Genomic DNA, 112,320 nt, shown 5'->3' with positions numbered 1-112,320 from the left:
TGCCTTTATTTGACATAAATGAGTCATTAAGATAAAATACAGTTCATCCATGTGCAGAAATATTATTATACATTCAATTCTGAAGAAGGTAGCTTTATACAATCAATGAAAGGAAGTCTAAAAATGAGAGGAATAAAGATGACAGTGAGGAGCTAAAAGGCAGTTTTATGTGTCAAAGTGCTAAGGCCTCTGTGCACAAAGATTTTAAAGTGAACAAGACCAACATAAGGTCATTTCTTCCATTCTGATTTCTCTTGGTGCTGGTGAAAGTCTTCAGGTGTGATACAGTGAGTAACAGAATTAAGATGGGTTTTAAAAAATAGATCATAGCACTTATGACTAAGAAAAAAGGCGTTAAGTTCTAGAGTCATTTGTCATGTACTCTAGATCTTTCATGGACTCTATGTCGTGAAATCTCTAAGAATAAAGTTGCCCTTCCAACAGTTGTTTATTATCAGAGATCAAATGACCAGGTTCTTCCCAGCTCAGAATCGATCTCCTTATGCAACAAAAGGGAAACCAAATTTGAGACTCAGGAAGAATTCCATTAATTTAAAGCAGGTACAGTGATTACATGAAGGTTCAGCTAAGGTCACTACTAAAGTCCTCAAATTGCCACTGCCTAAAAACCTAAAATGAAAAAAATTTATGACTCAGGGTCAAAGTCCAACTTCATCATTCCTAAGCTCTAGGTATCTGAAAACATTAGACACCGGTTTTTGAAAAAAGATAAAAACTGATTCAAGAAACATGAAATTTTATGTACCACAATTTCCATAGGAAGAGCATAGATTGGGTGTGAAATAATAGTTCTAAAGTATTTTCATATATCTTAATAACATTTAATGCATTGTTTTCTTATTTGGCTAATCTGAATTTTAAATATTTAAATAGAGGGCCCATGATTAAAATTAATAAAATTAAGTGTCGACAGAAGTTGGTTTAATAGTATTTATGAGCCAATGTCTGGGTCACTTAACAGACACAGGTGCACAACCCTAAATCGTGATCACAGGCTAAAGCTGCCACCACAAATCAATTGAAAATCCACAAAATGCCTCCAATCAAATTCCATGTTCCACTCATGGCAATTCATTATCTTATCGGAACCCAAAACTTTAAAAACAACAATAATAATTTAAAGTTTACTTAAATCTAGCTTAAATCCAATCTTGGGTTTACCGTTCTTCTTCCCTAGGCATGCTCAAGGCTTGCAGTCAAGATGAAAATCAGATGTTTTTAAATATCTCCTTTTGAGTTTGAAGAACCAAAAAACTTGAGTTTAAAGTTATGCTACAGGAGAGCCCACCATCTACTCACAGCCCCTCTCCACAGCTGATCATCTCTGGCTCTCTTCCAGGTTGTCTGCCCTTCCTGTTAAAAGGAAATCTTTCTGGGAGATTCCCTTTTTAGGTTCAAACTGAAAGCTACATGGAGGTATAGAGATTCCTTAGTTTATAGTCTCTATGAAAGAAGCCCAATCTTCAGTTTAAGGTCACCAAGTACTAGGAAAATATAGGACATCCACCCTCCTACTTCCTGGACAGAGATGAGACTACATACCTTACAGTGGAATACACCTAATACCTCTTTGACTAAAGGTAAATAGGAATGTTTTTGGCATACAGAATTCAAGATGCCCATACAGTAACACAGGTTAAAGACAAATGGTAAGGAAAATTCAGTAAGCGCTGATCAGATACAATGACATCCTTTTGAAACCTTCTACCAGAGTCTTAAAGAATTAGGCTTTAGGCCACTAAAAAGGGCTAGGGTTCTGCTGAAGCCTCTTTTAATTCAAGTTTTGGAACTTACAGATAGAGGGGAGAAAAGCCAATTCTACAATATTAGAGTAAAAAAGAACACTATATCTATTGAAGAAAAAAAAAGGGGGGTGCAACATCCCTCCAGAGATACGCTGCCTTCTCACCAGGCTACCAGATGAAGATCGAGGTATGATTTTTTTATTCCCTTTAGCTTCTTTTGGGTTTTTTACCCACTTGTTATTTGGAAGGGTTCATTAAACATAAGCTAAAGCATCTTTACTGACATACTGACAGGAATTAATGGAAAGGAATTGCTTTTGGCCTGATTATTTCATCAATTTAGCTATTACTAAGAGATTTCTTAAAATTTCTATCAACTAAATCTTCCAATGAAAGTTGTAAAAAAAAAAAAAAAAAAAAAGGTAAATTAACATGGCTCCTGACTTCCACATTGTCTCATCTAGGTCGATGCCTCTTTTCTTCATGGTTTGCCACTGTTTTGCTCAGTGTCTCAAATGCTTCTATTTCATAATTCAATTACAATTAAATTTCCAACATGTCTTGGGAAATACGTAGCATATATTACTCCTTGAGCCCTGCACTAGACATATGGTGTATGGTTACTATGTGGCTGCTTTTGTTTACCTGTGCATAACCAGAACTTCCACAGTGCTTAGTACATGTAGGGGTTCAATAAATATCTGCATTAGCAAGTAACATTTGTACACAAACAGCTGGAAACAGTATGCAAAATTGGATTTCTGAAGACCACTTGTAGTCAAGTAGTGTCAAAAGCAATGAACACAGGTTTCTAAGACGGTGATGTCAATAAATTTGAGGATTCAAGTTGAAGCTTTCTCACTCAACTGCAGACCAAATATACCTTTAGGCTCCTATGTCATTACCTGAAAGAAAGTTTTACTTCCAGTGAGGTAGGAGGCCCTTTTAAATAATAACTATGTACTAGAAATGAGGTGGGGGAAATGTCTTTGTAAATGATCATCATGGACTGGTTCACACACATTTAAATATTTCACTTTTCCTATCTATCTGTGGGAATTATGGAGATGCAGATGTTCCCTGAGACTTAAGAATTTTCTTTTGAAATAGACTCAGAGTTCTGTTCTTTTGGACCGTTACTAGTAAACTATCTTCAAGCAACCCCAATATATGAACTTTCAATTTTTGAAAAATAGTAAGGCTCTTTTAAAAAGCATTCAATGTATACTTGTTAATTTCCAAAAATGCTATTATCAGTGAAAATAACCACAGCTGAGCAAATATGGGGTGAACTAGTGAACTCTACGATAAGAGTAAATTTCATGGGTCATTAAGATACATTCTTGAAATTCTGACCTTATAAATCTATGTATTATTCATTTTAAAAGAATGGGCTACCTACCACATACCTTTATTTCCAAAGACTATCTAGTTATCACTTGGTTTCCTCAAGCATATCCTCAAACTAAGTATTTATAACCACAAAATTACTTCTCTTAATCAGGATTCCAGATTATCTTGAAGTATGGGACAATGTTCAATTAATGTCTTCTAACATCTGGCTCAGTCATTTTTACAAATGCCCTTCCTGACACTAGGGAGATCAAAATCCACGTTCACCTAGCTCTCCTACCTCTCCAGATCAACCAGGGATATAAAACTGGCTATGAAATTCATTTCTCAGAGAAAAAAATGGGAAACAGAAAGTGTTCTATTATCTTCATGAGATTATTTCTCCACACACCCCTAGGCCTGGAAGGTGTTGGCAGTGAATGTTTGTTAATGAATTATTAACCAGCGTGGAGAAAGGAAAACCTATTTTCCCCAGAGAGATTTTCTTACCATTCTTTTTTTAGAAGCAAACAATGAGCATATTTGTTTTTAAAAAAGAATGCACCTAGGGTTTTACTGTTTTTGTTTTCCTTTCCTAGTGACATTAGGTGGTCAGGAGACAGAACAGTTTAAGGGTGAAAACAGACGGACAGATTGAGAGAATTCAATGTTTTTACTATAGTTCTGAAATAAATGTTACCTAGATTTGTCACCAAAATGACTCATTTCACTCCCCTCTATACAACCTGTGGTACTCTCCCAATAGTAATATAAGGCAACTGAGCGCCCTTGCCCACATCACTCAGATACATGTCAGAACTCGAGATTCACCGAAGACTCCAGTCTTTATTTTCACTTTAATTATCTTTTACTTAATAAAATGAAAAATAAGAATATACGAATACACACAATCTATATACATATATTTATTGCAAATACTTAAAAGTTCTTATGTAAAATGATTTTTCTATATTTGTGAAAAAATATGACTTTTTAAATGGTGTTGACACCAACTTTTCTGTACATACCCTCAATTCCAATGTTAACAATTCCTTTAAAAAGGCAAAAAGACACAAAAGTTTAGCTTTTACCAAACCAGTCTATACAAACCTTATAGCCAGAAGGAAAAAAAATAGCTTGTGGTAAATAAGTCAATTTTCCTTTAAAATAAAAAATAAACTCCAACCCCCTTATTGCATTTTTTGGAAATAATCTGAATGTCTTTAGAGTAACTTCCTTTGAAATTGTTTGTGCCTTAACAGTGAGGTCCTACATTACACATACCATATATGAGAAATTCAGTCTTCCACTGTTATTTTTTACATAGATATTAAAATATATATTACTTAAAATATATTACTGGAAAGCTATTTTTAAAATTGATCTTTAATAGTTGTATCAAATGTAAAGCATTAATAAAAATAAAGTAACCAATAATCTATGCGGCTCTTCAACTTTAGGAAATGTTTTTACCTATTGTTTTCTTTCAATAGGTATGTAGGTATTGAAACATGGTAGGAAAGATCTCTGCCTATCATCATGTTTCTCAGTCTCTTTGGACTTGTCTATAAATTGAGCTGAAAACTACCCTTGGCCAAGTTTTTACTTAGCACATTGCTGTAACGCAATGGGGAGACTTTCCCTCCTTGTCGTGAAATCAAACTTCTAGGTTACAGAGAACAATCCTGGCACTGCTCACTGACAGTGAGTTCTAGAAATAAATAGCAGTGTAATGACCAGAGAAGACCCCCTAATTCAACAAATCATTTCACCCACGAGTTTTTTAAAGGACTCTAAGGCAGAGAATGGCAATAATAAGCAATTAGGATGATGACTATCAGGTCATTAATATGTATGATTTACTCCTTCACCTGGAAGGCAGTGAGGTCTTCCTTTGGCTATTTAAATGAGATAACTTCCTAAAACAACTACATCTGTGTGCCTTCCCAGCCCATGCAAGTATGCTTCTACCCCAAGTAAAAATACATGTCAGGTCTATTCTTTAAAATGTTACATGGGTTACCATAGATAGCTTTCGTATCGTGAGCACAGGAGTTAAGGAATAAAAGCAGAACAAACAACTCCAGGTTATTTGGCTTCTTTCTCTATTTAATAGAATGGAGAATTTTAGTCAAAATTCTTTAAGACTCTGGGAGCCTCTTTACTAGATGACTCACTATTCCTCAGTGAGACTGAGATGACACACTGTTGGTGCTTGCTCCCTAAGGTGACCTGCAGTGGGAGCTATCGGAAGCACACCCTGGAGGCATAACAAGCACCAGGCATAATGCCTGACTAGTCACTCGAAACAGTGCAACTTAGCATCAGAAAAATAAGCTTAGCACTTACTAGGTTGATTTGAATGGTAAAGTAATTCTGAAAACCTAAAATAAAAATTGCTTTAAAGGTACTGGGGTGCCATACTTTAATGATTTTCTTATTCCTTCTGCCTTATTTTCAAGATCATAATTTTCTCCTCTATTCAGTTCATGGCTTTCAACTTGAAACCACTGTTTTCAAACAAACTCATATATGGGTTGTATTCAGTTTACTACCAATCTAAGAAAACCGAACTATTCTCTCTTTTGGTCAATACTGAGGCAGTGTACCTAGTTGACAATTTCTGTTTTAGGGGCAGTAATAAATGCAGGTATTTTTATTAGTTGGGTATTATATTACTTCTGAAGAAAATCTTGTGAACAGTAAATCTTAGGACCATCTGCAAGAGCGTGGGTCAAGATGAAGAGGCACGGTATGGTTTGCTCTCTAAATGAACTTGTTTATCCCTGATCCTTTCCTCCTTTCCTGGTTAGTCTATACATCCTCAGCTTAAAGGAACCACGGAGCAGACATTTTCTATTTCAGGAAAGTTGTGAAGAAGAAAAGCCACATTAATCAACTCCAATTGGTAACTAATTGGTCAGTTTTAAACTCTCAGTAACTTCCAGCACACAGACCAACAACCTCCAGTCTGCCACTCAAGTGGGGAGCGCAGAGCTGGGCATGGGAAGTTCTAACCAGCATTAGGTCTTTGCAAGTTCCCCCTGAATTTCCCAGGGTACTGCAAGCTTTGGAACAGAACCATGGTTTCTGTTTGTTGCTGGTTCTTAGCTGGAGAACTTAAACCTTATCCCTGGATCCTTGCAGCTTTCATTTCTCTTAGCTATGTGTGTGCTGGAAGAAAAAGGGAAGTTAGAATGACATATTGTCTTGGCTGCAACAAGACCAGAGATATTAGTCTTCTATTTGCCTTGGACCACACAAAAAACAGAAGCAAAAAATGAAAAATAGTGAAGTAATGAGTCTCTTAGGGAGTATGAAAATATTAAGTGTGTATAACGTGGAGGAAGGGGAAGATAGGGTAGCAGAATGGAAGCAAAGCAAAGATTATTACTGCTACTTCCTCGTAATCTGGAATGTGACATAATTAACAAGTTTACACTGTTCTGCATGTTATAAATATCACATCCTGAATATTAAGTACAACTACAACTGTACTAGTTATAGTATTTTTACTTTATACACTTGGAATTAGAAAACTTGAAATCAATATGCAAATGATGCACGTTGACAATACCCGATTTTAAAATATCAAATTCTGGTAAATGGTAGGCTTATTTTAATGTTCTTTAACCATGACCTAAATATGTGTACTTGAAAATTCTTTACTTGCTAAATACAGGCTTAAAAACACAACAAGGACACAAAAAAGAATAAAAACAAACAACAAAGCTTTAGAGGTAATTTCTCTCCTTTCTAGATGTTCCCCTAGCCTTTTACTGAAGCCCCTTCTCATTAAAAATTTCTAGTGCATAGACAGCGGAAATCCAAAATGGGACATATTTTCTAAAACAGGAAAAGTGTCTGACTTTTATTGTATGTGTGAGTGCATACATGTCTTCAAAGTAACATATTACTCCATACTCCTCAGATCCCTGGGAGGTCAAAATAGGTTTACCAGAATGGGCAAATGAGGCACTCATGAGCTTTTCTACCTGCAGCAAGAGCTGACTATAGAACATTAGGTATTGTGTTGGAAAAAAAGAAGCTACCTTGTTCCTAATGCTAAAAATCTTTCCCAACTATCTTTGTTGTTTCTACACCTTTACTCCCCCTGCCCAACAAAACACGTAATTCAAATGACCCCAGCACTGACACTTTCCTGTTCATTTTATACTAGTATTTCAAACCTGACGTAAGCTCCCATGATTAAGTACTTGGGTTATTGCTGGAACTGTTGCCCTGCCCAGGCTATGGTAACAGAGAGGCACACTCTTCCTGGACCACCTTCACTCTCTCAGGGCAGGGGGATGGGATTAGGCAACAGCAGGGACCCACAAATTGCATACAGTGTGCTTGGCAATAGCATTGGCTTATGGAAGCCAAGAACCAGGTCAAGAGCTTTCAGAGTCTGAAGCACTAGCTGTGAAATAATCTTATCAAAAATTTGAACTTAAGACTCCATCTAAAGTAAAGGGACTTAGTAAACCCTGAATCCATATTCTGGAAAGGCTGAATAATCCATATAAAACCTATAGGCAGATGGTTAAGACATAATCAGCATAAAAGGTCATTTCTCCAGACCATTTTGTTCACTCCTTCCTCTTCCCAGCCTCTTAGGAAAGGACAGAAGGCAAACGAGCTTCCTTTCACCATGCATGGCATTAAACTTAGAGTCACGTGAAGTAGACCATAAATCTGAATTAAAAGTAACACATTACCTAAACACTTGGAAAAATAATGTTAAAACAAATGTGACATATTTACATGATTTTGTAAGTGCAAACTTGTCACAAATTCACAAAGTCTTGCTTGACTTAGACTTCCTATACAAGGTGCTCTTCCTCTAAAATGTAAGATCTGTACTCTGTATACCTGATTAAGTAGCGTTTGTCTCTTGACAACTGAAATCTACTTGTTTATTTCTGTGATTCCAAAAGGACGCAAAAACACAGCCCGTCAACCCTTCCCTTCTGCCTCCTTTACAGGGTGTTCTAGTCTCGTTACCGAACAACAAGGCAGGAGACACACAGTTTGGAGGGGCCGATGCAGTCATCGTGGCAGAAGGCTCCACACCCCTTGCACATGATCATGGCTTTCAATCGGCAGTAACATTTCGAAGGCGTGTCCTCTATGCTGTTCTCTTCGGGAAATGCCTGAACAGGAATGGTCTGGCCATGGCTGCTGGGATTCATAGCTTGGCTAGCAGGGATGGTAGTGACAGTCACTGAAAAGGACATGACATCACCTACATTGCTAGATACCTGGCCACAGTCAGGCATCCCCGGTACAGCAGAGTTATGGTCCATGTCAGACGAGGTGGAGACATTGATCATGCCTCTGTAGCTGGGCCCAATCTGTGTGGGGCTCCCATACAGCTTTGGGGTTTGCAGTGGTGGGAGGAGGAGAGGCTGATGAGTGGGACTGTCTGCAGGTGGAGGAAGAGCAGTGGCACTGAAAACCTCGGGGCTGCTATGCATTGCCTTACCTCTCACTGCATGAGCCATCTGCTGCTGTGCTGCCTGAATAAGATCTCTGGCTAGGATCTTTTCATCAAATGTTTGGCCTCTAGTGAACAGATAATTCTCCTTGTTTAAAGCGGTTTGCACTGGTGTCTCTACCTTCACATTCTTTTTAGCTAAACAATCAGTGGATAGGGTTTCTCTACTGTGGGGTCCTGAACTTGCTTCACACTTGCCAGAAGTCTGGGAAGCCTGGGGCTCCTCCTTCACCATGGCCGATTCTTCTTCATCAGCAGTACTTTCCTCATCAGTATCTTCTTTGTCGCTGCTATTATCTCCTGTTTCATTTTTACAGTCTGTATATCCCATTTTCAAGGCTTCAGTGGGGCTACTTAGACAAAAACGATCTTCAGGGTTTACAGAATGGGTCCTCCTAAAGCTCTCCGAACCCCGGCCATAGGTGGAAATGTTAAGTAAGTAGTGACCTGCCATTGCAGGCTTCGAAGTCCTTCTGCCAGCAAAGCCCAGCATGAATCGCTGGCTTGTGGAGATGTCTTCTAACTGGAAACCTGAGTGACTGAAGTTGAACTGGGAGGGCTGCACAAATGAGAGAACATTATGCCTCTGAATATGAACCCTCTGGATGAGAGTCTGAAGGATCTGCTCTTGGGTTGCTTTACTTAGTCCTTCTTGGTGTGTGTCAATGCTGGAGTCCCTCAGATCCTTACCTGAAAAGAGCTGAAGGGGTCTGGGAACCTGGGGGAGATGCTTACTTTGCAAGGTTTTACCCAGTTGCTGTATAGCTGGATGAGAAGGCCTCTCATGAACTTCCTCTCTGGTGCTATTTTCTGTTTTGTTGGTGCCTGTGGGTGCTCCTATCCCCATTTCCTCTTTTGCAGTCAGTGGAACAGTTTTCATTTCAACTTTGGTGAGTGGTTTGGGCAGAATTTGCTCCATGGGAACATCTTTGCCCTGGAGCAGCTGAGTGACCAGAGGATTATTAGCAGGGATACTTGAGCTTGGCCGTGAAATGGGTCCATTCATATTTGAAGAAATTCCTGGAGTTTTAAGGCTAGAAATTGCTGGCAAAGTGCTTGAGGATGGAGCTGGTCCGGGAGGTGCTACAGTTCCACTGACCTGGGGTATGGAAAGCTTTTCTAAAGTGGCTGCTATTAATAAAGATGTTAAAGGGGAGGAAGTCATATCCACTGACGCCCTGGCAGTTGTCTCTCCTGAGGCTGAAGTGTTTGGTGTATTCTTACTACAACCTGCTTTGGGCTCAACTGTGTCATCAGCTGCAAAATGAACAGGTGTAGCACCTGAGATTAGAGCAGGGCCTGCTGGAGCAGAAGGTGACTTCTCCTGCCTGCAATGACTGGGCCCTTGTGGGTGGCTAAGAGAGGCCACTGTGGCTGCTGCCCTGGTGGCATTCAGTCTCTCAATATTCCATTTCCCTGCAGCTGGTGGGGGTGGGTTAGTGTGAGCTAGTGACGGGACACTTGTGCACGCTCCACTGATGGTAGAAGCTGGAGGCACTGAGGGGGCTTGCTGTAGTTGTGCTCCAGAGACACTAAGAGGCTGTGGCTGGCCTGGGGTCTTGGTCTCAGATTGGGGCTGAGTCTCTGAACCACAGGGTAAAAGCTCTCTCGCACCTCCCCTGCTTCCAGTTCCTGCCAGTTCCAGTGTGGGGCCCTTTCCAGTTTCTCTGACTCTGTCTGAGTCTGGATTCCCTCCTCTAGCGGTTTTCCTTTCACCACCCTCTCCTGGACCTTGTCCACCCCCTGGGCCAGGTCCTGGAATGGTCCCTCCAACTGAGGCGGCTGCAGCAGCTGCGGCGGCAGCGGCAGCTGCTGCCCTCTGTGCTTTGACCAGCTGGGCTTTTGCTTTGATGTCGGCAAGAGTTCTGGCTCCTGTTCTGTTAGGACTAGTGATGGAGACTGGAAAACGAGCCCTGGGAGAGACCTGCGATGTAGGAAACAGCATGGGGGAGATTCTGGAGACCGGGATCTGAAAGAAGTAGGAGGGAAAACAACAGAGCTTAGTTTTCATTTACAAGAACAACAAAACGTTATTAACATACATTTAGAATAGGATGAACACTACAACACCTGTGACAAAGATGGGAAGTTTCTGATTAGAGACCAAATCATGCAGACAGCAACACAATTTTTATATACATTTATAACATTTGTTAATAAAATTCCAATTTTGTTTTTCTATATAAATTTTGTTTAAAAGGTATTTTGTTATAAATGACTTTAAGCTTTGTCTAAGAAAGCGGGATTTGAAATAGAGTCTAAGGTAAAATTAGAGTTACTAAAGCAACTTCTGGTACAAATTCTTTTTTGGGGGGATGAAGAAGGAGAAGAAAGTAAAAGGAAAAAAGTTAAATAGTATTAGCTTGGTGACAATGGATTTAAGTTTTCAGCGTTGAGCCTCTTTGGATTAGCAAACTATGATGTAATTCAGCCTCTTTACAGATTAGGAAATAGAAAGGATGGATCTCACCAAGTGTCATTGATATAAAGTAAAATCTAAACATAACTCAGCTCTCAGATCTGGAGATTAGTTCTGATTAACATTCATTAAAAAACGGTATATAGCCCTAGCTGGTTTGGCTCAATGGATAGAGCGTCAGCCTGTGGACTGAAGGGTTCCAGGTTTGATTCTGGTCAAGGGCACATGCATGGGTTGCGGGCTCGATCCCCAGTAGGGGGAGTGCAGCAGGCAGCCAATCAATGATTCTCTCTCATCACTGATGTTTCTATCTCTCTTTCCCTCTCCTTTCTTCTCTGAAATCAATAAAGATATATTTTTAAAAAGGTTTCTACTATCTTTATAAGAATAGTAAAAATAATTATCGTATAAATGAGAATATCTGGCAAAGCATGACAGAATATGTTAGTGGTAGAAAATTGTCAAAAATAAGGAGAGATTCCTAAGTAATGAAACCATAAATGGTAAAAATAAAAAGTAATGAGGAACATCATGCTTTTAGTAATAAGAGGCAAAATGAGAAACAGAAGTCATGTGGTACATGATATGGGTTAAGTACTAGTAAATGAATGCTTCCACAGGGTATTTCCTGACAGAAATAACTTTGATTCACCTAAGTTAAATACAAGAGGGGAGAGGGGAAGCACTATTTCTATATGGCTTATTTTTCTACTTATATCCTAATGTGAATGAATACCCAGTGTCTGGGCTCATAGTAGACACAATGGTGTTAATAAATACTATTAATAAAAATATATTAATAAATATTATGTATTAGTTAAATAAATGAAAGGACTGCAAACTAATATTAAGCACAAGCCCAAGAATTAATAAACCTTTAAATTAAAAGTAGAAATGTATTTGGGTTTTCAAAGGTAGACTACTGATTAGATGCAGTCTTTATATACTGAGAGACACTGCTATAAGAATTTGAAAGATTTGACAGAAATATAAGGTTAAAAAAGAAATTAAGACATATCCTAAGCAGTAGAGCTTAGCAACACTATGCCATCTTACCAATGTCCTTCAAGTAACCAGTGGTGACTCATGGTAGCCACACATTTCCTTTAAAAGGATGGACTAGCCCAGCCAGTGTGGTTCGGTGGTTGAGCATCAACATATGAACTGGGAGGTTACAGTTCAATTCCCAATCAGGCACATGCCTGGGTTGTGGGCTCGATTCCCAGTAGGGGTGGGGGGGATGTGCAGGAGGCAGCCGATCAATGATACTCTCTCATCATTGATGTTTCCATCTCTCCCTTCCTCTCTGAAATCAATAAAAAAATATTTTTTAAAAAAAATATGGACTAAAGATAGCTCTAGAACCACACATCACATAAGTTATAGTAGTAAGAAAAAGGCCAGGGTACACTTAAATATCATGGCTTTTGGTACAAATATATGATCTCTGGGTCACACCAATGGCCTCATGTTTATCATTATACTTCTTACTAGAGGTCCGGTGCACGAATTTGTGTACCAGTGGGGTCCCTCTGCCTGGCCTGCAGGATCGGGCCGAAACTGGCTCTCCAACATCCCCCGAGGGATCCAAGATTGCGAGAGGGCACAGGCCAGGCTGAGGGACCCCACAGGTGCACGATCGGCGCCGGGGAGAGACGCAGGAGGTTGGCCAGCTGGGGAGAGACTGCGGGAGGGCTCTAGGGCATGTCCGATCCATCTTGCTCAGTCCCAATTGGCCAGACCCCAGCAGCAAGCTAACCTACTGGTCAGAGCATCTGTCCCCTGGTGGTCAGTGCACATCACAGCGACTGGTCAACCGGTCGACTGTCTGCCCCCTGGTCGTCAGTTCATGTCATAACGAGCGGTTGAGCGGCCTTAGCAGGATTTTGCCACATAAGACAATAATTTCCGTAACAGTCTTAAGATACAAAAGTAGCCATCAGATATCCAGGTACCCTACTTAGTCAAACAACAACAAAGTTCTGTAAGAATGTAGTCTAAATAGCTGTTTACTGACAATTTTATTTATATAAGACCACAGTTGTCTATATGAATATATATAACTGCTTCTGCATTAAAAAAAATACCAAATTACTTCAAATTTGGTAGGCATGACCAAAAACTTAGTGTTCAGCCACCTCTCTCTTTCAGTTCGGTAAATTCTCTTACCTTGAGAGGTGGTACTTTTCGCACTTGGATCCTGTCCCCTCTATTGAGAAAGGGCTGTGGAGAGACCTGAAATGGCTGCTGGTGCTGGCGATTCTCAGTGACACGCGGCCTTTTCTCCCAGCGTGTAGGGGCCTCTTCTTGGGTGAGAGATTTCCTCTTGAGGCTTTCTGAGCTGTGATCAACCAGAGTTGATGAAGGCTCTTTCATAGTGGCCTCCTGCGGACCTGCTTCTGTTATGGGCTTCATTATTGGTTTCTCTACTCCAGGACTCTTGGGTTTGCTTGGAGACTTAACTAAAGCTTCTTGGCTTTCATTTTTGTTATAAATAGAAGCTGTAGTGAGATGATTCTCTTTCTCAGATTCCTGTTCAGCAGAGGCAACTGGCTTTTGCCCCAAGAAATCCTCATCCTTTGGGCATTCGATGGGAAGAATACTGCTAAGCTCACTTGTATCGCTGGGAGAGGAAAGAGGGGGCTCTGAGGATTCAGGGTTTGGCTGCACCTTATCTTGGCTTTCGTGCTCTTCTTTTCTGACTGGGGATGGCATATGCACTACTTCTTCTTTAGATTCTGCCTGGGGAATTACAGGAATTATACTGACAGGAGAGACCTCTGAAGGAAGCATGGATTTTGGTTGCTCAGCTGAGGGTTTCTTTACTTTAGGATCGCTGGGTGAAGCTGTCAATTTCTTTGAATCCTCAAGGCTCAGGCCGGAACTAAAAGGTGGAAGAAAGAAATATTCTAGTTGAGAAATGGCCCATGTTATTGAAAGCATTATGAGATAATGGTATATGGCAATGCCTAGAAGAACCTGATGCATAATAGGTATCCTTCTTCTAATATCTTCATCATCATCAGTATTATTATTATTATTATTATTATTATTATTATTACTGAAGGTTCTGGAGCCAGAGTGCCTGGATTCAAATCTTAGCTCCGATACTGACTAGCCATGTTATATTAAGTAAGTGACTAGACTTCTGTACCTCAGTTTCTTCAACTGTGCACTGAGGTTAATCATTTGATAGCATTGCTATGACCATTAACTAAGTTAATGCATATAAAATACTTAAGATTAGTACCTAGCCATAATAAAAGTTCAATAATGTTCATTATTATTATTACCTCCTGTTATAAAGGGGCCACACTGTCTAGAGACATGCATCACGGACTATCCTCAAGTGAACTGAAAGAAGGCCAAGACCCACACACCCTGAGATTGTGGGTTTAGACTGGATCAACTCAGCTCTGCAGTATCTATAGAAAGACTAGCCCCTAAAACCTGAGACCCTAAGGAGATAATAGGAGAGTTGGCTGTCAATGTTCTCCAGAGGATGATAATTACAATTCTGAGTTTTTGGAAAGCCTATTTAATTTACTTGATATAGCTCTGTAATTCTGATATCCAGTGCCTCTGAGCTATCCTGGGAGTGAGTGAAGGCCAATTGGGACTTCCATAGTGTGGCCTGGCTAAGAACTAGGCTACTCTGTAGGGATTACTAGGGACTCCTTCTAATGTTTTAGAATGTTGTTTAATGGGAAGCACTGGTGGTTTAGTGGTAGAATTCTTGCCTCCCATTTGGGAGACCTGGATTTCATTCCCAGCCTATAGGTTCAGTTTCTGGCCTATATATTCTAGAATATTGTTTAACAGGCAAAACAAGGCAACCCTCTTTGGTGACTTCAAATAATCAGTACTGCACTTCTGAGATGAAATGGCTAAGGACAAAACTGGATAGTAATAAAAAACAGCCCTTCTATAAAAGCTGGCAAAAAGAGCTAAATACTGAAGGATCCAAGAACTACTGTAATGTTCTGCCTAATGAGGAGAGAATGAACAATATTTATGGAATACCTGGTATCTGTAATAATGGTCTAAATGTATACATACCATCATTTCTATAGAACTCAAAACTCATACCATGCATATAGAAAAATCAGTATATGAGACTCTTAATCCAAACAGGAATCATTTCCTAAATGACCATGAAGATGTCAATGAACATTACTTGGAGATAAGGAAGAGAGCCAATAGTTCTCAAGCTGTGGTTATGAAGTCTCCTTAAGGGTTTCCCATTAGGTATGCAAAAGAAAGGGAAATTAACAAATAAGACTGGGTGTTCAATCCTATTTCAAACAATACAGCTCCACTGTCTCCTATTTCAATGTCCCCCATTAAGACTTCATCTGGATTTTTTATTAGAAAAAAAAAACTGATTTAGACTACAGCTTCTTGAGAACAGGATTTATATCTTGTTTCAGAGTGCCTTCTACAGAGGAGAGGCCGTTTAATTAAACATTGGATATAACAGTCCTTATTATAGGATCCCTAGAATTCTTTAGTGATTTATATTGTGGAATTAAAATTAATTATTGTAAAAAATATATAGAACTTCAATATTTTTATATTTTATAAAGATACTGGAAGAAAAGCCAATCTACTTAAAGAAAGAGACTTTAATTCAAGATCATTAAAATCTTTTTTTTTTTTTTTTAAAGAAACCATCCCAACCACAATGGTAATGTTTTAAGAGTTAAAGATTATGACTAATCCAACTCTGTGTACTTGAGAATCATTTCTCTTTCTTAAAGAGAAAAAATTTTTCTCAGTAAAGAATTGTGAAAATATAGAAGGAAATTAAGGATTACATTTTCTGGGAAGGTAATACGATGAAGCACCACATGACAGAACCTATCTTGATATTACCTCTGACCATAGTAGCTTTCAAAGAATTGCTCTTTCCATGGCTCTACTTTTTTCTCCTTCTCAATTTCTTGTCGAATTCTCACCTGCATCTCAGGTGTAAACTCACCTATAAATGTAAAAAAAAAAAAGATATTCAATAGAAAGGCTGTTTGCCACTTTTAAATATTTGTAAATCATGAAAGACTCTGAAGGAGTCAGAATACAGTCCTGTGAAAGCAACAAAAATGTGCCCAAATTCCTCACTGTAAGAAAGTACCCAAGTGCCATTAAGAGCAATAAAAACACGTGTACACCACTCCATGTAGTTTTCAGTATGCAGCCGAGGCCAAGTGGGCCTCTTCTCTGGACTTTCCTTGTAGTACCTTCCTCTTGCTCCAAACATATTTTCCCTACAGATTTCTTTTATCACGAACCTTGAATCTGTAATTGCTTTCCACTAGAAAAATGCTCATGAGTTTTCAATAAATAATGCCACTGAGCATTTTATTATTTTAAAGTTCTGTTTATACAAGGCAACATGTGCTCTAGCTTTTTTATCTCTAACTGCATAATGAACAGCTGTGGCCATTAGAGGTATTTGAGATTCCAGTAAAAACGTATGAAGTTACTTTGGAGTTGTCAGTTTTCTAATTGTACCAGTTTATTGCCCTAGAAATGAGGCATGCAAGATGCCAAAGACCAGCTCTGCATATGCCATTTATTTGTATCGACTACCAACTACCTCAATCCTTCCTACTTCAGCAGAAAACAGTCAATGTGCTTGGTAGGCCATCTTCAAACTCATGGCTCAGAAAGGCTTCTCCCTTTTATACTCTAACTAGTGGCACGGTGCACGTATTTGTGCACACTGAAAAATTAATTAGAAGAAATAATTTAATGTCACTATTCGCCCTTTCTCTATAATAGAAGTGTCAACCCAATTCACAATCGACAATGACAGATCAAAACACATGCGTGCAATTGGTGCCAGTGAGAGCTTTATATGTATCACACATGCACAAATCAATGTTTATTTTTAAAATGCCAGTGCACATCCTATGTATCGGCTGGTCGGTCAGTCAGATGGATCTATGGTAGGTCACTTAGCCTTTTATATAGATAGATACTCAAGATCAGGGGTGGGCAAACTTTTTGACTCGAGGGCCACAATAGGTTCTTAAACTGGACCGGAGGGCCGAAACAAAAGCATGGATGGAGTGTTTGTGTGAACTAATATAAATTCAAAGTAAAGGAGAGGAGGGGAGAGCAAGAGAACCGGATAGAACAGCCGGATCCAGCCTGCGGGCCGTAGTTTGCCCAAGGCTGCTCAAGACACTGGGAAATAAGAGGTGGAAATGGCAGACTTTAAAACCTCCTGGGGGGTGGGAGGGAGCCGGGGCAGCGGCAGCACGCGGGGCCCCTAGTGGCGGCGGGTCCGGGGGGAGGTCTCCCGCAGGGCCCGCAGGCCCACGGGGGGCCCAGACACCCGGGAGGCCAGTGGCGGCAACTCTGGACGCAAGCCGGGCCCTTCCCGTGGATCGCCCAGCTGCGGTGGGTGTTGCGGCCGGCCTGGGGAGCCCGGCGGGCAGCCGGTCGCCAGCGGGGTGGTGTTCCCCCGTTTTGCATCTGCCTCCCGGCCACGCGCGCCAGTCCTCCCCTGCCAAAACTGCCCCCAGGGCCACGGCGCCTAGCAGCCGACTTAGAACTGGTGCGGACCAGGGGAATCCGACTGTTTAATTAAAACAAGCATCGCGAAGGCCCGCGGCGGGTGTTGACGCGATGTGATTTCTGCCCAGTGCTCAAAAATAAATAAAATCAATCAATCAATCAATCAATCAATCAATCCTCCTGGGAGTAAGAAGGTGGAAAGAAGAAGTTTTAGAGAATATTGAAAATCACAATCCTGAGCATATGAGTAGGAAAAGAATTTGGCTGTCAGAATCCAACCCAGACATTGTGCTCTTTTATTGAATCTACTGTGCATAGCAAAAAAAGGAGTAAAAGTACTGAATGTATTGATCTCTGTTCACATGTGTAGAGGGTTCAGTTTCTGCTGCTCAAAAAATATAATCTACTAGAGGCCCAGTGCTCAAAATCTGTGCATGAATAGGGTCCCTAGGCCAGGCCAGCGATCAGGACTGATCGGGGCCTTCCTTTCCCGGCTGCCGACCAGGGCCTTCCTTCCCCGGCTACCGGCCCAGGCCTTCTTTTGTTCCACACCACACCCTGGTGGTCAGCACACATCATAGCGAGTGATCAAACTCCCGGTCTCCTGGTCAAACTCCCAAGGGGACACTTTGCATATTAGCCTTTTATATATGTAGATAGATAGGTACAACAGTGATGGTTCATATGAAAAAAAAAAAAAGTAACATTGATAATAAAGTATCACTGTTAGTAACACCTACTTGAAAAAATAGGGGATTGAATGTCATAGATCCTTCTCCAAATTATTCTTCAAGAAAGGCACTGGGAATGGGTATGTTTTAAAGTGCTTGTATGATTTCAATTCTTTCAGAAAAAAAGGGGGTCTCTGCTCATGGAAATCTTTAAGAAAGATTAAGTACCAAATTAATCAGCAAGGGATCCCTTCAACACAGAATTTGTTCTAAAATGAAAAACAGGTCAGGAAAAATCAACAATTGCAGTGAACAATATAGTTATTAATTAGCTGGTCAATTAATTCTAATTGTCAATGATCTGACAAAAAGTATGCAATGAATAGCATTTTTAATGCTCTCCTGAATAAATGTATTTATTTTAAAGCTTTTCACTGTTGTTTTAATATAAGCAGTGGTTTTTAATAATGGCCAGATAGTAGAATCACTTTGGGAAAGCTTATAAAGAGGGATATCCAAGATGGCAGCAGAGAAGGTGGAAACTAGTCACCTCTTCCCAGGACCAAACTGGAATTGCAACTAAAATACTATAGAGCAATCAACCTAAATAACCATAGACTAGCTCAAGAGAAGTCTCATAATCAAGGATATACAGAAGAAGCCACATGGAGACTGGTGTGTGTGTGGGGGTGGGGGAGGGGCAGACTTGGAAAAAAAAAAAAAAAAAAAACTGGCCCCATTTCCATAGGCAGCGGCTGAGATTCCAGAGGTCTATCTCAGCTGCAAAGGTTCCCCCTGAGAAGTATGAGGTCTCAACCCCAAGCCAGGCTCCCCAGCCCAGAGAACCAGAGCCAGGAAGAGGTGCCCACATAACATCTGGCTGTGAAAATCAATGGGGATTCTGTCCACCAGGGAGAGAGATGGTGTTTGCTAGAGACACAGGCGTGCTCTTAAAGGGCCAATGCACAAAAATCTCATTTGCAGTCATCACCCTGGACTCAGGCCTCAGAGGAAAGTGGAACAGACTAGAGTCACATGAGGAGAGAATGGGCTTTGTAGCTCTGGGGAGAGAGCTGAAGGGACAGCTGCCAAAATACCTGTGCTGTGACATAAAGATAGTCTATTCAATAAATGGTGTTGGGAAAATTAGGCAGATATGTGCAAAATAATGAAACCGTACCACCTTCTTACACCATGCACAAAAATAAACTCAAAATGGCTTAAAGACTTAAATGTAAAACTTAAAATCATAAAAATTCTAGAAAAAAAACATAGGCAGTAAAATTTCAGACATTTCGTATAGCAATATTTTTTCTGATATATCTCCCTGAGCAAGGGAAACAAATGAAAACATAAACAAATGGGACTACATCATACTAAAAAGTTTTTGCACGGCAAAGGAAACCATCAACAGAATAAAAAAGACAACCCATTGATAAAGTGTTAATATCCAAAATTTATAAAGAACTTATACAACTCAACAGCAAAAAAACCCCATTTTAAAAATGGGCAAATGAGTTTAAACTGAGGTGCAATGGAGTAGGCAGTGGAATCTCACTGGGTGCCTTACTAGTCTTTTCTGTGCTTTGCTTGTTTGAGCTTCAGCAGAATTCGAAATGGCTGGCGGTAGGACTGGGCAAGACTCCAGAAAGGCCAACCAAGACAAGGTGGTTTCCAGCTTGCAGACAGCCGGCTTGCAGTTTCCGGTGAGCTGTATTCATCAATACCTGAAATCTAGGATGACTAGTCATGGACGTGTGGGCGCAACTGCTGCTGTATACAGCGCAGTCATTCTGGAGTACCTCAATGCAGAAGTACTTGAATTGGCAAGAAATGCATCAAAAGACTTAAAAGTGTATTACCCCTCATCATTAGCAACTTGCTATTCGTGGAGATGAAGAATTGGACTCTCATCAAGGCTACAATTGCTGGTGGTGGTGTCATTCCACACATCCACAGATCTCTGATTGGGAAGAAAGGACAACAGAAGACTGTCCTAAAGGATGCCGGGATTTCTTATTATCTCAGGACTCTAAATATTCTAAAAGCTGTCCAGTGTTGTTGATTCCAGTGGACTTTATCTTTGTGAAAAACACAATTTTGCCTTTTTGTAATTCTATTTGAGCAAGTTAGAAGTTTAATTAGCTTTCCAACCAACCAATTTTTAAAAATGTTTTTACTGATTTGAGAGAGAGAGAGAAACATCAATGAAAGAGAAACAGAGACTGGATGCCTCCTGCACACCCCCTACTGAGGATCTAGCCTGCAACCTAGGCATGGGCCCTGACTGGGAATCAAATCAGCAACTTGTGATGCTTGGGACAATGCTCAATCAACTGAGCCACACCAGCCAGGCCCACCAACCAAATTTCTGCATTCGAATTTTAACTATATTTAAGTGCCTAGTGGGTTTTGATTGAGCTGACTATTTTTAAAAAACTGTTGTATTTTAGTCTCACCCAAGGATATGTTTTTATTGATTTGAGAGAGAGTGCAAGGAAAAGAGAGAGAGAAACATAGATGTGAGAAAGAAATATTGGTTTAAAAGCACATGTGATGCCAAAGTTATAGTAATAAACATTTGGTTTTATACAGACATTATTTCCACTCCTGTGGATAAGCTCAATAAAGGTCATATTCCCCTCAAAAAATGTTTTAAAAAGGGCAAATGGCCTGAAAAGACACTTCTCCAAAAAGGACATATAGATGGGAAATATATACAATAAATTAAATAAATAAAAATTTTAAGCCCTGGCAGGCCCAACCAGTGTGGCTCAGTGGTTGAGCGTCAATCTATGAACAAGGTGCGGTCACAGTTTCCACTCTTGGTCAAGGTACATGCCCAGGTTTCAGGTTTGATCCCAGTGGGGGGGGGGGGGTATACAGGAGGCAGCTGATCAATGATTCTCTCTCATTATTAATGTTTCTTTCTTTCTTTCTCTCTCTCTCTCCCTTCTTCTCTGAAATCAATAAAAATATATATATTTTAAAAAGCCCTGGCAGAGTGGCTCAATTGATTGGAGCGTCGTCCCACACACCAAAAGATTGCAGGTTTGATTCCCGGTCAGGGTATGTACAGGAGGCAACTGATCGGTAGGTATTTCTCTCTTACATCGCTGTTTCTCTCTCTCTCCTCTAAAAATCAATTTAAAAAACAACAACAAGATATCCTCAGGTGAGGATTAAAAAGTATAATTAAAAAAATAAAACATTAAAAAAGTTGTTTTAGAGAAAGAAATGCTGAAGCTCAAGCACCATCCTAGATTAATAAAGACAAACTCACTGGAGTGGGTCCTAGCCATCAGTAGTTCGAAAACCACCACAGGTGACTATAATGAGCAGCCAAGGTTAAGAACCGCTAATATGACTGATACTGTGTGCAGTCCAAATGCAATAAATCAATCGCTCTTTTATACTTTATAATTTACTCTCAGTAACTTTGTTAGATCAGAATTAAAAGCAAGGTAAACCAGTGACCACAGGCAGCAATTCTAAGTCATAATCTATATTTATTAAAACGCTGACTGCCACTAAACTGTACACTTCTAATGGTAAGTTTTATAGTATGTTTTCAATAATGCTGTTTTTTAAGAAGTTCTTAGTGATTCTTTTCACTGTTAGTTTTATTGAGGTTGGGCAGTAATAAAGAGGTTATCTCAGTGCTTACCAAACCATAATTTATAGCATCATAAAATAACTCTAATTCTATACTCTACTTTTAGGGAGCTTATTAGAATTTTAATTTGAATTCACCTAGAATTACTGAATTAGAATGTTTGGGAATAGAGCCTAAACATATGTACTCTTTAGTTTCCCAAGTGACTTTAAATCCTTAAAAGAAACATATTGTTGAACTCCATCTGGAGCCAAACCTGAATACATACGTTCCTGATAAAAGTCTAGCAATGTATTTCACAAAAGATAGCTAGTTTTATCTTATGGAACTACCCTGTCCTTTGCCTTCCCAAATTGCTCAAATTCCCACTGAGGTACCAATATGCCCTCATAGTGGCTCGAAGTGCATACACATGCTAGGAGACAAGGTAGAACACTTACCTTCTGAGAGTCTTTCCTTCCAGCCTTGGGCTGCTGAAGTGAAGAACTCATTGTTAAGGGCTGAACCATTTAGCTTCATCAGACCATCTGGACCAACCTGGGTCAAAGAGTAAGCCAAGGAAAGCTTACAAAGAAAGCCAAACGTTTCATGTGGAATATGACTTTTTCTTTTTTTAGAAAAGAATGTATGTACATTCAATTTTATAGAAACATGACTATATCATATTATGCTGCTTATTATGGACGCTACTGTTATAAAGTAATCTTTTTTTCTAAAAAATTTCTTTCTTTTTTACCTCTTTTCCCTTCTTCCTCTCCTTTCAATTCCATTCCCCATTAATTATACTAAAAAGAAAACATCTGCAAACAAATAAATTCATAAGTAAGAGTTTTTTTTCTGAGAGATTTATTATTTGTTTTATAAAACTGTGACAAAGTTACATACACTGCTCTGAATCTCACTTGGTTCAGGAATACATTGTGGAAGTCTCTACAAGTCCACTGGTACAGTTTTAGCAACTTTGTAATACCTGCATATTATTTCATTGTATAATGTACCTCAATTCATTTACCAATTTCCTATGCATATACAAATACTTTGTTTCCCATGTTTTCCCATAATCAACAAAGCTGCAATATGCATTCTGGTAAAGATGAATATACTAGTGCTTTTATTTCTGCGGGATAGGTTCTGAGAGCAAAGAAATATTTATGTGTTATTAGATATTATTTTCACAATTCACATTTCTACTAGAAATATATGAGTATACCTTTTAACCTGTAAACAATAGATGTGAAGATGCTATTTAATTTTTGCCAACCCAATGGGTTTAAAATGGTAAAAATTTCCTTTATCCTGCCTAGAATGTTGTGCATCTTTTTGTACTTTCATTGAATATTTTTATTTGCCATCTTGTAATATGCCAATTCCTATCATTTGCTCATTTTTCTATGAGGCTGCTTATTTTTATTATCAACTTGTGAGAATCCTTTACTATTCATAGTAAAACTGTCATGTCAAAAATATTTCACCCAATCTGTCTGTCTATTGACTTGATTTGTGATGTCATGATGTCTTGCCAAAGGTTTTAAGATTCTTCTTTATATTACGGATTTTTTATTTCCTGTCCTGGTTTAAAAGCACAAAATCTCATTTAAGGGCATAAAACACAGTATCTGAAAAAAAACCTGGATGGAAAAACTTAATAAAACTGCCATTCTCCCCAAAGTTGATATCTACATTCCTGTAAGAATCCCCATGCAGATTTTCTTATTAATAAAATGACCTTAATATTCACATGGAAAAAAATAACAAAATTGAGAAGGGGGGAAATTGCCTTTTCAATTGCACCTGTAAAGTACATACCATATGTAAATATATAGAACATATAACACAAATGGTATTTCAAACTGTAACAAAAGGATGGTTATACAAGTACGTAGTTTTGGAACAACTGGTTATCTATTCAGTAGAAAATAAAGTTGAACCCCAATTTTGGGGCAATACAAAAATAATTCTAGATGAATTAAAAACCTAAATGTTAGTTTGAAGTAAAAAACAATTTTTTGAAGAAAATTTAAGTAACTACTTGGACATCCTGGGGACTGAGTTTATAAAGGGGGAAAAAAAACACTCATCAAAATGTCAAGATTACAAATTACATAAAAATATTCTTATTTTTTTGTTTAGTACCTTTGATACCACTTCTTTATGGGTATAAATAAAAAGCTATTTTAAAAGATTTAAGGAGTTCAAAAGGGGATGAGTGAAGGAAGCATTAGCATGTTTTATAAAACTGCTTCTGCTTGAAATCACGCACCTGTCGATCCACCTCTGGAAGTAGTAAAAGCAGTCGCTGTTGGCAATCTCCAGGAAGGACTGAAAAGGTGTGCTTGTTGATCAGTGCTCGAAGATTTGTATTAACCAGAATGGAGTCTGGTGTCTCAACATCAATTTCAGCACATTTAGTCCTTTTCATTTGCCCTACAAAAATATGAAAAAGAATCATTCGGGCCTCCTTCAAATTCCTGTTTATATCTAAACTACAGCATGTTCTGCAATGCAAATAAATAAATAAATAGACATCTATAATTGTAAGTATTTTAAATGTCACATTATGAAGAAGGTAACACTTAAGGCTCTTAGAAATTTCTTCTAAGACTAACAAAGCAAGTTTTGTTCATTCATAAAGGATAAAAAAATATAATTTATCTTCTCTGCAAAAATAGAACAAGGTCTATAAAATTGAACCTTCTTGCCATACTAAAAGTACATTTTATGTATGTTTGAGAATTGGTTATTTCCCAAATAGAATTGAGGAAGTTTATGATAAATAACATATATACAAAATTTGACTTAAAAAGTAGAAAAATTCAAATCTATATATAAATTATACTGAGACCATTGTTCTCTTCCCATAATTTTTTCAACAATTTGAATTTGCATTATCTAATAACTAGAGGCCCAGTGCACAAAATTTGTGCACGGGGGTGGGGGTTGTCCCCTCAGCCCGGCCTGCACCCTCTCCAATCCGGGACCCTTAGGGGGATGTCCGACTGCCGGTTTAGGGATGGGGCCTAAACCGGCAGTCAGACATCCCTCTCACAATCTGGGACTGCTGGCTCCTAATCGCTCGCCTGCCTGCCTGATTGCCCCTAACCACTCTACCTGCCTCCCTAATCACCCCTAACTGCCTCTGCTTGCCGGCCTGGTTGCCCCCTAACTACCCCCCCTGCCAGCCTAGTTGCCCCCTAACTTCCCCCCTGCAGGCCTGGTCACCCCCTAACTGGTCCCCTGCCAGCCTGGTCGCCCCCTAACTGCTCCCCTTCTGGCCTGGTTGCCCCCTAACTGCTCCCCTGCTGGCCTGGCCGCCCCCTAGCTGCCCCCCCTGCCAGCCTGGTCACCCCCTAACTGCACCCCTGCCAGCATGATTGCCTCTAACCACCTCTGCCTCGGCCCCCGCCACCGTGGCTTTGTCTGGAAGTAAGTCGGACGTCCGGAAGATGTCCAGTCAACCCGGTCTAATTAGCATATTACCCTTTTATTAGTATAGATGTTATGATTGAATAGCTCAGCAGTTTGAAATCTGTTCACAATCAGAATGTTACAGACTTTTAAAAGACTGACAGATTTGAGGTACACAAAGTTTTAAAATGTAAATGACAATATATATATATGTATATATATATGTATATATATACATATATATAAACTAATGTGAAAAATATATTTGCAAGCTACGACAAAAGATTCTTCATATTAAAAGTGAATTTATAAATCAATATGAAAAAAACAGCCGAAACCGGTTTGGCTCAGTGGATAGAGCGTCAGCCTGCGGACTGAAAGGTCCCAGGTTCGATTCTGGTCAAGGGCACGTACCTTGGTTGTGGGCACACATCCCCAGTAGGAGGTGTGCAGGAGGCAGCTGATCGATGTTTCTCTCTCATCGATGTTTCTAACTCTCTATCCCTCTCCCTTCCTCTCTGTAAAATATCAATAAAATATATTTTAAAAAAAGAAAGAAAGAAAAAAACAAATATCACCAAGAGAAAAATAAGCAAAGGGAATTAATAGGCAATTCATAGTTGACTAACTATAAACAGAAGCTAAGGTATCAACACTTACAGGAATACCAGTTAAACCAATGAACATTTTTTGTCTATCAAAATGCAAACTCTCACACTTTCTCTCACCGAGTTATTGTTGGTTATTTGTATAATGCTTCCAATAAAACTTTTAAAAAGAAGGCAAATATTGAAATATAATGATAGGACTATGTTGAGGAAAAGCAAAACCACTTTCAAATATTGCTGGTGGTGCTAAAATTAAAATAATCTTTTAGAAGAAAATATAACATATACAGCAAAATTTTAATATGCATAATAATCTAGGATCCAGAATTCTACATTTAGAAATACCTACACAAAGTTACACAATCCTGGGTGGGTAACCTCTGGCTCCTGGCCTAAATATAAGCAAAAGTAATCTCTCTTAAGAGGGAAGGATTTTCCTTAAATTAAACCCATAGGATCCTTGCAAATTAAAATCCAACACTACCTCACAACCAGAAAGTATGCCACTATGATAGAGTCAGCAGAAACCAGAAAGAAAAAATTAAGACCTAAAACTACTGCTATTACTGAAACTGGCACATACTAGTATATAAAATATAGGATAGCTATGTATAAAATGATTTAAAATCTAAAAGATGTCTTTGTAAAGATGAGGATAATTAGGAATGAATACAAAGATTTGAAAAAATAAACAGGACTTCCACAAATTAGAATAAAAACTGTCGAAATCAGATACTATGACTATATTAAAGAGCAGTTTAGACACTGTTTAAAGTGGGCGAGGGGGGGCTATAACCTAAAATATATATAACCAAACAATTTACCCAGAATATAACAAAGACAGAAAAGATTAAATATTTTGAGAGCTTTACAGAAACATAAATGATAGAATGAGATCTAATGAATGCTTGATTGAAGACAGGGAGAAAATTAAGAGAAAGAAAGCAATATTTAAAGAACTGACAGTAGTACATTTACCAAAACTGATGAAATTATAGGAAGGATGGTTATTATAGAAAGATGGGCTGGAATACAATGAAAAAAGGTAAACATTTAGATAAATGTACATCAATATTGTTGCATAAAAAAAATAGTAGCCTAGTGTCTGATTTGCAAGATTAAGAAAAGAAATGTCAGATAATCCTATATAATAAAAGGCTAATATGCAAATAGACCGAATGGTGGAATGACCGGTCACTATGACGCGCACTGACCACCAGGGGGCAGATGCTCAACGCAGGAGCTGCCCCCTGGTGGTCAGTACACTCCCACAGGGGGAGCGCTGCGCAGCCAGAAACTGGGCTCACGGCTGGCGAGCATAGCGGCAGTGGCGGGAGCCTCTCCTGCTTCTGTGGCATTGCTAAGGATGTCCAACCGATGGCTTAGGCCCGCTCCACATTATTTAATATCCTAGAACTCTATTTTCTGGTATTTAATATAGTATTCTATTCTTTCATGGATACAGTATCATCTTTTAGTTCTTTCTATAGATATTGCAGTTTTAAAATATAGAATTGTATACCTGAAACCTATATAATTTTATTAACCAACTAGAGACCCAGTGCATGAAATGCATGCACTGGGGGTGGGGGGTGTCCCTCAGCCCAGCTTGCACCCTCTCCAATCTGGGACCCCTTGGGGGATGTCCAACTGCCTGTTTATCGGGCCTAAACCAGCAGTCGGACATCCCTATCACAATCCGGGACTGCTGGCTTCTAACCACTTGCCTGCCTGGCTGCCTGATTGTCCCTACCCACTCTGCCTACCAGCCTGATAGCCCCCTAACCGCTCCCCTGCTGGCATGATTGACACCTAACTGTTCCCCTGCCAACCCGATCACCCCCAGCTGCCCTCCCCTGCAGGCCTGGTCGCCCCCAACTGCCCTCCCCTGCAGGCTTGGTCCCCCCTAACTGCCCTCCCCTGCAGGCCTGGCTGCCCCCAACTGCCCTCCCCTGCAGGCTTGGTCACCCCTAACTGCCCTCCCCTGCAGGCCTGGCTGCCCCCAACTGCCCTCCCCTGCAGGCCCAGTCCCCCCCAACTGCCCTTCCCTGCTGGCCTGGTTGTCCCCAACTGACCTCCTCTGCCAGCCATCTTGTGACAACATGGGGGCGGCCATCTTGTGACAATGTGGGGGCAGCCGTCTTGTGGTGGCCATCTTGTGACATGGGACTGCCCATCTTGTGACAATATGGGGCAGCCATCTTGTGACACGAGGGCGTGAGGGAAATGCATATTGCCTCTTTATTATATAGGATGTATCACCCCAATAAATTAAGAATTTTTAAAAATAAAAGTTATTTGGCCCAGCCAGCATGGCTCAGTGGTTGAGCATCAACCTATAAACTAGGAGGTCACAGTTGGATTCCCAGTTAGGGCAAATGCACCAGTTGGGGGCTCAATCCTCCATGTGGGTTGTGCAGAAGGCGGCCAATCAATGATTCTCTCTCATTATTGATATTTCTATCTCTCTCTTGCTCTCCCTTTCTCTCAGAAATCCGTAAAAAACTATTTTTTTAAAAAGGTTGTTTTAAATTTTCTTCTTCCTGAATGGTCTGTTTCTTCTGAGTCTATATTTCATATTTTGTCCTCACAATGGGATTTTCTTCAAAGGTGATCCTTATAGGCATAATTAAAAGACAGGCACTTAAAAAGGCTGACTGAAAATTCTGGGTGGGTTTTGTAGACTGGAGAGCACCACAGAAATGTGACCAAGATGATTTCTGTTTAGTAGCGAATCCATAAATGTGCCTGCAGATTTTTTTCTGACGTTATTTCAGTTCTTTAGTTACCAATCCACCAATCTCCTGCTGGAGCATAGTTAGTAAGGAACTAGTGGTAGTAGAAATATGCCTCACTACTAGTATTCTGGAAGCCAAACAAGAGGATCACTATTCAGTATTCGTATTTTACTTAATTTCACGAACTCCAGTACATTGACTCACTGTCTGCCCTCTGCTATGTGTAATATCTCTGAATTGGAAATCTATATGGCTTAATTTCACTTCAAAATAAATCTATCTCCTACATAGTTGGGTGAGGCATCAAACTGTTTCTTACTAACATTTTATTTTTAATTGATTTATAGAAAGAGAGGAAGGGAGAGAGAAAAAAACATTGACTTGTTATGATGCTCTTAACCAACTAAGCTACCCAGACAGGACCTTAAAGAAGATTCTTCTTTTCAAATCTCTGTCTCACCCTCTCTACCATGATCCATTATTATCTCCAATTCTGGAACCTTTCTGGTAGTCTACAGCCTTAAGCTGGCTTGCTTTTTACTGGCATCTGCTACTCAGCTCTGTGAAATACCCATCCAGTTTTCATCTTTCAAAGTTGTTGACATTGCCTACCCATCTGCTATCTCCTTGTTTTCTTCACCCTTACACATTTAAGCTTTTGTATTTCCATATTCTCATTTTTGTGGGATTCAGAGGGAGCAGGAAAAAAATGTTCAGTTTGCCAGGTTTAATTATAAGCCCTTTCTGTACAGTTAGAAATAAAACGTAAATAATGCCAGCCAAAGCAACTTATGATCAGAAAAAGAAATAAACCACAAAAATGGCCTGATAACAGATCTTATTCTGAATAAAGTTTGGTAAGGACAGGACAGGACAGGACAGGAGGGACATGAAAATGGTCAAGACCTCATAGGTGAACAGGAAGTAAAATTAAGCCAGGTAGCTGATGAATTTCAGATACTGTGTTGATAAATTAAGTTGATAAGAACATGAAGTCTTTGTAAATTAACTTACTTGTGTGGAGTCTGTCAGACCTTTGGAATGATTTCTTCCCCAAGCCTAACAAAGGATTTTCCACTTTAACTGACGGAGAAAAGCTAGAGTTTGAGTTCTGGGAGCTGCTTGACTGTCCATCAGATTGCTTTCCTTCCCATACTGCTAGGAAAAAATATATAAAAGACTGGTGACATTAAGGTTATAGATAGAAATCAATTAATCAAACAATTAAACCATTCAACACTAACTAAAAGTAGTTATGTATGAGGCAAGGTGACCTTGCAAATATGTTTTGAGTCTGAGAATTAAGCCTCAAAAAAAGTAAAATCCTGCCCGGTTGGTGTGGTTTAGCAGTTAAGCATCAACCCAGGAACCAAGAGGTTGCTGGTTTGATTCCCAGTCAGGGCACATGCCGGGGTTTCAGGCTTGATCCCCAGTTGGGGGGCATGCCGGAGGCAGTCGATCAATGATATTCTTCTCTTATCGATGTTTCTATCTCTCTATCCCTCTCCCTCTCTTTAAAAATCAATAAAAATATATATTTTTTAAAAAGGTAAAATCCCTTATTTCCTCTCAGCACATTATTGGCTTTTGGTGGTAAATTTCCTTCCTAAATAAATGCAAATTTCTGCAAGACACAGTTTAAATTTGGCAGGCACATATAATTAACTGGCATCAAAATGAATTGCATAATAAAATACAAAGTCTATATCCAGACCAGTTTAGATTAAAAACAAAGTAAGCAACAACAACAAATCTAAAGGCCTGTAGGTCTGTCCAATGGAAATTCAAAGGCTGCATATATGTTTTAGTAAGACCTTTTCTTTTTATTTTATTAAATATATTTTCATTGATTTCAGAGAGGAAGGCAGAGAGAGATAGAAACATCAATGATGAGAGAAAATCATTGATCAGTTGCCTCCTGCAAGTTCCACACTGGGGATCGAGCCCGAAACCCAGGCATGTGCCCTGACCAGGAATTGAACCCATGACCTTCTGGTTCATAGGTTGACGCTAAACCATTGAGCCATGCCAGCTGGGCAAAACCTTTCTTTTTAAAGGAAGTAATCTGTGAAGAGTTCAGCTTGAGCATCTTTTGGAAACATCAGCTTTCTAAGGTTATTGATCAGCAGCTTCCAAATATTACTAAGACATCTTGGAAGTTACATTACTCATAGATTCCATTCTAACATACAAATCCCACTTATGTATTTTTTAATAACTGCATGAATATTTGCATAAATTTTCTGTTTACCCTGGAAAGATTTACTAGTAAGTCAATGATTTGGCAGTACAAGAATTATGTAAATAAATACAATAATTTAAAAATAAATGCTATAGTAACTAATTGGAAAACCAACATACCAGAAAAAGAAACTTCACTGATTAAGCAAAAACAACAAAACAAAATAAAACAAGACAAACAAAACCCCCCTCAGAGACAGACAATAGTATGGTGATTATCAGAGAGGGGGAGGCAAGAGAGGGCAATGTGGAGGATAAATGGTGTTGAAGAAGACTTTACTTGTGGTAGTGAACACACAATACAATATAGAATTGTTCCCCTGAAACTCATGTAATTTTATTAACTAATGTCAACCCAATAAATTCAATTAAGAAATAAAATAAAATAATAAAAGTAAAGAAACTTCCATTGAAAAGACACTCCCATCTACCTACCAGATTTGGCAGTCACAGAGTCACTGGCAGCTTTGACAGCCTTCAGAGAGAGATGCTGACTGGAGGAGAGGGCCATACTTGGCCGGCATTGCTGCTGCTGCTTCCGCTGCTGCTGCTGCTTTAGAGCCTAGAAAGAGAAAAACTGACTGTGAGAAACAAGACAATCAGTTTCAGTAATAAGAAAAAGTAAATGACTTATTAAGTGGTAAAGAGCATGCAATATTTTGCTATTACAAACTTTAATGCAAATATTATTCTGTGTGTTTATGTATATACTAGAGGCCCGGTGCACAAATTTGTGCACAAGTGGGATCCGGCTGGCCTGCCCCATGGGGGCCCATAGGGCTGGGCCGGCAGGGGGAGGGGGGGCCCATGGGCAGTTGGCTGGCTGGCCCCACCCGTGATCAGGGTGTTGGGGGCCGATCAGGGGTGGGGCTGGCCAGGGGGAGGGGCCGATTGGGGCCTGGATCAGACTGGTTGGCTGCTGCAGTGCGCATCATAGCCACCAGTCATCTGGTCGTTCTGCTGTTCCAGTCGCTGGGCTTTTATATATACAGGTATATATGTACGTATTTTTCTTAATATTAGTTCTAAAATGTTCAACTGTTTAGTTACGGGGTGTATATTTAAAATTTTCATAAATAAACCCTGGCTGGTGTGGCTCAGTTGGTTGAGCATTTTCCTATGCACCAAGGGATTGCCAGTTCAATATCAGATCAGGGCACATTCCCAGTTTGTGGGCTTGATCCCTGGTAGGGGGTATGCAGGACACAGCTGACCAATGTTTCTCTGTCTCATCCATGTTTCTCTCTGTCTCTCTTTCTCTCCCTCTCCCTTACTCTCTCTTTAAAAAATCAATAAAAACATATTTTAAAAATAAAAGAAATAATTAAGTTTTAATAAATGTTACAAAAATCTGTCTCCTAAGTAACTACAATAATTTATATCCTGCCCTGGCAGGCTTGGCTCAGTGGATAGAGCGTCAGCCTGCGGACTGAGGGGTCCCGGGTTCGATTCTGGCCAAGGGCACATGCCTGGGTTGAGGGCTCGATCCCCAGTGGGGGGTGTGTAGGAGGCAGCTAGTCAATGAGTCTCTCTCATCATTGATGTTTCTATCTCTCTCTCTCCTTCTCCCTTCCTCTCTGAAATCAATAAAGAAATATATTTAAAAAAAAATAATTTATATTCTACCGACAAACTACAGTAGCCATTTTCCCACACACTTGCCAATGCTTGATATAATTAAGATTTTTACACCAATCTGAGAATTAAAGTAGTCCACTATTTTCATGTTTTCTTAACTACTAGTGAGTTTCTATTTACTGACCATTTCCATTTCAAAAAATCAAAAGCTAATTCTTAGAAAAGCCCAATAAAGTAGACAAACTATTGGCTGGTAGCATTAAGGGGGGGAAAAAAGATCCTATATAATAAAACCCTAATATGCAAATCAACCAAACGGTGGACTGACCAGTCGCTATGACACACACTGACCACTAGGGGGCAGACGCTCAATGCAGGGGCTGCCCCTGGTGGTCAGTGTGCTCCCACAGGGGGAGCACTGCTCAGCCAGAATCCAGGCTCATGGCTGGTGAGTGCAGCATGGGGGGAGCCTCCCAGCCTCCAAGGCAGCACTAAGGAGCAGTGAGCCTGGCTTCTGGCTGAGCGGTGCTCCCACAGGGGGAGTGCTGCTCCGCTAGAATCCAGGCTCATGGCTGGTGAGCGCAGCAGCGGTGGCGGGAGCCTCTCCTGCCTCCGCTGCAGCACTAAGAACCCCTCGGCGGACATCCCCCGAGGGGTCCCTGACTGCGAGACAGCACAGGCCGGGTTGAGGGGGATCCCCCCACCCCCTGTGCATGAATGTCATGCGCCGGGCCTCTAGTACATTATAAATGAACAACAGTGAAGAACAAAAAAGAGACAATAAGAATACTATGTACAACTTTATACCAATATTTGAAAAAAACCAGGTGAAATGGATCACTTTCTAAGAAATATAAATTTCCAAATTTGACTCCACAAGCAGAAAAACCAAGAGACTAGTAAAAGCAGATAAAGTAAAATTGAAATGCTAGGAAAACTATTTTAAAAAGTGAGATTTACAAAATTTTCAAGAAAAATATAAATTACTCAAAATTTCCCCAGAAACCTAGAAAAATACAGGGTGTTCCAAAAAATGTATACACACTTTGAATAATTATTAATTCCAATAAATTAAATCTGAAAAGAAAGAAACATCAATGGAGCTCATCAGCTGTTGAAGTGTGTATACATTTTGGGGGGGACACCCTGTATAGAGAGCTACAAAATTTAGTTTAGGATGTTAAAACAATCTTGATTCTAAAATTGTTTCTGGATAGCACAAAAGAAAAAAAAACTCTCAACAAAATCCAAGCTAAATCTTTTTTTCCCCCCAAGCTAAAATCTTAAAAAAGAAAATTCCATAACATATTTAAAAATATATAACAAACATACAGTTTACTTTAGAGAGCTATGTATAGATGAGCATAAAAAACCTAGCCTGGCTGGTGTTGCTCAGTTGTTGAACATCTACCTATGAACCAGGAGGTCACAGTTGGATTCCCAGTAAGGGCACATGACAGGGTTGCGGGCTTGATCCCCAGTAGGGGGCATGCAGGAGGCAGCTAGCTGATCAATGATTCTCATCATTGATGTTTCTATCTCTCTCTCCCTCACCCTTTCTCTCTGAAATCAATAAAAAATAAATCTAGTCGTGGAATTTTGTATGTTACTAGATTTAAAGAAGAAAGCCACCTGATTATCTCAATAAATGCTGAAGAAAACAAACCTGAAAAATTCAACAACTATTCATAATTTTTAAAATGAACACATACACAAACAAAAACCTCTTAGCAAATTAGGAACACATAAAATGTGATAAAAAGAGTATATGCCACAAACCAATGCCACAGAGATACATACATTATTAAATCCTAATTGGGAAACTGCATGAAATTTCTCCTTAAAAGAACATAATGACCTTCCAAGAAATTTTTAATGGCTGGCAGAGTCATGCATTTTTAATATGAGATTATACTTCTGATAAACAGAGACTAGCATAATTACCTGCTTTAGTGCCTTCTTGCTGTGCTTCTGTGATGGAGATATGACTTTACCTGCTGGAATTGTGGGTGATGGGCAACCTGACTGGGGAGAGGATGGCTGTGATAGTCTAGATGATACTAAGGGGGAAAAATGACAATGAAAAATTTGTTATCAGAGTTGATATCAAGCACCATGCCTTCCCCAATCATATTCTGCTACCTGTATTAAGAACTGTGACCAAACACTTTTGGGAAGGATCTTCTTTTTGGAGTTCTACGGCAAACAGCCTCCCTTTTCAGTTTATTTCCTCAGAAAGCTCTAGTGAAGGATGATAGGATGGGGAAGGGGTGGGTGTTAGTATTCATACCTTTTCATTCTTTAATTTTTCAAAAGAATTGATTGAAGAAACAGGAAGCAGAATATAAACCATTAGTCACCAAATGAGATAAACTGAGAAAAGATTCTAGAGCCTGTTGGACAGTATGTATGTTCTTAAGGTAAATCTACAACATGATATAGTGGAAGAAACCTGGATTGATAGAATAGGTCCCAGTTTTCCCTATCTTTAAAATAAAGGCAATAAGGCCATTCCACCACAAAAACTCTACTACAGCTTTAATACTGATATTTCCACATCTCTTAAATCAATAGTGTTAGGGCTACTAGGGTGAGAAGACACTTGAGGATTTCTCTAATGGAAGCAATGTAGGTTGACAAAATACAAACCACTCTCTACTTCATTACTAGCTGTTTTATACCCCAGAGCTTAGCCCAACCTTAGTCTTATGTAAATGAGGGTCTTCCCCTCCAAGAGCCTATACCTCTTATAATAAAGCACAATTGATCTTTGTTTCATAAAGTTTAACAGTGCATTATCTATGATGAGATAAATTGTTGATTCAGACCCCTTAACAATAAAAATAAAATAATCACTACTGCTAGTGATGACTTTGAAGAGTGCATGTTTACTAATGCCTTCTCCTTTAATAGTTGGACTGAAAAGGCTTAATAGCAAAATGGAATCCCATAGTGTGGGCTAAAGAGCTTTAAGATACCAAATCAGGTATGTTGGTAGGTAGCTACCTAACATGAAAATGCAGAAGCATGTTTCACTGGAATACAAAAGTTTTGAAATAGAGCATTTCAATTGTCTCTTAGATATCCTAAGAAAAGAATACACAGTAAATAACATTTTAAAGAGGACAAGAGCAGAGAATATTAAAATGACTTATCTACGTAGCTTTAGCTTTATATTTCAACCCTTATGATATAGTTCAGCGGTCACCAACCTTTCTGACCTCACGGACCACTAAATTCATAATTTTAAATCCCGTGGACCACTAATATTTTTTTTAAAAAAGATAAATACATTTGTAAAATAATGATTAGAGCACTTCCGTTTTATTAATATGAAATGCACCTATTTAATATAACATTATAAATACTTATTTAATCATAACAAAATCTTCAAAGGTTGTTTAATTATAACAAATTTATTAAAGTAAGTTTTATTTTTACAAAATAATTGAAGCTTATTTAAGTACTAGAGCCCAATGCATGAAATTTGTGCATGGGTAGGGTTCCTAGGCCTGGCCGGCGATCAGGGCTGATCTGTGGGGTGACCAGCGAGGCCAGGGGGGCCCCTGCTGGCACCTGCCTTGGCTGGCTTAGGGCCTGTGGGCTGCAGGCAGCTCCTGTGTTGAGCATCTGCCCCCTGGTGGTCAGTGCACGTCATAGTGACCGGTTGTTCCACTGTTTGGTCAATTTGCATATTAGTCTTTTATTATATAGGACCATAGGCCTGGTGCACAAAATTTGTGCCGGGGGGGGGGGGGTGTCCCTCAACCCAGCCTGCACCCTCTCCAATCTGGGACCCTCGAGGGATGTTCGACTGCCCGTTTATTTATTTTAAATATATTTTATTTATTTATTACAGAGAGGAAGGGAGAGGGATAGTTAGAAACATCGATGAGAAACATCGATCATTTGCCTTCTGCACACCCCCTACTGGGGATGTGCCCGCAACCAAGATACATGCCCTTGACTGGAATCGAACCTGGGACCCTTCAGTCCACAGGCCAACACTAAACCGGTCAGGGCTCGACTATCTGTTTACAGGGATCAGGCCATGGGGGTGTGGTCAGCCTGGGTGAGGGGCTGAGAGCTATTTTCAGGCTGGCCAAACCCCCTTCAGGGTGGGGGTCCCCACTGGGGTGTCTGGCCAGCCTGGGTAAGGGGCTGATGGCTGTTTGCAGGCTGCCCACACCCCCTTCAGGGTGGGGGGGTCCCGCTGGGTTGCCTGGCCAGCCTGGGTGAGGGGCTGAGGGCTGTTTTCAGGCTGCCCACACCCCCTTCAGGGTGGGGGTCCCCACTGGGGTGCCTGGCCAGCCTGGGTGAGGGGCTGATGGCTGTTTGCAGGCTGGCCACACCCCCCAGTGACCCAAGCTCCCAGCCCCTCCTTTTATTCTTTCCTTTTTTTTTCAGCACCTCCTTGAGCGGAGGCCAGGGCCGGCTGGAAGCAGGTATCTGGGATTTATTTTATTTATTTATTTATCTTCTATAATTGAAACTTTGTAGCCTTGAGCGGAGGCCAGGGCAAGTGGGAAGCTTGGCTTCCTCCATCACTGGGGCAACCCAAGCCTCCTGCTCGCTCCAGCTCCGTGGCCGCTGCCATATTTGTTGGGTTACTTTGCATACTCGCTCCTGACTGGCTGGTGGGTGTAGCGAAGTGATGATCAATTTGCATGTTTCTCTTTTATTAGTGTAGATTATACATTTTTAGAGTGTGATATTTACTCCTGTTGGCTTGAAATAAGTTTATGGATTTTTGGCTCCAATGCTGTTACTGCAAGACTGAGAGCCGTATTTATTTCAAGCCGAGATTGGTACTGAGTTTTAATTGCTGTGACAGATGAAAATGTTTTTTTCACCCAAATATGTTGTTGAAAATTGAATCAAAATTTTCACTGCTTTTTCATTTCCCAATGGGTATTCACTTTTAATGGAGATCCAAAAATGAGGTCTTGATAAGGATGACTGGAATTGAGCTTTGAGACTGTTGTCGGATGATAGATCGATGGGGCTTTCTTTTTCATTCATGCTTAAATTGCTATCTTCAATGTTTGCTGCAAATGGATCTATTATCCACATATTGCCATGCCTGGGATCTTCTTTCTTTGGGTAATAACGACCAAAAGATTCTGTGAGTAATTGTAAGTGCTGTTGAACAATGGTTACCACCTGCTCGTTGACATCCTTCTCTCTCATATATTCATCAAAGTTTGAAAACATTTGCAGATCTTCTTCAGCCAACTGCATTTGCCACAGTAATATTTTCTTTTGAAAAGCATCCATTTTACCTCATAGTGTGAACACACCCTTAAGTTGTCCTTGCAAGGATATGTTTAGTTCATTTAGTGGCAAAAAAATATCTGCCAGGTATGCAAGCTTGGCTACCCACTCATCATCAGAGAACAGTTCTTGTAATTTCGGATTATTCTGCCGCTGGAAAAGTATTTTGACTTCTTCGTGCAGGGCGAACAGTGTTGGACGTATGTTTTGAATTCTCCTGGGTTCATATATAAACTATAACTTTATGTTTAACTTTCTGAGAAACTGCCAAATTGTTTACCAAAATGGACACACCATTTTAACAGTTCTACCAGAAATGTAGAATTTCTTCTAATTTCTCCACATCCTTGCCAACACTTGTTACTGTCTTTTTGATTTGACCAATTTTTTTAAAGGGACATAATGAAAATAAAGTTTAAAAGTATTAATATTTAACTAGGTTTATTTTGTTTTTAATGATTTGCATATATCTGAGAATATACATTTCCTCACCTGCCTCAAAGCCCTTTCTAACAAACAAAACCACAAACATATCTCAAAGCTAACTGAACTAAAGCATAAAGATTCCGGGACCCACCAGTGAAGCAAACTCAAATATACATCGATGTGAGAGAGACACATTGATTGGTTGCCTCACACATGAACCTCAACTGGGGCCAGGGATTGAACCTGCAAAAACCCAGTTACGTGTCCTTGACCAGGAATCGAATCCATGACCCTGCATTGCACTGAATGATGCCCTAACCATTGAGCACACCAGCCAGGCCTAGAGTAGCACTTTTAATTTCCTTCACAAACTTTTCCTTTGCATTCAAAATTTGCCTAAGTGTTTTATGCTCTTGCCTATCTCAGCTTTGGATGTACCTTCCTTACTAAGTTTAATATTTCTAGTTTTTTACTTAAAGTGAGAGATGTGAGACCCTTCACTTGAACACTTAAAGGCCACTATAGGGTTATTAAGTGGCCTAATTACAATATTATTGTGTCTCAGGGAATAGGGAGGACAAAGGAGAGAAACAGAAATGAGAAATGGCCAAGCGGTGGAGCCATTCATTTATTGGTGAAGTTCACCATCTTACATGGACACAGTTCGTGGTGCCCCAAAACAATTACAATAATAACATCACAGATAACCATAACAAATATAGTAATAATGAAAAAATGTGAAATATTGTGAGAATTACCAAAATGTGACACAGGAAGCAAATGCTGTTGGAAAAATGGCATTAACAGGCATGCTCAACACAGGGTTGTCACAAACGTTCACTTTGTAAAAAAACATAGCATCTGTGAAGCGCAATAAAGTGAAGTGCAATAAAATGAGGTATAATATGAGAGAATAGAATGGAAGAGAATTCTTTCGACCTATATACCAATGGTTAGAAATAAACTGAACTAATATAAACTCTATTGAGTAGAAAAATAAATCAAAGCTAGTATATTAACTCAGATATTAACTGGACAAGTGGATAAAACCAACAGGAAAGACAAGAGGATAAAGCCAACAGAAAAGGTCTATAAACAAAAATATTTTTTAAAAAAATACATTTTTATTGATTTCAGAGGAAAGAGCAAGGGAGAGAGAGATAGAAACATCAATGATGAGAGAGAATCATTGATCGGCTGCCTCCTGCATGCTGCAAACTGGGAATCAAGCCTGCAACCCAGGCATGTGCCCTGACCTGGGAACCATGACCTCCTGGTGCATAGGTCGACGCTCAACCACTGAGTCATGCTGGGCAGGCATTATAAACAAAAATCTTGTTCCTCTTGGTATGTGGCTATGAAAATTTGAGTCAGCAGTGTTGCCATTCTTGGATCCGTACTACATATCTTAATTTTCCTAAGAAATTACTTTATGTACACCTCCAACCTATAAATAATGGAGACTAGCAATAAAGATTAACACTCTGATTCCAACTTCTTCTTTTTTCCCACAAATTCCCTCTCTTCCAGCCAAACTTTTCTTCCTATGGTTTCTTGAAAACACTGTACACACACTTCCACCTTCTTGCCTTTACATATATTTTCTTTCCATGATATGTCCTGTCTTCACTAGAAATTATACTCTCAAGGGAAGAATATATTAAATCTTTCTATGTCTCATATAATGCTCACTAACCCAGGTAAAGCTAACTACTCTCTTTTCTAATTCTGTCATAATATGATAAACACAAACACTTGCTACTTATTAAGTATTTGCTAATTATCTGCTTATTTCTATACCTCTAGATATGGTTGGAACCCACACCTTATTCACATTGTTCTCCCCAACATCTGGCAAACGGTACATAATGGTTAAAGATTAAATGTAGCAAATATTTTAAATAGAGACGTTTCTTTAGCTTTGTAAATAAAGAATGACCTAAACAATACTTCTCAAGGTTATATCCCAATCTACTGGTTCTCCACTGTGAACTGCTCAACATATTAAAAGCACTCATTTAAAAACATATTTAGAATCTGGTTAGAAACAAAAATGTTTCATATAAACATATAGACACAACAACAGATCAACAAATTCTAGTCAAAAGATCAGCTGTTATTTATTTGATTTAAAAAACAAAACAAAAAATGTTACCCAAAAAATCAAAGAGCAACCTAGTGGAGAAAGCTTTAAAATAAAGTGGTTTCAGAAAAACATTTAAAACTTGGTGCTCATTAAAGCCAGTTTTGCATAATTTACTAAAGTAGTTTCAGGTTGTTGGATAGTTATGTACCACCCACTGAATGTATGTGCAGAAGATACTGCTTTTCAGCTATATTATAGCTCTGAGAATTTCCCATTTCAATGGATAGTTATTATATTGAATAACGTCAACAGGATATGGACTATTCATATTAAATACATTTGAATTTAAAGCTTTAGTAAATAATCACTGATATTTTATTGTCTCCTAAAAACATTCAATGGGACCCTCTGAAATATTAGATGCTATCAGAAATAATGAAGCTGTAATATAAAAATTAAAACTTAGCTTTATATAGATGAAGGCTTAATAGCTGAAACAATTATAGCAATTGAAGTTTCCAAAATTGTTTTAATCTTCAAAAACACAAATCCTTCTCTAAAGGGAAAGTTCTTATTTACAGGATAGTCTTTCTTGAGGGGAATTTCATTTCCAGAAGTAAGATTGTTACAGTTCTAAGCACCTTCTTCCCACAGCAAGTGTAATCTACTCCAAACTGGGCAGACTAGCTCCTCGTGATATTCAAACAATCCCATAATCAAAGATGGAGAGGCCATACCTGAATACCTTCCCTTGCTTCTGGGCACCCTAACTATCCAAGTCCTAATAGTATAGCCATCTTTAATACATGACAGAGCTAAAACCTCCAACTCAGCCACCAACCACTCCAGAGGAGAAAAAGAACATCTCTCCCAAAGGTCTCTCTCCACGTAAGTTAACTTTGTCCAAAGGAGTTTTTCTCCCTAGTATCCTTTTTAAAGGAGATATGTCTATACATAATCATCCCCATTCAGCAACTTAACATATAAATAAATGTTAGAGGACAGGGAGGACTATGGTATTTCAACTAAAAACACAATATACTGTATATATCAAATTCTTGATTTAAAATAGTTCTGGACAAGCAGTAAAATTAACATTAGGTCATGCTCCTGGAAAGAACTAGTAATTTCTTGTAGGTGAAAAGATATATTTCACATTTAATGTTTTTCTTAAGACACTTTAAAAGCAGACTAAAATCTGAAGAACTTTTTTCTTTTAGAAGATAAAAATATTTCTGCAGTTGCTTCATGCTGCAGTATTTATGCTTTATTTTGGGGAAAAGGCAAAGACATACTTAGCTATGATCCTACCAAAAAAAGCAACAGAAAAAGTTGATTTTAATCATTTTTCTGGAGTCATTCCACCTTACCTTGGCTTGGAATTTCATAAAGCTCTTCTCTGAACATTGTTTCCTGTCTGAAAATTAAGAACCAAAAACTACAAGCTTCTAAGTTCTTCCACTTTACATGGAAATCAATAAACTAGTTTTAATATTGGGCTGAATTTCAAAGTTCTGTTCTATATTCCTACTTGGCTGAAAGGTACAACTATATCAAGAGAGTTTCTATCGATTTTCAACTAGAAGTATCAGTTTTGCTGTCAGAGCTCTTTATTTTCGTACATAAAAGGAAGTGGGTTTTGATACTATCTCAATGTTCTTCCTGTCTTACAATGCATTTGAAATAAAGTGATGTCAGATTGAGAGGAAAAGCCCTAAATAAGAAAAAGGAATAGGCACAATTAGTTTGCTTTACCTTTATTAATAACTGCAACTGATTTAGAGCTGCTGTGCTGCATGCTGCTCCTATCACTGCTAACTATAAATTTTCCACTTTAATTTCACTGGACTATAAGAACATTCATAAATATATAGCATATACCTAAAAATGTCCATATCTGTACCATGTGTGACCCATGAATGAAAGATTAAATCATTCTTCACTATTGGTAGCCCAGCATTTATCCATTTCTTAAGAATATCAGAGCTTCTAGAGTAAACATGAATTCTATATGACATCATGTGTACCTCTCATCTCCACCTTCCAAACACCATATACAGCCCATTCTACTCTCATTTTAACAGACTACCCACAACAGAAAAGACTGTGATGGAACATTTCATTGTAATGTAAACCAAGGATAAATACCCAATATTGTGATAAGTTCTAGAAAAGGAATGAATCAAAGGCAATTCAAAACCATTTATATGAACCACATTTTTATTTTGCTATTACCTTGCTGTTAGTATCTCCTATTATTACCAGAGGCCCAATGCACGAAATTCGTGCAAGAGTAGGCCTTCCTTCCCCCAGCTGCCAGCACCTGGGACCCGGGCTTCCCTCCAGCCACCGGCAGGCACCCAGGACTCAGGCTTCCCTCACAGCCCAGCCTTTGTCCAGAAGGACGTCTGGTCTAATTAGCATATGACACTTCTATTATTATATAGATGCTGAGTATTAGGCAATGTTATGCTATTTTAATCTACCTCATAAGCTACTGACAATGGGGTTCTATTGTTATTTCTTCGATCTTCCTGCATCGTAATACATTTACCTTAAATTCTTAGAGACAACCTTTAACAACATTGTACAGCCACTACTCAAAACAGCTACTGTAGCATATGTGGCTAATGAACAGTCAAGACCTCCAAGACCATGATTTTGTTTCCAGTTTATTAGTCTGGCCTTCTTTAATACAGATTTCCCTGTTTCCAGTCACATCCAGACATTCTAAATCTTGCTGTTTCTCTAGCCTGATGACTTTGCTTGGTTCTTAATCTTAGATCAATAATTTCCAAACTTAAAAAGTTGAAACTGGGGAGGCACAAAAGGAGGGATAGAACTTTTAATACATTCAGCTCTACCCTTCCAAAAAAGGTCCTTAGTGCATAAGGAATGTACCTCCTTTCACTATTGATAGGGATTGCTTTAAAAATATGTATCAGAATATTAGTAACAGGTCCTGGCTTTGTCTCACCTTTATTCCACTCATTCCCAAAATTTGAGGTCTGGGTTGCTATTCAAGTGGTTGTGATCTTAAAAGCTAAAATCCTCACAATCCCAAATTTTCCCCAATTGCATGTGTCGTAACCATACCAGAGAACTCACATGATTCCACTAATTATCTCAATTCTCTCCAGGAGTAGCATACACATTAACACAGAGAAGAGGATAAATAAGACTTTTTCTGATATAGTTCTACATCAATACTTCTAAAGGAACTTAAAATTAATGAGTCAAATATTCCAAAAAACATAACTCTTAGTTTCTAGATCCAAAGACAGCTCACCTAAAACTCAAACCTAAGAGGATATCCAACCTAGGAAAACTACTAGATGTCTATTTTGCTATGTAAAATCAGTCCAGAGTTAAAAAAAAGCCTTGTATCAGTCCTTAAAAAGGAATCATCATGGTTCGTTTAAAATCTGCCTTGCCATGTATAGCTAAATTTATTAATATTTTGGTACAAAAACAATTTGTCCTCTTCAAGACTCTGACAGGAAGCTACAGATAATTAGCAAGAATAGGTAATAATATGTATCCTTAAATGGAAAATCCATGTCAGGGAAGCTGTAGCACAAGACACTGTTCCTTAAAGAAAGTTATTGGGTAAACTATGAAGCAGACACCAAGCAGGGGATGAGAGCAAAGGCTAGCACACTAAATTTAGTCTTTGCTAATAGAAATGAAAAGCATTCTTTTCCTAGTAAGGAGAGAGTTGTTAGAGTAATAAGTGTTCAAATTTTAGAAGAGAAGATTAATGGATAAATAAAATCAGAGTATCCTAAAGCAGGCTATAGATGGCCAAAAGCTGAAAATAAACCCAGGTAAAACCTAGAACCATGGTGTCCAATGTGGTAGCCACTAGCCGCCATAAGTGGCTGTTGAAATTTAAGTTAAAATAAAATTTAAAATTCAGTTCCTTGGTCACACTTGCCATATTTTAAGTGCTCAATAGACACATGTAGCTAGTGGCTACTTTGTTGCGTTGGACAGCATAGATACAGAACACTTCCATGACAGAAAGAAATTCTATTGGACAGTACTGATCTAAAGGGTAAGGGAAGGAGACTAATAGATTGAGGGTCTGAAATAAAAGCAACTACTAACAAGGGCATTTTATCCTACAGTACTTTATTAATGGATCAGGTGTATTTACCTTTCCTTTTCCACCTGTTCTTTTTTCCCTCCTTGTTGCTGCCATCACTGCTGCTGCTGCTGTTTTCAGAACTCTGGGAATCTGACTGACCATCACTGCTTTCTTCTGAACCTTCTGACAGCTCTTTCACCCCATCCGGCACATCTTTCTGAAAATGTAGGCATCCAATTAGGATTAATCATTAGCAATTCAGCAAATAAGAATTAAGTCTTTGATACCCATTGTTGCAACTCAACTGGGTTGATTAATTTTTTTGTATTAAAGGATTCAACAGCAGAACTAATAATATTTTCTGAATCCCGGTCATCTCTCTTTTTTGGATCAAAGTAGCTAAATGTTTCAATCTATATCCAAAGGTAAAAATTTTACATGCCAATCATATGTAGGCACAACACAGAGACTTAAATTAGATAAGAATTTGGTATATATATATATGTACGTCAGATAAATATTATATGTTCAGGATAAAAAAAACCTATAAAAATTTATAAAAATGTTATAAAGCATGTGTGCATGCATCAGCCATGTAATATATATAATACATATACATACATATATATATATATATATATATATATATATATATATACATACACACACACACACACACACACATATATATATAAATATATATATATATATATATATATATATATATATATATATATATATACTAGAGGCCCAGTGCACGAAATTCGTGCGGGGGGGGGGGGTGGTCCCTCAGCCCAGCCTGCACCCTCTCCAATCTGGGACCCCTCAAGGGATGTCCGACTGCCCGTTTAGGCCTGATCCCAGGAGGATCAGGCCTGAACGGGCAGTCGGACATCCCTCTCACAATCCAGGACTGCTGGCTCCCAACTGCTCGCCTGCCTGCCTTCCTGATTGCCCCTAACCGCTTCTGCCTGCCAGCCTGATCACCCCCTAACCACTCCACTGCCAGCCTGATTGCCCCTAACTGCCCTCCCCTGAAGGCCTGGTCACCCCTAACTGCCTTCCTCTGCAGGCCTGGGTCCCCCACAACTGCCCTCCCCTGCAGGCCCCGTCGCCCCCAACTTCCCTCCTCTGCCGGCCGGGTCACCCCTAACTGCCCTCCCCTGCAGGCTTAATTGCCCCCAACTGCCCTCCCTTGCAGGCCTGGTCCCTCCCAACTGCCCTCCCCTGCTGGCCTGATTGCCCACAACTGCCCTCCCTTGCAGGCCTGGTCCCTCCCAACTACCCTCCCCTGCAGGCCATCTTGTGGTGGCCATCTTGTGTCCACATGGGGGCAGCCATCTTTGACCACATGGGGGCAGCCATCTTGTGTGTTGGAGTGATGGTCAATCTGCATATTACTCTTTTATTAGATAGGATTATTAGATAGGATATATTTGTGTATACATTAGTACCATTATGTATTGTGAATTCAGTCAAGAGTCTGGGAAGCAAAAGATAGTCCATTAGTTGAATCTAATTGTTTCCCAAATATTGTTTAGTAACCATCAAGAATCAAATACAAAAGAAATCTTTATTTTTTTTAAATCACATGCATCTTTGGTTTCTACACTGGATTTTGAGAATGTCAGTCAGAAAGGATACCTGTGTCAGCACAGTATGTGAGAGATAAAATAGAACAGTTGTAAGATCAACAACTAGGAAATTAAGACTTTCTGGGTTTGAATTCTGGCTTTATCTTCTCCTAACTGTGTACCCTTCTTCAAAATCTTAACCTCTCATGCTTCCAGTTTCCCTGTCTATAAGACAGGAATAACAGTACCATCCTTAAAAGATCACTCTGAAATTAAATGAGTTAATAAATGAAAAATTGTGCCTGGCATATGATAAGAGCTCAATAAATATTAGCTATTATGAATTTATATAGTATATAAAATATATACATATAAATAACTAATGTTATTTCCAAGTTATAAAATTATATACAGATGGTTCTTTTTCCTTTCAATATATTATTTTCCCATATAATTTATTATTCTAGTCAGATAAAAATAATTCTGACATGTAACCCACCTAACCTACAATTGACACTCAAAAACTCTGATCTAGTAAAGAACTGCTCTTTTCCACTTATGTTTATATCCTAATGCCATTTCTCATGTTATACACTTCATTAAAATATACACCCCGTATTTTTCTATTCTTACCTTCAAACTGCAGGACAACTTTTACAGAGTTAGTTGTCAGCCATACCTCTTGACCTGCAGGTTCAGCAAGTATTTTAAATACAAATATAACTAACTTCTTTGCCTCCATCTCTTTCACTACTTTTGTATTTCAGGCCAATTATTTCTTTCAAACAACCATAAACATATTTTTTACAAGTTTTCCTGCTTTACCCTTAAACATACCCTACCTAATTATCTTCCTAGAGGCCCGGTGCACGAAATTTGTGCATGGGGGTGGGAGGGTCTCTCAGCACGGCCTGCACCCTCTCCAATCCGGGACCCCTTGGGGGATGTCCGACTGCCTCTCGCAATCTGGGACCGCTGGCTCCTAACCGCTCACCTGCCTGCCTGATCGCCCTTAACCCCTCTGCCTGCCTTCCTGATCGCTCCTAACCACCTCTGCCTCGCCCCACACCCGGGACCCAGGATTCCCTACTCCGGCCGGTCGCAGGTACCCGGGACCTGGGCTTCCCTCCCTTTGGCCGGCCACAGGTCCAGGACCCGAGCCGGCCACAGCTGCAGGGGATCACAGGGCAGGCGGCTTATCCCTCTCCCAGGCCCCAGCCACTGGCACCCGGGCCGCAGCCTGGCTGGTCCCCATTCCTCTCTCGCGAGCTCATTTGTGCCTGGCTGGTCCCCATTCCTCTCTCACAAGTTCACTTGTACCTGTCTGGTCCCCATTCTTCTCTCATTAGCTCATTTGTGCCTGGCTGGTCCCCATTCCTCTCTCGCAAGCTCATTTGTGCCTGGCTGGTCCCCATTCCTCTCTCACAAGTTCACTTGTGCCTGGCTGGTCCCCATTCTTCTCTCATTAGCTCATTTGTGCCTGGCTGGTCCCCATTCCTCTCTCCCCAGTGTTGAGTGTCTGAGCAGTTCCAGAGCAAGGGTGTGAGGACCATTTGCATATTAGCTCTTTATTATATAGGAGGATATAGATTTGATCATGATATTCTCTTGAAAAAAACTCTGCCATCTTCTTAACACACATACTCACCTCACCTCCCTGTCCCACTCCCCTCTCTCTCTCACTGTGCAGGTTTTCAAAAGCCTCCAAAGTCTGATCATTACCTAACATTTACCCCACCTCTAACTCCTATCACACTGGTCCACACACACAGATTATGGTCTAACCACTCCAATGTACTCTACTTTCAAATCCATTCTGAATCCTTCTAGCTGTGCCTTTGTTTAAGCTATTCCCTTGTCCTGGAAGGCCCTCTTTACATTACTTATCTGCCAAAGTTCAACTCAAACCTTACAAGTTTAAAAAACTAAACCAACGCACAAAAACTTTCTAGATTCCTTTATTCAAAATTAATCTTTATCTATATCATTACAGTACTTTATAGTAGTACAGTATACTTTATATCAGTTAAATTTTGCCAATGTACATTATCTCAATAACTATGTGAGCTTCAAGAGCTCAGGAATCAGTTTATCCTTCTTTATTGCCTCTACTATGTCCAGCACGGAGTACGTTATTAACAATATGGAAAGTCTAGAACACTAAAACCTAAAAGAAATGCAAACAACTCCATATGGTACTATAGCCCTGTAATCCCAGGAAGTTAACAAAGTGTATAAAAAGGAGGTATTATAGGTAAATTAGATCTTTTTAATGTTAATGGGCTATGTACAACCACTGAGCATACTACGATAATAGCATAAAGTTTAAAAGGTCAGAGGAATACACACATGAGCCAAGCCAAACTAATTAAATAATTAAGCCAAATCAAAACTAACTGAAGTCTCCTGCTTTAGTTCCTGAGACTCCTTCCTCTCCAGACTTACAACCTGCAGAGTGGAGTCATGTACAAAGAGGAAAGTGCCTGCCTGAGAACGAAGCCAAAATAAAGTGGAGAGACCTGATAACATCCCTGTTATCAACTGTTCCCAATCCCTGATAATATCATTTGAGCTCATGAATCAAGGTTGAGTTTCCCTAGAATTTTCAGTTGCCTAAACTAATAAATTGTTTTACTCAAATTATTCTGTTTTACTCAAGCTCATTCAGAAAGGACACTGATAGGTCAAGGTTCCTTCTCAAGTATAGGAATTAAAAATTACTAAGCCTGCTATGGTAAAAAGAACATGGGCCTGGAAATTCAGTCAGATCTGGGTTCTGATTCTAATGGTATTTGGCCAACAAGAAAATCCAATCTTCTGAACTTTGGCTTTCTTCATTATAATAACAACCATAAGTCTAAATTGTAATGGAGAATTAAATGAGAAGGTACTACAACACATCAAGGCTGTATCACTTGTTATTATTCAAATGTGAGGCCCTTGAAAAAGTTTCTGGAAGACATTTTCATTTCATCCTTTCGAGATAATATTATCATAAACAATAAAAATAAATTGATTTCTCTTCTCTGATCTACCTAGATGGTTACAGATTAGTAAAAAGAAAATATTTTGAATACAGGGTCAAAAATATTACCTCTTCAAAAACAGAATTCTGTCCTCTATGACACAAATATTATTTATATGTAGTCACTTCATGATTTACTTTTTAAATGACTCCAAAAATATTTACCTTCAAAGTATATACTCCCATTCTGCCTGGAACCTTATAGAAGATGCCCTCTTCACCTCGGGAGTTTGTGTGCAGCATTGCGTTCAGGCATGCAAGAGGGGAAGTCCCACTGCAAAAGAAAACACAATGATTAGTGTCTACCTCTGAATATCCAATGTAACACATACTTAGGATAAAATTACCTGATCAACACTCATTTGATATAAACACATTTTATAAACTACTGAGAGGCTAGAACAGAGAAAATGGATGTAGAGGTTCATTCTCATATTATCTAAATAAAAAATAATTCCTGAGGTTTCTTAATCCTCATCAGTATCTAACATTTAAGCCAAGAAAAACTTATCTCATGAAAGTATCCCAAATGATGTGTAAAGATTCTATTTCACTTAAAGTTTTGTCAATTATAACTCACTAAAGCTGAATTCTTTCCAAAAGACATTATTTCATTTAGCACAAACTTTAACTGTCCAGAAGTAAAATAGAGGGGAAAAGAACACACACAGAGTCAAATGAAAAGTATTAATCTCCTTACCAACTGCTGCACCAGACTAAATCTGAGTTGTGAGACACACACATTTCCATGGTCTCTTGTATTTTTTCCCAATATAATTGACACATAGTTTCAGGTGGACAACCTGATTCCATATATGTATATATTGTGCTGATCTCTTGTATTTGGACCTATTATGAGATCACTTAAAAGTAGGCTTTGAAATGTTTCTCTTCTTTTTTTTATAGGTATGTCTGAGAAATGTTTATTTTTTTTCTGAAATTTATTTTTATTTTATTTTTTCCATCACCATATATTCCCTTTGTGTCCCCTTCCATCTCTACCTATACCCCTGCCCTTTGCAATCACCACTTTTGTCCATGTCCATGGGTTCTCACTTTCTTCCTATTTTGCTGTCCTTCCACCACCACGAGTTGTCTGCTTGCTCTCTATGAGTCTGTTTCTATTTTGCTTGGTAGTTCAGTTTGTTCATTAAATTCTACATATGAGTAAAATCATATGGTACTTGTCTTTCTCTGACTGGCTTATTTCACTTAGCATAATGTTCTCCAGGTCCATCCATGCTGTCAAAAGGGTAAATTTTTCTTTCTTTTTTCGAGAGTAGTATTCCATTATGTAAATGTACCCGGCTTTGTCATCCACCCATCTATTAATGGATACTTGGGCTGTTTCCAAATCTTGGCTATTGTAAATAATGCTGCAATGAACATAGGGGTACATATAGTCTTTCGAATTAAGAGGGGTTTCTTTGGATAAATTCCCTCAAGTGGAATCACTGGGTCATAAGGCAGTTCCATTTCCAGTTTTTTATTTACTTTTTTAAATATTTTTATTGACTTCAAAGAAGGGAGAGGGAAACATCAATGATGAGAGAGAATAAATGATTGGCTACCTCCTGCACCACCCACCCCCCTCACTGGGGAATGGAGCTGGCAATCTGGGCATGTGCCCTCACCAGGAATTGAACTGTGACCTCCTGTGGTTCATAGGTTGCCGCTCAATCACTGAGCCACACCTGGCCGGGCCCATTTTTAATTTTTTAAGGTAACTCCATACTGTTTTCCACAGTGGCTGCACCAATCTGCATTCCCACCAACAGTGCACAAGGATTCCCTTTTCTCCACATCCTCGCCAACACTTGTATGTTGACTTATTGATGACAGCCATTCCGACAGATGTGAGGTGATAGCTGATTGTGGTTTTAATTTGCACTTCTCTGATGATTACCGACGTTGAGCATCTTTTCATATGTCTACTGGCCATCAGTATGTCCTCTTTGGAGAACTGTCTAGTCAGGTCTTTTTTACCCATTTTTTAATTGGGCTGTTTATTGTTGTTTCTGGTGTTGAGTTTTATAAGTTCTTTATAAATTTTGGATATTAATCCCTTCTCAGATGTATCATTGGTGAATATGTTCTCCCATTCAGTGGGTTGTCTTTTCATTTTGTTGATGGTTTCCTTTGCTGTGCTAAAAACTCTTTAGTTTGACGTAGTCCCATTTGTTTATTTTTTCTTTTTTTAATCCTCACCCAAGGACATTTTTTCATTAATTTTTTAGAGAGAGTGGGCGAGAGGGAAAGACAGAGAGAAATATCGATGTGAGAGAAACACATCGATTGGTTGCTTCCTGCATGAGCCCCAACCAGGGCTGGGGAGGAGCCTGCAACCAAGGTACGTGCCCCTTGACAAGAATCAAACCCGAGGCCCTTAGGTCCACTGGCTGATGCTCTATCCACTGAACCAAACCAGCTAGGGCCCATGTGTTTATTTTTTCTTTTGTTTCCCTTGCCTCAGGAAATATATCAGAAAAAATTATTGCTACGAGAAATGTCCCAGAATTTACTGTTTTCTTCTAGAATTTTTATGATTTCAAGCCTAACATTTACGTCTTTAATCCATTTTGAGTTTATTCATGTGTGCAGTATAAGAAGAAAAAACTGAAAGACATCCAAATTGGAAAGGAGGAAATAAAACTGTCATTATTTGCAGATGACATGGTACTATACATAGAAAACCCGAAAGACTTTACCTAAAAACTTCTGGATTTAATAAATGACTCAGAAAAATAGCAGGGTGCAAAATTAACATCCAGAAATTGATGGCATTTTTATACACTAATAATGAACTCTCAGAAATAGAAACAAAACAAAACAAAATCCCATTTACCATTACAACAACAAAAAGATACCTAGGAATAAACTTAACCAAGGAGGTAAAAGACCTGTACTCAGAAAACTATAGGATCGGACATTAAAAAAGAAATAGAAGATCCATCTGACAGCCCCCTTCAAACACTTAGGGCTCTTCATAAAACTCTGAAGTCTACTACTTTTCAGAAGTTGGGTCTCTCATCACTGGCATTCCTTCCTGCAACCAATCTAAAGAAATTAATATAATGAACTTTTATAGTCCACCCTCAAAATTCACCAGTGTCTTCCAATATTTATTACCCCCATTTCAAGCCTTTGATAAAGAGCTTTAAGGGACTTCGTTGGTCTAATTCAGGGGTCCTCAAACTACGGCCCGCGGGCCACATGCGGCCCGCCGAGGACATTTATCCGGCCCGCCGGGTGCTGCTGCCTGTCCTGCTTAGCAGCCGACTCGTCCCGGGCCCGCAGTGCGCATAGGAATTTGTTCATAGTTCTTTTTTTAAACTATAGTCCGGCCCTCCAACAGTCTGAGGGACAGTGAACTGGCCCCCTGTTGAAAAAGTTTGAGGACCCCTGGATTTATTTAATCCTAGAGATATTTCCTCCTGCAATAGATTACCCTGCCTAATCTCTACTTTAATCCCAATCTCTTGTTCATTTTTTCTGTACTCCCTCCAATAGAATAGCCTTGTCAAAACTAGGCCTTAATTAGCTTTCCTATCTCTGAATGAACTGCTATACATTCTATATTTATCCTTCAAAGCTCAATACCTTGAATTTCAATAGGGTTAAAGAAAAGACTCAGACTTTCAAGATTAAAAGAAAAGTGGAGTCATCTAGTTCCCCTTACAGATGCTTGAATGCATTCTTTCAGGTCAACTTTAAATATAATAAGATAATAAACTTGTCTCTTTCACTCACATGATACACTTACACATATACCTATACACACACACACACCTGTTATCATTATCCACATACAAACTAAAAATTCAACACAGATAGCTTTAAAAGCTAGAACTGATTTTTATGGCATGCTTACTTGACAGCACACAGAACAAAAATGAACTCAACACACCCTTATGTTGGAAAATAGTGAGTCTAAGGATCACTAAATCAATAGACTTAATAGATTTTAAATTCACTGGAAACCTTAGTATTATTATAAACTCTTTCATTAAAACCTTTTTCTAGCTTTCCATTCATCTTATCACCTGCAATTCTTCTAAAAAGTCCATTTGGTTAACAACTAATCTATTTTTAAAAAAGAAATAACATAAATATAGATTTTAAATTCAAAAAGTAGCATCTGACTCACCCATACTTTAATGAATTAGTTTCTTCAAACTGTTTTCGTCCATAAACATACCATGAAACAAATGATAGTGAAACCAATGGAGAGAGAGAAAAGGGTATGAAGGGAAATTTTCAACAGGCATTTTTGAAAAAGCCCAATTGGGACCCCACAATGAGAGGTCTGTATTAATAGACCAATGAAACAAAACAAATAAGAGAGCAATCCAGAAATAGCCTAAAGAGGGAAGTCATAAAAAGAAACCAAAAAAGGTTCTTTGGAAAATTTCTTGTATACGCTCTCTGTTCTCTTAATACTTCACTGTTAATCTTCCTCATTCTTCCCAGTATTGTCTTTTTTTTCCAGTTATTTTTTTAAAAGCATAGTTTGCCTACTATCAGTAAGATGTGAGCAAAACTGTTAAGAAAGAAAAAAAGAGTCCAGTGATTATGTTTTATTTTAAAGTAAATATATGGAACAATAAGGTTCAATTTTTAGATAATCAGAAGCTCTTGGTATAGAAGGACCTTTGAGAACACCGTAACTTTTCACCTGAAGTGAAATACAAAGCAGTTCATCAAGAGCCTTACCCAATGTCCTGATCCTACTCAAAAGTGAGGCAATAGCAGCAGCACTTATGTTTCTGAGTCAGACAGATGTGGATTCAAGTTTTCTCTCTAAATGGTTATGCAATTCCTCACTGCTTCAACATCTTTATCTATGAAATAAAGACTTCAGATGGTTTCTTTAGGTTAAATAGATCATATGCATAAAGTACCTGAATCCTATCTCAGTCCATGACCATTTCCTTGATTGGTTCACTAAGAGCATCTTGTGTTACAATCTTATAAGAACAAAACATAAAAAAAATAGACTTTAAGAGAAATATAATGCTCCTAAAAGGTCACCTTGTAACAACGGCATATAAAGAAATATTAACTGCCTGTATTTCAACTGATCAAGATGCTAACATTTCTTAACTGGATGGGTTTAGTTCCTAAAAACCACATGTCTCTGAACTACAGAGGTGTAGACGGTTGTATATGAAGACACACTATTTGGGGTAAAAGAAGTATTGGTGTGGAAAATAAAAATAAAATATGTATCAATATAAGCTATGGACATAGTTCTGAAACAGAGCTGGAGAGAGAACAAAATTTAACAGATTTAAATACATCAAAAATTTAGACTTTGTTGTGATCTTATATCGTTGCCCTATTTGGTATTTCTTGTTCATTTAGCAATATAGTTTATACATCTAACAGTAAAGCTATTTATTTCAATTATGTTCTGCGTCTGAATAGTTGTCAGTCTTGACATAACTAACCACTTATGTCAAGATTCAGAGCTTTTAAGGAGTCAATTGATCCTTTAATTTTACCAATTTCTGGCATTTTCCAACTCATAGAAGTAACTTAAGAGTTACAGTAAAGCTTATATAATTAAATGGCTTTGACTGAGGGAATTATCTTGCCTCAAGCAGCAAAAATAAAGACTAAAATAGGAGAAGCAAGGTGACACAAGCAAGTGGGATCTGACCTCAAAAAGCAGTCCAGCCCCGGAAGCCTCTTTGTCCTTCTGGACCTGGGACTACCAGCCCCCTGAAAAGCTAAGCAACCCAGTGCACAAGCAGGGGTCCTGTCACAAGCACCTGACTCAGGAAGCCTCTCTGTTCCCATAGGCTGGAGACTCCCTTTCCCCCACATCTAGACGCACAAGGCAGCCAACCCCGCCCCACTCAGAAAGCAACAGCAAAGATTACTGGGAGCCTCTGTGTCACCAGATAAAACAAGACCACAGTCTACCTCAGGAGTCCAGGACTCACATGGTAAACCTGAGCAGTGTGAATGCCTGCTTAAATAAACGATTTATACTTAATAGGACCCAACATCTCATAACATAATAGCTAAAATAGCCAAGATTCAATAAAAATAAAAATAAATCACCCATCATACTAAGAACCAGGAAAAATCACAGTCTAAATGAGAAAAGACAATCAACTGATGCCAACAGTAAGACAGATGTTGAGATTATAAGAATTTTAAAACAGCTGTCATAAAAATGTTTCAATAAACACACATTCTCTTGAAACAAATGAAAAAAACAGTAAATATAAGCAAATAAATAGAAGCTATAACAAATAGAATTATAGAACTGAAAAGTATAAGAAATGTAAAAACTTGCTAGATGAAAAAAACAAACAAACACAAAACTCGCTAGATGGGCTCAATAGTAAAATGGAAATAACAAAATAGAATCAATGACCCTGAGGACAGATCAATAAAATTTACCAGTGTGAACAACAAAGAGAAAGTAACACTGAAAAAAATGAACAGAAACTCAGGGAGTTGTTGGATAATAATAGAATATTCTAAGTTTATATCACCAGAGTCTGAGAAGAAAAGGAGAAAAAAGATTTAAAGAATTAATGGCTGAAAACTTCTTTTATTTAGTGAAAAAGAAACCCACATATTCAAGAAACTCAGGGACTCTAAACAGGATAAATGCAAAAAAGTCCACACACCAAGACATATCATAATTAAACTTCTAAACACTAAATAAACATTTTTTTAAATCTTAAAAGTAGAAAGAAAAAAAAAAACATTGCCTACAGGGAAACACTAATTCAAATGACAGCAAATTTCTCATCTGAAACCACAGAGACCATAAGGAAGTGGCGTAACATTTTTTAAGTACTGAACAAAAGCAAATGTTATCTTACACATTTCCAATATCATAAGTATTTTCATTAATCTGCAGAATACTAGGCATTCCAATGCTAGTAAGTCAAATGATGATTTTAATAAAATTAAATGTAACTTGAGTTTCTAAAATTATGACAAATAATGCTTGTAAACGGCAAGAACAAAAAAGTACATATAATAAAACATTTACATAGTAATATCACTCTAAGTTTCTAGACTAATTATATCGATTTATAAAGTAAAAATCATGCATCCAAAGGTAAGTTCAATTAAACTTATAAAAGAGTGCTTTATAGTTGTATAATAATTCTTTAGAATAAAATAATACTTCTTACCTTCTGGAGTTGGAATGCACCCCAAGAAAATGAAAGGAGGGAAAAAAAGAGCTTTTAATTTCTCTTTATAAAGCAACAATAAAGCCAAAATATAAATTCTCCCTTCCCCTCCCAGCATTGTCCACAATTTTTAAAATTAGCACCCTCCCCCAGCTTTGCTACATAAAACATTAATTTCTTCTTCAGAATTTACCTCAGGCCAAAATATCACTGTATCTAACAATACACATTAAATTCAGCTATACAGCCTATCCCATTCCAGATAACAGTTGCAGTACTCTATTTGTGTGGCAGAATAAAAATATTACAATAATTTACACTTAAATGTGGGTACAATGAATATTCCCCATTCTTTAATATTCTTCCCATGCATCTCAATTTCCAAGGAGCCATCATAAAGCCATCAGCTATGGACCCTAAGGTTTAGTAGCTTCCCTTTGATCCATAATGGAACTCATTGTGAAGCGCAATAACAACGAATAGGAATCTTTTCTGCCATTATCCAAGCATTTTGATTTTTTTGATGTTGCTTATTAGTCCTTTCGACATCCTTACAAGGTTTGTGGCCTTGAAAGCAGATTGCAACTAGCAGATAAAGAAAATGCAGACCAAACTCAAAGGTATCTAAGCCAACCTTACATAAATATGGTACCAACTTAATAATGTTCTTCATTCTTAAACTGAGCTCTTTCTAATGAAATCACCTCAAGGCAATTTAGCTTGGCAAATAGCCAAATGATCTGCTCTGGGGGAATAATAATTTCTGCTGTAAAGTAGTAGAGAATGTTGACTTTATTTTCCTTGCTGTGTGATTTTACGTAAGAAGAGGTGGGGGAAAGTTAGGTGATGGGGTTTGTTATTGGTGTAAGTTGGGCTAACACATACTAAATACCATATGAGAGAGATTATTTTGTTCACAAGCAAATGTGTTAATAGTAATACAATGTGCAATGGGGACTCCTCCAAAAAAGTCAATTTCAATCTGGCAAATGTTTATTGAGTACGATCTTTGCTAGATGGTTCCCAGAGTTCTTCACAATTCCAACTTGTTTGGGATACAAGACTGAAACAGAAGAATTCCTTGTTAGGTAACAATTTTCAGCTCCGCGTGACAACAATATAAAGATCTATTTAAAAGCTGTTAAGGTGTCCAGCCGCAAGGCTCAATGGTTGAGCAAAGATCGATGAAACAGGAGGTCACAGTTCAATTCCTGGTCAGGGCACATGCCCAGGTTGTGGGCTCAATCCCCAGTGTGGGGCGTGCAGGAGGCAGCCGATCAGTGATTCTCTCTCATCATTGATGTTTCTCTCTCTCTCTCCCTCTCCCTTCCTCCCTGAAATCAATAAAAATATATTTTAAAAAATAATAAAAATAAAAACTGTTAGGGTAAGTTCTTAAATGTACTGCCTGTTTCAGAAGCTAGGTTATTAGTATAATGGCTATAGTTTAAATTTCAAATTCTTTCAGAAAGAAATTTATAATTAGGAAGCAACTAACCTAATATTGTTATATGTCAGCACATGACATAGAACTTATTTGAAAAATAATAGAGCACATATACTAATCACAATGGTGGAGAGAACTATGGATCTAGAGGCGGTATGACATACTGAAAAGAGCAAAACCAGAAGCAATAAGCCTCCGTTTCTAGTTTCACTGAAGCCAGCTGTACGACCCTGGCCAAGCCTGGCCAAGTCTCAATCTCCATGGGCCTTAATTCTTCAATAATAAAATGAGATGTAACCTAATTATCTTTTCCAGCTATAACATTCCATGACTAAATTATGTGACTGGTTTTGGAAAAGGGGTTGGGGAAGGAGGAAAGGATGAGGAATGCAATAGAGATTACCCACTTGGGGGATATTGTTAATCAGGGGCATCACACTGTACTGTAACTAACTAAACTTCATTTACAAGAAGTGCATGACCAAGTCATCTGCTTGTTCCCAAATCTGTCAGTACTACTATATAAACAGCACTTATTTCTCCCTTTCCAGGTCTTTTTCCATAAAGAACCAATGCTTTTAAATAGTTCTCAACTTCTTTCAGAGGTAACAAGTGATGACCACCTAATTTAAAAGCTAAGCAGTTAGCCCTGGCCAGTGTTCTCAGTGGTTAGTGTATATCAGCTCCATTCCCACTCAAGGGCATGTACCTGGGTTGCAGGCTGATCCCCAGTCCTTGTAGTGGCACGTGCAGGAAGCAACCAATTGATATTTTTTTCTCTTTCTCCCTCTCTTTCTCTGCCCCTTCTTTCCTCTCTCCCTCTCACTCTCTCTAAAGATCAATGAGAAAAAAATTTTCTTTGGGTGAGGATTAACAAAAAAATTAAAATAAAATAAAAGCTAGGCAGTTGGCTACACTCATTAACTACGTAACTTACTGTTCCTCACCAATCTTATGGTGTAAAAGATTCAAATTCATGACTCACCAAAATTACTAATTATGTATCATGAACCCCGGGGACCACTCATGAATGGTTTAATTCAAAAAATACTCAATCTGCAGATGATGAATTCATGAACACTAAGAATCTTCCTAATTTTATTTTCCTCTTCTATTCATGAAAGATAAGAAAAACTAATAAGAGAATAGGATCTCGGGAAATGAATACTCTTCTTTCGCTTCTTTCCTCAAAACTCTCTCTATTAGCTGTTAATAATAAGGATCAAGATTATACACTGAGTGGCCAGATTATTATGATCTCTCAACGCATAATAATCTGGCCACTCAGTGTATATCCTATATAATAAAAGGCTAATATGCAAATTGTCCCCTTGACTAGGAGTTTGACCAGCAGGCAGGCCGGCCAACCGCCCATGTCCCCTCCCCCTGGCCAGGCTGGCCGGACCCCACCCATGCACGATTTCATGCACCGGGCCTCTAGTGTGTGTGTGTGTATGTACACATAGGTACACACACACACTAGAGGCCCGGTGCATGAAATTCGTGCACGGGGCGGGGGGGGGGGGAGGTGTCCCTCAGCCCAGCCTGCACCCTCTCCAATCTGGGACACCTCGAGGGATGTCCAACTGCCCGTTTAGGCCTGATCCCAGTGGGGAAAGCTTGGCTTCCTTCCAATCCAGTGGGATTGGGCCTAAACAGGCAGTGGGACATCCCTCTCACAATCCAGGACTGCTGGCTCCCAACTGCTCGCCTGCCTGCCTTCCTGATTGCCCCTAACCGCTTCTGCCTGCCAGCCTAATCACCCCCTAACCACTCCACTGCCAGCCTGATTGATGCCTAACTGCTCCCCTGCCGGCCTGGTCACCCCTAACTGCCCTCCCCTGCAGGCCTGGTCACCCCTAACTGCCCTCCACTGCAGGCCTGGTCACCCCTAACTGCCCTCCCCTGCAGGCCTGGTCCCCCCCAACTGCCCTCCTCTGCAGGCCTGGGTCCCCCCCAACTGTCCTTCCCTGCAGGCCCGGTCGCCCCCAACTTCCCTCCTCTGCCAGCCTGGTCACCCCTAACTGCCCTCCCCTGCAGGCTTGATCGCCCCCAACTGCCCTCCCTTGCAAGCCTGGTCCCTCCCAACTGCCATCCCCTGCTGGCCATCTTGTGGTGGCCATCTTGTGTCCACATGGGGTCAGTCATCTTTGACCACATGGGGGCAGCCATCTTGTGTGTTGGAGTGATGGTCAATTTGCATATTATTCTTTTATTAGATAAGAGGATTAGATAGGATAGAGGCCTGGTGCACGGGTGGGGGCCGGCTGGTTTGCCCTGAAGGGTGTCCCAGATCAGGGTGGGGGTTCTCTTGGGGTGTGGGGCAGCCTGGGTGAGGGGCCTGTGGTGGTTTGCAGGCTGGCCACGCCCCCCAGTGACCCAAGTGGAGGCCCTGGTATCTGGGATTTATTTATCTTCTATAATTGAAACTTTGAAGCTTTGAGCGGAGCCAAGCCTCCTGCTCGCTCCGTGGCCACAGCCATATTTGTTGGGATTTACCTATCTTCTATAATTGAAATTTTGTAGCCTTAAGCAGAGGCCAAAGCAGGCCAGGGATGCGGAAACTTGGCTTCCTCCAGTGGCGGGGGCAACTCAAGCCTCCTGCTCTCTGCAGCTCTGTGGCTGCCGTCATTTTTGTTGGGATTTATTTATCTTCTATAATTCAAACTTTGTAGCCTTGAGTGGAGGCCTGGGCCCGCCAGGGCAGGCGGAAAACTTGGCTTCCTCCATTGCCAGGGAAACCCAAGACTCCTGCTCTCTCCGTGGCAGCAGCCATCTTGGTTGGGTTAATTTGCATACTCTCTCCTGATTGGTTGGTGGGCGTCACTTGTGAGTATAGCAGAGTGGTGGTTAATTTGCATATTACTCTTTTATTTTATAGGATATACACACACACACACACACTCACATACACACATACACACTGAGTGGCCAGATTATTATTCATTCAGAGATCATAATAATCTGGCCCCTCAATGTATAGCTAATAGGATGAGCAAAGCAAGTTAAGAAGACTCCACTGGGAGAAGCATTAAAAGCAATGACTACTTTAGAAGGAAGCCTTGCAGTCCTACACACTTAACGCTGTAAAAACACATTTATAAACATTAATGGCAGCCACAGCTGATGGAGGGAAGAAACCTGGTTTACAACAGACTAAGTAGTAATGAGTTGTTGAGACCAGTAAATGGTGAGCAGGAACAGTCCCAAAGTATACATAAGCACTTTGATCTATGTACTATTCTGTGTATATGTTTTATCAATATTATGTATGCTTAATGTCTATATTTAGTTTCTCTTTTCTGACAACAATCCAGAATATCCAAATGGCACACAAATAGTCTCTTGAGTTCTTAACTGTTAGATACATACTGGAATGTTGGAAGGACTATTTGTAATTTATACTGGACAATGCACACTTTTTAGTTTGGAATTTTCCAAAAGTAAACCTTTATATTTAAAAAACTGTTTTCAGTACCTGACTTATAAACTTAGGCTGTAACATAAGTCAAAGTATCTTATCACAAAAGAAAAAGGATTTTTAAATTCTGTAACACACCAGGAACTAGTCATCAACATCCGAAACAAATTAAGCAAGATTCTTCAAAATGGGCAAGCAGACAAAAAACTACAAAGGGAAAACGAGTTGAAATCCATGTATTGAGGACTGAGAAATAAAAATAAAATTGTAAAAAATAGCACATCTTCAACAAGCACAGTATCCATTTCATTCTATAACCTGTCTAAAAACTTTAAAGATTATAAGACTACCATTTGACACATCACAGCAATGAGAATAAGTTATAACTACATTTGAATGTGATCTTCCAACTTATATTTCATATATTCATTAATAAGTAGGTTTTCAATATCAGTTATATGCCAAGGACAATGGGGGCAGCGTGGGGCGGGAAAAGCAAACAGTGTCACTGCCCTAATGGAGCTAGCTTAAACTATGGAGAAGCTACATGATGTTTTTAATATTACAAAAATATATAATTTTAAACCTTAAGTGCCATGAAGAAACAACACAGAACACACTATAATAAACTAAAAAAGGAAAATGTAATCTAGACCAGAAAGTCAAAGTTTTCTGAAAAAGACATTCAAACTGACACCTAAAAAATAAGTAAGAGTTAAGTGAGGGAAAGCACATTCCTTGCTAAAGCATCAGCATGTATCAAGGCTGCAGTGGGCAGCAAATTCCCTACATATTTGGGAATTGACAAGCCAAAACTAGCATTTAAAGCTATGAGAATGGACGAAAGTACACGTAAGTTGGAGAGAAGGTAATGAGAAAAAGAGAGAAGAAAAACTTAGAGAGGAAGGAAAGCAGGAATGTTTGTGGTCACTTCAGGCAACAAAACAGTTTCAAGAAGGAAGTAGTCGTCAGCTGTGATAAGTAAGGCTGACAAGAGAGGTGAAAACTAAAAGTCCCATGGAGTTGGCAAAATGTAAGTCACTGATGACTTAGAAAGAACTGGGTTGTGGTCACATAACTGCACCACCATAAGTTCTTCCTTCTGTTCTTTTTTTTATTTACGTTCTTTACTTATTTACTGTTCTTGCCTACTCCCTAGAAATGATAATGACAAGTTTAAAGTCACAGAGCCTTACTATGTTAGAGCTGGATGAACCTGCAATTGGCATTTTGACCTAAAGGACTGGTGAAGTCTGATCTCTACATACTAGATTTCCTGACTGATTTCCCCATTGTGTATCAAGTCTAATTTTATGAAAAGAAATGAAATCCCTAGCTCATTCCCATTCTCTAAGACCCAATAGTGTTATAAACGGATATTAGAATACCTTAGCATAATTCATTCCTTAGTCACAATAATCACTTATCGTCTTCTCCTATAGCCTTATACAAATTGATGTGTGATTAAATGGGTATTGTGCTTTAATTTTAATCTAATAAATATAACTAATTCAAATAACAATAACAACTTGGAATTATATCGATACATTTTAAAATAATTTACAAAAAATACATTTAAGAGCTAACATATTTCAAATAGATTTTAATTTACAAATGTTCACACAATTTTTCAGGGACATACATTATATAAAGCAAGTTATACTAATTTATACTTCATTGTTTTATATTAATAAAGTAAACTTAATTTATTCCCAACCTACTGACATTTGGCCACAAATCAAAAGTTTTTAACTGCATTAGCAAAGTAAAGCAATAAAAAAATCTCAAATTGAATTTCATGGTAAAGAAAAAAAAAAGAGAATGAAAATCTACAATATTTTGTTGTTTATTTACAAGTGTATCAGCATAACTCACTATTTCTCAATAGGAATACTACTGGCATTTGAGGTGAACAGTTTTTCAAAGGAAGATATTTAGCATCCCTGTTACTTTCTAGTCATTGTGGCAATCAAAAAAAAAAAAAAAAAATAGCTCCCCAAAATTCTGAACACTTTCCCTAAGGGTGTTAAACAATATGGTCTCCCATTGAGAACAACTAGTAGCAGTTTTAAAGCACAAGCTTTTCTATCTCAATGAAAATATCTCTAATATAAACTCCCAGATTTCCACCTTAACCTACAAAGTATGTTGAACATAATTTTAACATTTTTTTATGACAAGGGGTCTTGATTATAGACAGTGACTATTATGTGCTATCCTATCTATATTATAAAAAGCCTGTGGCCCATGCCCTGACTGGTGTGGCTCAGTGGATAGAGCGTCAGCCTGCGGACTCAAGGGTCCCAGGTTCGATTCCGGTCAAGGGCATGTACCTTGGTTGCGGGCTCATCCCCGGTAGGGGACGTGCAGGAGGCAGCTGATCGATGTTTCTCTCTCATCGATGTTTCTAACTCTCTATCCCTCTCCCTTCCTCTCTGTAAAACATCAATAAAAAATATATTTAAAAAAAAAACAACAAAAAAAAAACCTGTGGCCGTAACGCCCAATGACCAGTCACCAGGAGGTGCATGGAGCACCTCTCAGTCCCTTCCCCCGCCCCCTCCCCCACCCCGGCCTGCGAGCTACTTGCAGCAGTGGGGCGGGGCTCGAAGCTCACGAGGCCAGGTCCACAGGCTCCGATCACAGCAAGGCTGGCGGCCAGCGGGCAGCGGGCAGACGCTGCGAGCACAGCGAGGCGCACGCGAGTGGGCGGGGCCAGGCGATTTTGCATGCTGAGCTTCTAGTACATAATAAAAGTCTAATATGCAAATTGTCCTCTTGACCAGAGCTCTGCTGGGAGTTCGACCGCTCGGCCAGTCGCTATGATGCGCACTGATCACCAGGGGGCAGACACTTTTACTGATAGTTTAGCTTGCTGTGGGCGCTGGTGGGCTGGACTGGAAAGTGAGGTGTGAGGTGAGAGCTGTTAGGAAGCTCCCAAGGTTTGGCCCAAGCCTCAGGCAGAGGCAGGCGGGGGCGGGAGCCAGGAGGGACCAAGTGGCACGGGAGGCTGGCATGGTTATTAGCAGCCTGTGGCGTTCTCAGTGCACAATTTACAATCTTCAGAGATGCTTCTTTTTATTTGTTAAGTTTCATTAACTATTCCAGGAGAGTGGGTAGCACCATTATGGGGGGACAGGCCAGGCGCACCTTGGCCTCAGGCTCCCAGGGATGCAGCAGAGAGGGGGTCAGGGCTGAGTCGGAGAAACCAAGTCCAAAACTTGAAAGGAAGCAGGAGGCAGTGAGGGGCGGAGGGTGACAGCTGCGCAGGGGCCTAAAAAGCTGCTGGGTGGGGGCAGCCGAGGAGCCCAGTGCCTCTCCCAGGGGACAGGCTCCATGTCTCTTCCTCTCCTCTCCCCGCACCCCGTGCCGTGACCCGTCACCCCAGCTCTCCTCCAAGGCCCTTCCTGGGCTTGCCCTGCACAACCCCGCCCTGCCCCGCACAGCCCCACCCCACCCCCACACAACCTTTGGGGAGCTCCACCACCGGAGGAGAAAGGGGGAGGCTGCAGACAAGAGGTTGTAGGAGGAGGGGGCAGAGCAGGGCCCACCAAGTTAGATGGAGGGGAGGGATGGAGAGACCCCACAGGACTGGGGTCAGAGATGGGCGGGGAAGGAGGTTCGTGCAGAAACGTCGCCTTTAGTTGAACTAGAAATCCTGATGCCATTTTACAGACCCCAGCAATGTGTGTGTGTGTGTGTTTGTGTGTGTATGTGTTTGTGTGTGTGTGTGTGTGTGTGTGTGTGTGTGTGTATTGGGTAGGGGAGGCGAAGACAAAAGAGGGTGTGAGGGAACTGGATGGATGGAGAGCAGTGACATTTAATTCACAGCCTATTTATTTTTATTTTTGTTAATATATTTTTATTGATTTCAGAGAGGAAGGCAGAGGGAGAGACAGAAACATCAATGATGAGAGAGAATCGATCCACTGCCTCCTGCATGCCCCCCTATTGGGGATTGAGCCCGCAACCCAGGAATGTGCCCTTGACTGGAATTGAACCCAGGACCCTTCAGTCCGAAGGCCAGGGCTCTATCCACTGAACCAAACCATCTAGAGCAGTGGTCGGTAAACTCCTTAGTCAACAGAGCCAAATATCAACAGTACAACGATTGAAATTTCTTTTGAGAGCCAAATTTTTTAAACTTAAACTTCTTCTAACGCCACTTCTTCAAAATAGACTCGCCCAGGCCATGGTATTTTGTAGAAGAGCCATATTCAAGGGGCCAAAGAGCCACATGTGGCTTGTGAGCCGAAGTTTGCCGACCACAGATCTAGGGTGATCGATGACCTATTTAAAACTGCTGCAAGAGGTTGAGCAGGGGTCTTACCACAATGGTGTTACCTGATAATGAGAGTGTCTCTCCTTATGTTGGGATAATCAGAACTGCAGCGAAGTAAAGACACACCCATGGAGCCTACAAAGGGTTTCCACACACACGATGTAATTTACTTCGTGTGGCAGCTGAAGAGGGTGAGCTGAGCCTAGGAAGGACATGACATCTCCAAGACCAGGGGCTGGAGGAAAAGTGCGTGCCGAGCATTCCGCATTGTGAGTTACAAATCTATATATATAAAAGCCTAACAGCCTAACCGGTTTGGCTCAGTGGATAGAGCGTCAACCTGCGGACTGAAAGGTCCCAGGTTCGATTCTGATCAAGGGCATGTACCTTGGTTGCGGGCACATCCCCAGTAGGGAGTGAGCAAGAGGCAGCTGAATCGATGTTTCTCTCTCATCGATGTTTCTAACTCTCTATCCCTCTCCTTTCTTCTCTGTAAAAAAATCAATAAAATATATTTTAAAAATAAAATAAAATAAAAGCCTAACAAGCTAAGTGTCCGACCAAGCAGTGGACCAATAGGTCGCTATGATGCGCACTGACCACCAGGGGGCAGATGCTCCCAACCAATAGGTTAGCTTGCTGCTGGGGTCCGGCTAATCGGGACTGGGCGAGATGGGGCCGGACATGCCCTGAAACCCTCCCATGGTCCCTCCCCAGCCACTGGCCCCAATTGGCCCCAATCGCGGCCAGGTGGAGGGACTCCACCCGTGCACAAATTTTGTGCACCGGGCCTCTAGTTGTAATATAATAAGGCTCTTAGAAATTAAAATATGTTTACCTTCAATCCTATATTAATTTATCCCAGGCTGCTATATTTGAAAGTAAGACTAATATCTGAAATATATACTCCTTATATGTATCTTTTCCATTGTGTGCTTTGTGGCCAAAGTTATTTCTTCCTAGACTGCCTACCTCTAGCACTCTCCTTGCACTAGAGTACTTTTTATCTGCTAGTGATCGAACTTATTAAATCAAAAGCCTGAATTGATAGATGAAGGCTTGAAGATGGCTCTAGGCCAGATAAGAATTAATGTGCATGGGTGTAGAGATAGTTACCTTCTAAGAATTTATTAAAACTTACTTTTGGTTTTATAACTGTGCTATGATTGAAAATGCCTAAGATCTGACAACTGAATAAATAAGAAATTAACAATGCAGTTATCACTAAATAATCAATCTTTAGGATTTAAATACACTGCTATATACTATAAAATACTCTAATCATGGACTATAATTATTACTAACAATATTTTAATAACTCACCTGATTTCTTTTAGTCCTTCTCTCTGGATAACTTGAAGAATTTCTTTATGACTCATGGGTGTATTGGGGTATTTTTCTAAGACCTGAGAAACAAGTATATAATAATAAATTATTTTTCTTATTGTAAGTTCTTATTCTTATTATAATTATATATTTAAGTATATTCTTCATTCTTATTAAAACTATGTATTAATTTCATCCAGCACATACACATCCAGAGATTTTTCATCCCTTATATTTTGGGATAAGAAAAGTGGAATATTAATGAAATATATAAATAGGATCGTCTCTCCTTTAGTCACAAACAAGTCAAACCTGAAGCAGAAATAGATAAAAGGGGTATAATTAATAACTCAATTATTAATTATTAATGCATAATATGAAATGTTTACTTTCTGTCTCTACCCCTACATCACAGGCCTACCTGTGTACCTACTATAAGCACCTTAAAGATTTTCTATCTTCACATTCCAGAAAAGCCTAATACAGCATGGATTCTCAAAAATGCATAACCAAAACAAATTAATACAGTTATAATGAAATTAAAATGGTACCTGTGTTCTGATTCTAATAAAAACAGAATAAGCCCAGTTTATTCTATCTCTCCCAATGAATACATACAACTAAAAACCTAAACAGAATACATGGAGCAGCTATCTGAGGACTCTGAAAATGGTAGCAGTTGGCTTGAGGGAGGAAACCACAACTAGAAGTACCTTGGGACTACTTAGCCTGGACTCAATGGCAGTCCAAACTCAAAACTGCACTCTAAGTGCAGACAGAAATGATTTCAAGAGAAGACTTTTCCTTTTTGGTCTGAAGAGCAGAGGGGGGACCCTCTGGGATTTTGTTTTGTTTTCCCTTTCTCTTGGCCCCTGTCCCCAGGCAATCCAAAGGCAGCAGTTGTGGCAGTGATGATAGCAGCAATGGACAGATAGGGACCTAAATCTCCAAGGAAGGTCCCATGAGTGTGAAGAGAATCCTCATGGCTTATATTCCTTCTCTACCATCTTGCTGCTTTGCTTGGCATAGAAGGCAGATGTGATTGTGGAAGTGTGTAGCAAAACAGAAATGACAACTCCAGTTATCCAGTGACAGGACAAGGGAGAAGGGTCTCTAGAAGTCAGAAAGTGCAAAAGAAAGAAAAGGGGGCTAAAGAAAGAGATACCATAAAGTTCTATAAAAACCCCTGAGGTCACCCCAAACTATGCTTATGTGACTCCAACCCCCAACATACTACTTATCTGGTTCTCAAAATAGCCAGTAGGAGGCGCATATGCAGAACAGACCCAAACAGTATGTACCTGTCCAGGTTTTCCAACACCATTTATTGAAGAGACTATTTCTACTCTATTGTATGCTTTTACCTCCTTTGTCAATAGTTCTGTTTTCATACTAAATTTGTTAAAACTTACACTGTCACATTTACTGCAAACACTTTTCCAGTCTATTTTTCATCTTTTCATTTCTGTTGTTTTCCACTGAGATTTCTATTAATTTCATGTATTATAACTGATTGATCTTTTTTCTTTAAAGAATAATTTATTTCCCAGCTGGCGTGGCTCAGTGGTTAAGTATCGATGCATGAACCAGGAGGTCACAGTTCAATTCCTGGTCAGAGCACTTGCCCAGGTTGCAGGTTCATTCACCAGTGTGGGGCATGCAGGAGGCAGCTGATCAATGATTCTCTCTCACCACTGATGTTTCTCTCTCTCTCTCCCTCTCCCTTCTTCTCTGAAATCAATAAAAACATATTTTTTAATTTAAAAAAGCATAATTTATTGATTTTTAGAAAGAGAGAGAGAAATATCTATGTGAGAGCGCAACATCATGCGGCTGCATCCTGCACACCCCCTACCAGCAACCCAGGCATGTGCCCATGACTAGGAATCAAACAGGCTACCTCCTGGTGCACAGGACAACACCCAACCATCTGAGCCACACCAGCCAGGGCTCTTTTTGTTTTAACATGTCTACATTTAAGTGTACCTTCCCTCCCTTCAATAGCTTAATATTTTCATTTGACTCTTTTAATTTACTTATTTTTAATAGGAAAATGTGCAAAGACATAGAATGAGAAAAATGTAGAGACACACTAGAGAAACCAAAGAGGAAAAACTAGAGAGAAAAACATGGCTACATATATTGCTGAGCAAAAGTACAGTATTCCATTATATTACTATTACAATATTATCAGTGTATTGCAATAATATTACTTTTTTTTTTTACCACAGGTTTAATGTAAATGAAAATACTAGTTTTATAAAAAACATTTAGCTTAATTTAACCACAGGAGGGCAGTGTATATCAAAACAAAATATTCCACTGGAACTGTTTATGGAACCATATTAACACAATTTTTAGAAACTACTTTGATAATCTGAATAAATGCTCAGCCCAGTCGGCATGGCTCAGTGATTGAGCCTGGACCTATGAACCAGGAGGTCACGGTTCGATTCAGGTCAGGGCTCATGCCCAGGTTGCATGCTCAGCCCCCAGTATGGGCTGTGCAGGAGGCAGCCAATCAGTGATTCTCTATCATCACTGATGTTTCTCTCTCTCTCTTCCTCTCTGAAATCAATAAAAATATATTAAAAAATAATATGTACAGATAAAAAACATGAATCTTTATAGATTTACTTCAGTGTTTTTATGGCTTACTTGCTGTCCAAAAACCTTTAATTAGGTTAATCAATGCCACTGTAATGAACAAGGTCACCCAGGAAATATGCAGAATGACTGATTAGAGCCTATGCTACAGAACCAATATACGAATGTTTACGAGTCAGAGAAGGAAAACTAGGAAGTAAACTAAGGAGTGGCCAGAGAAACTGGAAGAAAACCAAAGAATATGGTGCCTCACAAAAGACAAACATTCTAAGAAGGATGAAGTGGTCAACAATGTCAAAAACTGCCTAGAAGTTGAGATAACAACTTCAAAATCCACTGGACTTAGCAATAAGAAGCCTTTTGACTAGCTTTACAAGTTTAAATTCCATTTCATCAGGAGGGAAGAAATCAAATTTGAGGGGGTTTAGCACTGAATGGGAAGTCCAAAGTTGGCAACAGGGAGTTAAAACAACTCCTAGAAAAGTGAAGGAAATCTGAATTCAAGGAATTTTGTTAAGTGGATTTGAACAAGTTTCACTGGACAAGGATAAAAGGAGACCGAAGTATCCTTAGCTATCCCAACTTTCCCCATCCCAACATGGGAGGCAAATAGAAGCAGACACAAATGAGACAAATCCCTTATTACCCGAACTTGTGATAATTTGACACTCAGAAACAAAATTAATTCAGAGGATGCAGTATCCCGCACCTACCAAACGCACTATACAAACACTCACTGTATGGGTTCAGGAACTGAACAGATAATAACAAGGAATACATGGAATTTAGACAGAAGAAATAATTTATAGAGCCAAATATTAGCAAAGGAAAGAAGGAAAAGGACCTTACCTGGCTGCTTAGCAGTATCTCTTGATCACTACCTCTGTCCTGAGATGCACTTCTCTGTTCAGCTTCTGTGACACCAGACTCTCCTTGTTTCCCTTCTACCTCTTCACGAGCAACTTTTCATTCTCCACAATCTTTTAATGTTGATTTTCCTCAGGATTCTCTTGTCTTAATTTCTACGGCCCTTGGGCATTTCATCCTCCCATGGTTTCAAAAGTATTTATGCTCCTACAGCAGCACTCTATACACCCCCAGTAGTACTTATCACACTGTATTTATTTTAATTGCATTTTAAATCATCTGTCCTGCCCACTGGTACATAAGCTCAGGCGGGCTGGGACCATCTGTCTTGTTCTTCTAGTATCCCTAGTGCCTACCTATGGAAGGTCTAAAACCTGTGATGGTTGACTGAGGAATTAGGAACACAGGATTTAGACAATAGTAAAAATGCTTCTCTCTATATATATTTTTAAACAAGAAAGATGAAAGGTAAGTGCAATTGCAAGTAAGTTTGTAGATTCAGGAGCAGAAACTTGAATATAAGAAGTGGCTGAGAATATTTAAATACAAATCTATACAGAGAGGCAGTTTAGGAAAACCAGAGATTACATAGGCTGGGCTTCGTAAGTCCAGGGGTAATTTTACCTCAATTCTGAACAGCTCTAATCAAGTCATCCTGAAATAGTTCATTCCTAGCTTAGATTGTTTTTATCTGATTATCCAAGAAGTCCAGATGTTATGTGCACTCCCTAGTTTAAGCAACAACAAAAAAAGTTCTCAAAACCAAAATTTTCTCAAAATTCTGAAGAATTGATAATAACACTTAATGTTTTTCTAGCATTTAAGTGTCAGGTACTATCCTAAGTGTTTTACATATATTAGCTCATTTAATCTTTACAACAAACCTATGAGGTAGGTACTATTATGACATTTTTTCAGATACAAAAACTGAGGCACAGAGAAAATAAGTCACTTGACCACGATCACATCAGTTAATACGTGATGGAAACAAAATTCTTTGCTCCTAAGCCTTATGCTATATATGGTCCAGTTACACATCCACACTACTCCTAAAATTAACTCTTATTTTAATGGACATTTACTAAGTACTCCTTAAGTGTCAAAAATTGGGGATACGAAGATGAATAAGAAACAAGTCCTGTTGTTCATAACTAGGGTGGAGAGAAGATGGGGAAGGGAGAGATAGACATAGTATAATATGAGAAGAAATACTAAAAAAGACATAAAAAACTACAGAAACAAAGGTAAAGAACCTTCAATTCTTCCTATAAAAATTATGCAATATTTCAAATAACAGAAACTACAAAATAATAAAACACTTATGTACCAACTAACTAACTTGGTCAAATCCACAAAGGAAATGGAAGAACTTTCTGAAAAGATAGAAAGTTAGCAATTCTAATGGTAGAAACAGACAATATGTAAGCAAAAAGAAATATTTTTTAAATAGTGGTTTAAGTGCAATAAACAAAATAAAACAGGGTGATAAGGTTCATAGTAAATGAGAAAAGAGATAATTCTGAGCAGTCAGGCCTCAATGACTACCCAACATTTAAGCTGAGAACTATATGACACGTAGCCAGGCATGGTAACAAGAGTGGGCTTAATATGGAACGCTAGCTGTGTGAGGAATAAACTGTAAGGGAGTGTCAATATCCTGCAACACACACTGGCAATATCCTACCTTTGCTCATGCCATTCTCTGTATCTGACTTAACTTCTCCACTCCATTCTATACCTGAAAGTCTATCTGTCACCTAATAAAATGGCAAAAATTTTCAAAAGTGGAAATAGTCAATCCTTCAAGGGTTCAGTAAGACAGGCACACACACACTACACAGCTGGGGCAGTAAGGTGATACACCTTTCGGAAAACAATTTGGTAACATGTAACTTCAAGGGCTTTTCAAACATTGACATCCTCTTACCCAATAACATTTCTTCCAGCAATCTATAAAAGCATAATAACAGAAATACATACAAGATCTAGGCACAAAGGTGCTCACTGCAGTTATTATTTATAACAGTTATAAAAATAAACAATCAAAATTCCCAATATTAAGATAATAAATCAATTTTACTCCCCCTCCCAAAGAGATCTCTAGTTCAATAGCAAAGCAGAAACCACAGGCCTCTTTATCTTTATGGTAATCCAATTAGACAATGCCTGAAAGACAGGAGGAACTCAATAAATTATTTCTAAATTGAAAACAGTGATACATTATGTTGTCATTAAAGATATCTTTAATCAGCCTGCCTGGCATGGCTCAATGGTTAAGCATCGACCTATGAACCAGGAGGTCACGGTATGGTTCCCTGTCAGGTGGCAGGCTGGATCCCCAAGGTGGGGCGTGCAGGATGCAGCAGATCAACGATTCTCTCTCATCATTGTTTCTATCTCTCTTTCTCCCTCTCTCTTCCTCTCTGAAATTAATAAAAAATATTTTTCTAAATGAAAAACTTGGTACTACATGGATGCACATGCACGCCCATGAACAAAATCTAAAGAAAACTAGAAAAAAAATGGAAAACATATCACACAGAGTAAGTTGTTATAAATCAATAGAAAAACAACAACAATTCAAAATAAAGAACAAAGGATATAAAGAGAAACAGAAATACAAGTGGTCAGTACACATCTAAAAAGATGTTCAACCACAGTCATATAATCACAAATATAGAATCAAAATCAAACCAGCTTTTTTTTTTCACCCACTGAACTGACAAAGGTGAAAATGACTAGAAGTCTAGGATGTGGGGAGCAAATACTGTTATCCACTGCTGTAAAATGATACAATCCTTTTTGAAGCACAATTTGGCTTAGATGGATATATCTTTGACCTAACAATCCTATATAATAAAAGCCTAATATGCAAATCGACCAAATGGTGGAACGACCAGCGGAATGACCGGTCACTATGATGCGCACTGACCACCAGGGGCAGACGCTCAATGCAGGAGCTGCCCCCAACCCTCAGGCCCCAGGCCAGCCAAGGTGGGTGCCAGCAGGGGCCCCCCTGGTCGCCCCACAGAGGGAGGCGACTGGCAGTGGGGGGCAGGGCCAGCAAGTGGGGCGCCAGGCCAGCCAAGGTGGGTGCCAGTGGGGCCCCCCTGATCGCCCTGCCGGTTGCCCCACAGATCGGCCCTGATCGCCGGCCAGGCTTAGGGACCCTACCCATGCACGAATTTCATGCACTGAGCCTCTAGTTCCAATATAAAAATTATATGACTACTAGAGGCCCAGTGCACAAAATTCGTGCACTCGGGGGGGGGGTCCCCCTCAGCCCAGCCTGTGCCCTCTTACAGTCCAAGAGCCCTTGGGGGATGTCCGACTGATGGTTTAGGCCCACTCCCCCTAAGCCATCTGTCGGACATCCTTAGTGCTGCCGCAGAGGCAGGAGAGGCTGCATTGAGCATCTGCCCCCGGTGGTCAGTGCGCATCATAGCAACTGGTTGTTTGGCCATTTGGTCGATTTGCATATTAGCCTTTTATTATATAGGATATTCTCACAAGGACACAAATATATATGTACAACAATATTTACTGAAGCCATGTTTGTAAATGAAAATGGCCTGAATTACAACTAAGTGTCCACTGACCAATGAACAGATAAAACAAAATGTGGTATATACACACACACACAACATACATACACTTACAAAGCAAATTCTGCCCTGGCCAGTTTTGCTCAGTGGTTGAATCAACGGCCCAAGAACTGAAGGGTCCCAGGTTTGATTCCAGTCAAGGGCACATAAACTGGGTTGCAGGCTCGATCCCCGGCTGATACTGAGGTGCATGCGAGAGGCAACCAATAAAGTGTCTCTCTCACATCAATGTTTCTCTCTCTTTGTCTCTCCCCCTCCCTTCCACTCTCTCTAAAAGAAATCAAAGGAAAATATACTCAGGTAAGAATTAACAAAACAAAAAAAGGAAATTCTGACACATGCCATGACATGGTGGAACCCCGATGACATTATGCTAAGTAAAATAGGTGAATCATGAAATGACAAACATTGTATGATTTCACTTACATAGATATCTAGAGTAGTCCAAACTCATAGAAATGGAAAGTAGAATGGTGGTTGCCTGGGACTATGAGGGGAGATCAGAAATGAAAAATTAATTAATGTCTACAGTGTTTCAGTTCTACAAAATGGAAAAAGTTCTAGAGATTTAGTGTACAGTTCAGTAGTATTAAGTATAATAAAATGATTAAGATGGTAGCCCAGCCAGTGTGGCTTAGTGATTGAGTGTTGACCTATGAACCAGGAGGTCATGGTTCAATTCCCGGTCAGGGCATATGCCTGGTTGCGAGCTCAATCCTCAGTGTGGGGCCTGCAGGAGGCAGCCGATCAGTGATTCTCTCTCATCATTGATGTTTCTATCTCTCTTTCTCCCTCTCCTTTCCTCTCTGAAGTCAATTTAAAAAAAAAAAAAATTTTTTTTTTAATTGCAAACACCCAGCCTGGCATTTCCTAGCTATCCTGCTTTATTTTTCCCCATAGCACTTGCCACTAACATAATATATATGGTATTTCTCTCCCTTCCTCTCTTTCTCTAAAAAATCAATAAAAACATTTAAAACACACACACACAACATGTTTTCACTATGAGAACTGAAACAAGAAGGCAGAGCGCATCACCTTGCTTGATCTTAGCAGGGACCTCAGCTAGAAATGTTGGCATCAGGTGACTCAAATTTTCTGCCACTCTGCACATGTCCACGAATGACCACAAAAAGTGTCATGCGCATTGATTTGGGGTTAAAAGTCAATTATGGCAAGTAGGTGAATTCACAAATACTGAACCCACGAATAATGAGTATCAACTATAATCTCTTTCAGGAAATAAAATTGGAAGAATTCCCAGCTTTTTTTATGAGGCAGCATTATTCTGATACCAAAAACCCAGACATAGTCCAAGAAAACTACAGATTAATATCCCTCATGAACATAACTGTGAATGTCCTCAACAAAATATCAGCAAATACAGCACAATATATAAAAAGTATATTATACCACAACAAGTGAGATTTCATTCCCCCCTCCCCAGGAACACAAGGCCAATTCAAAATTTGGAAACTAATGTAATCTACCATATTAGTAGTCTAAAAATTAAAAGCAAATGATTGTATCAATGATTCAGAGAATGACACATAAAATACTTAATACATAAAAAAAGCAGGTTAGAAACAGAAAGAGATTGATTACAACTACATAGAAAAGAAAACTGTATCAAAGACTAGAAGTCCCAAAATATTAAGCTATACTGTGTCAGATGATGGTGATTTTTTCTCTCTACTTTTCCAAATTAATTTCATTTCTATAATTTAAATAATTCATGAAATTTTTGTGAAATAGGAAACCTATGTTACATATTACTATAACTAAAATTATTTTAAATTCAACATAAGTAGAGCAAAAAATAACATACCAATCCTAACCTAGAACCAGCCAGGGCCCATTCCTTTTAATTCAAAGAGTCCTACTCTAACCCTCAAAACCTGTCTACAACTAATAAATCCCACAAATGGCCCAATTAGATTGAAATACAGATGTTATCACCTACATAAAAACTCCCTATGACTCTTAGAATAAAAATACTTGTCAGCCCGACTTCTATGACTCTCCACATTTTGGCCCAAACCTACCTTTTCTGGTCTTATTTTTTACTATGCTTCACAATACTCCAAGGTAAATTAGCTATGCATCAAACATACCTTGCATTTTTCAGTCTTCCCTCTGCCTGGAATGCCTTTACCCACACTCACCTCTAAATGTTTTATCCATCATCCCTGACTACCCAGGTCAAACCTCTAAGACCAACCCTCACAGAGTGCCCCTCCACCAAATTTCAGTATTATTACCATTTTGCTATTATACAGCCCCAACACAAATTTATTTTATGATTATGTTTTATTACAAAACTTAGGTGAAAACAACTCAAATTTATCTCAGTTTCTGTGTGGAAGGGTTCTGGACATGGATTAACTGGGTTTTCTGTTTAGGGTCTCACCAGGCTGAAATTAAACTGTCAGCTCAGACTGTGAAATCATCTGAGGTTTGGGGTTCTTTTCCAAGTTTACTACCAAGCTTATTTGTTGGCAGGTTTCAGTTCCTTTCTGTTTTGCTGGCCCTTGGCCAGCAGTCACTCAGCTCTTAGAGGCTGCCTGCCATTCCTTGCCACATGGTGTTCTCAGAGGCAGTTCCCAAAGTGTAAGTCAAGAGAGTGGGGTTTGGTACAGAATCTCCTAAAGCAGGAAATAGATGGGTTCCCAAACTTGTTTACGGCTAGTTTAAGTGCCTGTGTGGTTACACACTGACCTTCAGAAACAAGTGGCAAATGGTATCCCTGAGGTTAAAAGGCTTTTCGTGAGTAGTCTCAAACCTCTGCGAAACTTTGCTAAGAAATAACATCTTTACAGTATATAGTTTTCTCATTAGGAAATATAAAATAATCCATATTAATTTTCAACAATATTAACCGTGTTCACAACATACTAGCCATTATAAAAAGAACGTTTCATACATTCTCATCTAACATCCCAAATGGTAAGTTCTTTTATCTCTATTTTAAAGTTGAGGAAACAGAAAACTTAGTATAAATCTCTATAACTCCAAAAGTGATCCTTAGACCAAAGCACCAGCATTACCTGGGAACTTGTTAGAAATGCAGAATTTCTGGCCTGGCCGTTGTGGCTCAATGGTTGAGCGTCAACCCATGAACCAAGAGGTCACTGGTTCAATTCCCTATCAGGGTATATGCCGGGTTGCAGGCTGGATCCCCAGTAGGGGGCGTGCTAGAGGTAGCTGATTAATGTTTCTCTCTCATCAATGTTTCTATCTCTCTATCCCTCTCCCTTCCTCTCTCTCTAAAACTCAATAAAAAAAAAATATTAAAAAAAAAAAGAAATACAGACTTTCTGGCTACACTGCAGACCTACTGAATAAAAATCTACATTATAGCAAGCTCTCCAGATGATTCTTATACACATTAATGTTTGTGCACTTGTTTAAAGAATCTTCCAAGCTGACATAATAAATGTTAGAACCAACATCAAATCCAGATTAAGGTTATTCCCAAGTTGCTATGAAAAAGTTTTTTATTCCCCATTATGTCTTTCATGGGTAATTAATATTTATAAAACTTCTTTCCATTTTGTTTTCTCTTGTAATCCATTTATTTTACATCTATATGCATGTGCACACACACACACAACACACAAAATAAAGAAAATATTTCCTACATATTAATATATTTCATGGTACCATCTGCATAAACTTAAAAAATCTGTCAGAATCACTCAAATCATATAGAAAACTAACCACTATAAATCAATAGCAATATATTTAAATTTTACATTACTATTTAGAAACAAGTCACTAACATTAAGCACTTGGAAACTGAATATGGCTAAACCAGCTATTAAATAATTCAGATATCATTGGTTTAAAGATTCAGAATGATTTAGGCCATCCCAAGCTGTGAACTCCAATGGAAGTCCATTCTAAATGTAGCATCAACTGCTAAATGTCAGTAAACCAAAGAATCTTCCAATGAAAAGTCTTTTACAACACAATTTTTACTAAAAGATGGATCAAATTACTCAGAAGACACTATAATTAATAAGGTTTACAGTGTCCCCTGAGGCCCAGGACCGAGTACATGTGTATTCACCATTTAACCAGTTTTAGTTTTGTCAAGCAAGATCAAAAGTAAAAATTATCACAGAATAACACACAAGGGTCTTTGGAGGCAAATACCCAGGTGGGACTTGAAATAATTTCCTTTCACAAACAAACCAGAAATACTCCACCTGTTTTCCTGGCAAACACCACTTAATATAGTTGACTAACTTTACTCAAATAGTATTCTCTTGAAAGGGAGAACAATGTCTTCTTTTACCTCCAATTAAAAAAGATTAAGCCCTGGCCAGTGTGGCTAAGTTGGTTGAGTGTGCCCTCTGCTCTGAAAGGTCACCAGTTCAATTCCTAGTCAGGGCACATACCCAGGTTGCAGGCTCAATCCCCAGTACGGGGTGTGCAGAAAGCAGCCAATCAATGATTCTCATCATTGATGTTCCTATCTCTTTCTCCTTCTCCCTTTCTCTCTGAAATCAATAAAAAAATATTTTTTTTAAATCTGCATTTTGACTTTATTATTTTTTTTAATTTATTGATTACGGTGTTACGTATGTGTCCTTATTCCCCCATTACCCCCCTTTCCCCCCCCCCATCATGCCCTCACCCCCCTGTTGTCTGTGTCCATTGGTTAGGCTTATATGCATGCATTCAAGTCCTTTGGTTGATCTCTTCCCCTTGCCCCCACACTCCCCTACCTTCCCTCTGATGTTTAATGGTCTGATCAATGTTTCTCTGTCTCTGATCTATTTTTATTCATCAGTTTATGTTGTTCATTATATTCCATAAATGAGTGAGATCATGTGATATCTTTCTCTGCCTGGCTTATTTCACTTAGCATAATGCTCTCCAGTTCCATCCATGCTGTTGCAAATGTTTAAGAGCTCCTTTTTTACCACAGCGTAGTATTCCATTGTGTAGATGTACCACAGTTTTTTAATCCACTCATCTGCTGATGGGCAATTAAGCTGTTTCCAAATCTTAGCTATTATAAATTGTGCTGCTATGAACATAGGGGTGCATATGTCCTTTCTAATTGGTGTTTCTAGTTTCTTGGGGTATATTCCTAGAAGTGGGATCACTGGGTCAAATGGGAGTTCCAATAAAAATATATTTTTAAAAAATAATAATGAGTTTATATAACTTTAATAGAAACTCAAAGTTTAAAGCAAGTAATACTATTGTATTTAAGTCATATTTAAAGAATTGCACCTATGTTCATTTTTGTATTTTTAATTCTAAACTTTCTTAAATAATTTTTTCCTTTACAAAAACAAAGAAGTTCAAAAACTTAGTACATTCAATTACCTTTTAAAACACTAAAAAATGCCCTAACCAGTTTGGCTCAGTAGATAGAGCGTTGGCCTACAGACCAAAGGGTCCCAGGTTCGATTCCAGTCAAAGGCATATACCTTGGTTACAGGTTCCTCCCTGGCCCGGGCCTTGGTCGAGGCTCGTGCAGGAAGCAAGTAAATCAATGTGTTTCTCTCACATCGATGTTTCTCTTTGTTGTTCCCTCTCTCTTCCACTCTCCCTAAATATCAATGGGAAAATATCCTTGGGTAAAGATTAACAAAATAATAATAATGTAAAAAAAAAAAATTAAAACACTAAAAACAGCCCTGGCCAGGTGGCTCAGTTGGTTGGAGCATCGTTCCATACACCAAAAGGTTGCAGGTTCGATTCTTGGTCAGAGCACATACCTGGGTTTTCAGTTTTAAAAAAGTTACTCATGGTAAATAGATTGATATTTCTCTCTCCCTCTCTCTCTCCAAATCAATAAAAAACATCCTATATCCTCAGGTGAGGATTAAAAACACACACACTAAAAACGTGATAAATCAAACTGCACTAAAAATACTAAATTTCATAATACTAAAAACTATGATGGCCTCTATGAGACATGGGAAGAAAAAATACAGAACCAAAGGGGTTTCAGAGTTTATTCTGTAAAAAAGACACAAATAGCAGGTTTTAGAAAAACCTACTGGTCAGTTCCCTGTAATTGTATCTTCCACATACTGGCCTCTTTCCAGACAGTTTTTGTAATGAAAACATAATGCCCTTTCACCGACAGCAAAATTGCACAGCCTTTTAAGGGTGGATAGATTCTGTGGATGATGAAACAGCAAGGACTTCTGCAAATCTGACCTTATTTTTTCAGCTTCTGTCAGAATTCTAGGAGATGCAGCAGCAGCATCTTTCACAGAGAGGTTTAACTTGTGTTCAAAATTAGATTTTGATTTTTTTCTTCAATGAGTTAGGAGCATTGTGGGACATAAAAACAGGACAGAAGGAGGGATGAACTAAAAAAAATACAAAATTCAAGAAGCAAAACACACGGAAACTTTACTTCATTTTTATGGCAAGATGTAAGATCACTCAAGAAAGTGTTACATCAAATCATCTAGCAGACAGACTTGCAGATAACAATTTCATAAATGTTGAAATATCTTATAATTTTATGTCAATTATACCTCAATAAAAGTTATTGTTTTTAAAAAAAAATCATGGATCAGCCTGGCCAGTGTGGCTCCGTGGTTGAGCATCCATCTAGAAACCAGGAGGTCACAGTTCTATCCCTGGTTAAGGCACATGCCCAGGTTGCGGGCTCAATCCCCAGTAGGGGGCGTGCAGGAGGCAGCAGACCAATGATTCACTCTCATCTATGTTTCTATCTTTCTCTCCCTCTCTCTTCCTCTCTGAAATTAATAAATATATATTTTTTTAATAAAAAATAAAAATCATGGATAAGAGCAGTTTCTCAATCTTTTTTAATTTTTTAAAAAACATTTTTTTAGCCTTAGCTGGTTTGACTCTGTGGGATAGAGTCAGCCTGCAGACTGAAAGGTCTCAGGTTCAATTCCGGTCAAGGGCACATACCTAGATTGTGGATTTCATCCCCATGTGGAAGGCAACAGATGGATGTTTTTCTCTCTCCCTTCCTCTCTCTAAAATCAATTTTATTTTCCATTTTCTATACTTCCTACATAAAAGTCTTATTCCTTCAACAGAAATTTTTTATCTTCAATCTTATTCCCCAACATTAAATAACTTTAGATAAATGACAAAAATAAAATTCTATGGCCCTAACTGGTTTGGCTCAGCGGATAGAGCATTGGCCTGTAGACTGAAGGATCCCGGGTTCGATTCTGGTCAAGGACATGTGCTCGGGTTTTGGGCTTGATCCCCAGTAGGGGGCACGCAGGAGGCAGCCGACCAATGATCCTCTCTCATCATTGATGTTTCTATCTCTCTCTCCCTCTCCCTTTCTCTCTGAAATCAATAAAAAAGAAAAAAAAAATCTATGTACATTCAAAATAATATTAACATGTAAATGAAGTCTATATAAATGCCATCCAAAAAAAAAAAAAACAAAAAACACTTTTTCTTCAGTCTACAAACCATGTGCTACAGATCTACACTACAGACTCCTGTGCTCCTCAACTCTATCACCCATACTTCACTTATCATACTTGGACTACTTTACTCCCAAAAGATACCCAAAGATACCTCTAGTGTACATGTCTAAGGTCTGTGTCTCTGTCCCTTCCACCTATAATCACAACAAATCTGTCCTCTTAGGTTGTTTTTCTCTTTTAATGCTTTCCTAGTTGTGGTGGGTCACAAGAGAAAAGTAAAAAAAAAAGAAAAGAAACAGGATTAACAATATTATACTGTACTATTTTGAAAGCTCTGCTTTGCAAAAACAGCTAAATTCCTCAGGGATGTCATCAAATATTTAGATGATACCATGTCTTTTTTTAAATAAGCATAAATGAACATTAGAGTCAAGTGCAATGCCTCTCAATATCTCTTACTATAAATTTTCCTATTTAAATTGCACCAAACGCTATTCTACAGATCTCTCACCTGAATAATGCATTTTATAATAGTGTATTTTATAAGACAAATATAAATAAGATCATCAGGGAGACTCTATCTAGTGTCCTTAGTTATTGGAACCTGTTTATACATTTAATCAGCCTTTTGGCAAAATGGCATAATTTTACTATTATATAATAGTTATGAATCTTATTATTTTTTTATTTTTTGTAATTTTTTTAAATTGATTTCAAAGAGGAAGGGAGAGGAAACATCAATGATGAGACAGGATCATCAATTGGATGCCTCCTGCATGCCCCACACTGGGGATGGAGCCCACAACCTGGGCATGTGCCCTGACCGGAAATCAAACCGTGACCTCCTGGTGTGGTTCATAGGTCGGTGCTCAACCACCAGCCGGGCTATTTTCTTTAGGTTGTTCACAGCAACCTTATATCAACCCATGTAGCTCTCATATACCCACATACATACCCATATCGTGTACATATATAAATGATAGAATAATTTTATCTGTTGCTTCATTATTAGTCAGAAATACAACCCTATTTTAATAGCGCTCCCTAAAACAGGACAGCTCTACAATACAGGTACCAAGGACACAATAAAATAAGAAGCAGATAATGCCTGTATTCATAATTTTATTATGTCCTTGCTGAAACTCTGTTCCTAGAACGTTTATTTGACTGTAATGATATGAAATAAGTTTAAAACTTATTTCTCCTGCCTGGCCAGGGTAGCTCAGCAGGTTAAGCATCATCCTTTGCACCGAAAGGTTGCCTGGTTTGATTCCTGGTCAGGGCACATACCAGGGGGAGCTCCATCCCTGGTCAGGGAATGTATGGAAGGCAATCAATTGATGTTTCTCTCTTACATGGATGTTTCTCTTTCTCTAAGCATGTCCTCAGATGAGGATTTTTAAAAAAATTACTTCTCCTAGTTTTCTTGATCTTATAAATATATGCACCCTTTTTTTTTTTTTTTTCTTTTTTAGTGATCTTAGAGAGAAAAGAAGGGAGGAGGGATGGAGAGAGAGGGAGAGAGAAACATCTATTTATTGTTCCATTTATTTATCCATTCATTGGTTGCTTCTTGTATGTGCCCTAACCAGGAAAGAACCCAAAACCTTGGCATATCAGCAGGATGCTCTAACCAACTGAACTACTCTGCCAGGGCACTATTTCTCAATTTAGGTCAAAGTTACTTCCATTTGTCAAATCACCAATTCTCTGATCTCATTCTAAAGTCTAAAATATTAAAGATCTACTTTTGTTTATTCCTCTTCTAAACTTCCTACAAGCAGAAACCTTTTGAGCACTGAGGTTTACTTTAATTCCTCACTTTATAGATGATAAAACAAACCAAAAAGGGTATGGTATTTTCTAGATTTTGGCTACTAGGAAAAAAGTCTTAGTGTCACCATTCTCTTTCTAAAGTTCATTTTTACTTAGACTGAAGCCTTATACATTTACCAGAATAAAATAAAGACACCAAACCACTAATGAACTGATCCCTTCAGGAACTCACTCAGAACTCTATTAATTAAACTAGTCTCGCCCAGTCCTTGTGGTTCAGCGGATTGGGAGTTGTCCTGTGGTTCCATTCCTGGTCAGAGCACATGACCCGGTTGTGGGCTGGATCCCCAGTGGGGGGTGTACAGGAAGCAGATGATCTCTCATTGATGTTTCTCTCTCTCTCTCCCTCTCCTTTCCTCTCTCTCGAAAATCAATAAAAACATTTTATGAAACAAAAACTAGTCTTTCCATCTTTAAAATACTATTTTTCACACAGCTAGCTAGAGCATGAAATGTTTATTATAAATAAACATACTAATTACAGGTAAATATAAACAGATGTAAATAATTTTTTCCTATTTGTCACAATCTGCCAATGATTAGACTATTTCATCCGAAGAGATAATACTTCAAAAAATCCTAAGATTCTAGAGACAAAATTAATTAACATAACTAGGGTTAGGGTCTGCTTACCTAATAGTTAAAGTTTACAATTAAAATTTACCATCCTTTTAATAAAGGAAGAGGTCTTGAGGTATTCATCAAGTAGAAAAAAAGTAAAACAGTCTTCTGTGAAGGGGCAATTTCCAGACCACCAAGAAAATTATTTCTATAGAATTTTTAAAATCTTTTAGAGAGTAACTACCAGCAGTCACAATTATGAAGACAAACTGTATGTAAAAACACTCAATAAATAAAATGTGCTTTTATTTACTTTTTCACATTTCCAGCTGAAACAGTTTAAGACTCATCAACCCCCTAACATATATCAAAATGTTAACAGATATAGCTGAGGGGTGAAATACGGGATTTTTTATTTTCTTCTTTATAGGTTTCCATAATCTTCACAAATTTCCCGGAGTGAACATTTATTATTTTATACTGTATTCAGAAACATCTCATTCAAAAAGAAACCAATCATATAATAAAGGTTCATTTAGGAGCGATCTCCATGTTGTACCAGTATTACTGACATGATTCACCATTAAAGATAATGCCTCCACACCTTCTCACTTCCCAACGCTAAAAAGCTGTTTTAGGTCCTGTTACTTTTCTGCTGCATCCTCACTTCCACACGCATACACACACTTTAAATTTTTTTCATAAAAACACAGTTCTCACTAATCCTAAATAGTCCTATTTTTAAAACCTACCTATAAGTCTCGTTATAGCAAATTTAGAAAGAAAAAAAAAAAAGATGGTTTTACCCACTAAGTACAACTTCGCGAAGCCACCATCACTTTAATTACGGAAAAGTCAAGGCCGGGTAAACTACACGTCCCGCCATGCATTGCTGCCTTGTTCAGAGTAGGTCTCTACGGAAACAGAAAAAAAAAAAAAATTCTACAAGTCCCACCTGTTACTTGGTTTCTAAACACCTCCTGCACTTTCAGCTCCAAGAGCAAACAAAAACAGGAGCCTCGTGACCTCACGTTGGATCGGGGAGCCCAGAGGAGCAGGGAGCGCGAGGTCAGACGCCTTGTCTGCTCTAGCGGGTAAATTCTACCAAGCTCCTGTGCTCCCCTCTTCTTTCCGGGGCTGGGTGCACGCACAAGCCTTCTCCTATCTACATCCAATGGGGGATCCTCAGCCGCACAAGGGAGGAGAACCGGTTACTGTGCAAGCACAACAGACTTCCCCATGCCGGGGCGGGGGCTACCACAGATGGGGGCTCAGAGCGACGTGACCCCGAGAGGCAAGCTTCAAAACACGTAGAGGACTCGTCGCAATCGCAGGGAGAAGCACAACGCCGCGACGACCCTCTTCCGCTGGGCGCCTCCATTCCCACAAGGATCACAACCCGACACTAACCGCCGCCTCCCGGCGCGGTTTTGTGCCCCCCTCAGCCGGGTCGCTGGGCCAATGACCTCCCTTCCCCTGCCTCCGGAGGTCGGCGAGGGAACGAAATCCTCCCGGCCTTCCCCTTCGCTTCCTCCCCCTTACCGTCTTGGCGGCCTCCGCCCAGGTCCTGCCCTTCTTCCTACGGCCCTTTTCCCTCATGTCGGGTCTTGAACTGACTGGGAGGCTCCCGTGTCCGGGCTCCGGCCGCCCTCCCTGCCTGCTCTGCCCTGAGCTGCTTTTCCCGCGGTGCCGGGAAAGGTGGGAGAAAGGGGAAGTCGGGCCGGAGGAGCACCCAAGCAGAGGAAGCGGCGGGGGTGGTGTGCGGGGGGGTCTAAGGGGCGGCCGGTCTTGCTGCCGTTGCCACTGCTACCGCCGCTGCCATATTGGGTCCTTACTGTACAGGCAGCCGCTACGGTCATGTGACCGCTCCCGCGCGGCCGTCACTACTGTACGCAGCCGGCAGCGCGAACGAGCGCGCGCGCGCGCGCCCCCACCCAACGCGCGCGGCAGCTGGGAGAGCGAGCCGGCGGCAGCCGCGCCTCGCCACGCCCCCTCTCCTCCGGAGCATGCGCGTAAGGACAGTCCGTCGCCAGCCTGCGCGTGGCGTCAGGCTCTCACGCCCACCCCTGCGGAAGCGGAACTTGATCCGTCCCGGAAGACATTGAAACGGATTGCCACCCGGTGCTAGGCGCCGCCTTGGCTGTAGAGACTTGGAATAGACAGTCTCTTCCCTCAAGGGGCGAGCCTCCCAACTATCACCTTCAGTAAGCCTCGTACTTGCGTTTTTTTCATGTGTCCATGTTTATCTTTACAAAAGTTATCTTTTTGAAGACTTGGAATAATTCTCCTCTACTGAATGCATGAAGCAATTTGAAATTGATTTACCAAGCTCACAAGTCTAGGATGTAGAGAAAACAAATGTCAGATTGCTAGCCCAGAGCCCTTAGCATCTCCTCTGAATGCCTGTCAAACTTGGTGAGCTCAGCTCCGGCACAGTGCCTGTATATATTGGGCGCCCAGTAAATATTTGCTGAATGATTCAGCTATGTCTGTGGTCAGAAACCATTATTTGTATTGTCCATAACAGCCTCCTAAAAGATCGGGAATGTGGCATCTTCGGTCGAGTTATCCACATCTTTATTCTTTGCAAAGTAAAAAGAATGTGTAATGATGCCTACTGATCTCCTAAAGCCACCTGCTTCAAAGAAGCAGCTTCCAGTTTACTAAAATTACCGTATTCTAAAATAGACCTGAGTATTGGGCTGCTTCTTGGGAGGTAAGACAGGTGAGAGCAATACTTGGAGTCCATGTAGGGTTTCAGAAGTTCATGGACTCCCAAGATTATGGACAATATTTTGTATGTGTTAACTGTTCATTTTTTGAGAAGAGGATTCAAAACGTTTCCTCAAATTTCCAAAAGGGGTCTGTTACACTAAAGAAAAGTCTTCATAGGGCGTTTGAGAGGGCATCTAGATACTCATATTTCTCTTTAAGTCATTTGATCAACAGCCATTGATAAGGATATATTTTCACAAACTCGTTCAGTAACTCATAGCACTATCCATAACACTAAGATATGTACCATCTCTCTCTAAAGCCTAGGTCTATAGTCAGTTCAAGAAACACCTCTCGCCAAACCAAGATGGCGGCATAGGTAAACACCTAAACTGCTGCCTCGCACAACAATTTCAAAACTACAACTAAAAGACAAAACGTCTATCACCCAGAACCACGGGAAAGCTGGCTGAGTGGAAGTTCTACAACTAGAAGGAAAGAGAAAAGAGCATTGAGATGTGCACAAGCGCAGAAAAGCTGAGGTACGGAGGCACGTGAATCGGGCTGGCGGCGGGCGACTGGGTGCGCTGATTTTTTCAACCTGAAGGGAAACAAGCTTTCGATTACTCTGAACTCCAGTCTCTGGGGAGACGCTGGGGACCCAAACTCCTACGGGGAGAAGCTGGATTGTCTGCCATCGGGTCGGAAAGTGAGGGTGGCTTTCTTGCAGAGGTGCGCGCAGCAATCATTGTTTACTGTGCTGGTGTGCAGGAAGCTGAGACTTGGAAACACAGAGATGCAGAGATGGCTGACTGGCAGCCATCGCTGTTTGCCACGCCCTAGCCTAGTGACTCCCTGAGACCCCACCCCGTACAATCTACAAACCCACCCAAGCTCCAAGCAGCGGCTTTAGCATATGAATGGGCTGCCCTATCGCAGCTTAACCTAACAAACTGCAGCTCTGGTCAGACAGCTCCAAAACCTCCAAAACCTCCACACCCCAAGCAAAGAGGAGAAAACTGTTGTTCTCGCTGTAGCTCCTGCTGGGTGGCCTCAGACAGTAGCTGACCTGCACCCCATTGGAGATCCAGAAGCTAGTGTATCTAGTGGTCAGTGTGAGATGACACCAGATTTCAACTACTCACATCCATAAGTGACACATTCAAGAGGCAGACTCAGTGAGCACCAAAGCCCCACTGAAGCAGTCCTGCCCCATAAGCGTGTCTCCAGCACAGCAGTTCTTCCATTAGAGACACAGCAGGTCCTCACAGCCAATTGGCCTGGAGGTCAATTCCTCCCAGTGTACCAACAGCAAATCAAGGCTTAACTACACCAAGACTTTGCACTCAGCCCACAAAGGGGTGCACCAAGAGTGTCCACCTCAGGTGATATGTTGAACCACTGTTCACCTACCACAGAAAACCACTTCATCAACACAGGGAAGCAGCAAAATGCGGAGACAAAGAAACATGTCACGAATGAAAGAAATGGAGGAAAGCAAACTACTGGACATAGAGTTCAAAACCACATTTATAAGGTTACTCAAGAATCTTCTAAAAACCGCCGAGAAACTTGATGAGACCTCCGAGGAGCTTAGTGAGACCTTCAAGGACCTTAATGAGAATGCCAAAAAAATGGAAAAGGACCAGTCAGAAATTAAGCATACACTGTCTGAAATAAAGAATATACAGAAATTCAACTGTAGATCAAAGGACCCCAAGAATCAAACCAAAGATCTGATATATGAGGAAACAAAAAATACCCAACCAGAAAAACAAAAAGAAAAAAGAATCCAAAAATATCAAGATAGTGTAAGGAGCCTCTGGGACAACTTTAAGCGTACCAACATCCAAATTATTGGGGTGCCAGAAGAAGAAAGAGGGCAAAATATTGAAAACCTATTAGAAGAAATAATGACAGAAAACTTTCCCTACCTGGTGAAAGAAATAGACTTACAAGTCCCAGAAGCACAGAGAACCCCATACAAGAGGAATCCAAAGAGGACCACACCAAGACACATCATAATTAAAATGCCAAGGGCAAAAGACAAAGAGAGAATCTTGAAAGCAGCAAAAGAAAAACAGTTACCTACAAGGGAGTACCCCTACGACTGTCAGCTGATTTCTCGGCAGAAACTATGCAGGCCAGAAGGGAGTGGCAAGAAATATTCAAAGTGATGAACAGCAAGAACCTACAACCAAGATTACTCTACCCAGCAAAGCTATCATTCAGAATTGAAGGTCAGATAAAGAGCTTCACAGACAAGAAAAAGCTAAAGGAGTTCATCACCACCAAACCAGTATTATATGAAATGCTGAAGGGTATTCTTTAAGAGGAGGAAGAAGAAGAAAAAGGTAAAGATAAAAATTATGAACAACAAAATGACAACAAATACATACCTACCAACAAGTGAATCTAAAAATCAAGTGAATAAAAAATCTGATGAACAGAATGGACTGGTGAATATAATAGAATCAGGGACATAGAAAGGGAGTGGACTGACAATTCTCGGGGAAGTGGGTATGAGGGGTGCGAAGAGATTGGACAAAAATCTTACACCTATGGATGAAGACAGTGGCGGGGGATAAGGGCATGGGGTGGGGTGGGAAATCATGTGGAGGGGAGCTATGGGGGGGGGAAAAGAGGAACATCTGTAATAATCTGAACAATAAAGATTTATTAAAAAAAAAAAAAAAAGAAACACCTCTCCATCCCCAGCTGTTGACTGGGGCTTGTCATGCAGCCCTGTTCACTAGGCAGTCTCCCTCATCTTGTTTTCAGATCCCACTAGGCCAGTAACTCCCACTGTCTTTACAGGCATGCACCATACACAGATATTTCAGTCAATGCCTGACCACGTATGTGATAGTGGTCCCCTAAGATTATAGCAGAGCTGAAAGATTAAGCGACATGGTAGCTTTTGTAATGTAGCACAGTACATTACTCAGTGTTTGTGGTGATGGTGGTGTAAGCAAACCTACTGAACTTCCAGTCTTATAAACATACTAGAGGCCCGGTGCACGAAATTTGTGCACTCGGGGGGGAGGGGTCCCTCAGCCTGGCCTGCACCCTCTCGCAATCTGGGAGCCCTCGGGGGATGTCTGAGTTGGACATCCTTAGCGCTGCCGCAGAGGCAGGAGAGGCTCCCGCCACCGCCGCTATGCTCGCCAGCTGTAAGCCTGGCTTCTGGCTGAGCAGCGCTCGCCCTGTGGGAGCGCACTGACCACCAGGGAGCAGCTCCTGCAATGAGCGTCTGCCCCCTAGTGGTCAGTGTGTGTCATAGCGACCGGTCATTCCACCGCTCAGTTGATTTGCATATTAGCATTTTATTATACAGTAGGTCCTCGGGTTACGTCAGAGATCCATTCTTATGGCGCGATGTAACGCGATTTTCACCGTAAGTCGGAACCCACCCACATAAGCACCTACGTCACTCACATGGAGCACATACAGAGCAGTAATGAAGTGAAACAGTAAAAAAAAGTTTAAAAGATAACATTTCCTGACCTTTACTTGTGGTAAATAAATAATAAAAAACATAAAGCACGTATGTACATACGTTGAAATGACAGAACTTTTTTTTTTTTGTAAATAAATGGGAGATGGCGACGTAACCACAAAATGACGTACATCGAGTCCAACATAACCCAAGAACTGTCTGTAAAGGATAACACAGCCCGGCAAGTATGGCTCAGTGGTTGAGCATTGATCTGTGAACCAGGAGGTCGAGATTTGATTCCTGGTCAGGGCATATGCCAGGTTGCAAGCTCAATCCCCAGTGGGAAGCATGCAGGAGGCAGCTGATCAATGATTCTCTCTTATCATTGATGTTTCTCTTCCTCTCTCTCTCTCTCCCTTCCTCTCTGAAATCAATAAAAATGTATTTTTTAAAAGTTTACCACATACAATTATGTACAGTAGGTAATACTTGATAATAAACGACTGTTACTGGTTTATGTATTTATTATACTATACTTTTTTTGTTTTTATTTTTATTATACCATACTTTTATATTTCTGGAAGAATACACAAGAACTTATTAAAAGTAATTATCTCAGAATAGTGGGACTGGTGGTTGGGGGTTATGTAAAGAAGATTTTGCTCAGCCCTGGGGTGCTGGGGTCTGTGTCTTGACGTTCGTCCCTTGGGGTGTGGAGAGCTGGCAGCATGTCGGTGGAGCTGGGAGTCGCATTTGCTCTGTGGACAGTGAAGGAGCGTGTGCAGCAGGCAGTGGCGCGTCGGCCGCGTGACCTCCTAGCCATCGAGCCCCGGCAAGTAGCCGTCAGCAAAACCAAACCTGCACATGTGGTGATTGAGGCCTACAGTCACGGCCAGCGCACTTTCGGAGAGAACTATGTTCAGGAACTGCTAGAAAAAAATCATCAAATCCAAAAATTCTGTCTTCATGTCCTGAGATTAAATGGCACTTCATTGGCCACCTGCAAAAACAAAATGTCAACAAATTGATGGCTGTCCCCAATCTCTTCATGCTGGAAACAGTGGATTCTGTGAAGTTGGCAGACAAAGTGAATAGTTCATGGCAGAAAAAAGGTTCTCCTAAAAGGTTAAAGGTTATGATCCAGATTAACACCAGTGGAGAATCTACCTTCAGAGACAGTAGCCATGGTGGAACACATAAATGCCAAGTGCCCCAGCCTGGAATTCGTGGGGCTGATGACCATAGGAAGCTTTGGGCATGATCTTAGTCAAGGACCAAATCCGGACTTCCAGATGTTAGTGTCCCTCCGGGAGGAGCTGTGTAAAAATCTGAACATTCCTACTGACCAGGTTGAGCTGAGTATGGGCATGTCCATGGACTTCCAACATGCAATTGAAGTAGGATCTACGAATGTCCGCGTAGGAAGCACCGTTTTTGGAGAGCGAGATTACTCAAAGAAACCTGCCCTGGACAAGTCCGCAGCAGACCTAAAGGCCCCCGTGGAGGTGGCACAGGCACACTGAGCCACAGAACAACCAGCAGTGGCTCACCGCCCGTGGACCCTGTCCAGGAAGACTAACTAGGCACTCACCCGAATTTTCATTTTGATATTCCCCTGTTTACAGCACAACCATGCTCTCCTTGTGACCTGGTGAGAGCACGCTGAGGATCATGTGTATTGATGGAAACAGTCTGTATTTTGTGTCTGACGTAGGAAGCTTGCTTCATGTAATGGCTTTGGATTAGATTTGAGAAATCCTGACATTTCTGCAGAACAGATACTAAATCAATAGCCAGGAATTTAGTTCAGTATTGAATCCTGCACAGGAGCACAGTCAACCCATGAATGCCTTTCCCAGCTTAAAATTTGGTCACTGATGCCTGTAATGACAGATGCCAGAGTCAGAGGAATTCCCATTTGTCATCCACTTTAATAGAAAACTCCCTGTGATTAACAACTTCATACAAACCCCCGCTGAGGAATTATCTTCACTATTCTGCAGCAAGGTGATTTTGCCTACCTTACCCTACCCCCCATTTCCACCCCGCCCAATAAATATTTGTTTCTACTCTGGAATAGCAGTACATGTAACTTCAGGAAATGGCTCAAGTTAATGCTCCGAACCCCAATGGTTGTTGATGGGAATTGGTGTCTTTGGTCACCCTGTAGTGTTGACCCTGAAAACTATAGGGGTAACGGAAATGTGACTTGAGCCTTTTTAACATCCTCCTGAAGAGGCAGGACTTTGAGTTTTTTTCCTGGGCCCTACAGTGATGAGAAGTTAATGATATGATTTCTTGTCCACCATAATTCTCTTTAAGGTGATTTCTTATCAAGGACCAGTGAATCGTGTAGCTCCCCAGAAATGAAAGATTCCTTCAAAGCCAGTTCAGGTTGACAGTATCAACAAAGCCTGACTTTGAGGTTCCTGTTCCTGAGGAGCACTTTCTGGGCACATTTATAGGCCTCCCCCTCCCCCTACTATATTGATAACCCAGAACTGCAGCTCTTCTTGTTTGTTAATAGAGAGCAAGATATTAAAAAACCAGAAAGCACACTTCTCAGATAGTCATGACAGATGACTTTGGTCTGGGTTGTTTATTTCCTAGATGTTTTTTCCTATTTATTCAATCCCCAAATCTTTAATTTTATGAAATAACTTTCAGACAGGATGCTGCTGCTGAATGTAATTTTGTAAAACTTCCACCATTATGATCCCTGCACTGTTTCAGTCAGCAGTAGAATGTGATATTTCAGAGTCTATTAAATAAAAATGTGAGTTTGAATTTAAAAAAAAAGATTTTGTTTCTTTTTTAATAAGAACTATTAATTATGATCATTAGTGATAGCTAACTAATAGTTTTTTTAAAAGAAGGGAAAAATATAATCCTCCTGTTCTTCCTAGGTTTTCTCTGCTGCTGCATGGAAGCTATCTAAAATTAATTTGATTAAAGTGTTTTTATCCCATGGGGGAAAACACACTATAGTACCCCTGCTAAAACATCACACTATACCCCAGGAGTAAGATGGACAAATATGGACAGTTCACAAAAGAGGAAATTCATTAGGTAATAAACATTAAAAAACAATATCTACTTCATGAGTATCAGTGAAATCTAAATTAAAATTAATTAATAAAAGAAGTTATTTAAGAATCCTGATTAAACATACTTGTATAAAAATTAACAAGTTCTATCAGAGGCTGGGTAGGGGAGGATGGGGAGTCATTATTTAATAGGTACAGGGTTTCAGTTTGGGATAATGAAAAAGTTCCACTTAATGTCACTGAATTGGACTCTTAAAAATAGCAACTGGCCAGTGTGGTTCAGTTGGTTGGGCATTGTCCCATGCACCGAAGGGTTGCCAGTTCAATTCCTATGTATGTTTCACTCAGGTTTTCTCTCTGTCTCTCCATCTCCTTTCCTCTCTCTCTAAAAATCAATGAAAAATATATATTTTTAAAAGCATCTAATCTGATCTTTGTTATTTTCTTCCTTCCACCAACTGTGAACTCAGTTTATTCTTCCTTTTCTAGTTCCTTGTGGTATAATGTTGGGTTGTCTATTTGAGAGCTTTTTTTAATTTTATTTTCTTAAGGTAGGATTTTATTGCTATAAACTTCTCTCTTAGTACTGCTTGCTTTATCCCACAAGTCTTGGTATGTTGTGTTTCCATTCTCATTTATCTCAAGATATATTTTGATTTCTCATTGATTTCTTTGAGCCATTGGTTGTTCAGAGCATGTTGTTTAATCTCTGCATATTTGTAAATTGTCCAGTTTTCTTCTTATAATCAATTTCTACTTTCATATCATTGTGACTAAAAAGATGCTTGATAGATAAGGGGTCAATGAGGGGGGAGGGGGACATATGTAATACTTCCAACAAATAAAGATTTAACTTAAAAAATAGATGCTTGATAGTATTGCAAAATTCTTGAATTTATTAAAACTTGTTTTGTGGCCTAACATATGATATATCCTGGAGAATGCTCCATGTGTGCTTGAGAAGGATGTGTGTTCTGATGCTGTTGGATAAAATGTTCTGTAAATGTCTGTTAAGTCCATCTGGTCTAACATGTTATTTAAGTCCAATGTTTCTTTATTGAGTTTCTGCTTGGGTGATCTATCCATTGCTGAAAGTGGGATATTGAAGCCCCCTATTGTATGTTGCTGTCTATTTCTCCCTTTACATCTATTAATATTTGCTTCATATATTTAGGTGCTCCTATATTGAGTGCATAAATATTTACAAATGTTATATTCTCAATGAATCGATCCCTTTATCATTATAGATGATTTTCTTTGTCTCTTGCTACAGTCTTTGTCTTAAAGTCTATTTTGTGTGATATAAGTATAGGGACACCTGCTTTCTTTTGGTTTCCATTTGCATGGCATATCTTTTTCCATCCCTTCACTTTCAGTCTATGTGGGCCCTTAAAGCTGAAGTGAGTCTCTTGTAGGTAGCATATGTTTTTTTAATTCATTCAGCCACTCTATATCTTTTGATTGGAGAAAGAAAAAAAAATTTTTAAGGTACTTCTGTCCATATGGTAAAAAGATACTCAAGTATTCTTTATATTTCTTTATTATGTTTTAGTTTGGGCCTAGACTAGGTACATAATGCATGTGGTAATAAGAATTCATTGCCATTAACTTAATTAAATTAAATAAATGAGTTTAATTAAATAAATTAGTTTTTAGCTTTCAGCCATGAACCAAATACTGAGGACCAGAAAGGAATGCAAGACTACAAAGCAATGAGGACAGGGGCTATATCTGTCATGTTCACTATTATATGTGCACTGCCCAGGATAGCACCTTGAAAGAGAAAGTGCTCAGTACATTTTTATTGAATGAATAAATAGATAAATGAATGAATGAATAAACAGGACACAGTCCCTATTCCAAAATAGCTCTTTATTTATTTATTTTTTAGAAAGGGGAGAGACATCCATTTGTTGTTTCACTTATTCATGCATTCATTGGTTGTTTCTTGTATGTGCCCTGACCAGGTATGGAATCCACAAATTCAGCATATCAGGATGACACCGAACTAACTGAGCTACCTGACCAGGGCCCCAATAGCTCATATTAAAGTAAGAAAGACCTATAAACAAATTAAATACTATGTAACCATAAATATGTATGCAAGATCCCAGAGTGACATAGAGGAAAGGTAATAAACCCTATGGGGATTAGGGCTGGAGAGCATGTCCAGCAACGCTCCAAGCAGGAGCCTTCTAGATCATGGTTTGTAATGACAGCCAATGAAAAGAGTGGTGGGGCAGGGAGAAGAAGTGACATTAGGAGTAGGGAGACCAGTTAGGAGGGCTTTGCTGCACTGCAGGGAGTGTTATGTTCTCAGGTTCTACATCAGGGTTCCCAACCTGGAGTCCAGGGGAATGTACTTGGACATTAGCTTAGACAAAATTATGTTTTTATTTTCACTAATTTTAAACTGATTTGTCACCTATGACTTTGTCACTAACGGAAATCACAGATATTTTTATATTGTATTATAGTTACCACAATTTCAATATTTTAGACCTGCCACTAGATCGTGTCATGTGATGCATTGAAAATGAAGCACACCCGGCTGGTGTGGCTCAGTGGTTGAGCATCAGTCCATGAACCAAGAGGTCGCCGGTTTGATTCCCAGTCGGGGCACATGCCCGGTTACAGGCTTGATCCCCAGTAGGGGGCATGCAGGAGACAGCCAATTGATGTTTCTCTCTCATAGATGTTTCCATGTCTCTCTCCCTTTCTCTCTCCCTAAAAATCAATAAAAACATATTTCTTAAATGAAGCACATATATTGCCATATCACCAATGTGTTTTTCTAATAAGCTGATCACCGTATGTCAATATAAATGTCTTTGTAATCTTATGTACTTTATTTACACATTGAAAGAGATTCTGAGAAGGGGTCAATGGACTTAAACTGTCAAAGGAATTCACAGCAAAAACAAACAAACAAGCAAACACAAAACAGGTGGTAAAGATGAAATCCTGGTTTCACCACATAAGCATGTGACTTCAGACAGATTTTTAAAAAATCTTTCTTGGCCTCAGTTTTCTCATGTGGAAAATAGGTGTGATATTGATAGTATCTATTTCATAACTTTCTTTTAAAGATCAAATAAATACAAATAAAGAGCTTAGAATAATGACAGGTATACAATAAACATTCAATAAATGATAATATTATAACCTGTTTAGATCTTGGTTTCTGAAGAAAATCCAACAAATGATCTCTTAAATTCAGCATCTCTTGAGACTCTCGCCTATATGTGAAGATTTTCCTAAATGCTACTTAAGGCAACAGCCAAAGAGACCCCATTTTCTCTCCTTTTCCTTTTGAGAATCAATCAAGTGTCAACACTAGGTTCTCATTTTCTGTAGAGAAATAAAAAGGCAACTTCCTGAGAATTAAGGCTGATGCATAAAGGCTGATTTAGAATTGATAGACCCCTTTGGAAAATATCCTATTCCAGGTTCTCTAAGGCATGAATCTGGATGCTATTGACAGGCATGAACTAGCTCACTTCATGGCCATGTAGGGAAAACCAGAGCCGACTTCAACTGGCCTGGACTGCAGGTGGTCAGAGACTCAGAGATGTAGGAAGCAGGAAGGAAGGCGATGGAATTGGAGGCCAGCCAGGAGCAAGCTGGGAATAGCTAGGCTATGCTGCTCCTTGGTTACCACGGGCTTTGTCCAGCCAGATGTCCTCAGCATCTCCTTGGTTTTCTGCCTGAGGAATTTGACTATTCATTCTGAAGTTGTCTTAAATGCTGTCCACATTTACAATAGTCCTCAGAAGCCAAACACATTGTAAAATGTTCATTCTGGCAAGGGATATTTTACATAGATGGGGACACAGCCTGGATCTAAAGGGATTTAGGTTCAAGTCCCAACTTTGTTACTTACTACTTGGATAAACTGAAGCAATTTCTTTAGATTGTCTAATCTTTAGTTTCCTCATCTGCCAAAACTGAGAATATGTACTCAATGAACACTCATTTTGAGCCTATCATGTGACAGGCTTGTTACAGCCGTTTTGCCCTCGTACCGCCATGTTAACCTATTCTCAATACCCAAGGCTCAGATTTGGGTGTTGAGGATACAGAAGTAAACCAGATAGGTAAAGTAGGTAAGGTCATGCTGTCATGGAGCTTTATTCAAGTGGAGACAGGAGAGAAATAAATAGACAATATTAGATATTGATAAATGCTTGAAAGACAATAAGACAAGTAGTTGTGCAAGAGAGTGACTGAGTTGGGAGCGTCTTTAGATTACAAGGAAAGCTTCTCTGAGAATCTGAGCTGAAACAGAAGACAAGAAAAGCAAGAAGGAACTAGCCTAGAGAAGATCAGGGTGTGGAGCTTTCCAATTAGAGGGAAGGGGAATTTCAAAGGCCCTAAAGTTGAGGAGAGAGTTTGGTATGTTCATGAAATATAAAGAAGATCTAGAATGGAGTGAGGTGGAGAGGGATCTAGGAAGAGGTGGGCAGGACTGAGGAAGTGGAGGAGGATGTGGGAGATTTGAGGAGAGCAGAGGATGTGTGAAATCATTGTTTTGGAAAATGGGGAGAGGACATACTAAGGAAGTGCAGTAGGTTGCTTGGCAGCGTTGAGAGACTCCTTTTGAAATGTGTGGTCATGAATTTAAACTAGAACTAGTTGGCATAGTGGATGTTGTTCTGAGGATTAGATAAAATGAATGGCAGTTTTTGATACTGGTAGACAAAGTTAAATCACTATCGTAAGAAGCAGAAAAAAACTCATTTATTTTTGCCACCATTTGCCATTCATAGAAGAAGTAAATAATACACCATAAATTCTGATCTTTGGTTTAAGACTAAGGTTTTCTTCTAAACTTAGTTTTTCTTTCGCATCTGGATATTTTAAACCTGAATGTTTTTGCATGCGTAATACAAAATGCTATGATATTTGCTCCTGTGGTCTTTTTTTTTTTTTTTTTTTTTTAATTTATCTCAGAGAGGAAGGAAGGAGAGAGAGATAGAAACATCAATGATGAAAGAGAATCATTGATTGGCTGCCTCCTGCACACCCCCTACTGGGAATTGAGCCCGCAACCTGGGCATGTGCCTTTGACCGGAATTGAACCCGGGACCCTTCAGTCCGCAGGCCGAAGCTCTAGCCACTGAGCCAAACCCCTAGGGTGCTCTTGTGGTCTTAATAAACTGGAAGTACATTTCTTTGGTCAGTCCCTTGTAGAACCACTTCCTTATATTCCAAATACAGGAACACAGCTCATCTTGGTATACACACAAAATTTGCTTCACTTTATCTTTTTGAGTGTTCAGACAAAAGAAAGATTTCCCTATTTTGAAATGTTAATTACCAACATTTGTTACCTGGGAATAACTCTGCAGCCTACGATATCACATCTATTGCAACTTTAAATATTATCTCCCTACAATGCTAGAATGGAGATAATCACAACTGAGATTTCCTGTAATTTCATCTGACCAATGAGATTCCTTTTTATGGTTCCATCCCTTTTATTTTATTTTTACTTATTGACTTGAGAGAGAGAGAAATATTGATTTGTTGTTCCACTTATTTATGCATTCATTGGTTGATTCTTGTATGTGCCCTGACCTGGGATCAAACCCACAACCTTGGCGTATGGGGACAACACTACCCAACTGAGCTACCCTGCCGAGGTCCAATGAGATCTTTTTTCACAAATCCCCTTTTTCAGACTTCTTAAGGTTGCAAAGTCCTGATATGGGAAAAACACTAATAACTGATATGGGATATAGCAGAAATGCTGAATGAACTAAATTTGAACAGGACAGGATATCTGGGGTTGGTGAGGACCTCAGGGGCAGTGGCTGGGAGACAGGTAGATGCTGAGAGGTGAGAATGACAACAGATTTGATAGGAGGCTAAAGAAAAATCCAGCAGGAATAGTAAGTGAGCTCACCTGCTAGGAGGCAGAGAACAATGTAAGGTTCTATGCATGCAGTCTGACAGCAGGCTGTGAGGACTCCAGCTTTTATACAGTCCGAGAAGATGAAACAGTGAGGTAGGCCCTAACCGGTCTGGCTCAGTGGATAGAGCTTCGGACTCAAGGGTCCCAGGTTCGATTCCGGTCAAGGGCATGTACCTTGGTTGCAGGCACATCCCCAGCAGGAGGTGTGCAGGAGGCAGCTGATTGATGTTTCTAACTCTCCCTCTCCCTTCCTCTCTATAAAAAATCAATAAAATATATTTTTTTAAAAAAAAGAAAACAATGAGGTAGGCCCCCAATGTCAGTCTTTGAGAGTCCCAACTCCACGTTCTGTAAATTTTTCCCAGGTGGTGGTGCCTCCCAGAGGCACCATCCACTCCAATGTCCTTGGTTCCTCAAAGAAACCTCCTCTTATCCACCTCCCACCCCCATTCCACATATGGTATGTTTACAAGTTGGAGAAAAAGAGGTTCTGAGGTTGTAGCAAATGTGGCTGGTTTCTGACACATCCGCTCAGCACTCAGTGTTCCTGTATATGCTGACAGCTCCTTCCTGCAAGCATCTGGGACTCACTGCCTGAGAGTTTTCCCTGATCATTGGAGCCGGCTTGACTCACGAGCAGGGCAGACCAAAAAAAAGCCAGGGTCTTAATGCCTGAAGGAACAACCGTCGAACAATGATTGACTGGAGTTGGTGTAGAAATACATATTTCAGTTACTTATTGCTGTGTAACAAACTACCCCCAAACCAGTGGCTTAAGACAACACTGATTTGTTATTTCTCATGATTCTGTGGGTAGGCTGGGTGGTTCCTCTTCTGTGCTCACTCACATAGCTGTATTCACTGCAGAGTTAGCTGGACTGAAAGCTCCAAGCTGGCATGACTTACATTTCTCGCAGTTGACCTTGACTGCTGGCTTGGGACTTTGGTATTCTTCCACATTGGCCTTCTTTCATTTACTGGGCTAGACGAGCTTCCTTCCCAGTGGACATATTAGCACATCAAGAGGCCAAAGGCAGAAGCTGCAAGGAGTCTCAAGGCCTAGACTTTGAAGCTGGCACCATATCACTTTTTCCATTCTTATTGGTCAAAGCAAGTCATGAGATCATCCCGATTCAAGGGGCAATGGCTATAGACCATGGTGCTCCTATGAACAAGATAGATAGGTAGACAATATAATTTGCTTAAATTATATACTCAAAACAAGATCAAGCGTGAATGTGACAGACACACAGACACATTCTAGAGTGAGCCCCCTTCCTCCATGAGTCACACTCTTATATAATTCTCTCTCCTTGAAAACCCATGCCTTGATTCTTGCCTGTAGATTATGGCAAAGGTGATGGGATAGTCACTTCCTTGATTAGGTTATGTCATTTAAAAAAGTCCATCTTGCCTAGTCAGTGTGGCTCAGCGATTGAGCGTCAACCCAGGAACCAAGAAGTTGCCTGTTTGATTCCTGGCCAGGGCACATACCCTGGTTGATCCCAAGTGGGAAGTATGTAGGAGGCAGCTGATCGATGTGTTTCTCTCTCATCGATGTTTCTATCTCTCTATCCTTCTCCCTTCCTCTCTCTCTCTAAAAATTAATAAAAACAGCTCTAGCTGGTTTCACTCAGTGGATAGAACGCTGGCCTGAAGACTGAAGGGTCCCAAGTTCATTTCCAGTCAAGGACACATCCCTGGATTGTGGGCTCAATCCCCAGTGAGGGGTGCACAGGAGGCAGCTGATCAATAATTCCCTCTCATCATTGATGTTTCTCTCTCTCTCTCTCTCTCTCTCTCTCTCTCTCTCTCTCTCTCTCTCTCTCTCTTCCTCTCCGAAATCAATAAAAATATATTTAAAAATAAGTAAATAAGTAAAAATCAATAAAGACAGGGCTTGGGTCCCCTCCCTGCAGCAGGAAGCTTTTCTGTAATACAACTGCTTTCACTAAAAAATAAATAAATAAAAACATATTTAAAAAAACAACAACAAAACAAATAAAATCCCTCTATTTTAGTCAATTGAACTGAAAGATCCCCCTGCTGGCCTTGAACACTTGAAGAAGCAAAGTGCTAAAAGTAAACTGCCTATAAGAGAGAAGATCATGTCCCTTTGTCCTACAACTGCAAGGAACTGAATTTGACCAATAACCGTGTCAGCTTGGAAGAGTACTCCAAACTCTAGAAAGGAGCTCCACCCAGAAAGGAGTTCCAGAAAGAAACACAGCCCATCTGACACCTTGATTACAACCTTGTGAAACCTCAAGTGGAAGATCCAGCTAAGATATGCCTGAACTTCTGACCCATGAAAAATGTAAGATAATAAAATAGATTTTGTTTTAAGCTGCTAAGTTTGTGGTAATTTGTTATGCAGCAATGTACAACTAATATAAGTGAGTAGAAAGCTGAGGTCAGCCACTGTGATGGAAAATCACAGTCCCTCATCCAGTTTCCAGACCCGAGCCAGTTCTCACATCTAGAGCCCATCAGTTGAAGAAGATGCTGACTACTGAGGAATGACCCTAAAATGCTGCAATATATACAGTAGTGACTCTCTTAATCCTTCCACAAAAGGATTTATGGCCATTTGCTGGAATAACTGAACACTAGGGGAAAGGGACTACCCATATTTTTTTAGACCTCTGAGTTGACAGTGATACCAAGTGACTCAAAACACCAGCATGGCTCCCTATTGGAGGATCCACTGGATTGGACCACTTGGTTCTCATGTGAGGGCTCAGTAACCTCGAGGGTACAGGTCTGATACTCCTCAAAGATGGAGGTGAGCAACCAAGACCAGAAAAAAGGTTGGCTGAGGATGAGTGGTAGAAGAGGGAGATGCTAGATAGGGGAAGAGTAGTCAGTAACAGGATTGAGGCTGGTTCTACGATTAGCTTTTTAGTTATTGCCACGGGCTACCACCTTGACGCGTCAGTGCCAAAATGGACTTCATGCGGAATACAAGTAGATTGGAGTGAAACAGTGCATTGGCACCCTGCACATATTCCCTTGGCACAGACCTCTCTCTCCTCACTCTGATGGCTTTTTCCTGCCAATACTTGCAACCCTGTGCCTGCTGGCTTTCTCTGGCCCGAGGTGCATATTCAGCCCCCACTTGGGACCAACTGTGATTGCCAGAGTGTTAATGTACTCAGCTCTCCAGCAGTGCCTGAAAGAAGTTAGGGTATACATACCCAGCCTCTTTGCTTTTCTGGGGATAGCTCGGAAACGTGTTCTACCCTGTCTCCCAGAGGTCCCCGGTGGGACTGAGCCCTGTGCTCATGAACTCCTCTGCCAGGCCTCCTCTTTTGGGTGTTTCCTTTCTTATTCCCTGAAACTTTCAAGGAGGAGCTTTATTCTGGGAGCTAAAAAGTTTAAATTCAAGCACCTGTAGCTCTGAGATCTGGGGGGAAATGAAAAGAATATTACCTGCTAGCATAGCGGTCCCTCATGAGAACTGGATGAGATAAGGCAAATAAAACTGTTTTGTTGTCCTGGCTGGTGTGGCTCGGTTGGTTGGAGCGTCATCCCGCGCACCAAAGGGTCCTGGGTTCAATTCCCAGTCAGGGAACATGCCTGGATGGCGGGCTTGATCACTGGTAGGAGGTGTGCAGAAGGCAGTTGATCCATGTTTCTCTCTCTCCCTCTCTTTTCATATCTCTCTAAAATCTATAAAAACATATTTTTTTTAAAAAATAGTTCAGCCCTGTTTGAGTATTTCCATTTTCCATGGAGACTTCTTTTGGAGAGAAGCCGTGGTTATGGTACATTGTAGGCCCAAGCGTCAGGGATAGGGAGCCTCCCGTCCTGCTAGGCTTCACTGACGTTCCCTGAGGAGCCTTTCCTCACTTAGGAACTGTGTCCTAGCTACAGCCTGTGCAGACTCCCTGGGAGTCCTGCTTGCCCGCCTAAGCTCCGTTCTTGTACAAAATAAAGGCAGGCCCTGAGGAGGCTGACCCTTCTGCTCCTCCGTGAGGCCAGGAGCTGGAGCTTCAGCAGAGCCCTTAGCAAGTATTCTCATCGGTCAGGTTGGCTTTCAGCAGGATTCCCTGGAAATAAACCTGTGCATAACTACAAGAAATGTCAGCTCCTTTGTTGTTGTTGTTAATCCTCACTTGAGGATATTTTTCCGTTGATTTTTTTATAGAGAGTGGAAGAGAGGGGGTGAGACACAGAGAGAGAAACATGTATGTGAGAGAGACACATCGATTGGTTGCCTCCTACAAGCGCCCTGAGTGTGTGTGTGTGGGTGGGTGCTGAGCAGATTTTTGTGAATGACCTGCTGCTCTCCCATATTGCCGGCATTATTATTTTTTTAAATATATTTTATTGATATTTTACAGAGAGGAAGGGAGAAGGATAGAGAGCTAGAAACATCGATGAGAGAGAAACATCGATCAGCTGCCTCCTGCTATCTATCTATCTGGGGATGTGCCTGCAACCAAGGTACATGCCCTTGACCGGAATCGAACCCGGGACCCTTCAGTCCGCAGGCTGACGCTCTATCCACTGAGCCAAACCGGTTTCAGCCTGCCGGCATTATTGAAATAAAGGCTCATCCATGATTCAACCCAGTCTTGTTTAATTGGCTCAGGTAGTGACAGGCAGCCTGGACCCCTTGGTTGTCCAGTTTCAGCATCACACTGAGAACTTCTAATAGCAACAATCAAACAAATCAAATACCTTCAGGTAATGGCAAATGCTATGCGTTTAGAGAACAGAAAAAGGGTGATGGGGTAGAAATTACCTGGGTGAGCCTGGGGAAGCCTATCTGAGAAGGTGACATTTTATTGGAGACCTGAATGATAAAAAGGAACCAGTCATCTACCAGCCTGGGGGAAGGGCATTCCAAAAAAAGGACTTAGCAAGTGCAAAGGGCCCGAGCAGGGAACAAGCATAGCATGTTAAGGACCAAAATTAAAAGTGCCAGTGTAGCTGGGGTATCCCGCAGGGGAAAGAGTGACACACGATTGTCAGGAATCAGATCATGGAGGACCTGTGGGCCATTAAAAAAGTCCAGTTTCTAAAGTCCACTGTAGCGGCCGGTGTGGCTCAGTGGATGAGCATCGACCTATGAACCAGGAGGTCAGGGTTCAATTCCCGGTCAGGGACACGTGCCTGGGTTGTGGGCTCGATCCCCAGTAGGGGGCGTGCAAGAGGCAGCCGATCCATGATTCTCTCTCATCATTGATGTTTCTATCTCTCACTCCCCCTCCCTTCCTCTCTGAAAGCAATAAAAATATTAAAAAAAAAAAAAAAAAAGTCCACTGTAAAGTCATGGGAGGGTTTTAAGCCGGGGACTCATGTAATCTTATCTTAACACATTTTAAATATAATTTCTTGGCTATGAAATATCTCTTTGGCTATGGTGTGGAGAATGTACCATGAGGTGCAGGAGGGGAGGTGAAAGAAAAGGTCGAAATTGAGAGACCAGTTAGGTTCTTGCAGCTTCCTGGGCCAGATTTGGTGGGGGAGGGGATGTAGCAGTGAAAATGGTGACAATAGTAAGCTATGCAGAAGTGAGGACTTGTTAGTGGGGTACTACTTAGCATAATGCCCTGTTCCTTGTAGATCTTCAGCAAATAGTGATTAAATAAATGAACGAATAAAGCTCCCTTCCTTTCTGAAGTGCCAGGATTATAACCCTCACTTCACTGATGAAATGAAGAATACGGTCAATGATCATTTCAAAGCCGAATTTCATTTTGTCGTTGGTAACAGGGGTTTTGTGAGTTGAATTCTAGCTGTCTTTTTAAATATTTTATTTGCTATCCTCTCCCTTTTTCAGATAGAATTCTTTTCCGTTTCCAAAGCAAACTGAGTGGGGGTGAGCTATTTCCCCGGGAGGTAAGGAGTAGGTTGGTCTCAGGGGCTCTGGTTGCTGGGAGAGGCTGGGAGGGATGAGTGATTTTTCCCTACTGCACTGAGGGCAAAAAAATCAATGTATTCCTTTCCATCATTTTCACCAAACTGTTTCGTTATCCTTTCCACCGCATCCCATCCTACTAGGACAAAATGCAAATCAAAATATGGATTCAATTTGACAAGGGGAAAGGGCCACAAACACTAAGTTGTCCGTACTGTGACATACGACAGCCCTGATCTCTGCAAGAACAAAGATGAGTCAAGCTGCTTTTGCAGATCAAAGGGAGCTGCCATACTGCGCCACTGACCCGCTTGTTAAGTAATGGAAGAGAATGTCTGAAACACACGTCACTCCTCAAAGGCCAGCCAAACCTCTAGAATTCTCTGCTTCTCCATTGTTTTCACCTCAAGTTTCCAAAGTTGCATACACAATCATAAAAGCAGAAAACCTGTTTTTCTTTGCAGAGGTGACATTGAAATTCTTGCACTAGTCAAAAGGATTCCAAGGTCGGCTTTCACTTCCTTTAGCTCCAGGACCCAGGAGGCCCAGAGCCCTGCTGGAGCACGAAGCGCTTCCTGCTGAGCTCCTTCCAGTCCCCCACCACGCCGTGCTGTTTGCGTATTGTCCTTTCTGAATACACTGTGTTTTCCAGACGACATCCCAGGGTAGCTCTCTCACCTCTTTATCACTTTTCTGCAAACCCATTTCCTCTCTCTCTCTCTCTCTAATATGTATTTTAACCAACCAAATACAAAGCCAGCTCAACTGCAGAACTGAAGTCGGTTGTTTGTATGTTTAAGTATTATTTTATGTTCTTCGGTCTTATGTTCTTCATTTAAAATGTAGAGAAGTAAAATATATTATCATACTACTCAAAAATAAAAGTATTTGTGTGTGTGTGTGTTATCACAATTTCCCATCTCTGGCCCTTGGAAGAGAGAGAGAGAGACAGAGAGAGGGAGAGAGAGAGAGGGAGTGAGAGAGAGAGGTAGAGAGAGAGGTGGGTGTTAGGTCTGATCAAATAATTGAATTGACACCCCCTCCCCTGGTAACTGACCTTTAGACCACTTCACAACAGACATTCCCTTTTGCTTAGCACTGGCGAGGACCACATTCCACTTGCTAAGACCATTATCTTTCCCCTCAGGACCCGCCCAGAGAATTCTCCACCCAGAAAAAACCCACCTGGAGTCTTTAAAATCTCTAACTCTCCCTCCCTGGGTGCTGGCCAGAATTCATAATTCTTTACCCCTTTTGGCCTCATGCGTTCCTCCTTCGGCGACCCTAACAGTGGGGAGCAAAGAAGGAAGGAAGGAAGGAAGGAAACATGTGCTTGAATTTCCTCCTGGGAGAACAGCTTAATTGCTTCATCAGACTTTATACCTATTTTTAAATAAAGTTGGTCTTCAATCAGCTATATTCCAGGGTTGGCACTAGCTCAGGAAAGGGGTGGTCACAGACTAGACCTCAAATATGACCATTTGATACAATTTTTGAAAAGTGACTGTTTGAGCCCTAGCTGGGTAGCTCAGCTGGTTAGAGTGCTGTCCTGATAGCAAGGTAGTAGGCTCGATCTCCAGTCAGGGTACATACAAGACTAAAAAAATTAAAAAAGATTCAACCAGTGAATGCAGGGATAAGTGGAACAACAAATCGATGTTCTCTCTCTCTCTCTCTCTCTCTCTCTCTCTCTCTCTCTCTCTCTCTCTCTCTCTCTCTCTCTCTCTCCAAAATCCATCAATCAAAAAAAAACTAAATAAAATGCCAGTTTGTGTGAATACGTGGGATGTGGGACTCTGGAAACCGTTCATCTTCTCTTCTGTGGAGACCAAATGCCTGGCTATGCGAGGATGCACGTGTTCAAAAGCCAGATACACGCACAGTGAGCAGTAGGTGATGAGCACGCTGGGTTTTCACTTTCAGCAATCAGAAAGGAGATCTCCTGACTATTTGATTGGTGAGCCCCTAGAGCAGGGGCAGTTAGTTCACATCCTTTCTTCCTCCTCTTGTGCTTTTCTAAGTTTGCTTCAGCACACAGAGAGGAATAGCAAATGGGGGAGGGTTCCTGCTTCAAATAGAACGTCTCTCCAGACTCCCCTCCCTTTCTTTCTCCCTTCCTTAGCAATCCAGTCAGAAGCCATGAGGCACAGCCCTGCAGGGGCCTGGCAGAGGTCAGTGCCCATGTGAGGAGGCCAACTGAGCAAGGTGGCAGCTCTGTGTGGGTCAAGAAATTGGCCATCTACTAGGGCAGTGGTCGGCATACTGCGGCTCGCGAGCCGCCGTTTGCCGCTCTGTTGACTAATGAGTTTGCCAACCACTGTACTAGGGCACTGGGCAAACAAGTTACTACATTGAAGTTAATGGGAACCAGGTTTCTCAACTGTCAGAGAAAGGAGCTGTAAATATGAAAACAGGAACACTGGAATAAACCCTGATATTGGGTTGGAACTGGAGGGAGCAGTATGAACTCATGGTTAAATAGGTAGAGGTAAAGTAAGCATAATTATATAGTGTGCATGAGTGAGCAAGTATGTGTATCCTATGTATATTCATTCCGAGCTCTGTCCACTGAGAGAGCCTGGGAGGAGAGCCAGTCTTTAGCAATAAACACACCATTCACCACTAAAGGGACTCCTTGGATGAATCTGTAACATCTTTTTGTGCCATAAAGTAAGGAAGTGCTCAGAGAATAATGGAAACATTTCAGAAGGACACAGAAGCCAGCTTGAAGGCAAGCCACTAACCAAATCTGGCATAATTTGAACATATAATAATAATAATAATAATAATAATAATAATAAATTATAACCCATTGAATAAAATAGGAATGCATGAGTCCACATTGATATAAACAAACAAATAAGGAGAAGAGAAAGCATTTTCTCACAAGTTAATGTCAACTAATAAATGTAGAAAAAACAATAAAATTAAAAGCCACCATTTAGCAACCATATAGTAATAATTAATTCAAGCCCTAGCTGGTTTGGCTTAGTGGATAGAGCATTGGACTGCAGACCAGAGGGTCCCGGGTTCGATTCCGGTCAGAAGAAAGTACCTCGGTTGCAGGCTCCTCCCTGACTGGGGTCCTGGTTGGGGTCGTACAAGGGGCAATCAATCGATGTGTTTTTCTCAGATCAATATTCCTCTCTGTCTTTCCCTCTCTCTTCCACTCTCGCTAAAAATCAATGGAAAAATACCTTTGGGATAAGTAATAATAATAAATTCAAGCAGGAAACATCAATGAGTATTCAAACTAGTGGATGAAATTTAGAGGAGGAGTGGAATAGTCACATAGTTTCATAATATCTCCTTGCTAAATAGAGCCTGACAGGCACCACCTTAATAAATAATCAAAGTTAACATGATCAGTAATAGCACAAAGCGATGTCATCGTGTTCCACCGGACGGGATACAGTGAGAAGACCACAGTGCCTTGCATCACCTGAATCCAGCCATAAGGAGACCTGAATCGAGGCACAGCCCACACATTAACTGGCCTTTAATATTAATGAATGTTAAGGGCACAAAAGTTAAGAATGGACGGAGGAAGACTTCTAGATGAGAGACTAAAGAGACCTGACAACTAAGTGCAACAGACGATCCTGGATTGGATCCTTTTGTGGTGAAGGTCATTCTTGGGACAGTTGGCAAAACTTGAAGAGGATTTCCATGCATGTGGGAGTTCTTAGTATGATTATTGCAACTGTTCTGTGAGTTTGAAATTATTTCAAAAATAAAATAGCCCAGCCAACATGGCTCAGTGGTTGAGTGTTGACCTATGAACCAGGAGGTCACGGTTCAATTCCCCGGTCAGGGCACAAACCCGGATTGAGGCCTTGATTCCAGTAGGAAACATGCAGGAGGCAGCCGATCGATGATTCTCTCTCATCATTGATGTTTCTATCTCTCTCTCCCTTCCTCTCTGAAATCAATAAAACCATATTATAAAATAAAAAGAAACACACAACAAAAAATATAAACAGTGTGTCTGACTAGTAAGTGCTTGTTCCTTCCAGGCCCGTCTCCCCTGATCACCATTTGTGTGCCTTTGGAAATCTGTCCTTTTCTGGGTCTTCTTTTCCTTATTGCAAAGGGGAGCTTTGGATGTGAATAACCCATCATTTTGGTTTTTTAGTCCAAACAAGTTAGCACCCTGTCCCCTCCCTCCATCCAGTTGTGAAGAAGAAACATGTGGTTGAGCACAGGGACTCCAGGGTCTCTGTGCCCTCAGTGGCTTTGTGCCCTCTGCCTCTACCATCCTTGAGCACAGTCATGGTTTCTACACAGGCAGGTGGCCCTGCTGCTGGCGCTTGTTGAAGGGCAGGCCCACTGTGAGCATGACTCAGAACCACAAATGGCTAGAACCGAGATGCTCAGACTTTAAAGAGTGGTTCCTTGGAATCAGTGGAGGTGCTCATTTCAAATGCAGATTCCTGGCACATCCCCCTGCCACTGGCTAAAAGGGGTCTGTCTGGCACCACTGTAAGTGCATAAGTGGATAGCCCCAGCCTGGCACAGAACCACAAACCCATCAGGAACTTAGGTTTCCTGGTGTCTCTACTCCATCAACCTTTCACATGCAGTGCTTATTGCCTCAGGCTTGCAATATGGTTGCTGCTCCTTGAACACACCTGACCCAATCTTGTCCACAAAGTTTGTATTTGTTTTTCCTCTCCTGGAGTCCACTTCCTGACCTCCTGCAGGAATTTGCTCAGATGTCACCTTCTTAGTATGGACCTAAAAACTACCATCTCCCCCTCACCTTAGTACCTGGAACTCCCTATCTCCCTTCTCTGCTTTATTTCTCTTGACTGCACTTACCACCATTATATGTATACTATATATGTACAATATGTTTTTCTTTCTCTCCACCCTAGAATGCAAGCACTGTGTGGATAGGGCTATTTGTCGTTCTCTTCACTGCTGCATCTCCAGCACTTAGAACAATACTTGGAGTGTATGGGTAGCAGATGCTAATTTTTTGTTCAATGAAAGAATATATTTCCAGAAGGGGCATTTGAGTTCTAGGCAGGAAAAAGAAAGGGGAAGAGGAGAGATGGGAGGTATCTAAATCAGGAAAGCAAAATAATTTCCCAGAAATCCCTAGCCAACTTTCATTTACATCTCCTAGGCCAGTGGTCGGCAAACTCATTCGTCAACAGAGCCAAATATCAACAGTACAACGATTGAAATTTCTTTTGAGAGCCAAATTTTTTAAACTTAAACTTCTTCTAATGCCACTTCTTCAAAATAGACTCGCCCAGGCTGTGGTATTTTGTGGAAGAGCCACACTCAAGGGGCCAAAGAGCCGCATGTGGCTCTCGAGCCGCGGTTTGCCGACCACTGTCGTAGGCTAAAACCATGTCACATGACCACCCCCTGCTGCAGGGGAATCTGGAAAGAGTATTTCTAATTGTGTGCACTGCCCTCCTTAAACAAAATTATTTGTAAATAAGACAGGGAAGAATGGATATCGGAAAGGCAACCTATAATGTCCACCACATGGATCTATCCTTGACCTAGTGAAGTGGAATCTCAGAGGGTGATAATTTTGATGCAGGTGAACTGTTGTAAGAAAAATGAACAGAATAATAGAATGAGCCATCCTGGGTGATGGACACACTGGTCATGGACATCTGTTTGGTTAACTGTTAGAGCATACTCCACCCTCCCTGTTATCCTCATCATCTTCTTTGGAGAAATACCTTTATTTGCACCCCTGCCCACATATACATGGTTACAGCAGTAGGACTCTTGGAGGTATTATTCATATATCATGTTCCCACCCACCTGACCCAAAACACTGAATCAGAATCACATTACCATGAACTTGGCACTGGGACTGAGACACTAAGTCTGTCCGGATGACAGGATCATGTAAACAGAGAGCTGCTGGCAGACATATCTTCTACGTCGTGAACTGGAGCAGCTGAGGAAAGAGCAGGAACCCCACACAGAAAGAAATGTGGTGAAAGAGAGAGGGTCTCTGTGGTGTCTGAGTCCCTGGTAGTAGGCCATTGCCGGGGCCTGGTTCTGTTCTCACCCTTGGCGTCCACTGCACACTTCTGTGTTCTCATTTTGTTCAGGCCAGCTTAAGTGAATCTTTAGTCCAGGCTAAGAGTTCTCACACACACACCCCTAGGCAATGAAAACAGAAGGAAGTAACTCTGGAGATCAGGTGCCCAGTCTTGGAGGAAGAAGTGAATCATGGCAGTTTCTTTATCAACAGTCAACAAAGGACTGGGCCCACGGAGAGTTCTTCCGGCTGCTTCGTGGAGCTCTAGAAAACCACCCTCGTCAGCCACACGGGTGAGCCCACTGCTGATGAGAGGAATAAGCGCTTCTAGAATAGGACTGGAGGTTAAGGGTCTGCAGATTTGGTTTTATTTCCAACCACTCTGCCCACGGCTTCCACTACTTGTAAAACATGCGGGGTGCCTATCAGTTTTCCTGAGGTACAGATGGCTTAGACAGGTAGTGTGGCACAGAAGAAAAAAATATGGGTTCTAGAGTCTCCAAGTCCAGCGTTATTGCTAACCGTTAGCCAAGCTCCACATACCCCGTTTTACTGCGCTCCACTTCACTGTGCTTCCTAGGAGTTGTGTTGTTTTCGCAAATGAAAGGCAAGACCCTCCATGACAAAAAAGATTGTAACTCTCTCTATTATAGTAGTCTGGAACTGACCCATAGTCTCCCTGAGTATGCCAGGGGCTCCGGGTTTGTTTTCTTAGCAGTGACTACTTTTCATTTCCGGTAAGACCTCCCTGCTATAGGGAGCCAATCGCTAGACCCCAAAAGGGAGGGAAAGAGGCCCTGGGAAGAGACGAAAAGGGAAAGGTAGTCTTTATTTTAACTTGACACCCACCATGTGCCAGGCACATCTGCGTGCTTTACCGTACACACATTGTTGGCTGTTTTAGCTTGTCTTGGCTGGTAAATGGAGGCGCAGTCCGGGCAGAGCTGTCAAATGCTATTGACAGTTTATCTGGACAGCATCTAGGCAGTTCTGAAATCTGCTAATAGTTCAGAATTAACAGGGTGGGGATGCTACGAGAACATGAACAGCTGCTGCCATGGCTCTGGCACAGACTTCAGCCCAGAGCCTGGGACCTGCCTCTCGGCCATACTAGGCAGACGGGTCCCCTTTTATTAAGCAGCCAGTCCCCTTTTATTAACTGCAGCTGGGCTCCCTGAGCCATTGAACCCACATTAGGAAAACAAGGGAGAGGAAGATGGGAGGAGATAAAAACGGGAGTAAAAGCAGGAAGAAACAAAGGGAAGAGAAGGCAGGCAACCAACGCTGTAACGATACTCATTCCTTTATTATTGACTGTGAATTTGAACAGGGCTGGGGCCTGCGGCTGCTGGCAGCACCAGGGTGCAGGTGCATTTCTTGTCATCTAAGCCAAGGAGACAGAGGGCAATGTTTTATATATATATATTTATATATTACATATGTAATATACGGGCCACTGCATTAGCTGATGTCCTAAATAAAGACCATAGCGACAGACACGGAAATTTGGTCCTAATCAGGGCCCTTACTTTGTCAACCAAATGTCTGATACATCAAAAGAGGAGAGAGAGAGAGAGAGAGAGAGAGAGAGAGAGAGAGTGATAGAGAGAGAGAGAAACAGAGAGGCTGAGATCCAACCACCCCAGTGGCCCTGTTCCCAGCATATCTTACACTGAGTGTAGAGTATCTCCGGTGGAGTTAAACACACACAGACACGCACATACATACGCACATACACAAAACTGCAGGCAGGAGCTCCTCCTCTGACCATATCTTGGGCCCAGCCCTCAGACCAGGGGCGGTGAACTTGGGTAGATTGTGCTATAAGACTGTGAGGGTCAAGTGACCAGACAATGCAGAGTCAATGTGTCCAAGTGGCGAATGGGGTGATACGTGCTGCTTCATCCACAAACGAGAAGGAGGTCACTGGGAGA

At 40.3% G+C, this 112,320-nt stretch overlaps 1 protein-coding gene and 2 pseudogenes across 5 annotated transcripts; 2 read left to right on the top strand and 1 right to left on the bottom strand.

The window, feature by feature from the left end:
- Positions 1-6,754: 6,754 nt before the first annotated feature.
- Positions 6,755-85,305, bottom strand: ASXL2 (ASXL transcriptional regulator 2). Of its 3 annotated transcripts, none has more exons than XM_080683673.1 (12): positions 84,926-85,305; positions 66,508-66,590; positions 49,037-49,145; positions 44,342-44,489; positions 34,341-34,456; positions 31,254-31,380; positions 29,592-29,735; positions 24,087-24,250; positions 22,267-22,363; positions 15,893-15,998; positions 13,187-13,901; positions 6,755-10,567 (listed from the first exon to the last, which is right to left on the bottom strand). In XM_080683673.1, exons 1-12 carry the CDS (start codon positions 84,980-84,982, stop codon positions 8,102-8,104), a joined length of 4,332 nt encoding a protein of 1,443 aa, XP_080539799.1. In that variant the 5' UTR covers positions 84,983-85,305; the 3' UTR covers positions 6,755-8,101. The 3 variants fall into 3 exon arrangements, with proteins under 3 accessions (XP_080539799.1, XP_080539800.1, XP_080539801.1); XM_080683674.1 differs by having other exon boundaries at positions 29,592-29,732; positions 84,926-85,245; XM_080683675.1 differs by lacking the exons at positions 44,342-44,489; positions 49,037-49,145; positions 66,508-66,590; positions 84,926-85,305 and adding an exon at positions 34,539-34,575.
- Positions 19,827-20,275, top strand: LOC308255873 (histone H2A.Z-like; annotated as a pseudogene). Its single transcript has 2 exons — positions 19,827-20,024; positions 20,089-20,275. The product of its transcript is annotated as a histone H2A.Z-like (transcript).
- Positions 85,306-90,265: 4,960 nt separating the features above from the next.
- On the top strand, positions 90,266-91,060 carry LOC308256190 (pyridoxal phosphate homeostasis protein-like; annotated as a pseudogene). Its single transcript has one exon. The product of its transcript is annotated as a pyridoxal phosphate homeostasis protein-like (transcript).
- The last annotated feature ends 21,260 nt before the right edge of the window (positions 91,061-112,320 follow it).

This window comes from Plecotus auritus (genome assembly GCF_963455305.1).
Source record: "Plecotus auritus genome assembly, chromosome: 8".
NCBI classification, from domain to species: Eukaryota; Metazoa; Chordata; class Mammalia; order Chiroptera; family Vespertilionidae; genus Plecotus; species Plecotus auritus.
This window is presented reverse-complemented; position numbering and strand designations above follow the sequence as displayed.

Bases quoted from the DNA above. Each gene is read 5' to 3' on its own strand.
- ASXL2 (XM_080683673.1), bottom strand. From the start codon at position 84,982: ATGAGGGAAAAGGGCCGTAGGAAGAAGGGCAGGACCTGGGCGGAGGCC. The intron at 31,381-34,340 runs GTAATTATGCTA...TTCTCTTTCTAG, and splicing joins GCAAGAAGGCACTAAAGCAG to GCTCTAAAGCAGCAGCAGCA. The intron at 13,902-15,892 runs GTAATATCAAGA...TCCACCTTTTAG, and splicing joins GAAAGCTACTATGGTCAGAG to TTCCGGCCTGAGCCTTGAGG.